Consider the following 121896-nt stretch of genomic DNA (forward strand, 5'->3'; position numbering starts at 1 on the left):
CATGTCTTCAGGTCAATATTAGGTCAAAAATGGCAACAACAAAAAAACAGCTTTCTCTAGAAACTCATCAGTCAATAATTGTTTTGAGGAATGAACGTAATGCAATGCTTGAAACTGCCAAATAAAAATGAAGATTTCACAAAAGTGTACACTACAGTCTTCAAAGACAAAGGACAACTGGGTATAACAAGGACAGAAAGAGATGTGAATGGCCAGATGTACAACTAAACGAGAGGATAAGTGCATCAGAGTCTTTAGTTTGAGAAATAGACACCTCACATGTCCTCAGCTGACAGCTTCATTGAATTCTAGCCACTCAACACCAGTTTCATGTACAACAGTAAAGAGAAGACTCAGGGGTACAGGCCTTATGGGAAGAATTGCAAAGAAAATGACACTTTTTAAACAGAGAAACAAAAAGAAAGTTTAGAGTGGGCAAAGAAACAGACATTGGACAACAGATAATTGGAAAAGAGTGTTATGGATCTTAACCCCATTGAGATTTTGAGGAATCAGCTTGACTGTAAGGAAAAGACAGCCACATCTATGGCAAGTGTTACAGGAAGCGTTGGGTGAAATATCACCAGAGTATCTGGACAAACTGACAGCTGGAATGCCAAAGATCTGCAAAGCTGTCATTGCTGCACATGGAAGATTTTTTGATGAGAACTCTTTGAAGTAGTTTAAAAAGTTCTGAACAAATTGTAATAGTAATTTTTCATTATATTAATGTCCTGACTATACATTGTGATCAGTTGAATACCAATTTGGTGAATAAAAGTAACAATTTCTTTCCATAAGAGCAAAATCTGTACATTATTCCAAACTTTTGGCCGCAAGTGTACTTCTATTGAAACTGTTGAAAGAACGATGTTGTGTGGTCATTTACAAAACAAAATGGCCAAAAATAAGGTGTTTTTAAGTTTGTTTTGGTGGTTAAAAACAGCTTGCAGTGCAAACTCTCAGGTAAATTTCGTATCGGCTGTTGAATGCCTTCTTACCGCAGGGTTTCCCGCAGAAAATTTGTTAGTTAAGGTGGTGGTGGTGGGGGGTGTATTTGGAATTGCATAACTCCTGACACAAATTAAGACAAATACTGAAACTTGAGTCATATCTTTTTAATGATGTATTAGTTTGTCAAGGTAATAACGCCAGTAGGTGGTAAGTCATCGAGTCATTCATTGAATCTCACAATTCGTTCAAAGCCACAGATTTAATTGCAAAATAGAGCAATAAGCCTGTTTTAAATGTAGTAAGTCACTTAATGTTACCCTTTTGTTTTTTAACTGTTGTATAAAATCAATGTCACATTTGAAATCGTGTGGATATTCAGGAAACATTGCATCAACATTAAAAACACTGCTGGGATATCTGCCTGCATTTTGTTCGCACAAACAGCGCAAGCGGCTCGTGACAGAACACAGGCCGACTGAATGACACTTCAATTTAAGTTGACAATCTCAAATGAAGATTGCTGAACTCCAGCTCGTCTGTGTTTTCAGATCATCCGCGCTTCTTGCGTTAGAGAGCACGCGCGCATGATTGCCAGATACTATTGAAAAGGCCGGGTAGAAAACGTGTTCTTTTAACAGAAAAGCTCTGATTTGGGGTTTAAATTATTGAATTCTGGCATTAAACTGAAACGTTCCCACTTCAGACGACAAACTACGCTTGGCTACTATCTTGTTCTGCAATTCACTTGCCTAGTAACCATAGTAACGGTGCGCACGCTTTCGCGCTTTCTGCTATGATGTGGAGTGCGGGATGCACATTGCATGAATTTTTAATTAGCCTGCATTAGTAACAGTTAATTTTGTTATGGTATGAACTTAATCCTAGTAAAGGCAAAAAATATATAATACCTTTGTAACGAAATCCAAGACTTTGTATACCAAATCCAAAGCTTTTAAGGCCTTAATTTGAGATTATTTTTCAATGCTTTTAAGATCCTGCGGGTACCCTGGTTAATGTGTCTTGTCCCCTCACAATGACAGTAAATTAATTATTAGGCTACATTACATCAATCACGTCACATAGTGGTCTATTTTCAGTTCAAAATGGCGAAAATAGACAAAAGTTTATTAATTTGCCTGATTATTTTTGTGATTCGTTTAACATTTATGACCTAAAAAAAACTGTCAAATAGCAAATGTTTAGTTTAGCAACTTACATCTTATCTCGCACTTGACCGACCGTAAACTGAAGCAGGTCGAGTTGCTCCTTTACTGTCCAGTCGTTCTGCTAAAATTCGCGCTGTGAACATAAAGCCCGCCTACTTTGATTTGATTGGTCATCTCAAATATTCTGACATTGACGAGCAGTGACAGACCAATGAGGCTCAGATGAACACACACGCACATGCTCGGCGCCGCTGCGGAAGAACGCGCTGATAACAAGACTGAAGCGAACACGAAGGCTTATCACATATTTAAAGATGGAAAGGGAGAAAACAGGACAGAGTAACACGGCGAATATCGCTCATATATATTTTTTTGACGACGTAGTTAAGGCGGCAGGCGTGTGCTGCTTAGGCGGCCGCCTTAGTTTCAAAGTGCTGCGGGAAACCCTGTACCGCTATTGGTCCACATCATAAGTGGGTGTGACACGCTGCTCCACCAATGTCTTTTTCCTGGTTGATTTTGTCACTCAGTCGAGATCAGTCTGCATGAACACACTGGAGTTCACTGTTGTCGAGCTGTTGCAAACTTAACTACATCTGTAGGATCTGTCACATAGGGACTATTTTCAGACTATTTGCAAAATAATGTCATGTGAATTATTATTTCTTTTTTTAGATTAACTCTACAAACGCAGATAAAACACAATAGCAGATATGGCATGGGCATTCCTTTGTTTTAAAAAGGGGTGGGAATCGTTGTTTTGTTTTGTTTTTTGCAGGGGTGTTTTCTAGAAGTGCAGAAACACATAAATATGAATTAGGTTATGTGCAGAACGTGTCCCGCCCAACCCATCCGTAAATGACGCCTACGGTAACCGGTGTAAATTGTGGCCACATATATGGCCACGTGTTAGCATAATGCAGTGAATCCAGAATGTAAGTATGAAAATTACACATTATCTAGTGCATATATATTACTTTAAATCATTAACGAGTGGTTAATACAGCTTCTTATATTGATCTCATGTGAATTCTATTAATATAGTGAGGCATGTAGTAATTAATAACACATTTAAATGTCACATTGTGTTATGAGTTACATGAAGTCTCTTGACAGGACAGCATGAGTTTCAGAATGAAATGCTCCTCTAAATGAGGAGGCATGGGCAATGTCCAATTGTTGCAAACAGTACAGTACACTTGTGCTCAGCTGTTAGAACCTTCTTTCTAGCTCTTGAGCAAAGAATGAAGAAGAGCTTTGGCATGAGAATATCGGAGACTTTAGAGTTCAGTATCTTAGGCAGCATAATTAACTTGCCTAATTTTTGGAACATCCTTTGTGTCTGTGAATTATATTATAAGTTTTAAAACATTTGCAATCTACCTTCATTAAAGATGAAAATGCCACTACATAGCAGAAACATAAGACTGCCCAGCGAAAACTAACAATGTTTAACATGTTATGATGATATCATTGAACGGTTTAGCTTTGGCAGCCATAAACTATTAAACTGAAACTAGGAAAGACTGAAACAACTAGAACTAACAGTCAGTGAGTGAAAACGTAAGAAAACTAAACTTAATTGTAATGAGTTAAAAATAAAATTAAAATTCTAAATTCAAAACTATAATAACCCTAATTGATCCTCATCAAAACTCAGATCCCAAATCGCATTTATGAAATAACACATTTTTATCACATTTCTAGAGGAAAGATTAGCTGTCATCATTCCCCATCACCAAAATTCACACCAGTGCCTAACCTAAAGGTTCAATTCTTTCTATGTCAAGCTGTTTATGTAATAAAGCACTGTGACAGCACAGAAGTCCTTACCAAGCAATCACACAGCAACAGATGCTGGGACCAAGCTTTTGAGACCAAATACATCAACGCTAAAATGTGTGAAACATGGGATGGGACCTGTGCCAGATTGCCTGGGCATTGTTTACACACCCCCAAGTGCACCCCTTTGTACATTCACATGAGCAGCAAAAAGCACCATGTGTTTTATGTGTTTTTAAGGGCTCTCATGTGGGGGTAATGGAGAAGTTATGATACTGCACTGCAATTTAGTGTTGGTTGGTCTGGGTGGGGGGTAATAGTGATCTGTTCTCTGTGGGCCTTCAGTTAATACCATTCTTCCTGCTGCTGTTTGAAGAATATGTGATTCACTAGCACTCCACTGTGAGACTAAAGAACCAAATAGACAGTGGTAATGTGGTAGGCAGCAGGCGATAAGGGTAAGAAACACGGAAGATCACAGCCAGCGCTCTGCACAATAAAGGAGAGAAAAGTAGATCTCATGTGATGGCTCAAAATAATCAGCACGCAGATGTTCTTGTGCATGACCTCCTGTGTTTGTAACAGGACCGAAACTGAATGGTCAAAGTGTAAGGATGTGAGGCTTCTCAAAAACATAACATGCTGAGACATCAGGAAGCAGCACTTGGAGATGAGGGTGGGGGGGATAGGAGGTGGAATGAAGGAGCAGTTGGGAACTGTGAGGCTGTGAAGGAAACTGACTCAAAGTAGAAGGGAAACACAGTAAGGGGGCTTTTAATATTCAGGCATTATCAGCGAAACCCTGTCCCAGTTCCATGCAATTAGGCAGCTTCAAATCTAACGGGAACACTATTAGCTACCCGGAGTGCCCCACATGGCTCCAGACAGCCCTAAAAATGTCATAGTGATACCAGGCACAGGTGTTGATAGAGGCTGCCCCCAGACAAAGGCCAGCTTTGCTGTCAAACTGTTGGCATGTATTTGTGTGTCCATGTGTTGGAGTATTTGATTACCTTTCCATGAAATTACTCGTGCCTTGTGCAATATTTTCAGGCATTCTGACATGTCTTCCGAAAATAAACATGACAGCAGCCCTTTAAAAAATTATGATTAAAAGCCATGGCCTGTAAGCATTTGTATGGCTCTAGGGGCTGTAATGATGTGGTGAATGATTCAAATCATAACCATTTACTATCAAAAAAAATGTCATAACTTTTAAATTGGATAAATTGTGAGCCAAAGAAAATAAAACACAATGTGTTATACAATAACTATATGTTGCACACTTTGCCAATTCATCAAACCAAAACAAAGTAAGTTAGTGCACCATAGCTCATACACTGTGGGAGAATCTCTAATACACACAGGCTGATTTCAGAATGGCATTATACCATACTACTCTTACAATTTCTGCCATATTCATTGTGTACAGTATGTGTCCAAATAGTAGTTAGTGTGATGAATTATAATTGTGGTTGCTCTGCTAGGATACCTGTGTGAACCAGGAAAAAAACACTAAAATCCACAATAAATCGCTTTGACACCAGATTCTAAAAATATGTTGATACAAATGGCATCATGCGCCCATGTTCTGGAAGGGTATGTTATGGTGCCATGACCAAGGGAAGGCAAACGCACCCCTCCATAACCAGACCTACAATGACAATTGATCTACAGTTTGCACAATATACATTTATAGCCTTTTATCTCCTTAAATTTCAGTTTTATTGTTTATTTATTTATATGTTATTATTTTTATCATTATTATTATTATTATTATTATTATTTAACACTAGACACAATACGTATGGCCATAGTCACATATATAGTGTAACATTTCAAATCAGGCACAAATCCTTACAGTCATATCTGTAGGCTGGATAAAATTTATACTGTGTGTCTTTTATTTGTATTCTCTCTTTTTTTTTTATTTTCCTTCTGACTTTGACTTGCAGTCCATTTGCTTGAGTGGTTCTGGCATTGTTTGTGCATCGGTCGAAGGCATAAGTCTGCCTTATCACCTCTAGTAGTGAATGGTGTGTATACAGTACACCCACAAGGGAACATGGACCTGGGCTTTACTGCTGTTTTGTTTTGTCTTTGTTTTGGAGGTTTCATCTGGACTCCATCTGGAGTTATGCTGTGGTATTGATGTTTACAAATTACTGCCATTACGTATGTTCATTATCTACTTTTAATATTTATTCCTTTTTAGGAAGAGCTGCGGGTCTGCCCTGGGAGGCTAGTTACCAGGTACGTTTAGTTCAAGATTTTTGCAGTGTGGGCACTAGTGTGGGCTTGACAAGTGGTGTTTTTGTGCCTCCAGTCTGGGTTGCCTCCCCTGGTGGTCAGCTCCTGCCCTCCAAGGTTTTTGTCTAAAGGTGTAAATTGTCGGTATATAGATGTTTAGATCATGTGTTGGTATTTTAATTACCCATTGATGTTACTCCAGTTTGAACTATTTGTGACCTTGAATAAAATGCACTTTTACTGTGAAAGACACAATCTCTTATCTTCAGAGTATGACGAACCTGTGAGTCCTTATGACTTCAAATAGTTTCCAGCTTAATTTAAGCTTTGAACTCCTTGGGTGGAAGTCCCAAGGTGGCGTTGTTGGCTATATCTATTAGATTTTCACACCACTCCATCTCACACACAGCTAATCTAGATACAAGGACAACATTATTAGAGATGTTTATATTTCTCAGTTGTTTACAAGTCTACACTGAATTATTGTTAGACATGCATTAATACAGATTTGATGCTGCTGGGTTTTCACTGAAGCAGATCTGTAAGTAAAATACTTAACTATTAATTAACTGTGTGCTTGTTATTTGTATGCTGATAAATCCACCTCACTGAAAAAATTTAATTGCTTATTTTTGCTTATTTTGGGCTTGTTATTAACCATTGAACATCTGAACCAGAGCAAAAAATAGTGGTGGGGCTTTTTTTTTTTTTTGCTCAGAATGAACCGAAATGAAGAACATTTTGTTTTTAAAGGGCACCTATTATGGAATTTTGAAAATTACCTTTCATGTAGTGTGTAACATAGATTTAAGTGAACAAAAACATCCTGCAAAATTTTATATATGAAAGTTCACCATAAAAAAAGTTATTGTCTCTCAAATGTAGGAGTCGACTCTGAGTCAATGTAATGAATCGATTTTCCAATGAGTCATTTTCCTTTTCGTTGTGACGTCAAGACGAAAAGTTATCAAATTGGCCGCGCCCACTCACAACTTTAAAACATCATGTCGACAACAAGGCGCTGTGTTCTGAAGTGCATATCAAAAGCGACCTTTTTTTCACTGCCCAGGGATGAGCATGTGAAGAATCAGTGGCTAGAGTTTATATTTACAACTATACCACACAAGTATAGCCCGAACCATGTGCTGTGTTCACGTCATTTTAATGACGATTGCTTTACAAACATGAATGCGTTCAAGTGTGGATCCGCGAGCCGGTTGATACTGAAGGAAGGTTCAGTACCAAGTTTATTTGGATCAGCTTCCTCCTCCGAATCACAACCTTTAAGTATTATTAATAATTGTTGCTTTTATGTTTTTTAGCATGCTTAATAAGTATTTGTGTGTGTTGTGTACGTTACGCTCAGCGCAAACTCTAGATCTCCAATGTCAATTTTTTTGAAATATGTGAAATGTTTGTCGATGTTATTGGAGTTGTCATAAAGAATAGAACAATAACTTGTAGTAATGCAGTGCTTTACCATGCGTTGGGCTAACGCAAACAATAACTGATCGGATATTTACCACCGAACTTTGGGCTATGATCGCTAACATAAATCAACTCTAATTCCTTCTCTGATTTTTTTACTACAAAGCGGTGATTGGCGTTCCGTTTCTGACAATCTCTGCACAGAGTATACCAATCACAACTGACTGGGTCATCTGACCAATCACTGCAGATTAGCGTCACGCAAAGGAGGGGTTTGGAAAAATTAGTTGTTGAACGAATCATTTGGGAGTCGGTGAGCAAATCAGGTAAACATAAATGCATATTATAAGACAACAAAAGTGTTTTTTGTCATTGCATGCATGTAAAACTGTTGTTGGGGACTCCCAAAACAATATTAGGAACATTTTAAATGCCATAATAGGTGCCCTTTAAGTCCTTGCAGAATCGTGTTATGTTGCAAAAAAATAATTAAAAAAATATTTGTTCAGAGAAACGCTAGCTTAATTTGGTAGAAGCCACTTGCTGTGATATTTTGTTATCTAATGCAATGACATTCTAACATTTTAAGTGAGACTTAAGTGTCTGAAAGCTTTTTGGGGCCACTGTCTGTGTTGAAATCAGGAAGAGCATCAGACAGTGACCCCTATGAGTGGTTACCTTGAATACAGCCATGGACAATAATGTGATGTCAAAGATGATCCCTGAGCCAGGAAGGCCTCAGTAAACAGGATGTTTCTCATCAGCAAGCTGCATCCCATTTCTGAAAGAAATCACAAGTTAGAAAACATTCTAAAAGAGAAGCTTTCAAATTTAAATATTGAAATAGTATGTTGGCCACAGACTATGGTACAAGTAATCGTCATCAATTAATTTATTGTTTTGATTTTGCAACAATTTCAGTCAAGTTTAGATTATGCGCATGCTGTATAATTGCTCAAACCGCACCATCACTCATTGCCCAACCTCCCAGGCTCACTGTAAACAGTCAAGTCAGCTGTCTCCAAACATTCAGAACGATCTGGTAATTTTTCAAGAAATCTGGTTATTTTGTTAGTCCTCCAAAAGATCACTTGATCTCCCTCTCTTGTCCCTCCTTAGTTCAATAGATTTGTTTTGCTGTACATTTAAGTCTATGTTGACACACTGGCATGTTGTCAAACTTGTATGACTTTTGTCTTCCATGAAACCCAAAATAGATATTACAAAGAATGTTAAAGACTAACAGCTTCAGTCACCATACACTGCATTTTTTTTATTTTATTTTTTTATAAAAAGGTGAATTCAGATGGATGATGTGCTACACACATATATATATACATATACACACATATATATATACATATATGTATATATATATATATATACAGGATACAAGTGGATAGTGACAAACTGGCAGTAAAAACATCCAAAAGTCTTGACAGATAATCAAAGTACTTGCAAGTGACATTTAAATGGAATTGAAGAGGATTGCCCATGTCATGTAAACATCTTAATCTGTTTTTTGTTTTTTTCTCGCTGATCATTGGCTAATCAGTCTTTTGGTGTCAGTGACCAAAGCCAGTGAGTCTGTAAGTTTACATGCACTTTAAAAGTTCAATTTCAGTCAGGCTAAAACAATTAAATGAATTCATCTTTATAAAATGTCATGGGTATGGGTGAATCGAACATCCATCATTCATTATTTTACCATGATGATTTAGATTGCAAACTATTGCTTTAATCTGTGATGTTTTTCAAGTTTACTGCATCTATAGTCAACATTTTGGTTGGGATTATTTTTACAAACTTTGCAACTTGAGTTGAAATATGATGATAAAAGAAAAAAAAATCCTCATCTGACATAACCACTGCTCAGCATGTGTTTGATTCTTAAAATAATAAATAAGACTGAGTTTGTAAACTGGATCAACCCATTCATTAAAAAAAATCAGACTCTAAAGAATGATTTGTTCAGGCACTGGACATCACCACTTCTCATGAAATCTCATGAACACATCAAAAAGATCCAATTTGGATGTCAAGATTTTCAGTGAATTACAACTAAAATATTAGTTTTTTCTCCTCACATAAAGCTGTCATATGGCTTCAAAAGACATATGGCTTCAAAAGATATCCATTCCATCATGACAATGCCCCTGTGCACAAAAGCGAGGTCAATAAAGAAAGTTTAGATTGTGTGCATGCAGAAAGTCATACGTGTTTGGAATGATATGAGTTGTTGTTAAAAAAACACAGAATTTTTTCCTTGAATATGGCATCTGACGAAATCACTCGCTTTTAAGTCAGTGTATACATACGTTTGTCGCACAGTCAGTGCAGTCAAACACAATGACACACACAGCTGTATGGAGGCTGCAGATAAGAGAAGCAAGCTGTGAGGAGATGGGAATGTGAAGGGAATTGAGGGGGGAGGGTCCGTAGGATAAGAATGATCAGTTGTGAAAGGCCCAGACTGGTCCTCACCAACTCACATCATTGTGAACTTCTGTTAAGGGATGACTCTCACACGAAACTGTTGTGGGTAATTAAATCAGTGGGGGGCAGTGGTGGCTCAGTGGTTGAGGCTCAGGGTTACTGACCAGAAGGTCGGGGTTTCAAGCCCCAGCACCACCAAGATGCCACTGTTGGGCCCTTGAGCAAGGCACTTAACTCCAGGTTGCTCCGGGGGAATTGTCCCTGTAATAACTGCACTGTAAGTCGCTTTGGATAAATGCATAAATGTAAAATGTAAATCTCATAAAGCTCATAAAGCAGTAATGACTTAGATAGAATGACTCTTTCCTATTGTTTCCACTCTAGCGAGTATTATATCATGCTGCAACCCAGCGATCCTACTGTAATGTGTGTAATAGATTATTGCGATATACCATTTCTGCAACAATAGTGCTGATAAACGAAATAATTCCCAGGCAATCCTTGAACTCAGGGACTGGCAAAAACATTGGAGGTTTCAGTATAGACGGAACACCCCTTTCATTTCCCTAACAAGGCCACAATAGGGAAAGAGGCAAGGCCTTCTCAGCATTGTGTTCCATGTGCGGTTCTCTTGGACATTGAAACCCTAATATGTACACACAGGATGTGGGACAGTGACAAAAAGGTAGAGCAGAGAGAGCAGGTCAGGAGATCCAGAGTGTAGTAGTCAAGTTGGCAGAGACAGGTGCATTTTTGAAATTGGATTAGAATCAATCAATGTTGCCATGGTATAAGTGGGTGACACTTTTGAGTCACCATTTCCCCTTACTTCCTCTCATCCTCAAATATCTCCTTCCCCCTCCCTTTGAGTCATATTTATTCAAATCTTGAAGCTGGGTTTTGAAAACATCTCTTTACAATAGTCTTTATAAAAGTTTTAATATGACAAATACTAAAGTTTTTAAAGATAGAACAGGATCTTTCCTACTACTTGCAACAATGTTAAACCTTATGCACAGCATCATTTGGACAATCTTGGGACTTAATTCAAGATTACTTCACTGGTCTGTAGAAAAAGGTCCCAAAATAAACTAAAAAAATGTTCATTTTTAATGATCTTAAATAATCCATCAGTTAATAAAATGGCTTTTACTACATAGTCCCGTAGATTGACATGAAAAGTCTCAAGCGCATGTCTGCTCTTGCTAGCTTATAGAACACCACAATTTAATTATGGTATTGTAAAGGTAACACATGTTCATATGATTCGTTGTTACCACTGATTACATGCCCAAAACGTATGGTCAGACCAAACAAACAACAATAGTGTGGAATTTGGAAGAACTTTCTCAGTACAACTACTAGATAAAAGTATGACAGCAAGCTGTAAAAATAGAAAAAGACTGCCCTAAATTGTGTGATCAATTTAGAAATCAGGAAATGAATATTCTATTTTTATTGGTTTTTAAATAATTTTGAAAGGCATAGAAGATTAGACTTATAAAACATTTGTTGTACTAATTTAATGTCCAAGAGAAGATTTTAATTTATGGAGAGAAGATCAGGGAGTGTTGTAACACAGGGATTAGAAATTAGAAAATTAGGTTAAAAAAAATATAAAAGATTTATAGAAAAAACTTTTGAGTAAAATTTTGCATCTGGTTTATAATTTGATTTGAGATCATGTTTCATGGATGCTAATTGGCAGAACTGGTATTTTCAGAATCCGCAAGTCTGTTGCTTCATTTGATATATAACTTCCACTCAGGCTTTTCACCTGCAAATTTAAGAAAACTACAACTGTATACTGTATATGACCTTTCCTATATTTCTCTATTGGACCCACAGAGAGTGCAAAATAATGGGGCAGTGTGCATTTAGTAAAACTAAATGCATCAAAACTATACAGTGCTGTGAAAAAGTATTTGCCCCATCCTGATTTCTTCTGTTTTTGTGTATATCTCATAGTAGATTGTTTCAAAAAATCCAAACAAAATCTCACATTAAACAAAGGCAATCTGAGTAAACCCAAAATACCGTTTTTTTAAATGATAATGTTATTTATTGAAGCAAGAAATGTATCCAATACCAACTGAGTCTGTGGGAAAACTGATTTTCCCCTAAAACCATTACTAAATCCCCAAATCTATGAAACTGCATTCATAATGTGGTTCAGCTGGACTAGACACTCCCAGGCCTGACTAATGCCAGCCCTGTTCAATTAAATCAACACCTAAATTGCCATTTTTCAGCAGCATGAAGTTGGCTAAAAGGTCTCATCCAGTAGCACACTATGCCAAGGTCAAAAGAAATTCCAGAAATGATGAGGAAAAAGGTGATTGTTATACATCAGTTTGGGAAGGGTTACAAAGCTTTTTCAAAGGCTCTGGGACACCAAAGAACCACAGTAAGAGCCATTATCTCCGAATAGAGAAAGCTTGGCACAGTAGTGGACCTTCCCAGAAGTGGCCGACCATACAAAATTCCTCCAAGAGCACAGCGACTCATCCAGGATGTCACAAAAAAGCCAAGGACAACATCCAAGCAACTGCAGGCCTCTCTCGTATCAAGAAAAATACTGCCCAAAAATGGAATCCACAGAAGAGTGGCAAGGCAAAAACCCCTGCCAACCCAGAAGAACATTAAATCTTGTCTGAATTTTGCTAATACACACCTTGATGATCCTCAAACCTTTTGGGAGAATGTTCTGTGGACTGATGAGTTGAAAGTGGAACTGTTTGGAAGATGGGTCCCATTACATCTGGTTTAAATCAAACACAGAATTCCACAAAATTCCACTACGGTCAAACATGGTGGTGGTAATGTGATGGTGTGGGGATGCTTTGCTGCTTCTGGACCAGGGTGACTTGCAATAATTGAGGGAACATGAATTCTGCTCTCTACCAGAGAATCCTTAAGGACAACGTCCAGTCATCAGTCCATGAGTTGAATGTCAAGGACAACTGGATTATGCAGCAGACAATGATCCAAAGCATAGTCCACCTCTGAATGGCTCAAAAAGCTAAATTAAAGTTTTGGAGTGGCCTAGTCAAAGTCCTGACTTCAACCCAATTGAGATGCTGTGGCAGAACCTTAAATGGGCACTTCATGCTTGAAAACCCTCCAATGTGGCTGAACTAAAGCAATTCTGCAAAGAAGAGGTGGCCTGAAGGGATGTTGCTGCTGAAGGTGGCACAACCAGCTATTAAGTTTAAGGGGTCAGTTAGTTTTTCACATAGGTGATATGGGTGTTGGATAACTTTTGTTTCAATAATAAATGTGTGTATATATATATATATATATATATATATGTTAAAACTGTATTTCAGGTTGCCTTTGATTATGTTATTATTTGTTTATGATATGAAACAATTTAATATGAAAAAGTCACATAAATAGAAGAAATCAGAAAGGGGCAAATAATTTTTCACATATGTGTATATGTGTTTTCTATTAAAGTCATAGCATATTCAGCTATAGACACACAACTCTACTATTGTAATAACACATTTGCCATAAAATCCACAACTAAGATTATTTTCCATTATTTAAAAAAATATATATTTTTTATTTTATTTCTCTAAATGTCTAGTTGAGATTGTAGTCACTGTAGATCTGCTCACATTAGGCCAAACTCTTCATGTGTCTCAGAGAGAATGTGATTCATAACATGAACAATTCGAGGGACTCAGATAATTTGAGCCTCGTCTGTGTCTTCTCTACTCTACTGTTCCATCCTGCTGTCCTCTTTCTCTGCTCACCATCATTACACCATCTTGATTTGGTCTTTGCTCAACTCTTTTTATGATCACCCCTGAAGGAGCTGAGAAAACCTTCCCCTTTCCTCATCTCTTCTTCCTCCTATTTCCTCTTTACCCTCAGTTTGCACCTCCTTCCTTTTTGTTTGTTTCCTCTGAATTTTCATATTTTACCCTATTTATAGATTAAAAAGTCCTGAGAGTTGTGTGGGAAATTTAGTCTATTGCATTTTCTTTGCTGTGTGGATTACTAACACAGCAGATCCATATAAAGGGTTTTGACAACCTGATATGTGCATTTGAGAATACGACTTTAATTTAGATGTCTGTGTTAACTGTTTTGAAAGCATCAGTCTTGGATCAAAGGAATTTTAGCGTAGTGTTTCGAGAAAATTATGAAAGTCAAGAAAAATTAACAATCTGTTTAGGACAATTAAAAAGTGTTAATTGTTTTGATTGCAGTGGCCTGAGTTAGGAGAAATATTAAAAACATAGATCGAGAAAAACTGTAAGGTAATGAATTTTTGTGTTAGCCAGTGTTTGGTAGTAATGGTCTACATTTAATCTGGATTATGTAATCAAATGACACAAATAGAGTAATTGTAATTAATTACATTACATTTTAAATGTGTTCAACCAGATTACAGCACTTTGTTATACATTAAATGGTTACATTTTCCTAACTGCACCTCTTTTTTATCAAAAGAAAATTGCTGTTGCCCGCCTGTCACTCACTTCGACGTTGTGTTGAATGAAGTGACATTAGGGGACTTTGTTGAAGGCCTCGGTTACCTCTGAACTTGAAAAAAGGCCAATGAGATGTTTAAACACTGGCCCTTAACACTTACTCAGATTAATAATTTTAAACCATGACTTTAACTATACATAAGTAATATTTACATTATATTCATGATGTTAGCCAGAGGGGAACTGGCCCCCATAGTGAGTTTGGTTTCTCCCAATGTTATTTTTCTTCATAAATCAACATCTTATGGAGTATTGTGTTCCTTGCCACAGTCGCTTTCAGCTTGCTCACTGGGGTTATTAATACAATTATTATTTAATTACTTATTTTTAAACATGATAAACAATCGTATTTTATCTAATTACACAATGATGATTCATCGACATTATAGACATTGCAGTTTTATCGTCTATTAATGCCTGATCTTCTGTAAAGCTGCTTTGAAACGATGTGTGTTGTGAAAGGCGCTATACAAATAAAATTTACTTGACTTGACTTGAGAATTTGGCAGACAGAATTTGCATGTCCCTCCCCCGGACATACGGGTATAAAGAGAGGGAATCATGCATCTGTTTATTCAGATTTCTTCTTCGGAGCCGAACGGTTGTGCAATCAGTGAGCTGAGATCACTTCTGTTCCACTCACCACTGTAGAGCGTTTGCTGTTGGATCTACGGCACATATCAGCGGCTTTCTCCTTCTCTGCACGGCAGTGCAGCTTTGCGTAAAAGAGTATAAGAGTAAAAGAGTATATTTTCTCTAAAAGTGTATACACATTGCCATTGAACATCTTTTTAAAGATGTCCTTCCTTCTTTGTGTAGTTCCTGGATGCGGCAGATATCTCTCCGCTTCTGAGGGTCATAAGAGCTGCCTCGCATGCCTGGGCTGCGATCACACACAGGCAGCGTTTTATGAATGGTTCATGTTCTCAGTGCGAGATCATAACCATGGCAACGTTGCGGTCGCAGCTTTCTTTCCTCCGATAGAAAGCCACTTCAGCTGCTCCTTGTGCCGCGCCTCCTTCCTACTGGACTGGGGCCAGCACAGCTGGCGATTAAGCCAATTTGGGGAGTGCAGCGGGCTCTGTTTCGCCGGGTAAATCCCCACGAACCACCCACCCCCAGCATGCTCATTTGCTTCCGTTCAGGCTTGAGGTGAGAGGGGCTCACCTCACGGCAAGTCTGTTTACTCCCTCGGACCCCGCAAGCTCGATGATTATTTCACCGCTGCATCGGAGAGCGTCACAGCGGCATCTGATTCTGATGACTCAACTGGGCTTCCACCTTCGGGTCTGCTCGTCCAGTCTGATCCTGACACGCAGATGTCCGGTATGCTTGCCCAGGCCGCTGTGAGCACAGGGTTGGACTGGAACCCTCCTCTTTTACGCTTCCAAACCATTTCGTTGGTGGGTCGGGACCATCTGACTAGGCGGCACGATTTAGTTCACCAGGCACTCACCCCACAGGGGTGCAATAGAGCTGAGCTGAGATCTCCAGCTGAGATGAAGCCAGGGTTCTACGGCCCTCACTTCATTGTACCCAAGACAGGTGGTGCTGGGTGGCCAATCTTGGACCTGCAAGTTCTGAACTGGGTCTCCTGTTCAAAGGTGCTCACACGGGAACTAATTATAACGTGTGTCCAGCATCTAGATTGGTTCGCAGTGGCAGACCTGAAGGAAACGTACTTTCACGTCTCATTTTGGCTCTGTACAGGCACTTCTTATGGCTCACATCCAATGGCCCAACGTAATAGTACCAGGTCCTCCCCTTCGGCTTGTCCATGTCCCCTTGCATCTTCATGAAGGTCGTAGAGGCCGCCCTTGCCCTGCTAAGGGAAGTGGGTATCCGCGTACTCAACTTCCTCGACGACTGGATGATTCTAGCTCATTCTCGAGAGTCTCTGTGCACCCACAGGGACCAGGTGCTCAGGCACCTCAGCCGTCTAGGGCTTCAGGTCGACGAGGAAAAGAGCAAGCTCTCCCCGGTTCAGAGCATCTTTTTTCTCAGCATGGAGTTAGACTCGGTGCTGGACTCGGTGCTGAACTGCCTAAGTTTAGACCTGTTTGCTCCCCAAGAGACCTCCCACTGCCTGCTCTGGTATTCCCTAGCGGAGGCTCCCCTCGGGATAGACGCGCTGGCACACAATTATTGACCCACACAGACTTGTTTCTCGGATCTCACGCTCCTCGCGACACCCTCTACCGAGGTGATCACATGCACTCTTTTTCCCCAGGAGAGTCCACTAAACTCGTGCTCCCTGGATGTTGTTGCTCCCTAGCCCTCTGATCTGCGAATTCAGTGGAGGAATTACCTGCCCAGACCCACTACAGGTACATAAATTACTCTGTACTAGAATAGGTGCTCCACAGGATGGGCCTTTGTGGACTAATCCCCCTGTGGGTATTTTCCACGGTACGGTCCCCCTACTGGTGGGCTCACATCTCTCTTGGGCAGTCCCCGCTGCCCCCCAGTCGCCATATTTTTAGCAACTCCTTCACAGCAGGTAGGATCTACCACCACGCCATTTCCACATGTGGCCTGAAAACCCATGTGACGTATTTCCCCACACTTTACCTCCCCCAGCCTGGACAGGTGGTGGTCTCTTTTGGTCTTTTCCCCCTAAAAGAATAGGATTTGGAAAAGAATGGCTTCCCCGATGCATGTGATAGCATTAAAATGGCCCCAGCCACTTTAACTCTATGCGAGAAACTCCCATGCTTGCCATGCCGCTTTGTTACCCCCCTCCGGGATGCCGGGAACCTAAACATTTTATGACGATTTTTATGGGGCTTTGGGGAAGGGTACGTGCAGTCTGACGCAGCCTGTTGCTTTGGCACGCAACTGCCTTCCCACACCTGTGTCAGCAGCTCATGTACATGGTTCAGCACATGCCGTTATTGAATAGGGACCCCTAGTGTCACTTCATTCGACACAACATCGAAGTGAGCGACAGACGGGGGACATCTAGGTTACTGTTGTAACCTCCGTTCCCTGATGGAGGGAACGAGACGTTGTGTCCCCCAGGCCATGACACTGAACCGAGCCACTGCAATGGCCGAACCTTATTCTTGGCTCCTCAGTACAAAACACGAATGAACAGATGCATGATTCCCTCCCTTTATACCAGTATGTCCGGGGGAGGGACATGCAAATTCTGTCTGCCAAATTCTCATTGGCCTTTTCTCAAGTTCAGAGGTAACTGAGGCCTTCAAGAAAGTCCCCTAGTGTTGCTTCATTCGACACAACATCTCGTTCCCTCCATCAGCGAACAGAGGTTACAACAGTAACCTAGACGTTTGTTGTTTGTTTACTAATGTTTAATAAAAGGAGTGTTCCAATAGTAATCCAAAGTAAACTAGCTTTGATTACCTAAAAAGTGCCATCTAAAAGATTATGTCACTAATTACAATTTTAAGTATGTAATTGGTAATCATTACCAGATTACTTTTCAGAAGTAATCTACCCTACACTGGTGGTAACAGCACTTTTTGTGCTTCATGATGGTTTACAAGTTAAGTAGTAGATTTCTAGACTACTTTAATTTGTAGCAGATAAATATGTGAATATTATGTCAAAGTGTGAGATACAGTGCAAAACAAAAATAATGAGTTACAGACAAAATCCCTGGTCTCTCCTGCCATTAAATACATTATGAGTTTTGCTGAAAGTTCTGCCCCTTTAACATCCAATCTATGCCTCCTCCCACCCCCACTGCTGCCATCAGTCTTTAAACTCAAAGACCCATGTGCTGGGTCTGTTTGGGTTGTTTGTACCTCTGCATGAAATGCACCCCACATAAATATTTACATTGTAAACATTAATCAATGTGCCCCTATCTCTGCTTGTGCTTCCAGACAAACAGCTGACTACCGTGGTTATCTCTCTCAACACAGAACCATGTCTGGAAATGCAACATTTTCCTCCAACTGACAATGGACTGTATCTTGTAGACCTCTGAGTAAAGAATGGAGTGCACCATTTCTGCTGTCAGGTGCAGATGCACAACAGTTAGATAGGATGGAGTGAGATAGTCAGTGGTAGTCCTTGCTTATGTTTACCACCTTGTTCCTCAAGCAGATATTGAGATTTTACAAGAAAAACAAATAGATTGCATGTCTGTTCAAAAATGTCCTCTGGGCATGCTTTCCTCTTTCATTTAAGTATGGGTCATGGCAAATAAAAACTTCAGGATTCCAAGGGACCAAAAATAACTAAGTAATACAAAGTAAGATTAATGATATTTTACAGTGAGACAAATACCATTTCCACCTCACTTAACATGCCTGATTTTCAATTTCTTTCTGGCTGAATTCCTTTTTTGTTCTGTATTTTAGCTAATGCTGGGTTGATCTGTTTGCTGGAAGAATGCAAATTCTGGATGGAGTGTGACTGACAGAGGTTGTTGTTTCAGTGTAAACAGAGGGCTTGTTGCTTGAACTGTTGGTAAAGCAGTACTGCTATGTTTTTATATCAACAACAAGCTTTAGGTGATGATGCTGTCTCTAAACAATGACACTGCTGGCATATGGTGCACTATATTGAAGTGTGTGATTAAGTCTCTCCTTTTCTGCAACTGTTGGTGTTATTAATTGACGCTAAATTGAAATATTGATCCATTTGGTTCTCTGTCAAGCATGCTCATGTAAGGAGAACCTGGACTGAAATTTTGTTGATTTTAGAAGCCAGAAAAAGTTCTGAAATGTATATAACCACTTCAGTTTTAGTGCAAACTTTAGCATTATGTCCCATGTTTACTTGATTCAAGTGGTGTAGCAAACATTTGTTGTTTTATATTGCTAGAGATTTAGAACTCATTAAATAAAGCACAAAATCGGATCCATAAGAATCCATAAGTGGATTCTGTGCTGCAAAGCAGCAATTATTTTGGAGGCCAAAGGTCACTGTTTAAGTTAGAACCAGAACACAATTTTCAGAACATATAAAGCATACTTTAGTTATGCACTACATGCCTCAGGCTACATGCTCATACTACTTTGAGCTCTTTTTCCATGGTAAATTATGTTTTTAATGAGAGAGTTGGTATGTCAGGTTCTTGTCATTTAGCAAAGACTCCATGAGCAGTCATCCGTTAGCAACCTTGCATACATCTCCTGCCTAAGGGCAAATTATGACAAGACAGGAGTGAGATCCAAAGAATTCTCATGATTTAAGTTGTCAGCTCAGATCCTCAGCTTTACAAAAAGTTACATGTTCAAAATGCTTCCATTTCTTGCAGGTCTTATTTTCATTTAAGAAAAGAAAAGAAAAGAAAATGCTGTCCCTTAAGTGATATGTTTTCAAAAATCATCAGAGAGCATCTCTATTAATGAATGGTAAAACATGATCTCTGCCAATAGTCCTGTCACATTTATCTGTTTCATATTACTGTACACATTTGATTTCATCACAAAATCGCATGCACATTTTACTTTAATTACAACTCTTTGTATTTTACAGAAAGCATTTTTTCCTTGCTTCACTACATCCTTTTTTCAACACATGCACACTTCAGCTTTGTTACATTTTTCAGCTGACTTATTATTACATTTTGTAATTATATATTACAATCCCAATTGCAAAAAAGTATTGATTTGTATATTATATTCACCCTTTGCTAAATTGAAAAAACTGCAACTACACATTAAATGTTGTTTTATCTTGTGAATTTCATTGTTTTAATGTACAATAATTTTAAATCAAATGATTGCAACACACTCCAAAAAAGCAATTTAAGAGTAATAACATTCTGATGATTTAAAATAACAAGTCGATGTGAAACGGGATGTTAAACAAGTGAGGCAATCATGTCATAGTATATAAGGAGCCTTCAAAAATTACATAGTCCTTCAAGAGCAAGGATCATTCGAGACTTGTCAATTTGCCCACAGCAATTAAATAATCCAGCACTTTAAGAACAATGTTCCCCTAAGACAAATTGGAAAGATTTTGGGCATTTCACGCTCTACAGTGCACAATATAGTTAAAAGATTCAAAGAATATGGTAAAATCTCAGTGCGTAAAGGGCAAAATGTAAACCACTTCTGAATGCGTATGATCTCTGATCCCTCAGACATCACTGTCTTAAAAAACATAATTCATCTGTAATGATATCATGAACATGGACTTTGGATTACTTTAGTAAACCTTTGTTAGTCAACAACACTCACCACTGCATCCACAGATGCAAGTTTACTATGCAAAGCAGAAGCCCTACATCAACACTGTCCAAAAGCGCTGCCGACTTCTCTGGGCTCGGTCTCATCTTAGATAGAAAGAAGAACAGTGGAACTGTGTTTTTTGGTCCGATGATTCCACATTTTAAATAGTTTTTGTTCTCTGGGCCAAAGAGGAAAAGAACAATCCAAGCTGTTTTCAGTGTCATGTCCAAAAGCTTATGTTTGTATGGGCCAGGGCCGTGTCAGTGACCTTGGTATGGGTAACTCGCACATCTGTGAGGGCACCATTAATGCAGAAAGATATGTACAAATTTTGGAGCAGCATAAACTGCCATCCAGCACTGTCTTTTCCAGGGATGTCCCGGAATTTTCAGCAGGACAACTTCAAACCACATACTTGCTGAATAAGTCAAGCGTGCAGGTGCTAGATTGGCCTGCCTACAATCCTGACCATCTCCAGTTGAGATTGCGTGGTGCATTATGAAGCGCACAATACGGTAACAAAGACTCAGTACAATTGTCCAGCTAAAGACCTACATAATGGAAGAATGGGGAAAATTCCACTTATCAAACTTGTGTCTTCAGTGCCTAAATGCTTATATAAATATGTGTTATTAAAAGAAATGGTGATTTTTCACAGTGGTAAACACTCGACGGTCCCAACTTTTTTGGATCATATTGCAATCATCTTATTTGAAATGACTGTACATTTTCAAAACAAAAACAATACAATTCATAAGGTAAAACATCATATAATGTTTTGTTGTAGTGCTTTCAATAAAGCAAATGATGAATATAATTTACAAATCACTCTTTTTTTTGTTTTTGTTAGAATTTTTCATACTGTCCCAAATTCTTCTGAATTGGGGTTGTAAATATAATTACAAAAATTATACCAATAATTTGTTAACTGCTGCAATTTAACTGGTACAAAATTTCTGTCTTTAATTTATATTTATTTTTTATTTTGTTTTTATTTTTATTTATTTATTAATTTCTATCTGCTTTTTAAAATATGTTTTTTATAAAGGTCAAAGAGTAATTTAAATGTATATATAAGAGGTATGAGAAGTTATATTTAGGGATCACACTTCAAATTAAATCAAAATTGAAAAGTGCCAAAAACAAAAAACATCCAGTGAGGGGCACGTCTGCGGACAGAAATGCCTTGTTGATGAGAGAGGTCAACAGAGAATGGCCAGACTGGTTCGAACTGACAAAGTCTACGTTAACTCCGATAACCGCTCTATACAATTGTGGCGAGAAGAATAGCATCTAAGAATGCTATTCTGAGATGAAGGTTGGTGCTGTTTTGGCAGCACAAGGGGGGCCTACACAATATTAGGCAGGTGGTTTTAATGTTGTGGCTGATTTGGTGTATATATGTATATACACAACGGTTATCAAATGTGTTATTTAATAGTTGCTGAAATAATTTACTCGATCGCTTCTCCCTCCGTGCTCTGTCGCAGAACAGATGCCAATAGGAAAGCTTGACGGCATTAGCAACAGTAACTAAGGGGAGCAAGGCATCTTCAATCTCTCTCTCTCAACCTTGCTTGCATGAGATAGAGAGCAAAGGTTATGAGAAATGCAAAAATACAGCAGAAGTATAAAGACAATACAAGATATAAGACTAATACGATGATTGTAATATAATATTTTTTTGGAATGCACCTTCCCTGCCATGTGGTGGAATTTTGCATAACAGCTACAGAAATAGTTCAGTTTATGTTCACATCAACCATCAGAATGGGGAAAAGATTGAAATCCGTGATTTGGACTGTGGCATGATTATTGATACCAGACGAGCTAGTTTGTGTGTTTCTGTAACTGCTGATCTCCTGGAATTTTCATGCAATTTTAAGAATGGTGCTAAAAAAAAAAAATATCCAGTGAGCTGCAGTTCTGTGAACGGAAGCGCCTTGTTGATGAGAGAGGTCAACAGAGAATGGCCAGACTGGTTTGAGCTGACAGGAAGGCTACAGTAACTCATATAACCCCTCCGTACAATAATGAACATAATTGCATCTCAGAATGCACAACATGTCGAACCTTGAGGCAGATAGGCTACAACAGCAGAAGAGCACGTCGAGTTGCACATCTGTCAGACAAGAACAGAAAACTTAGGCTGCAATGTGCACTGGCTCACCAAAACTGGACAGTTGATGACTTGAAAAACGTAGCCTGGTCTGATGAATCTTGATTTCTCCTGAGGTACACAGATGGTAGGGTCAGAATTTGGCACCAACAGCATGAATCCATGTACCCAATATGCTTGGTGTCAACAGTCCACTCTCTACTGAGCTTCATCATTGTGAGGCATTACACTTGCAGAGGTCATGACCCATCCCAAGGCCACAATAACTAGTGATTTTTCAGTTGTCGACTGGTTTTCTTCAATCTGCATCCTATAAACCTGTGCATGTCACAGCCACGTTGGAAACAGGTGAGAGTCTTGATTCCTTTTGAACATCTTACTATCTGTTTTTGCAGGTTTTGGAGTAATTTTCTGTCTTTCAAGACTTAACTCGAGGAGGGACTGTCTCAATCGGATAAAAAAAGACTCTGCTAAATGACTAAGAAATACATTGCAGGGAAAATTGCTTAATGTGATTACAGTGTAATTACATGTGAAATATTAGGGAGTTTTAAAAACAATAATCATTCAAGTCCATTTATCATTCATTATCTAGTGTTTTTTAATTGCAACAATTAAAAAAAAAAAAGTCCTCACATAGCCATGTCCTTAGAAATATGCATAAAAATACCTGCATGACATTGCACCCAAAATCAATGCATGTTTTCTTTCTCTGTGTCTTTCTTTACAATCCAACATACCACTCTTCCTGTTTGCAACTAACTATACATTTAGCTGTACTTTTTATCATTTTATATAAGAGACTAGTATTTCTTTAATAAGTGGTACATATTAAAAGTTTGAGACCAATTTTGAAAATGTTTCAATATTACATTTTTCTAATTTATAAAAAAAATTCCATTACAAATTATAACAGCTTTACAGTATGAATGAAAATTTGAATTTAAATGTTGACATGGATTTCAGAATTTCCGTGTATATGGTATGCTCCCCATTTTGCATTAGTCACAGGATGCACATGAGTATGTATAGACTCTACAGGATTTTAGAACACCTGATGATCCATGTTATCCAGCATGATGTCATAATTTTCCATAGAGCCTCTTATATGCTTCAGTGGAAGCAAGTAAATCAGACATTTAGTAAAAAGTTAACACTGTCAATTAACATTGTAACAAATATCATTAAATTAAAGACCTTGAAATGTGCAGTATCTTTAATAGTTCTCAATCATTTTACATCATAATATTTCTCTTTTTTCATTATTCTAAAAGTTATAATTCCCAGGTGTGAATTCGATTTTGAATTCCATATTTTCAATGTGGTCTCAGACTTTGTGTATTTGAAATGGCATTTCTTGTAGACATTGTTTAAAAAATGCAGAGAAAGCATTTTGAGAGGAATAAGACACACCGGCTGCTACTTTACATCAGATGATCAACCATTTGTTGAGACTTCCTCAGGATATTTAATGTTGATAAATACATGCAGTCAAGAAAACTAATATGGAACAAGTCATATCACCTGGAAGTAGAAAGTATTTTTAGTCTGATTATTTAGTCTGTTTTCCTGTATAAGCCCATTTTGACAACATTGTAATTTAAGCATGGTAGAGTCTGATTCCTGGAGTTTAAATCCATTTAAAGTCTGTTGGAGCTTAAATCCATCAAAGAACCATCAGCAGCTGTTTCTGAGAAAGCAGCACTCGTGGAACCGCTGACACTCTCCCCTCATTTCTTTAATGGCCATATCCCCCACACCCTACATACCCCCCCACACACACACACACACACACACACACACTCCTCCTCACTATTAAATATCTCTCTCTCCCTCTGACTATCTGCCACACACGTGCACACACACACACACATACACTTCCTAGCAATCAGAGGCTGAGAATAGGAAGAAGGGAGAGGAAGCGTCCGTGCATTCACAGTCTGGGAACAAGGGGTGAAGGTGGGAGACAGAAAAAAGTGGAAACTGGAATTTGCAGAGGAAAAAACAACAGGCTTCCAAAAATACCTCTGACCCATCCCAAAGCAGATAAACAGAAATATTATTCCTTTGTTTCTCCGGCCATCATCATTTTCTTTTGCCCCTTCCTTGTTGGCCAGGAAGCTCAATGGTAACTGCTCATTAGGAGCCTCGTCAACCTCCTGTTTAATGACGGTTACATTCTGAAACTTCACAACAGTTACGGTTCCTGCACCCATGGCCATTTTTATTGCAGACCTTAAGTTTAAACCTTTTCTCTTCTTATCTGCTATGTGTATATATATATAATAGCTTTCTACTTTATATACGGTGACCACAAAACGTTTTGGAAACTTAAGCTACATTTTAAATGGATTAATGTCTTGGCATTGCAAAACAAAATATAAAAATAAATTGGCATTTATTTGACACACTTTCTAAGCAAAACATTTAGCAAAAAGACGTTTTTTTGGTTTTAAATTTTAAAACAATAGATATTTAATAAAAAAATTAAGACAAAACATTTGATATCTTCTGGTTCTAAGACATTGTAAAAGCACGTTAGTTAATGTGATGAGTGAAATCTGTGGTTACTCTGCTAGAACACCTGTGAGAACACCTGTGAGGGGAACTGACTTCATACATCCACTAAAAAGCACCTTGAGGTGGTTAAATGTAATTGTAAAAATGGCAAAGACAAATAATGTTAGTTCTGAGCAAATGTTTAGAATGAAATGTGTTTGCAGATGCCACTACTTGGTTTTATTTATTTATCCAGTCATTCATTTTACAATTAAATTTGTATTTTTAAATGTGACTTAAGTGTCCAAATACTTTTTTTGGGCCACTGTATCACTGCAAGACAGTTGAGTTTCATGCTATTCATTTTTGACAACATTAAGATGATAGATCCCTGCCTGATGTATTTTAAACTCATACATACTTCTCAAATGAATTGCATTGTCCTTTGGTATTTGTCAGACTTCCTTACCTGATATTGATGAAGTCATAATGTAGTTTTTGTTGGAAGTATACTCTCTCCGAGAAGCCAGCCCAGTTGCATCAGCAAATTGGCAAGCCATGTCAGATGAACTACACCCTTTACCCAACACTTTACAACTGTGACAGAACCCTTGCTTTGAGTAACTGTGTGTCAACACTTTAAGGTCACTTCCTCTGACCCGAGCTTCCTAAGTGATTCAATTTTCTCCTCAATAGTCTGGTTCTTAGCATTCTCTAAGAGACACCGTCATTGGACTGGACCCATAATTGTGATAACTCGATTTTTCTAAGGGTTAAAATTCAATTTACATGTATATGAAAAATGTTAACATATGACACTGGGTCACACATGATGAGGTTTGCAGAACTATTTTGGAAATATGTCAAACAGGATGTGCTAAATGGTATCATTGGACTGCATCAACTCTATCAAATATTCATAAATGTCAAACAAAATAAACATCTTTAGAGATCCTCCAAATAGTTGCCCCATATTTTAGAAAATATGCACTACTCAAATAATCTGGAAACACAGGATTTGTATCTACTAGGACACACCAAGGTAGTTCTGAAATAAGGATGCATGTGTTGACAAAAATAACTTAATTTACAGAGTCCTTGAATAACAGATGACCCCATGACCCAAAGCATTACAGATGTGGACCCTGGTGGTAATTAGGTAAGTGACTAACAATATCTCTGGAGATAACCCTTGGGGACTCTGAAAGTATCTTATTGCGGCTTTCTTATATGTTTTCCATTATTTCATTTGGCCAGACCCTAGAGTTGTGTCCATGAGGTAGAGAGGTGGCAGCTGGACGTATATCTTTAGGCACCATGCAGGATGGAACCAAAGGTAATTGAAAAATTGATTAAAGAAAGGTTGGCTTTATTAAACAGTAAAGCCTGTTCACTCACTGAATCACACTAATGCCGTTTCAAACCCATTTCATTTTCTTTCTTTCGTGGAACACGAGGATACATTTTCAAGAATATGGAATAGGGACTGAGGATGTTAGTCCCAAACATTCTGCCTATAATCTCCTTCTAAGTACTTTTTGACAGAATTTAAATCTATTCCTTTAACTAACAGGCTGGGGCAGCGCCAGAGAGTTTTGGTTGCTGGTGCCATGGGGTGCCAGATCATTGACTGTGGAGTTGAGCTACAATCACTAAATATGCTAAATTAAACTAGGCATGAACACACAATTTTAATATCTGTTCATGTGCAGTGACTAGAAATCACTATGCCACTACCTGTCTGTCAGTATAACAGCCAAATGCATTTCCAGAGGAAGAGTTCATAGTGTACCATTATTTTCTAGTGGTGTCCAGGTACAGGCCCCCCACAAAAGTTTTTGGTATTTTTAGTGACTTCATGCACTGTTAATGCTCAATATTCAGGGACTAAAAATGGTGTAAGAGACAAAAACGAAAACATTAAACTAAAATAATTTTTTGCAGAACGTAACTGAAAATGGGAACAATGAGATTTTTAATTGTTCCGGAGCAAAAACATTATTTTTAAATGCTGGTAACCAACTATTTTGTTCTGATAAACTTTTCATGAAACCAAAGGCCAAAGGGTTGATTAATTACTACATATTCATGCACGGCTAATCGAGATACACTAACAACATTATTAAAGGTAAAAAGTACAAATTTCTCAGTTGTTTCCAAGTCTTCACTGAATTATTGTTAGATATGGTTCATTAATGCTCTGATTTGATGCTGCCAGGTTTTTACTGAGAAGCAGATCTGCAATTAAAATTATACTTAACTGTTAATTAACATTACAATTGTTATGATTACTATAATGATAAATCCACCACACATGAAAAAATGTATTACTTATTTTCACTTATTTTGCGAGATCTGGCAACACTGTAATTGGTAATTCACCCACCCATTAGCGCAAAGTATTATAAAGATAAAACGATATTACCCGTTCTTTTATTTGTTCTAAACGCTAATCATTTGCAAAGGAGGCTGCGGAACTTCTGAACCGAAATGAAAAACAGTTTTAGTTTTTTGTGCAGCTATATCCTGGACTTCCTGGACTGGCATACGCCAGGTGGTTAAAGTGGGCAGCAACATCTCCTCATCGCTGACCTTCAACACTGGAGCCCCGCAGGGCTGTGTTTTCAGCCCACTCCTGTATTCCCTGTACACACATTACTGTGTGGCAACACACAGCTCCAATGCCATCATTAAGTTTGTTGATGATACAACGGTAGTAGGTCTGATCACTGACCATGATGAAACACCCTACAGAGAGGAGGTGCACACTCTGACACACAGGTGTCAGGAGCACAACCTCTCCCTCAGCATCAGTAAGACCAAGGAGCTTGTGGTGGACTTCAGGAGATAAGACAGAGAACACAGCCCCATCACCATCAATGGAGCACCGGTGGAGAGTCAGCAGCTTCAAGATCCTCAGTGTCCACATCATGAGGAACTCACATGGTCTGTCCACACTGAGGCCATTGTGAAGAAGGCTCACCAGTGCCTCTTCTACCTGAAACAGCTGAGGAAGTTTGGAATGAACCACCTCATCCTCACACGGTTCTACACCAGCACTATAGAGAGCATACTGACTGGCTGCATTACCGCATGGTACTCAACTGCAAAGCTGTGCAAAGGGTGGGGCGAACTGTCAGACACATCATCGGAGGTGAGCTTCCCTCCCTCCAGGATATCTATACCAGGCAGTGTTTGAAAAAAGCTTAGAGGATCACCTGAGCCATGTGCTGCTCTCACTGCACCATCAGGCAGGTGGCATCGCACCATCAGGACCCGCACCAACTAACTTCATGACAGCTTCTTCCCCCAAGCAATCTCTTGATCGATCATAATCAATATACATCAGCACTGCACTTTATTAGCCACAGACTGTACTCAGATTTTATACTTCGTAATAACACTGGCAACTGACTATCAACCGACAGCCTGAATGTCAACACAACACTTCATGGGGGGTGCAGTGTATTTTTATTGTATACAGTCTTCTTATTTTGTGTATACTGTATATTGTATATATTTGTATTTTGTTTATTTTTGTATACTGTCTTCTATTTTGTGTATACCTTGTATTTTATTTTATTAGGTGTATATTGTGTTGTGTAACAGATGTGTAAACTGTGTTATGTGTAAATCAGATGTTTATTGTAATTGTCATACTGCTATGTTGCTTGGAACCGCACCCAAGACTTTCAGCCACTGTTGCACTTGTGTATATGGTTGAGTGACAGTAAAGAGATTTGATTTGATTGATTGAAATGACAACACTTTGCACACAACCTGCATTTTTGGACCCAAACTCAGACATCATTCATGAAAGTTATAATTATAGTTATCGCCAAGTGATTATGTATTAGTAAAAACTGTATGTCTTATAAGTATGCATTCATAAACTTGCTCCACCTATAAACCAAACACACCATAAATTTTCAGTAGCAAATGACAGCTTAGATTCTAACATTTCGCTGATTGCCCTGTTTCGATTACTCTCTGTAAACTCCATTAGTTAATAGCTACAGTAGTCTATTAACTTTAAATGTCTCTCATGTTTTCATTCAAAGGCTTACTTTTAACATTTGTTTTCCTAAAATTGCTTTATTTTAAAGCAGCAGTTTTGCAAAGCAAAAGTGTATTTATTAGTTCTTTTCTCTTGTCTGCTAAAGTGGGAATTTTATGTAGGACTCTATAGCATACTGTGTGTTATTCAACATAAACAAAACCCTTTGTGCTTCAGGTGGATAATACTGATGTAGGATGTGTAGGGGAGTCGGGGTCTATGAGTTCAAGATCAAAAAGAGTATAGATTATGAGACCAATATTGCACCGACAGTTTATTCTCTCTCTGTCTATTTTCTTCTCTCTCGTTTTCCTTTTTTGCAAGGTGGGTCAGCATGGTGCAATGGAGACAAGTGGGATTATCTTGGGCTACAGACGTTAATCCCATTGTGGCAAAGGCTTTGCAGAAACTATGCCCCCATGTGTTGCCTTTGGCCATGTACCCAAGTTGCCATGTATCTAACCAGTCAGATTTGTTTTACATTGCCACCACTTACATATGTGCCAGTGACAAGAAAGCAAAGGTGAGTCGTAACATCCCTGGTTGAATGCGGCTTTCCTAGTGAGTGAGGTGTTACAAACGTGTGGTTGTCAAAAAAATTTCCTAAGCAAAGATGTGGATGATAAAATATAATTAACCCTTTACATGGCTGCAGTTGGTTCCTCTAATCTATTTTTCTGTATCTCAACTACATATCTTCTGGTAATTGAGTGAGGAAGTGGAACTAGTCTTTTGCTCCCAATAGCACCACACTATATGGATGCATCACGTACAGCTGCAGCTCTGGAGGTGAGAGAAAGGGTACATGAAATTAATTTTAATTGAACCCTATCGTTAGCCTATAAATATTTGTCCATGGTTACTCATGTCAGGAGTGTACCTTTTGAAACCTACATTTCAGTTATGAAGATATCAGATGGGGTTTAAAAATATATATTAAATGGAAGTGGTTTTTGTTTTTCATTAAAACATTTTTTTAACACTAACACCCTCATGCTAGTGCTAAATAAAATGGCTGTTTTTACATCTGTGACATTTTGTAAGTCTCTATTGTTTGATATTTTTAACAAAAGGACATTTGAAACACATATAATTGATTTTTGCCACATGCTGATTAGCACATAAATTAGTTTACTCTTCCCTCCTCTCCTTAGAAAACGAAGAAACACTTCCAATGGAAGTAAATGGGGCCAATTTTTAAAAAGGTTTTAAAAGGCAGAAATGTGAAGCTGATCTATTACTGTTCAAGGTGGATGAACTTAGTATGCGATTTTATAATGCTAAAATCATGTTTACATGCATATTGTTTACGTCTTGTGGATTTATTTTTTTTAAACAGTGAGTAGAAGCCTTTATGGATTGGCCCTATTCACTTCCATTGTAAGTGCCACACTGTGACCCAGATTTTTCCGTGTTTTAAAGAGGGGCAAGTCTAAGTGAATAGTGTCGTAATTAACATTATGCCACAAATGCTGTCAATTGATTTTAACTTGTAATGAACATTCCTTTAACAGCACTTGGAGGGTTTATATGGGAAGGTCATTTTATGATGGATTGTGACATCACGAAACACACACATGAATCGTGGTTTCAACAGAACAACTGACAGTTCATGTTAATAGGATTCTTGTGAGGGACAAGAGGAGTGCTGGAACAATACTGTTGTATAAACACAATGTGGGTGAGAATGGTTAAAATTTTCCAAAACAGGTTCAAAGTAATAGACAACTCATCTTGATGGGGTGAAACTTTAATGGCTTGCCAACATCAAGATGTATGCGGCCTGTCTGATAGATATCAGATCGTTATGCTTGAGTGAGGTTGTTTATAATAACATAGCTCTTTGTCTTATCTTAGTTTTCCCCTATTTGTTTAGCAATGTTCATGATATTCACACAATACAAAGAAATAATATTGTATATTCATAACAACATGTGAGCTACTGCACAGACCAATGGATGAAAAAGGCATTAATTTGGGTTACATGAGTTATGTATATTTTAGGTTGAGTTTGGTTTAAAACACCATTTACAACCATAAGCACGATTTTACAGTGCAGTCCTACTTTAGTCAATTTTAATTGACTGTCTTTGCTAAAACAAATAGACTTCAGAGCTATAATCAGTGAAACAGGTGGCTTATATTGCTGCTATACAGCACCTCAGCACAGCAGTACAGATGAACAGGATATTGATTGGCCGAGACAGATTGTGGCTCAGAGATCAAATGTAGCATTGCAGAGTGTGAAACTGCCATGTTTTAATAGGGGTATAATGCAAGTGGACCAGGGCCATCTGCCTCCACTTCTGTAGTGCTGGCAATAAAAATAAAGTGTTCATAAGTGTCCGGCTGAAGAAGCAGCTTTATTTTTTAAGTTTTAGATTTACAGTAATGATGCTGATCACTTCTACATGTGTCAATAAGAAGCAGTGGTTTAAGTGGTTTGTTGACAGGAAAATAACTGTTATTTGTTTATTCTTTGACATCTGACATGGCATGGGAGATTGCTCTTAAAGTATAAAAAAAGTGCATTGTAATATGTATATATACAGTGTGTGTGTGAATATATATATATATATATATATATATATATATATATATATATAGTGTGTGTATATATATATATATATATATATATATGTATATATATATATATATATATATATATATATATTGTATGTAGAGTGTATCAAACTTCACCTTCTCAGGTTTATGTTAAGTATTTTACCAAAAGATGAACACCACACACACACATGCCTTTGGGATGCTGCATAATTTAAATTGAATTCACCAAGAGTATTTGTGTATTGGGTCCAAATCAAGCTGTTCATACAGACAGATCTAGACAGATTCCACAGAACATAAGATCTCTACACACAGACAAAACAAGGAGACATATATTGCACCCGACAACTATGGAGTGGAGGGATGTGGTGTAGACACAGAAGGAAAAACATTTTCAGATCCACTCTTCACCTCAATTCAAGGGGAATCGTAGAACTGCAGAAAATCTTCTTGGTACTTTACTTTGTTCAAATACAGAGTTGCTGTTTCTGTAATGGATCTGTGAGGAATAAATAAGTTGAGTTTTGTGGTTTTATCAAATGGCCAACTATAAAGCAATGCAAACAATTTTACTTGGGAGGTTTCATTATTTTTACCAACAAAATAGTTTTCATTATTTTTACGTAATAAAGTGTTATTTGTGAAGTATTGGTCCCTTTTAAGGATTTTAATTTTATGTTTATGAAAATAATTTGTCTAAGGACAATCTTGCAAAACATGCACATTTTTAGTAGCCTAGTCATGTGTTTGTCTTTTATCTCTCATCTGCAGTGAAAAGGGAGAAGGAAAGGTGATGTTCCATGTTTAGCCCTATACAGCTGCATCAATGCATTAAAGAAACCTCTATAAAGGCTTACGTTATTTGCTTGCCTCATGACATTATCTATTTGCTTTATTTGAGACATATGGCAATAGAGGAGATAAGACAGACAATATTCTCGACGGAGGCAGTAATCAAGCTAGACACCAGCTTTCTTCACAATCTCCAGGGTGCAAATAATACGATAACATCAGACTGTAAACCTTGTTTAACAATTTATTGGCAATGCTATTCAACCTGTTGCAAAACAAATAAGAGTTTATATACCATGTGTTGTTGAGGACTAATGCACCGATCTGTCCTCTGAAACTGGTTATTTGTTTTGGTGTGCAATGTAGGCATCGCATATCGTATTCTTTTTCACTGTTTGGAGTGAAGAAAGTGTTTGTTTGGAGCGTTTGCTGCTGCTGTCTTGCTGGACTCAAGACACAGGGCAGCTGTAAATTTCTGGTGACCTAAAAGTCCCATTAAAAAATATCTCAGTAAATTACGCATTTATTAACACTTATTACATTAAAACTAGTAATGATGCCCAGTGTAACGAAGTACATTTTTTTCATCAGAAATTTACTTATTTCTGGCTTTACTTAAAAGTTTATTTTTTCCCAAAAAGTAATACATTTAACAGAGTTTATGTAGTGTGTTACTACCTACTTGTGGTTATTGTGTTATAAATGGTGCTTTTAATAATTCATTCAGTAAATACAAAAAAGCAATAAAAAACATTCGCTCACTTTCTCTCCCTCTCCACACAAAAAAAAACCACATTTTCTTTCATTTTGTTGTTTCATTTGTTCTAGCCATCATCAGCATGGCAGGTGTGTAAATATAACTCACAAAATGTATTCAGTGCACACTGAAAGGTCTCAGCAGACCAGATAAATGTTCAATAAAACAAAACGTAGCAATTAAACATGAAAAGTGGAGTGAAATTATGAGAAAAAAAAATTGTTTTGTAAAAATACAAAAGGAAATATGTAGGCTGATTTTAGTTTTGTTCATTATTGTTATATAAGCTTTACTCATAACTGTTTACTTTTGCTACATTTATGCCTCTATCATTTCCAGAACACACAATTGGAAGAACACTGAAATCAGTTTGGCAGCACATCTGGCTGCATTATTGATCAAAGAAATAAAAAGCACTTAAGATTAGAAATAGTGGTGCACTGATCAGGAAATCTGAGGCCGATACGATCACCGATTTTTTTTAACCTAAGATTGGCCGATAGGCTACTGTTTTGTTTTTTTTTTACAGTGCCATTAGCCTCACTTTTGCAAGTTATATTCTGCAGTTATGTTTATGCCTCACACAGTAAAATTACTTTCATTATGAATTGCTAACATTTATTTGTATTGAAAACAGTTATGAATAGTTCTGTTATCAATATCAAAAGGTAATTATGACTTAGCCTACTGGCAACCAGTAAAAACCATGAGGGCATCACACACAGCAGAGATACATTTAAAAATAAGAAAGCTGACTGTTACAAGCTCAAAAACTGCTCCTGTGCCAAATCATTAGTATTTATGATTTGTTTACAGCCTTTGCCGTATTGTTGCAATATAAATCACTAATTATTAAGCATATGCGTGAAGACGTGGTGCCGATATTTAAGGTTAAACAGTTATATCTGTCATTAGTGGCATTGTGACCAATATCAGTCTGATTTAAACTGGGATCCTCGATTAAATTGGGAATAGTGCTGAGCTGAGTGACTGATGAGATATTGAGAGCTGGCTTGTTTGATTGACACCTAGAGTGCTGATGTTGAATGGGGTGAAGCTAGTAGTGCTCATGATCGCTCAAACAGTCTCTATAACTCCACACACCATCTGATTGTCACGCCTCGCGTTACATCAGGTATACTACTCCGATTTGTATTCACATGTTTATTTGTTGATTAATTAGTTTTTATACCGGTTTGCAGCCTCTTTATCGTCTCTGTGCAGAGAATCAGAATAACTACCGTAATGACTCTAAAAAATTGGCAATATTCATACTCATGTTATTCTTACATATGTTTTAAAACGAACCAGAATATGCAAATTGCAGCATGTCTGACGGTTTAAATTCGTGAATGCTTAGAGTTGCCACCAACTCACCCTTCAATGGCCTCACTGAATGCTTCAAGGCTGAGAAAGCGCTCATTCACTAGAGTAGAAAAAAGATCGGCCCTGAATGTAGACATCGTCGCGCGCGTGCGTGTGTTAATTTACCAACATAAGGATTTAGATAAAAGTTATTGTATAACAGCTTTTAATAAAAATGGGATCTGGAAATAATTTATGAAAATGTATGTCTGGCTAGGAGAGCAAACATTACCGTAAAATAACAAAAAGTGCAATTTCACTTCTGAAGCAACTACGCATCCAGAAACTATTCAGCTGCTGAGCTGATTTACCCTCACTCAGCTTTACACAGATTTAGACCTCAAGGGCATAAACTATACTTCTGGTTGTATGGCCCATGTTTGAATCAAAGATAGGCTCTATTTATAGTTGTGCAGTTTTATATATTGCATTAACATTTTGAACTGCTGTATATATGCAACTTGCTTTAAGACACCATATAGAATAGAGTTTTTGAGCTTATGTTATTCAAAAGGTCCGCTTGGTTCATCCCTAAATTTATCCAGATAGAGAAACTATAGGCTAATGCCTTGTCGAAAAGAGCTCAAATGTCACCGCTAACCACAAAGCAATTAAACCCTCTTTCATGCACTTTCGCCACCTGTGCATGTATCAGGCATCGGCTTCCAGTAGCTCATGTGGCTCGTTCTGCACTGGCAAATGAAAACACGAGTTGTATAATAATTATTGAAAATTCCACATTAATTCCATATTGCACGAGCACAGTGTAACAGCAGATGATATTAAACATCATGCGATGTAACAGTCCAATGGCAGAACCGATCAAAAATCAAAACGCCAGTAAACACTGGCAAAATATCCAAACCAAATTACCACTGGTAAGAGGAAGAGCCTTCGTTTTTTTTTTTTTTCATATGCTTTGCACAATCCTTTATAAATTATCACACAATTACGACCGAAATTATTTAATTATAATGTACAGTAAACATCGTGGCACTTGCATAAGGTAAATAGTAAAACTGACTGAATCCAGTGATATTTTATACTAACATTCGCATAGCTATTTCTTGTTAAGAGACGAGTTTTAGTGCGGTTGTCGGTTTAAATAAAACCCTCATTATCATACAGCTGAATTGGTGTCTTAACCCATCGCAGTCAGAGGCCCATATAAAAGCTAAGCTCCCAAAACGTGCTTCTAACGAGGGGCACACGACACAACAATAATGGCACGCTGTAGAATGAAAGGACAGCGCGTGTGACATATTTAACAAATTAAACGAGGAAATAGTATTAATTATCATATTGTTTAATTACAGCTAATTTAGACGAGTATTGGGGACTTCGAGAAAAAATAAAACGTTAAAAATATTGTGCATAAAAAGTGAGAACGAATTTATATTATTTCAATTATTTTTTATTAGCTAGGCTATTTCATATTGTAATTAAATTAAAGTGCTTTCAGGAAACACGTTATGCTTACATTTTGGGTCAGTTTAATGAAGCGCTTTCATCCTAGTTAGAAACACGAAGAGGTATTAAGTAAGAACTTTAGGTCATATGACCCCACGCTGACCGCACACGCGTTCAATGATGTAATATAATTACCCGCGCAATTGACTGGAACGGGGACAAACGAGAAGCAAAAGGCTGCACGTTGTATGAAGTTTCCTCTGTTTTAGATATAGTAAAATTGCATGGTGTGAAAAAATCTTTCATTGTGCCTGCTTTAAATATGTCAACAGATGCTGGGCTTGTTAATAATCACCAGCGCTAAATTGGTCATCATCAGCGTAGTGGTGGGTATTAAATGTGGATATCATTGTAGTCGAGTGAGGGGGCTGAGTATATACAGTGGGCGGCGTTTAATGATAGACAGTTAATATAATGAGCAGCAAGGACACAAAGCCAGTATAAATACTGTGGGACGCAAGAAACAAGTCTTCATTCACGAATTACAAGAGAGGCGCGAGGAAACCCAACAGCACAATGCTGTTGCACAAAGTTTAGAACCAAAATAAGACATTGCCATAGACACTAAACACACCGATGTGCTCACTGTGGAATACTAAACATGCTCCGTGGATATCATGAGACGAAGAGGAATAAGACTGGATACTGATTTTTCAGCTTAACCACCACCTTTTGGATAACCTGGAAATTTGAGGTGCTTCTGCACTTTGTGTTGACGGGCAGTGCGGACGCGCGTCGGGATATACCTTTTTAACTCTTCAGCATTTGTTTTTATTGCAACCTTTGCATTGGAATAGGCTCTTTTTCGGAATATAATCGGGGGTGACTCGGCTGCCCAGGAGAATCGAAAAGCATGGCAGCTTGGCTCACCTTTCTCATCGCATTTTTCACGACCGTTTTGACGCAGGTAAACATCCATAGTCGGTCCTGTAGAAAGTCATCAGGGCACGTTCTTCTCAATTGTTACTGAAGTAATTAGGATCATGTCGAGAGCACTTTCATAGTTTAGCCAGTATTTGCAATGTAATGTTGTAATGCGTGTCACTTTTCCCTTCAGATATTTGGATCTGGTGTTTTCGAACTCGACCTCAAAGAATTCAAAAATTTCAAAGGGTTGCTTGCGAATGGCAATTCATGCAAGCCTGACTGCAGGACTTTCTTCCGAGTTTGCCTTAAAAACTACCAGGTGGTCGTATCTCCAGATGACTGTATCTTTGGAAGTGAAATCACGCCAGTGCTGGGGACAAACTCGTTCAGTATATTTGGAAGTGGCTCATTCAGCACACCAATTCGACTGCCGTTCAACTTTGGATGGCCGGTAAGATCAAATAAAACACATTTTAGTAGTATGTTTGGAAACCGAACGCATTACGCAATGTTGATTAGTTTTCTAATATTTTATTTGGGATAGCAACAGTTTATGCAGGCAGTGTCAACATGTGTAGAGTAACACATTTGACCCACTTCACATTGTTAACCAAGTGAGCAAGCACTATTATGAACCTGTTTGGACTGTTATTGCTTTTTTTCTGCTACCTAGGTTGTACACTTTTAGCATGCAATTATTTGTAATTCTATACATTCGTTTATAGTTTATTTAACAGTTGGCCTTAGATTGTATAATTGCTATTATATATGCACATCTAAATTTCTCTTTCCCATTAGGGATCATTTTCATTGATTATTGAGGCCTGGTACTCACCTTACGCGGATTCACCTGCAGGTAAGCGGTTCGATTTTAGCCACTAGAGGGTGACACTACGATATTGTATACATCATACTACATTTCCATCTTCTCTTCTTTTTTTATTTTTTTTTATTTTTTTGTAGAACTGTTTTATATGCATTTCTGCCTTTACAGCTTTTTAAATAAATCATGCCACGCAACTACCAACCCAAATAAAACCTATTCATTTGAAAAATGACAAACCATAATGCATTTTCCTTTTGCTTCAAACACCTTTTGCATTCTCATGCTCCAACACAATTGAACTTCCTTTGGTTTATTTTTGGTGTGGGAAAGCGCTGTGGGCTTTGGTGAGAACTCAATGCTTGCCAAAACCATCCGACTGCATTTTCCTGTATTTTACACCTTTGTCTGTCCCACCCTTTAGAATGGGATAATACCATGGGAATATTTGGCTTAACTAAAAGGAAGGGGGCATTTCAACCAAGATTTTACTCTGTGTCAGTTTCCCAGAAGTTAAAGTTGGTTTATATATTGCTTTTGAAGATATGATAGACTGAAAATCCAGTTTCATCACTAGCTATACCTATTTTATTAACGCTTAAGAACTGAGAAGCATCTACAACAAGAATACAAAATAACTAATATTTCTATAATGACCTAATCACAATCTCCTGTTTCTTCAGACACAAACAACCCCGACTTGCAGATAAGCTTTTTTGCCACCCAAAGAAAGTTGGAAGTAGGGGCTGAATGGTCTCAGGATGTTCAAAGCGGGAAGCAGACGGAGCTAAGGTATTCTTACCGGTTCATCTGCAATGAAAATTACTACGGCGACAGTTGTTCCAAAAAATGCTCACCCAGGGATGACCGTTTTGGCCACTACACCTGCAACCCAGATGGGCAGTTATCCTGTCTCCCTGGCTGGAAGGGGGAGTACTGCGAAGAACGTAAGCAATCAGACATCACAATCCATTGGACTCTTGAAGACTGAGGGTTTTGCATTGCCGCAAGCCTGTCTCTTGTTCATCCCACTAGTATACTTTGGGAAATAATCAATTTTGTTTCTACTTAATCGAACGTAGCTGTTTAAAGCATCTCTGAGAGATGTAGAAATTTTGTGATGCAGTCAGTGAACCTTAAGTTGTGCTATTGATGGTAATGACAAAAAGTAAATAAAAACTGTGAGCTGAGATGTTGTGCAGTGGTTACAGGTCATGGGTTATAGATAAATGAAAAATGATGCTTGTCGACTGTATGACCGTAACATATTAATTTAAATCATGTTTGTAGTATTTTCTGCTTGTTTTGTTTTACTGTTTCAGTTCTTTGAGAATTCACGCTGTTGATCAGGGCGCTGGCACAGTTTGTGTGTGTATACTCTTAAGCACGCGTGTTTGGTAATTTAATCCCACACGAGTGTCACGGCAAGCACGCGTCAGTTAATCGTGCCATTATCCACCACGCGCCATGAAATTGTAGTCCCTATTGTTGCGCTCCAGTGTAGCAGCTGCAAATATGGTTCGCACAGACTACAAACAACAATGGGGGCAGCTGTCCGTTATTGGGATAGAGCATCTGCTGTGGTCTAACCAGCAGTTCAATGCTGGTTATGTACCCGCTCAAAATCAAAGACATACACTCATCTCAACACAAGCACCAGTAAATTAACCCGTTTGAATTGCAGTGTCCTCACTGGACATGTTATGTTCAATTGCTTGTGATGAAAGAGCATTATTTGGTTAAGGACAATACACTGTTGAAAACTGGATATAAGCAGTTCACAAGAGTTTAAGCAGCAAACCAAACCCTTAAATGGATGCTTGTTTAGTCAAGCTTGCAAAATTACCTCAAATCTCTTAAATAGATACCTATTTCTATTATTCCAGTTCCTACCATTTCTGTTATTCACTTGGCTAAAACAAAGCTTTATGCACATAAGTGGATCACACTTCATTTATCTTTTATGCTCACTACTCACATTTTTCAATGATCAATGTGACCAGTAAAGAAACACAACTTTGATCTACACTAAGCCAATCCATTTACCTTCACCAACACAAGTTTTCTATTTCTCATGCAGCGATCTGCCTGGAAGGGTGCAGTGAGGCAAATGGCAATTGCTCCAAGCCTGGCGAGTGTGTGTAAGTATACAAGCTGGGAAAATCAATGTATGAAGTGTGGAACAGTACAATATCCCCATTACACTCAGACAACAGCCATTCCTCTTTGACTACCAATCTACATGAGCTCAGATCAGCTCATATTCCTCATGATCTGTGCTTCTGCACACACACACACACTATATAGTTATATGAATTTGCCCTGGTGTAATTTGACCCATTTAGAGGATTAACACTGAAACGCAACAAGCCAGTTTGTTATACAGCTTTTCTAATTGAACCAGTTTTTAGAAACCACAGTTGACCATAAATGTCTAGTTTATTGTGTGGGGGTTAAAAAATATGTTTGTCCTCCATAATGGATTATTATATTTAAAGTGTTACTGATATAGGGTTGGCATATTTGTGTATTGCAGGTGCAGGGAAGGCTGGCAGGGTAAACTTTGCACAGAATGTAAAAAATACCCCGCCTGTAAACATGGCACATGTCAACAGCCATGGCAGTGCCACTGTAAAGAGGGCTGGGGTGGACTGTTCTGTGACCAAGGTAATAATTGGCGATCTTAAACCGATGACTGAATGTCTTACTCTTTATTGAATTTAGTGCAATAGAACTCAAAGTATTAATAGGGTATTGCAACCGATTGTTTGTCATTGCTAGTCTAACATTAACATGGAAAAACATACATGAAATAGAGTGATGATGAAGTTAAAATCTGACATGACTTGTTCACCCAGTAATCTTTTGGTTTCCTTTCTAACAGATTTGAATTTTTGCACTCACCACAAACCATGCGTGAACGGAGCCACATGTATGAACACCGGTCAGGGTAGTTACACATGTACCTGTCGGCCAGGTTACACTGGGGTCAACTGCGAGTTTGAGGTGCGAGAGTGTGACAGCAGTCCATGCAAGAATGGAGGTCTTTGCACAGTGAGTCATGCTTATGTTTTACATGTATTAAAAATATAATAATATAGCAATACATCAGGAAAAGTACCTGCTAAAAAATCTTCATCCCACTGTCCACTAAAGAATGCTGACTGAAATATCCATTTGGAAGTATGAACACCCTAAAATAAAAATTGTCATCCAGTGCATTTACATGCATGTTCTTACATCGATTATGCTTAATAAACCGGCAATGTGTGTGGTCATATAAATGCATTAAACGGCTTTACTTTATCGGTACAATGTCATAAACGGCATAAGAATAAACTTATCGACACAGGACATTTTTTTGCATGTAAACACCTTAACCGGCGCTCTTACCAGCTTATCCAATGTATGCAAGTTTTGTGCACATGCCTCTTCATGTTTTTACATCAAAAGTAGAGAATAACATGATTATTTCAAATCTCATGTTAACAGTTTTCTTGCTTTGTTAGATCTTTTTTAATAGGCTAATTTTGGTGAGTAATCAGCGTATTGGTGTGGTTGTAAACAGGCTCATTTACTGACTTTCTTCCATGGAAAACAAAACAATTCAAAACAGTCTCCATCCCAATTTACTTTTTTGAATGGAAGAAAAAAAAAACAGCAGCGTTAACATTCTTAAAAATGTATCCTCGTGTTAAGTGTTAGTCACAAAGTTTAGTGTGGCAGGGCAGAGGGTGGGGCCGGGTTGTGATCCTACACACCCGGTCCCGTTAGGCTAATTAAGCCTCCGTGAGGGATAAAGGTCAACTGCAGAGGATCGTGCGGGAGAGAGAGATAGTTTACGGACATGACAATTGTTATTTTTAGGCGAACTAACCCATATAATTTAACTTCACTTGGATAAAGTTGGTTAAATGCTGTTGTACTGTAATAATGCACATGAATTTGAAGCACAAAGTTACCCCTTCACAATAGACATGATTATGTCTGTTTATAGTATTTTATATGAGTTGAAATCTCTAATACAGGGCTCCAGTCAGCAACTGAAATGGTCGCAAAAACAACCAAAAATAATTGAATGCGACAATTTAAAATCTAGTTGCCATTAGCGATGGGTTGTGTGCATTCATATGCGGTTTCGTCAGATATCATCTTGGGAGTTCTTCAGTACACCTTTAGAGCGTGCACCAGTAACTACGTTTCCATCCAAGAGTTTTTGCAAAAGGTTTTAGTGCATCAATTTAAAACTAATAGAAATGCAAATTATCGCTTAAATTGTAAAAAAAGTGTTGACATAATATTTTTCTGTTTAACTCAAGCACGTAAACTCTACGTCGATACTTCAAATGTCGCGAAAAACTGGTTTGGACACACTTTGTCAAGAAAATTGGCATTAACGCAAATATGTCACATGACAGAATTTACTCCAATCGTTAGCCTGTGTTAATCATGACAACAAGTTATACATCCTTGAAAGCCAATTTATTGTACGTGATTATGGATTGATCTTAATGGCATGGCACATCCGATGCTGCAAACATGACACTTCCAGGGGTGCCAACACATATCTCTTATCATGCACATCGACAAGTGCACAGAGAACAAATGAATGGCCACTATTTGTGATTAATTTGATCGTGGTAGCCATCCGTTTATTTAAGTTTCTTTTCCACACCATTTAAAATTATAGACGGCAGTCATGGAAAAAAATACTTTGTGCACAAAGATGTATTATTTTAAAAATAATACACAATACTAGGAGAAAATACCAGTGTGCTTTATTGGAACACTAACATATAGTCCAATTCTAATAAATTATTGTCTAGCTTTTTTAAAAATGCCAGCAAAATTACCTGGATAAATTATCCTGCCAAATGAATAAAGCATTAAATACAATAATTACCAAACTAAAATATTTTTAGACCTATATATGCCTTTTCTCTACATAAATTTAAATTAGCCTTACCCTGTTCCGTAGATGAAATATGTCGGCTGAATGACATTCTCAGAATGTTCTACACATTTTTTCTTTTTTTTTCAAGACTATAAATTATCAGAACTATTTGTCCAGTGCTGAGTTTACTTTCAGAAAACAAGCTTTAGAACATTTAAAATGTTTTAAATCTAACCCTCTTTACCTCAGATTGCATTTGCTGAGCTTCTTCATAAAATGTAAACGTAAAAATTAGTTGGCTGTTAAAAGTTGCTGGACATATGTGGAACAATATGTAAAACCTGATATTACACCTCATACATTTTTATTTAATAGCTGTGCACACAGCATATACACATCAATGGATGGTCCTTGTACTAAGATTGAAAGTTTCCCCCACTACTTGGTTTCCTCCACTTTTGATTGCATATATTTGTGAAATTAAAATGACTGTAAGCTGTCTAATCTCAATTAATTGTCTCAATACTCTTCCCATTTTACGAAAACTTTGGAGGAAAAAACATTACGGACATCTGGGTACACAATAAGCGATAAAAACACATTTCTCTATGGAAACGACTTACGGGCAGATTTCTATTGCGATAAACCAAAACATATGCGATTGTAATTTTAGGCGTGGCGTCATCACGCACACGATTTGTATCGATAAAAGGCCATTTGAATGGAAACAGAATACAGCAAATAAAAAAAAATTAAGTAAAAATGTACACATTTTCACTGTCAATGAAAGATGGCATAAAAAGTGGATGGAAACTAGGCAAGTTGTGTCTTGCGTGCTTCTCACCCATTCGGCTTCTGAAGTGCACTGCATCGCATGCAAAAACATACCCAGCGCGAGAGAGTCGTGAACAAATGACTCTTTTGAACCAGACTTTTTCATTAATCACCCGAGCTCAGGTTAGTTTGAATCAGATTCACTTTCTCGGCGAATCATCCATAAGTTTGCTCACAACTGGGAGCATATACATTTCAAAATAAGAGTCCATGTGTATTTTGGGCTTCTTTATAATAAGTCCTGTATTGTGTACCACTTTTTTTTTTTTATTGTCATTGGAGTAGCACAATAAACTGCATCTGGGATTTCATTCAATTTGCACTTTTGTAGTCTCTGTGTCTGGGCCATCTGGTAACAGTAAAGAAAGACGAAGGCAATATTGTAAAACAATTTAAATTTTATATATACATATTTATATATGAGATCAAGCTTTTGATGCTTAGGACAATTGTGGGACTTGTACACCACTATTACACAAGGTGCAAACATATTAATTGATGCTCAAGAAGACAACACACTACTATATGCATACTATATTTTATGTAAATATCTGTAATGTAGATTCTGAAGAGCAGTATTTAATAAAAAAATGTTATCTCTTATATTTGTATAAATTATGAAAGGGGTGTAATAATTTATGAGAAATTAAGAGGGAATGTAATATTATTTTCTTAACTATATATACACAGTTTATTAAACCTTCAATTAATTATCAGCTGTCTTCGGATTTCTATCTTGTTTCTGAACCGCAATCTAAATTGAGCAATTCTGTGAATTGGTGACTAAAAACAGTCATTTGGCTCCTTTAATCTTTCAGTTTAGGAGGCAATGGCTCCTAAGTAATCTATTATTATTTTTTGTATGGAGCCCTGTATATGATAACTCAACAGTCCTCTGTTAAATGTGATTATGGTAGAAGGCCTCTGTTATCGGTTCAACTTAGAATAAGCACTAAGCAACACAATTAAATTAGTAGTGGGTGTAAAACCCCCAGACTTAATCATTAAAAAAACAATGGACCTTTACATCCTTTGCAAAGCCTAATTTTTAACATCCAGCATCCTTTGATTTGTAAGGTTTGCAAACAACATTGAACAATGCATAATGCACAATAGGTCCAGAAACATATTTTTAAATGTGTCTGCTTACTTTTTCACCCAATAGGATCTTGATAAAGGTTACATGTGCACCTGTCTGCGTGGTTTCGAGGGAACTCACTGTGAACACAGTCTACTCACCTGCACAGACTCCCCATGCTTTCACGATGGAACATGCCACGAGAAGGACAACGGGCGCAGCTATGCATGTGACTGCCCTAGAGGCTACACTGGTCTTAACTGTGAGAGAAGAGTGGACAAATGTACGACTCTTCCATGCGCCAATGGTATGCAATATATACAATATTCTCATAATTTCATCTGATGGTCTGGGATTTTGAAGTTCATTTACAGTATGTTATGTTCATGGGTGTGAATATGGATTTTGAGCTCCAAATCTAGATACAGTATGTATAATAAGACACCCGTGTCACCGATCTGTAGGTGGCTTGTGTGTGGTCCTGGGGGGCATTCGCATGTGCAGCTGTCGAGCGGGCTACACAGGCCAGCGCTGCGAGATCAACATCAACGACTGCGCAACCAACCCCTGCGCTAATGGCGGCACATGCTACGACCGCATCAACGACTACATCTGCTCCTGTGCTCCAGGCTACGAAGGCCGCAATTGCGACCGGCCTTCTAATGCTTGCTCATCCAGACCCTGCCTCAACGGGGGCTCTTGCGTTGGCATCCCCGGAAAACCGCCTGCCTGCTTCTGTCCCATTGGCTTTACTGGACCCCACTGTGAATTCCATGTCACCCCACCTGTGATTACAGGAGGAACTGAAGACCGCTTCCAGTGGGCTGCAATTTCTCTGGCTGTGGGTTTGGTGGCTCTCGTGGTCCTCCTCTGCATGGTGGTCATTGCCCTGCGGCACATTTACTGGCAGCAATCTGGAGAAAGGACTCGAGGCGAGGCAATGAACAATATGTCAGAATCACAAAGAGACAACTTGATCCCCACCTCCCAGCTTAAGAAAACTAATAAACAGGTCAGCTTAGAGGTGGACTGTGCACCTGAGAAATCAAATTACATACACAAAAACTGCCACTTGGACTACAATTCATCAAAAGAGTTCAAGGAAATCGTATCTCAAGAGGAAAAAAGTCTTAAATATGAAAAGTGTTTAGAAGACAAAATACAGTTGAGTAGAATGTACAGGTAAGAAATGGATTTCACTTCTATTTACGTCAGTTTGATTGATAGTGGTGTCTGGATAGTTTGAATTTATTATGTTATGCTGAGGTCATGGTCCATTAGCTTGGGTCCATTAAGATCCCAGTATTTTAACCTTTGCACCTAGCACTCTCTTGATGACAGTAATATGAATGTCAATACTAGCCAAGAGAAATAAAGCCTAAATATCTGCAACCACACATTTCCACACCATAACTGATTTAACACACGGACCCAAAGGCATTGACAGCAAGAATGATTTTTTACGATGTTAAAATATTTTTATTGATTTGGGCTGCACAACAACTTGCATCAGCCTTCGTAAACCGAGCAAAAGAATAAAACGCTATAAAAATTAGCCCCTTATACGCTTTCACCCCATCTCTGCACAATAAATAGCTGCCCCATGTGCTTTTACTTTGTGTTAACATGAAGCGTGATTTGTGTGTACAGGGAAAAGCCAGAGTGTAGGATATCAACGATATGTTCCCCAAGGGACTCCATGTACCAGTCTGTGTTTGTAATAGCAGAGGAGAGGAGTGAATGTGTCATAGCAACTGAGGTAAGGAGGATCATTTTATTTCTTCACATGTCTGCATGTTTCAAGCAAATTCTGCTGGCCATGTTCATTGTTTATCATTCTTTCATAGTCTGCTAACGAAGCCTACTGAACAGAGGCTGGCTTAATGAGAAAAAGTGATAAATGTGGCGTTTAGGCCATAAAGGCTATCGTTAAACTTGTGCTTAAGTGACATTTAAAATGTCATTTACATTGGAATAATAAACATTCTTACAATGCTACAATAGTTTGTGGCTATTGCATGCTGTAAAATTCACAAAAATGAAGGGTTCATTAGATTTGATTAAATTGTAATTTTGGTGAGGACAATAAATGACATGTTGGTGGATTCCTGCTGTTCTTCTTTGTACTTCATTCTTAATCTAAGCCTACTTTTCTTTTTTCTTTTTTTTTTTTTTTTGCTCTTTCCACAGGTATAAACTACATGCAGATGTATATTAAGGGAGGAGGCAAAAAAACACAATCAAAGCAAAAATCATTATCTGGATTGTTTACAAATAGACTTGGAGACTGGAGATTTATATCAATGTCCACTGCTGCACTGAGAAACTTGAGAAACTGGAGAGAGCAGAGTCCTGCTCACTGAATGCAATAGTTTAGTTTTATGTTTGAGTGTTTGTGTACAAACGTGTACAGTACAGATGATTTCTGAACTCTTCTGCTACGGTATGTTTTCCCCCGTGGGCTGAAATGAATAGGGACTTCTGCATTGCAAGAAAAAGTCAAAAATGTCAAAAGATCCTCCTTTCACAGTAATCATGGACCCATTGTCCACCAAGTTATCAATAGAAGGTGCCAGGGACTTCCAAACCTTCAACCAGCATTGCCAGCTATGCAAGAATAAGGAGGGGAGCACAAATCAGAGCTTACCCACTCAAATCATGTTACGAATGTCTAAGAAAAAACTGCTAACATCAATCACATTCAAAGGACTTTTGCTCTCGTCTCTACAATAAGATTGTAAAGCAGCTGAAAATTCACGAAAAAGCCTTAAAATAATTAAATAGTGCTCGTGCCCGTGGTCTTGGATTGTTTTTGAGACAAATGAAATGGAACATTTTATCAAAATGGACGAATGAGAAGAAAAATAACCAACAGAACTGTGCCAGCTTGATCCAAGAGGAAGTTCAATTGACTTATTTTATGCAACATTGCCCATGAGGACAAGAAAAGGACAAAAACTGATAAAACAAAGAGACTGCTCACCAGTGACTGCCTATAATTAGTTTTGAGAAAACAGAACCAATAATGTAATTTTTTAAAAAGTGATTATTTCCAGAGTTAATTTAATAATGACACATTGCTCTTTATATGTTTTATACTATTATTTTGTATATAATGCATATTTATAAGAAACCAAACATCTGAAGAATAAAAATTTAATTTTGTTGTTACTCAGAAGATATTCCATTAACATTTACACTTGTAAAAGTGGCTGGAGATGTTCTCATTTATTCAAACTGTTTACTTCTATTCCCTCTCATGTTTGGTAAAAATGTGGCATAACAAACATCTTCAACCAAGCAATTGCTTTTTTATATCTCCATGAACTATTTTCTCTCTATCCTGGAAAAAAAAAAAACTCACCACCCCCTCCTCCTACAGTAGTAAATTGGCTTGAAATTTAAATCCGTTGCCTTGGATACAGGCCCCTTGAGCTGGAAATTCTGAAACAAAGACAGACGAAGAGTGCAAACGGCCCCTCCTCAGAAAACTGAAACAGATGCCCCAGGGTGCAACCTTGCGCTGCCATAAAAACAGCAGCATATGCCACCCCTCTCACCAGGCTCATCATGGCACTGCTCGGCAGAGCACCCATACAGCAAACACACTCACACTTATCTACAGACACAAACGGGTTCTAGCTCCAAGGGTCTCATCCTCGTCTTTAGGGCTAAAGGAAACATCTCAACCACAACAAAAGAATTAGCACAAACTGAGCACATGGCCTTAGTGCACACAGATGGTTTCAGTGGTAGATCGCACTGGTATTATGCTCTCCAAACTTAGAGAGCAAATGTGAAAAAAGCAAAGCTCTTAATCAAAACTGATTCAATTAATCAAGGATTTTATTGGACTGCTAGAGAAATCTGGTGTATGTTCCCTAATGGGTTGTTCAGGATTGCCTACTGTAGGTCTTAGTGAGCAAGGGGCCATCTGTAAGCCTTGTTGGAGGGTGATTGGGAATTTGAGCAGGTGATATTGAGGAACACTGAGTGGTAAATTTGGGTTAGATGTTTAGACTCTACGTCAAACAAATGACAAGCTCTGAGATTCAGCCATTCTTCCCTTTCACTATTCTGGCCAAAGTCAACATTAAGAGACCCCATGCAAGGCACCAGAGATCCATGCAGGAGATGCATTCTTTAGTGACTGAAGTACTACAGCAGAAATAGTTTCCCAGGAGGTTCAAATCAAAAAGTAGCACGGGTTGTTTTCTCTCCATTCTTAACAGTTACAGTAATCAACAACAAACCTGTGCCATGCAAACACACTCTTATCATACACTCATTCTGTTAATCTGTATCATTGAAGTATCCTTGTTTCTGCATCTGTGCTTGGGTCAAAAGGATGTTTAGGAAGAAAAAACACATTTCGCAAAGTTACAAGAGAATTTCCGTCAGTGGCCCGGAGTGTTAAACACATGTTATCATAGCAATTAGTCTTCTGCTAGCAGCAACCTGTTACCCAAATCCAACCCGCTGCAACTGTGAGCGTGTGTGTGCGTGCTCTGATCTTTGGCCTCTGGGTCTAAATCGCATGGCCAGGCATTCTCATTGTGTTATAATCACTGCATCCTGTTTGTGACCCAGTGACATCATTTCCTGTTTCCTGTCTGATTAAAAAATGCAGAACATGCCGGCACTGGCCAAACGCTTTTCTCACGCATTTTGTTTTTTCTCTGTATTTTTGCGGATCCCCAAACTTTCAGGAAACAAGCTCATAACAAACTATAAGGGAGGAGGGCATCAAATCAAGATTATTGATTTCATTGCAATTGTGTGTTTTGCAGTCTGTGCCGTGGAATGTGAAAACATCCTTGATTGGAGGATGATAAACAACACCATGCAGTCAAAAGAGTGAAATAGGTAATCACAAATTAATTTTCTCTGAACTTGAAATTGCACATACACTCTTGGAAGGGTCTTTACATGCAATACTGAAATGTATAACATAAAACCCATCATATTCAAAGCACAGCCACTATGAGTCAACAAACCCAAAGGCCCCATCTCCATTTTCCATTTACCAACACTAGATGTCAGTAAATTGCTCATGCGGTTTGTGTCTCAGGATTATGGAGGGCCAAATTACTAAAAATTAAATAAATATTTAAGTCATTAAAAATAGAATTAAATAAATAAAAACCTATAAAATATTAAAATTAATCAATAACTCAATAAATGTCCCTGTTATTTTAGCATTAGTTATTTCATTTTAGCATTATCTTTGGGTTGATTTTTCATTTAAGCATAAGCTTCGTGAATTTTCAGGTTTATGGTTATCGGCACATTACTCAATGCCAGTGGGAGTTTATTTTTTTTCTGATCAGTGAATTTCGGTGTTTTGTTTCATACTGCGACAATGACTGAGCTTGTTAACTTGTAGATGAAGTTGCCTATTCAAATGTTATCAGTTACTTAATTTGAATCTAGATACATTTAAGGGACATATTGGCCGAAATAAATGCTGTACATGACAGTAACATTGTCATTCTTTACAGCATTGAGCAGTATGTTTTTACCGTAAAATGCAAGAAATGATGTTGGTTTTGTGAGAGAAGTTCATGATGGAGGAGGATGTCCTCCTTGGAAGGGTAATACCCACTGTCTTTGAGTGACATGCTGATAGCCGTAACCCTAAAATGAACATTTAAAAAAGGCACAAAGCTCCTGCTTAAATGAAAAATCAAGGCACATTTATTGATTTTAGTAATTTAATGATTTTACAGTTTATTTTCATTATGTATGTAATAGAGCTGTCAAAATTAGCGTTAATGCAAGTAATGGAGAAATCATGCATATTACATATTCATAAATCATATATTTTTGGTAAAAAACAAACACAGATGGAACCTGCCTTCACATGACTCGTTGGAGTGACGCATCAGCGTTTCTCTGCTGCCGTGTTGCGCTTCTGTCTTACTGGACAATTTGGATGAAGTATCATTTACGTGAGAAGTGCCAGCGCTAAAAGCAAAGCAAGACATTCTCTGCTAGCGGTATTCATGCGGAGTTCAAAATGCTGCAAATCATGTGAATGCAACATCACGATTGCTGTAGCAAAGTGGATAGCCACGGTTTTCTTTATATTGTGATGTGAGAAGCTAAATTTAAATACTTATTTCATTATTTAATTTTGAGTAATTTGGCCCTGCATTCAAAACATGCTGAAACTTATTAAAAAAATCTGTCGATGATCACAATTCCCATACTGTAGTTGTAATGTTTTAAATTATGAATTTAATTAAATATCAAAAATCTTTTTGCCATTGAGCACATAGTATAGTCCAGTATTTGCAATTCTCTTTAAACATACTCCTATCTTGTGGAAGTTAATAATTTCTCAATTTTTACACAAACACACACATGCATGCTTTCAGTAAATGGCAAACATCTATATGATTAAAAAATACATCAAAATGCCTGAAAAATCTCTGCATTTCATCACGTATGGCAGGAAAAAATGTTCAAGTGCACTATATGTGGAGACCATGTGGAGGGGGCATGGGAATGTGTTTTTCTGGGTCTATTTACTTTGGGTGCAGATCCCTTGGTCACCACCCTATGGCAGGCACATATCCCATAGGACATAGATTTGTTTTTGTTTTGTTTTTTACCTCTGACAGCTGTTTGTTTTTGACTGGTGGAAACTAGTTCAACTGCTCACAACCAGAGAGTGCCGAACCTGAATGCCAGCCAATGAAATCAGTACATTCAATTGTATCATTCATTTTTAAAATAAATTGGTATTGTTGAATGTGTCATTGACAGTGAAATCACTGTGATTAAGATAAAAATTCAATCAATCATGCTGAGAAATTATTTCAGCAACAGCTAAAAATGAGCAGCAACAGCTACAAACATAAGAAAAAAAAGAAAAACACTTCACATGACCCTCTTTCCATTCTACATTTGTCATTCATAAGGTCAGTGTGGGGGCCTAGCATGTTTGCGCCTAAAGGTTACTGTGCTGGAGAAAGTAAACAGGCTGTCCCGTGAAAGGTCTGGTCACTGGATCTCACCCGTCTGCCTGGGCTATAGGCAGAGAAAGGCTTGTGCAACATGCAGACTTTTAAGGAGCTTACATGTGCTTGTATATTATGATGCCAGATAATACCTCTATTTATAGATAATCCTATTTTAACTAAAGAAGATCCTCTGCTATAATACAAGGAAATTGAGAGGGGGGCAGACTAGTGTTTTGTTTATCAACCAAAGTTGGATGGTTGGGGATTCAATTGAAACAAGAAAAAGGACAGCAAAACAGACATGACAAAGACTTCAACTTGAAGTTCAAACATAACATATATTTTTCTTATCATCACTTTCACATGCAATATTTAAATCATTTATTTATATCATGATTCTGTTCTATTATCAATTTTCCTTAATAGTTTGGCGATGTTGTCATGTTGCAATCCTTAGGCTCATCAAATACCAAATAATTACTCTACTTTATTACACAAAACTTTAACGCAATCAGCACTTGAATCATTCAGACAGAAAACAGGTAAATATTAAAAAAAATGTTTTTAGAAGATGACGACACTCAAAGGACAAATATATGCACTCAAAGTACTTTCCAGGCACAACCTTTTGCCTGTCAATATATTAAAATTATTAACAACTGTGACAATGATGACCATCATTTTAGCATAATTTGTAAATAAAGTGAGCATGAGACTCACTGGGACCATGTGTTTACATCAAGTAATCAATTGGACTTCACAGGGTTTGTAGAAAATGTATAAAGTTATGAAAATATTGTGAACAATTAATTTCTGCTCTCGAATAATAATAAAAAACTGTGAATGCTTTTAAATATGTCATACTACCATAGATGGAGATTATAGACAAAGGAGATCTAAAATTGAAGCCGATGATATGGCTTAAAAGACTCTTATCTTTATAGGAAGAAACTAATCTGCCTCAGCAGTCATTATAGGATAAAAATGAATGCAGGTGTCTGAAGGATGTTAATGTTTCTAGTTACAAGGGAACACTCATTAATATTTAACTAGAAACACAAGGTGATTGGTAAGAAAACATAGTTATCCTTTGCAATGGCATCTTGTTTTCAGGGGGCCTTAATTTGAGTTGCTTACCTAAGTCTAAATCTACCTCTATATATGTATCTCTATATCAATTTTCTTTATATTCAGCGGTGTTTCGGACTCAAGTAGCAGAATGCCTGTAATGATGCAACAATTTCAGTACGTACTGTACTGTACTTGTGTTTGAAACATTCGTTTCGAGTTGCATCAGCCAAGACCTTTAATGATCAGTTGACGAATGAGCTTCTGAGTATTGTATGACTGACAGCTGTTAAACCTATAAGATGAAACAACTACGCACGCCTTTTCCTAGGTTGTGAGCCAAGCAGATAGTTATGCACTTATATGGGCGCAGCAAGGTAAATTGATTGGCTAAAAGACAAGACGCCCCGCCGAATCTACACTCTGATTGGTCAATATTTTGCGCAACGTCAGATACGCCCATTGATACACGCGCTTATAGCATGCCTCAAACCAACCGTCATTTCATCATCCGCCGAAGTTGAAGTTACAGCGCTGCTGTTAAGGAAGCTCGAATTCACCATAAATACACTTCATCTGGCGTTAAAGCATCGTGTATTTGGCTGGGTGAAAGTTTGTTGGTAAACAAGGTGCTTTCCGCTGCTATTTGTGTTTTATTCAGACCGAGAGAGCCGAAGAGGCCAACATGGAGTTTTAATGCAATGCGGCGGTAACTGCACGGCATCGGCATGCAAAAGGCACAGAAAAACGCTTTGCGGGACTTTACCATCACAACTGTCAAGCAGTTGGGCTCTGATACCGTCCGTGGTATAGCCGTGAGCCAACCGATACCTCTCCTACTTGACAGGAGGAAGCTAACGCTAGCCAGTTAGCCTGTCGTTTCATTCATTTAGCGGTTACAACATTAAAGCCATCCGTGTACACTACTACCCTCTCTGTCCTCGTACCATCCTGTAAAGATGAAGCCTCACGATATCGTCGCTGTGAAATCTAGCCTGTGGATCTTCGGGTACGGCTCGTTGGTTTGGAAGCCAGACTTTAAGTACAAGAGGAGCAAGGTCGGTTATATTAAGGGGTACAAGAGACGCTTTTGGCATGGGGATAATTTCCATCGTGGAGATGATAAAACGGTGAGTATTTGAATGTAAACAGTTTTATTTTATCTACACATACTTTTACTTTTAGCAATAAGTTCCGCATGGTAGTCATTAATCTTTTTCGGGTTTTTCCATGACAGCCCGGAAGAGTGGTGACGCTCATCGAGGAGGATGACGTAAGTGTAACATACCACTTTGGGGGTTGCTATAGAGTTTTAATGATAATCAAATATCTTGTGTACACTTCATAACGTCACTATATGTGACTAACCTCAGATCTCTTGTCCACAGGCGTGCACATGGGGTGTTTCCTTTGAGGTGACTGGCTCTCAGATCGAGGAGTGTCTGAAGTACCTGAACGTGAGGGAGGCTGTGAGAGGTGGTTATGCCACCCAGGCTGTCGAGTTTTTCCCACAGGGCACAAACCAGTCACCTGTCCAGGCTTTGGTTTACATCGCCACTTCTGACAACCCTATTTACCTGGGGCCAGCCAGCACAGAGGAAATCGCCACTCAGATTGCTGTGTGCAAGGGAAAGTCGGGCTACAACATCGAGTACTTGCTTCGCCTGGCCGAGTTCATGAGAGTGAGCTGCCCTGATGTGGATGACCCTCACCTGTTCTCCATCGAGGCAGCTGCCCTAGCCATCATTAGACCTATATTAGCAGCCCAGTAACCTGTATCTTCTGTAATGCTTTAACTATGTCACTGAGGCTATCAACACCTAGTCCAGACACCATAAAAGTCCTATCAAAAGTAAATTTTGGTGTGATTTAGTGGCTGTGTTCAGATATTCTATTTACACTAAACCATGCTATTAAATTTGACTGTTAAGTCACTGTAGTTAACATGGTCTTTTAAGTGGTTTTATTTCAATCATGTTGTTTGGCATCTTGCATACTGTCAACTTTCATGGTTTTGTGGTCTTAACTCCAAGTATGTGATGCTGTAGTACAAATGCATGCTTGTGGTAATGTATTGCCAAAGTTTGTCCAATTAAAGCGTGCTTTTTTTTTTTTGGACCCAACCTCATTCGTGGGGTCCATACACTTGTCCATTTAATTTGCACTCAAGAAATATGCTGTAAAGCCATTACAAATGTTTTTTTGCACATTAAAACCTTCAAGGATCTGTCCTATGTTAAATTTGTGTTTTGTGCCAAACTCTTGCTGTCTTTGTCTGATTCAGTGTTGTGTTCTAAGAAACAAGGTTGAACATGAGACCAAACCGCATACGTGTGTCAGTTCTAACTCGAAGAGATCAAAATAAAAACATTTGAGTTAAGAGAAGTAACCTGTGTAAATCTAGTCTGCCATTAGTAGGCTGTTCTAGTGTTTCATTTGTTAACTGTCAATGTCAAATTTACACATTTTTAAATCGCAGTATCCTACAAAGAAACTTTGAAAAGTTTTTAGTCCAAATCAGTAAAAGGACCATTAGGGTTTCTTCTCAGGAATTGATACAGACTTTTAAAAATAGACCAGTGTTTTGGGAAAATGGAGAACTTTGATAGGGATGACACCCTTTTGGTATTTACATACATGGAACATCTATCACACTTCAAGACAAAATAAATCCAGAAATGGCCTTTTCTGAAAAAACAGCCATATATCACAGATGCAACAAAATTATGAATGTTTCATGTTATTTAAAAACAAAACGACTTCAATAGAATATACAACTAGCACAAATCATAAATTACCAAGTTTTAACTTGAGATATGATACAAGTATTTTAAGTCACATCAGACTCAATCGGGAGTAGTGGCATGTTTTTGGAGCAGCACTCACCACTTATGTTTCATTGCATTTACTACAAAACACATTGATTTGTTTTACTCTTCCCAAGAGAAAATATATTAATATTTAAGCCAAAATCTTTGAATTTGCAGCAAATAAACATAGAAAGAGAAGGCCATTCGGTATTCATATTGTTCAAACTGATATTACAATAATGTCAAGTCCATTCTACAAAAATATGAGCAGTCTTACAAAAGCTGTCTTATCTGTTCATATACAGTATGTTCAAGGTGTTTGATTATCATCCCCCCAATCTTTCCATTTAAACTCAATCTCTGCTCATAATGATGCCAAACATGATGAATGCAAGAAAAATATATCCAACCATTAATGAAGAACAGAATCTCATGGATCCCTCATTTAGCCCTGCCACCCTTTGGTTACTTGGTCATCAGAAGAGAAAGAAAAAGTGTCATTGTAATAACACACTTCAGTCACCTTTATAATGGCTTAAATTATTTTTGAAAACAATCAAATACGTGGGGAAAAGTGACTTGTTTTGGATTCAAAGGATAGAAATCCCAGACTTGATTTAAGGACATGTCACCAGAATGGATACAATCTGCATTTTGAGATTAGGTTGAGTTTCACAGTGACAAAAGGACTTATGGTTCGATAGCGGATTGACATAGTTTATCTGAAAACTGTCACCCTGGGATTGAAAATGTACTGGCCACGCTACAATAAAAAAAAAAAAAAAAGAAATCTACACAGTCTGCTGCCGCCCACTGTGGTTGCTTGGTCCTTTGCCTCTCTTAGTGGGGTTATGATGGCTTTCTGAACTGCCATGGGCTAATGTCTGTGAGTTGGTGGTCATAGCGCTTCTTTTAGCCTGGGGGGAAGGGTTGCCAGCTGGAACAAAGGCAGGTGTGGTTGAAGAATGAATAGGTAGAGTAGATTGTAAGGAGCCAGTTGCTGGAATACCTGGAAGAGTATTGGTTACACAAAGAACAAAAACAAAACATGGGTGAATAATTTCAAAGCAGTTCGGATAAACTGTAATCATTTTTTCACCAAGTCAAATGTACATTTGTGGTTGATGGTATGTTGTTACCTTTGGAAACACTGTAGCCATACGCAGCATATGCAGCTGCAGATGCGGCTGCTGCCCCTGCAATCGCCCCTGCCATGGCTGCAGCACTCCCAGCTATCGTCTTCCGTCCTCTGCCCTTCCTGACAGAAGACTTCCCGGCTCCTGTAGAGCCTTTGGGTCGCCCTCGACTCCGACCAGACCTTCCCCTGCCTGGACTGGACATATCTTGGGAAGAGACACCTGAAAGAGCACCATGTATTAAACTCATTTGGAAAATCTAGCCATAGAAGTTAACTGTAACTGCCTGCCCACAAAATAGACCAACACTCCATATAAAGAACGGTGCACACTTTATGATTTTGGCCACGATTCTGCCATCTGAGACAAATTTCTGTCGTCGTAGGGCAAATACGGCAATCTTGCAACATTCAAATGTAACATGTCCACCGACGTTTGAATCCAAATCAGCAAATACAGTTGACTATATATAATTATAGAAATCTATGTCATCTTTGTGCATTATCCATAGGGAATTTGCAAGCACTATATATTATTAGCCTACTTTTCTTGGTCTATAGATTACTAATTTTAAGCCTATTTGACAAAATCCATCTTTCTTTTTATATGTTAGACTACGCTCCTGATGGTATTTGAGCAACGGAAATGCTGATGTCCTGCTTTCAGAAGAAAAAAAGCTCCTTCGTGGCGGGCAAATCTCAAAGTTTTGCTTCTATTCCGCAATGCTCCTGTAACGCAAGTAATGTTCACTGATCGGGACGATTGGGACCACAGTCGGCGACGATGTGTATCGTACAGTCTGACATAATGTCGCACAGTGTGCCATGGCAATATCAATGCGTTCATATCATACAGTCTTACAAGCAACAATCTTAAAGGACTGTAAAAATCCTACAGTGTATAGCGGGCTTAAGATCCATTTCAGAGATCCACCAACAAATTAATGTAATATGTGCCAAACAACATCAACATGTTTCTGCTGACGGTTTTCTAAACTATTAGAGTGTGTCATCTTCCACTTGTCTTCACTTTACTATGAGGTTGCATGCCAAGGCGGTTTGGGACTCAGTGGCTCTGGCCCGACTCATGCAAACGCTATCTCCTTTACGGCCACAGTTCTGCTCATATTTCACCAGCAAACTCAAGTCCTACAAACCTCTGCACTCTCAGCTTTCAAACCTAGACAGCAACACTGCTTACTAACATCACTCATCACTAGGCAGGCAGGTAGGTTGTCAGATCTCTGTTAATGTGACCCTGTTACCCTGTATTTGGGACTTTAACTGCAGTAAAGCAACAACACCCAAAATAGACTGAATAGGAATATGAAAGAAAAATAATAAGTTTAACAAATACTGTTTAGGTGGAGAAACCATTTTCATTTTTATTTACAAATAATAGAGCATTTTGCCAATAAGCCCATAAAAGTTCACTTTTCAACTTGTTCCACAAAGCTTCATTCTATTAATAACAGCAAATGTTTATCTTCAACTACACATTTTCATATGAACAACCTAACAGTAATGATACTGATTTAATTTGTATAAATTTGAGTCAAAATGAAAGAATTAAGCTTCAGTGACAATAATTTAGAAAATGCTCTGACATATTCAGAGTTCATTCAGTAGTAAAGGATATGTCAAACTGATTCAAAGCGATGACAAATGAGTTTGTTAGTATTTTTGTGCGTTTCATTAAATTAGAAGTGGCACATAACAGTCATTCTTCATGAATCAGGCTTCATAAGTCGGGCAGTATGTTTTTTTCAAGTGCAGCCAGCACAATGACAAAGACAATAAGACAATGCAATAGAAAGATTTGTTGTCTTGGCATTATGATGTCTTTTTTACTGCATGAAATCCATGGTACTAGTGGTGCACAAAACACTGGTATGAAAATCGGAAAAGTATGTAGGGGAGACGGGGAAAGGACTACATGCAATATTCAGATTAAACCTACACCACTGGTTTAATGGCAGGTTCCATTGCTACAGTTTATCCCATAGAATGTGAAAACATGACCCACAATTGGGGAAAGTTGTCACAAAAGGACATGTGTTCAATGAACTGTATCTTTTTTCGTGGGTAATAACAGTGAATTTTTTTTTGTGGCCAATACAAAAGTATGAGGCTTTTTACAGGAGTACAGGGTGGGGATTTGTTTTTTAAAAATTGTTTTGCGTGCCCTTGCAATAAGTTTTGTGTTCCCCGTGCTAGTTTGCGTTTCCTTGCAATACATTTGCATGCACTTACAATAAATTAACCATGGTTTTACAACAGTAACCATATATTAACATTGATATTCATTAGAAATTGAAGATGAATTAATTAAAATTTAATACAATTATTAATAAATTTAAGAGAATGTTTATAATTGACATGTTTAAAAAGTATGAAAGAATGGGTTGATAGGAACATTGCATTATATATACTACCATATATGTTTGTATAAATGTATATGTGTCATGTATATAGAAATTAAGCAGTTACTGCAAACAGTACATTTTCTTAAGTTTAATTCAAATAATTTATTTGTTAGGGTGAAGTTATATTTATAAATGTTATATAGACATCTTGCTCTTATTTGTTTCTTCATACATTCATTGTTTATTTCTTATGAGTTGTGAACAGTACTGTAAAGGACGATATTGAAATATAAAATAAGAGAGGTAAAAAGGGTAGCATAATAAGCTTTGGTTTCAGCCTATTCCTTTTCGGACATTTGGATGGATCGAACTGTCCTGAAATGTATAAATGCCAAAATAATTAAAGGGGTCATGACATGAGAAACCAAATTTGCCTTGATCTTTTGGTATATAAGAGGTCTTTGTATCATTAAAACGTCCTGCAAGTTTAATATTTTAAGACGTCCTCCCCATTCTAAACGAATCATTTATTTAATCAAGCTCAAAATACAGCTCGTTCTGGATTCATGGTTAGAAGTGACGTGTCGGTTAGAAGTGACGTAACAGCGTTTGCATATGACCGCCTCCAGCACAAGATAACTACGCTTTAAGCGCAAGACTACGCTCATTTCAGTATCGCCGTCGCCTCACAAGTGTTCAGTCGATGGACAGCGAGCTCTGACAGAGACTACTTGTGCACAGGAAAATTACGATGCCACACAGATGTGCTGTTCCTGGCTGTGGTCAAACAAAACCTCTGAATAAGCTGCCGAAAGATCCAGACGTCAGGGAAAAATGGATGCAGTTTATTTTTTGCGGATCGACCCAGTCACGGCAGTGTTAACTTAAGCGTTTTGTTCTGTACATTTTAAGGATGACTGTTTTGAGAACAAATCTCAATATGATGCTGGCTTTGCCAGAAAACTGTTGCTCAAAGATAAGTCCGTGCCGACTATTCTGGGAACAACGACGACGCAAACTGTAAGTAATCTATTTTAAACTTTAAACTACTTTTTAAAGCGCAATTTCATTCATTATGAATAATCACAGTGTTTTTACTTAGTTTACTTGCATATTGTTCTGGCTGGGAGCGTCAATAATTGATACATAGGCACTGACGTTAGCCAATCATAACAGTGGGCGTTAACACTGAAGTCTTAAATGGAAAACGCCCCCAAAACAGACTGTTTGAATCAGAGGATGAGAAACAGGGTGGGAAAAGGTCATAAATCACTAGATTTTAAAAGTTTTTCTTAAAAAAAAATATATATTAATACTATAATTGCACCTAAGGGAACATAATAATACAATAAAAAAAAACATGTCATGACCCCTTTAAATAAATGGAGAAAAAAATTTTGAAAATGAAATAATACTGTATACTGTGTTATAACCATTGTTTCCACCAAAAAGAAGCATTGCTTAACTTACTTTTCATATTTACTACAATATTACTATAGTAAAACCATGGTTTCCATAAAAAAATAAAATAAAAAAAAACTGGTTAGCCTACAACATTCATTACAATATCCTACAATATTACTACAGAAAAATAATTTACGCCAAAAACTATGGTTACAATTTACAGTATTACTATAGTAAAAGAATAATAACCACAACATTATGGTTTTTATTTACACAATTGTCTTTATCCTGCATTATCACTAGGGTTTCACTAGAAATATCATGGTTAAAATATGGTTACTGTAGTAAAGCCATGGTAAATTTATTGCAAGGGAACGCAAAATTTACTGTGAGGGCATGCAAAACTATTTCAGAAAAAAAATCCCCCTATCCTCTAAGGGGCTCTGTAGCTTTTAAAGTATGAAATTGACTCTCACATATAAACCCACCCTGGTAAATATTTACTGGTGTGGAAGTGTGACAACTAGCCCCGGTCTCCCCTAACATATATATATATATATATATAAAAAAAAAAAAGAAACAAGATTTCTACACACAAACTGGTGGAACTCACCATTCATCGTGTCGGATACAGATCCGGCGATGGAGGCGGGAGAGTTGGTGGCACGGGACTGTGGAGCAGAAGACATGGGCTCGTCCACAATTACCAGCATGTCACTGCTACTCTCGTCTGCAGGAATGGAGCTGGGCTGGAGCTCACTGCTCAAAGAGATCTGCAGAGACACATAGTTCTGGGGGTGAGACAGGGACAGAGGGACAGCACCACGGAGGAGAGACAGTAGGACCAAAATATGGACGAGGAAGAGGGATGTGAGATCAATGTAGCAAGTAAATGTTAGACTGTGTTCAAAACGACATTCTTTGTGAACATTCTTGCATGCTTTTGTTGTGACGCTGCATCCTATTACCTAATGCAGGGCTTCCCTACTGTGGGTTCACGCATCCCCACCATTCATGATAGAAATGCTTGGGGGTTCATTTGCCAATGGCAAATTGAAATAAATGAAAATTGCACCATTTTTAACAAAAAATGCCTTGCTCTCATCTTATACAATTATGTTAGTTAAAAATTATTAACTGAATTAAAATAATTGTTTAATATGGTTTTCAAAAATATCATGGGGTACCACAAGTATATAATTTCAAGTCATTGGGGTTCAGCTGCCAAAAGGTTAGAAACCCCTGGCTTAAAGTATATAATTATAGGACCAGTAGTGTATAATAATTCCTCCCGACATAATGACCTCTGCAATTCAATAAACATCAAAATTATGGAACAGTTATTTAAAACTCTGGGGATTGGGAGATTATTCAATCTCACACGTTTACCTCACTGAAGGGGCTGGGCACGGCAGAGTCCATGTCAACACTGATGAATGAGTCTTCCCCATCCGCTGACAGGTTAGAGTTGTCTGCTGATGGGGCATAAGGGATGACCACATTCAAACCCTCCTTCTTCTTTTTCGTGTCTGGGTTATCATCATCCTTTCTCCTCTGAAAAATAAAAGGCAGGGAGTATAGGGAGATAAAGTTGGTACAGGGTGCTAATACATTTTTGGTAGATTTTGTATCAATTATTTGTGATGAATAATCTTATATTTTGGAAAGCATCCATAAAGTTTCATATAAAAAGAGAATAAAATAAGAAGAACTATCTTTTATTAGTTAAGTATTTAATTAATTGAATTATTCAGAAATAGGAAGTAGCACATTGTAATTGAAATGTAAAGCATTTTCGTTGAACTATATATTATTTAGGGCTGTCAATCTATAAAAATTTAATCAAAGTAATTTCAATTAATCACATATATAAATATTTGTTGAGAATGGTCTTAAAATAATCATTTAATACAGTATATGATTATACAGTATATAGTATAGAAATAGTTATATTTAAATAATTATAAATGTATATTAAATATTATCATTCAGATAATTAAAATGCATTGCATTATTGTGGCAGACAAGTGACGCATTAAGACAACACAAAATGTGGGTTTAGAAGTCAATAAATTGTTTATTTCCATATTTTATTACCACAAGCCTATAATTAGACTCGAGTCCACAGCAATCCATTTTACAATTTAATTCATCAGTCTGTCCAAGATAGACTTATTATAAGAGAGCATCTCACTTTGGTTGCATCGTGTCATAAACAAAAATGTTTTTAGGTTGATTTGTCAAGTTTAATGTAGTTTGAAACATATAAAAACAGGTCTCGAGATCCCTGCATTCGAAACTGAGCTGTGTCCAGCTGTGTTCAAACGCAAGAACATATTCTCATCTTCTGCTGTCGCTAGTGAATGTGGTTTATTGTCTGTACAGCAGCGAGCTGCATATATGGCAGAGTTTCACTTACTGCCCCCTGCTGAAACAGGTGACGCTTCAATTTTGAATTGCTACCATATTAAGAATATTCCTTAGTACAGTCCCAGGACATGATTGTGTAAATTAATTTTAAACCTGAATTTTTTATATAATTAATCGCAGTGAATCAACAGAATTAACAGTGATCTTCATGGTCAAATTACTCAGACCATTATATAAGATTCTGATCATACCACCCACTTCTAATATGAATGTACAAATGTGACACCACTGCACTGCCAGTAGATTCTTCATCACTTCTTCATGCCTGTATGGGGGAACTTACTCTTTCTGCATACTTCTCCCTCTTCCTCTTCCGCTCCTTCACCTTACTGCTCTCCTCCAGCTGCCACTTCTCTTCCTGCCGTAAACGCACTGAAACACAACCAAATCATCTAATTAGAGCACAGCAAACATTGCTAACTCACTCTGTCAATACCTCTTTTACAAAACATATGTTTTTATTATCCGTATGAGATCGTAATCGGAGTGGCATCTCACATTTTTTCTCCAGCTCCTCGTCATCCAGCAGCAGGCTGACCACCTCTTTGGGCTTCAGGGTGTCAGGTTTAAAGTTTCCTCCTGATATTACCATCCTCTGAATCTAAAGCACAGAACCCACAGCAGATAAAAAAAGAGCAATTGTTGAGATAGAGAATCTATAAATACCATCAGAAATGAAGAGAAAGAGGAGAAGGATCTTAAGGCCTCTGAAACATGTACTGACTATAATAATGTGTTGTTGATACAGGCGTGCTGAGATACATGTGACAGTTTAGAGCACTCATTACTGTGTACTTACAGTGTAATTAGCCATAACTACAACCTGACAATTACAAACATAGGCTACATTTTCCTTTAAACACACATCTGGACTCTGCAAAGACTCTTTTGAGATTTGACATTTTCATAAACATAGTTGTTCTAACTTAAATGTATAGCCTTTTGAGCCAAGGAAGCCACTCTAATGTGAAATCAACATCAATGAACTTACCAAATAGTGCTTTTGTCAAGCTGTGATTCTGAATAGTATCATGTACTATAACATGTACGATACCATGCACTTACTTCACTCTTTTCTTTGGCCCTCTGTAGGATGCGTTCCTCAATAGTGCCCTTGCAAATGAGCCGATAGACTGTGACCTGTTTGGTTTGCCCCAGTCTGTGGGCTCTATCCATAGCCTGCTGGTCAACTGTGGGGTTCCAATCACTGTCATAGAAGATCACCTGAGCAGAAAGACAGTGGCATCCTTATTTACGTGATATGAAAAACTCATACACACCCTTTTTGTTAGGTTTGGGGGGGGGGTTTCTCCCATTTTTCTCCCAATTTGGAATTCCCAATTCCAATGTGCTCTATCCTTGTGGTGGTGTAGTGACTCGCCTCAATCCGGGTGGCAGAGGACGAATCTCAGCTGCCTCTGCGCCTGAGACCGTTACCCACATATCTTATCACTTGACTTGTTGAGCTCGTTACCGTGGCGATATAGCACGTGTGGAGGCTTCACGCTACTCTCCACGGCATCCACGCACATCTCACCATGCGCCCTACCGAGAGCGAACCGCATTATAGCGATCATGAGGACGTTACCATGTATGACTCAACAAAAAAAAAGACCCACTAACCAAAAATTTCTGAATAGCTCTTTCCATATAACAGAGCAAGGACAGAGGGAATACTGTCAGTAAACAATGACTTACTGTCAGTTACTCACACATACTCTAGCTATCATAGTGGTTCAGAAGGCTTTGAATATAGCGTACCAGTCAAATGGACTGTTTTACTTTCTGCGTTCGTTGCATGGAAAAGAGCTGTTTGGATATTCTGCCTTAAATCTTATTTTGTGTTTCATAGAAGAAAATAATTCTGGGTTGGAATGAAATGTGGGTTAGTAAATGATAAGTGAAATATTCTTTTAAAGTCAAAGAGTTCAGCGGCTATTATAACATGAGTGCTAAATGTCTTAGTGTTCGTAAAATTTCAGAGGCAGGTCTCATGGACTCTGGAAGAGGGGGAATTTGATCTGGTAAACATGGTGTGCTGATAGGCTGTGGCCTCACCGTGTCTGCAGCTGTCAGGTTTATCCCTAGACCTCCGGCTCTGGTACTGAGAAGGAAGACAAAAATATCCGTCCTGCAAGGGGTAGGGGGAAGAGACCGGAACAGTAAGAGAAAGCAAATAAAGCAGAAGCAGAGCATGCTCTTTAAGGGGCCTGCCCAAACACCCATGATTTACACAGAGAGACATTCCAAAATAGAGCACACTCCTCTACAAAATAAAAACCAGAGACCATTGTATCCACATAGTGCTGGGCTAATGTAAACCAGAAACCTAGAGTAAGGAGGGAAGAAAGAAGACAGACAGAGAAAGAGAGAGAGAGAGAGTAAAACCCTCCTCGCCTGACAGCACCACCAGGGATGAGGAATTTATGGTTGGTGACATTTTGTAAAAACAAGCCCCAATTAGGCTTAAGAAGAGACAGACGCCTACAGACACTTACGCCTCCTGCCCAATCCTGGCTGTCAGACCCAGTGTTATATCATTAATGAAAACTAGAACAGACACTGCCTAAAAAAAACTAAAATGAAATATCTAAAACTAAACAAATACATTTTCATGAATCCAAAGCAAAATAAAATAAATGATAAATTACCATGAATTAATTTTAGATAAATTATATACTATACATTTTTAAACCTAAACAACTCACCTTCATTAAACATGAAAATGCTGCTAGATAGCAATTACACTAAATGGCCCAGAGAAATGTAACGACTAAACGTATTTAAACAACTTCACAGTTAACACATTCATTTTGTGCATCGCAAAAATACTTAAATTAAAATAAAATCTAAATCTACTGAAAAACCAAAACTGAAACTAGAAAAATTTTATATATATATATCACGCTCTTTTAGGGGCCTGCCCAACCACCCAGTTTTACACAGAGAGACGTTCCAATATAGAGCACACTCCTCTACAAAATAAAAACCAGAGACCATTGCATACACATAGTGCTGGGCTAATGCAAAACGTGTATATATATATGTGGAGCGGAGGGGGGGGCGCGGCCGATCAGAATATCGCGCGCCCGGTCCCCAATCGGCCTGATGAGGCGCGCGAGGGATAAAGGCGGCCGGTGACGATGGTTCGAGAGAGGGAGAATTATGGGCATGTCCGTCGTGTGTGTTTGTTTATGTGTTTTGGTTTAAGTTTTCATTAAATTATCATTTATATTGACAAGCGGTTCTCGCCTCCTCCTTGCCCATCCTTGAGTTATTTTACAATATATATATATATATATATATATATATAATAAAATAAAAATAAAACTAACAATCGTTGATTGAAAACTAATGATCACAAATTAAATGCACAAACTGAAAGAAAAAGAAAACAAAACAACTAAATTAATACTTCAACACATAACCCTGGTCAGCCGAATGCCACCATCTTCGTACTCACAGGTTAAAAACTCACCGGCTCTGAAAGTCAGCCACCATGTCCCGCCTTTCCGAAATTTTGGATGAACCGTCCAGTCGCATGTAGGTATGCTTACGGTACACCATGTACTCCTGTGGAACAGAAACATTTAAATATTTAAAATAAGTAGAAGAAAATGTAAACTCAAGCAGGTAAACAAGTCAATCATATGAATTGGTTGTGTATATTTCACCGTTATCCTCCTAAATCTGCAGGGCTAGTTTTCATACATTTCCTCCTTCAACCTTAACACAAATCCTTGAACCCTCATTACCAGTGTAGATTCATTTCATGGCTGGCAGAGACTAAGAAATAATCCCTAACCCCTTTTCTCAGCTGACCTCGCACTCTCTTACACCACCCAGAGTGAAGCCTCATCCCACATACAGGCTTATGACTCTATTGGACTGCCTCCCAAAAGCACATCTGGACTCTATGAAATGAGCATTAGCACTCTCTTTGACATTAAACTGCTTTGATTAGGACTTTGTTCCAGCCTAAAGTAACATTAGATCACAAATCCAAACTCACTATCCAGCTGTAAGTAACAAATGGGACCATCTTAAAACTGTATTACACTATTGAGAATTGAACTCCTGGCTAACAGAGTGGTGCTGAACGTAACATGATTTAGGCCTCAATTTCCTTGAGACTTAGGAACTGTGCCTGGAATAAATTTAAACCCACCTCAACTTGGAGTCGATCTGTTGAACTCACAATAAATAACTACATTTGACCATAAACCTCAAGAGAGTCTGCTTAGACTGACACAATATCAAAGGAGAAAGAAGATGGCCATCTAAGTTTATTGCACAGAATACTATGCTGTAGCATCTAAAAAGCTAAAATGCCAAACAGTATTTGCTGTAATACAACATAATGATGATGACATCAATGCCCACTTCCAAGCTGCACTGCCCTGATGGCATGCAAGAATGAACAGTGTCAAACACACTGAAGAAAAGAAAGAAAAAAGGAAAAAAACTGATGTTAATGACTACATTACATTACAATCAGTATATATCCCCCCCCCCAGCTAAATCTAAGAAAGAGATTTGAAATTGACTGCAGCTGGCTCTTTTAATGACTTGGTAAGCCAAATGAGATAATAGAAAATTTGTCATTGCATGACTTCATTCAATGATCATATTACGGTATCCTCCCATATTACAGTCACAGGGGATACATAGCAAATATTAAAGAGTATTGTTTTGTATTACCAAACAGTCAGTGTGTTTACATACGCTGTTATTATCAAGATACAGTGGGTTTTTGCATAATGGAGTTTTAGCCTTCATCTGTCTGTTCAAGTATACATGACACAATGGAAAATCGAATGTTTAAAGGAAATCTGTCAGCTGAGAAAGAACATCAGTAATACTTCTTTTGAGGGGTATACCTCTGAGACAGATTCGAGACAGATATACTGTAAATCCAAACACTCAAACCACCTCTGTTTGAGAGACACATTGAAGTAGCATGTGTAAATGGAATGTGCTTATTCAAATGGATAGCAATATGAATTAGCAGGAATTGTTTGAATTGTTGTCTCTATATTACAGGTGGGTGAAAGGAAAAGGGTTGGAATGGTTATGCCAGCATAAAAGTCATTTCAGAGGTAGATCAAGTTTTGAAATTGTGATGAAAGATTGCGAAGACAAATTTTTTTTCCTTTGGAATGACGTGCACAGACGAATCTTTCACAATATGTCCAGGAATGTGTATCAAGTAGGTAAAGAGGGTCCATTTTGATTTCAATGTTGACTTTAATATAAAGTGGAGATAAAATATAATGTGGACATATACATGACTATGCCAAAATTAATGGTCACTTAAAGCTAAAGGTTGCTGCCATGTTTTTCCATGATTAACATTTCCTATAGACCAACTACTACTTCACAAAAAAAGGAAGTCAAGTCTACGAAATAAGCCAAACAGGGTCTCTCAGCCTTTAGAAAGCTTGCCATGGAAAAAGGAAAAATTAATCAGAAGGAATTTCTATTGACTGTGTTTCTAGACTACGAGTGGCGTAACCAAGAGGGCATGGAACAGCACTTGTTATGTAGGACTATAAGCTGCCTGTGTTGACAATGTTATCGGAAGCTTCTAGATTTAGTTCCATGTTTTGCTTGCTGCAGAACATGCAGCAAACAACAGTGTGCCTTTGGAAAATGTTTCTCGCAGTTATCTTCTCTCAGCCTTTGTCCAACTACAACAATATGGAGCTATTTAATGCCAAACATTCCCTTCACAATGGTTGATAAAATTCCCCAACTCTTTGAGTGTTAATCACACAAATAAAAAACAAAGTAGAAACAAGATGTCAATAAACACATGTACAGCATGAACCCAAAAATTATAAAGTATTCGGTACAGGAAAACATGAAGGAAAGGTTGAAGTTTGTAAAAGTAAAACATGTGACGATGACAATGTAGGGTAACAATCCAGTTGTGTCATGTTCATAGACCCCACAGCAGTCAGTCACTGACAGTGAGAAGTTCCTGGAAGTGCTCACCTCTAAAAGGTCAATCATGCGGGTCATCTGAGAGTAGATGAGAACTCTATGGCCTTGAGACTTCAGTCGAGTCAGCAGCAGGTCTAGAGTATGAAGCTTCCCACTCTCTGTGATCAGAGACTCTTTGTCTGAAGAACAAAGATGAGAAAAACATTTCAAAACACTGAGAAATGAAAAAGAATGTGTAAATTTGCGAGATCAAACTTAATCCCATAATGTCAGAATTAAACTGATTATTTAAGTAAAAGTAAAGAATAGGTTTCCAATGACTTTTTTTCCGCATCTACTTATAAAGGGTTTTGATATAATTTTAAACAGATTGCAATTTTCAGAAAGAGCAATTTAAAGTTGCTAAAATATATTCGAACAAATCATAACAACAATAAAAATCTGTACTCAGTATACTTTAAAAGATTTTAATAACTTTCATACATATTGAGAGCTGGAAATCACAATTTTAAACTTCTCTGATAAGTTTACATTGAATGTGGGAACCTTGAAACACATTTTTAGTTGTTAGTATGAGTTGAAAATAATTTTCTGGGGTAATCCACATCATCACTGATTCTAATAAAGTTTTCAATATTATTTTAAAATAGGTCATCAATTATGTATGAACTCAACTCATTTGATTGACATTCACAGATAGGAATATTTAGTGCCAATGGACAATCAATGCTGTCAGCCAAACAGTGCTTACAAAAGAGGAAGCACGGGCTTCCCATTGTTGACTGGCGCAACCCCTGACCCCAAGGTCAACTCATGGGGGGAGGTTAAATGACCCCGGCAGTCATGGGCACTCAGAAAGTGATTATACACACAAAGTGAGGAGGCTGTTAGAGCAATCTAGAGATCCCTAGAGAGAGTTTGAGGCCTGCTGGTCAAGTTTTAGACCATACAGAAAGTGTGTCAAACCCATGGCCAACATGACCATGTTGTTGTTACCACATCATGTCCATGCTAATGTGAACCATCGCTGAACCCTGACTCAATGCCCCATATCCCTGAGAAGGTCACATGTGTTACCTTTAATTGAGTGGTGGAGAATGGCTTAAATTAGACCATACAGCCAAGAATTCCAAATCCAACGTGTTGATGATTGACAAGATAATGACCACATAGATCTAATTTATTCCATACTGAATCTTTGCTCTTAAGGCAGTGGCTCCTAACCCTGTTCCTGGAGGCCCCCCAACACTACAAACTTTGGATATCTTCCCAATCAAACACACCTGATTGAACTCATCAGCTTGTTAGTGGAGACTCCAAAACCTGAATTGGGTGTGTCAGAAAAGGGAGATTTACAAAATGTGCAGTGTTGAGGGGCCTCCAGGAACAGGGTTGGGAACCACTGCTCTAAGGTATATATATTTATATATTTAGAGGAAGGACATTTCTGTTTGAGGGCAAAGCATGTGACTATATATATTTGATCACCCATTGCCATCCAATTCTGAAAAGTTGAGATTTGTTGGTATATTTGGCAATATAATGGGCAAAACAATTTGCAAACAGAGTTGATTCAGTGTTCTTTCACTAATCATGAAGAAATTCCACATCCCTCTGCTTAATCTGCAGCAATTAGTTATTTTCAGATATAAAAAATGTCCTTTGAAAGTTCCAAACATGAGATTACAATAGGTCATCTTTAGTTTGAGATTCCAATAGGTCTTTAGTTTGATCCAACTCTCAATTACAGTAAATACCTTTCTCAACTATTTGAAAAATAAATACTTTAGCAAACATATTTTCTTCTGTTAAACTATCGTTTCTAGGCTCAACTTAATGCCTTGAATTTAAATATTTTCTAGCGATTCACTGTTGTTTGCAGCCGAGTTTGCAAACCAATGGAAATCTACTAAATTGAACTGGTTACAGATCCACACTGATCATGCATAATGATTATACATTATATACTACACTACACAACTTTCAGACCACTAAAGATGACTTCAAGTCTCACATTTTGCATCAAGACATTTCCAGCTGATTTACATGTACATGTCTAAAACAACAGTATACCACAGTGTTAATTGCAATGGTTTCTTTTGCAAAAAGTTGAGGTTTTAGGCTCTTGACTGACTGAAGGCTGGCTTCACAAAGAGAACAGGGTATGCCATACACTGTTCCCCAAAGAGCTCTAATCTAATGAGTCTGGCGTCAGAGGGATGACGGCGAGGCTTAGAGCTGCCAGATCCCGCTTTATGAAGCCCTTTAAAGACTGCTGGATGGAGATGTGGTCTAGGGGAATGGTGTGACCCATTGGTTCTGCGCTTTGTGTCATACCCACAACTCAAAGGCAACGGCACCACTGAGTCTCCTCTGTCATTTCTTTTCCAATCTTATCAAATCCCCCCACACGTCCTATTTCACAAGTCTGAGGAGCTGTGCAATTACTTCATTTTCTCTTTCCGATTTAGCGCATTACTTCATCAAGTCCTTTTGCCAGTTCGTAGACATGCTTATCAATCACAACTAATCTCCAAAGAAATACAATTTCAGAGGAAAATAAAAGGACGGTTTTAGCTGCTCAATTGAAGTCAGAGTAATGAAAGTTAGAATGAAAATTCATAGAGGACAGCTTGATATATTTTCAGGATATGTTCCAACTCAATTGCCAAACAAGGGGATCTCAAAGGTACCAAGTGCTGTTCCATTATGATTTCTGATATCAACCCAACCCACCTGCTGGTGGCAAACCTTCAAGAGGTCCTTTCCAGGCTCCTCATCTCTAATCCAATCCCTCCTATCCAGAACTCAGGTTTGACCCAAGAGTGACCCAATTTAAAAAGCTGCCAAAGAGTCCTGGACAAGCTAATTAACACAGGCACTTAATTGCTCTTCCGCTGTTTGCTAATTTCATTAAAGCGATCACAGCTTTATGGCCGGTTCTTCCGGCAAAGGGACTGTGGATGGCAGCACATGTACTGGCCAATGCTCTGTTGTCCTCCATGCTATAAGATCATCTTTGTTTACTGATGCCCCGGACTAGTAGCCAACACCTAAACATGGGCACAGTGCCAGGGGGTGAGGCCAGTTTCTGTTTTGCCACAAACAATATCTGTTTTCCCACTCTATGACACTTCTCAAACCCTCGCAGAAGTGAAAGTGTGAAAATGTAGATGACTGCACCTTAAAAACAGGGCAGAATTGTTCAGAGAAATTACATAATCATGTGACATAAAATTAAGTCCGAAACTTAACTGCAGAAGGTGCTTCTCATTTGAATATGACACTCAAGACAAAACTCAAGGACCAGCCGCTGATAAGATGGTTTTATGTATCACATTCATGTTTTACAGGTAAGAATTGGAAAGCGACACATCTGCCACAAATTATATGTTTACAGAACCTGACAACAGTTAAGCTGTCGTATATAGCTTATACTTACCAGATTCCACCTGAACTCTGAGATCAAACCCACATGAGTATAGTGGGTGAAATATGAGACCACATTTTCTCCCTTACACAAAAAGGCAGAGAACAAGCAGGCTAAAATGCTCCCTCTGCAGTCCAGAAGGAGAAGTGCATCATGGAGGGGAGGTTGACATCATCTCAAAAGGTGTCAACATGATAGTCTTAGCTTTAAATCTGCTAAACCATAATGGTATGACAGACGTTTGAAAGCACAGATGTATGGGTACCGGTGCTGGATTGAAGGAGAAACACCTAAGTGAAGTCTGGGGGGTTTTTTCACATCCAAAAAAGCAGGGCCAGGGAGCAGATCACAAACAATTATGCAGTGACTGTTGCTTGGACCCAAAATCAAAAAGGCCAGAAATATTTCCGGCCATTTTGCTGGAGTGCAGAGATTCTTTGAAAGAACAGGAAGGGAAAGCAAAGTTTCCCACAGGCTGTCTGTGAGCAGAGCTTTGCAGCCTCTCTCTATTTCAAAACAACAGCTCAAAGCTACACTCCAATCAATGAACAATGAATCAATGCACAGAGCTATTGTAAGTGAAAGTTCTGTCCTTCTGTGCTCTGATCTCTAATTAGTGTCATATGAGAAGTAATGCAGCAATATGCTAACATATCCATGTGGATGGGTGGTCTTGCAGATACTGACTGTGTCAAAAAATATGTGCTATTTGAGTACAAGTACATGGGATTAAGTGATGATGGGAAAATACTGAAAGTGTTTACACACTGTGAAGAGGGCAGAGGTGAATATGCTTCCATCATAGGTGCACCAACACAACATTTGCTTTTGTGGTTCTTTCAAATATCTGGAGAAAATTAAATACACAATCTAATGGAATTTGGATTTAATCTTTGGTCTCTCCAATTCATCTTAATTTTACTCCTCGTTTATATATATATATATTAAAATCAAATACATGAATTATTTAAAATATTTCTATACTTTATTGCTGTAATTTATATTGCATGTAACATACACAGCATCTAAACCCTCCACCAGTCTCTAAATAGAGGTTTGGGCTTAAAGTTCTGTTAGCCAGTGGTGAGACCGCCAGCATACTTCAATGATTTTGCCCAGTCCTGTCTCATTTCCTTCCCTGGGTACAGTATGACTCTGAGAAAATAGGAAAAGTGCATACTGAAACCCCTTAAGCCTGTGAATGAACATTAAGAGTGATACACACACACACACACACACACACACACACATTCAAAGCGCTTGCCTAACACTGTGCAGAAACAATGTCCAATAGTTCAGTTTCCTTTCTTTGTCCCCCCTCCCAACTTCACAAGTACTCCCAGACCTCTTTCTCTTACCCAGTCTGCGTCCAGCAATTACTGGAAAGCACACAAACATATACCTGCACAAAATTCATGCAGCGGGCTGCAATAATTGCACGATCGATGTAACGATTCTTCTGATCTGCAAAGTAGTCTCAAAGGGATAGTTCACTCAAAAATTCTAAATCTATCATCATTTACTCACCATCATGTTGTTTCATGTTGCTGAATTACTTTTTTTCTTCCATTTAACATAGAAAGAAGTGTTAGTCAGAATGAAAGGATCAGTCACCATTCACATTCATAGTATGGATAAAATGCTACAATGAAAGTGAATGGTGACTGAGGCAATTCCGGACATTCTGCCTAACATCTCCTTTTGCGTTTCAAGAAAGAAAGTCATACTATACTTTTAAATGTCCCCTGGCTCTATTCCTATCTCTCTGTCCTTGGGACAGCACTGCCATGCTATCCATGTGACAAATAGCTATACATTGGTGCTAAAACACTGACAGTGACTGAGTGGTGCACCGGACCTCAGACATGATTGCAGGAATGGCCTTTTCCGTGACCTCCACCACTGTCCCATGGGTCTCCATCTCTTTTTAGCCACTCAGGGCTAAAGGTGGCAGCCTCTACTGCTGATATAACAAATGCAATTTTCTTTGATTGAAATGCTCTCTGGCCCCTGGAATGCAGTGTTACCATGCGGCCCCAAGGGCCTAAAGTCTAGCTGTAAGGAACTGGGAGTTCTGTGTGTGCAAGTTGGTTTGTGTTGTATCTGATAGAGGGAGTTGTCTTTGTGAGGGCATTACACATTTTAATATGATTAAGACTTCCTCTTGAGACACTCAAAACCTTTATAAACAAATCAATGAACGGTGAGAACATGCTTTGTCTTAAATAAAAATGCCTATGCAAGGACAATAGCCGGATACAAACTTCTTGGAAAAATGAAGTACCACGCAAGCGATTACATTTTACACACAAGCAAACATATCAAATACACACACACACACACATTTGCTTAGCGATCTAAATGTGGGAATGCCAATATAAATATGAATATATATAAATGTATATAAAGCTAGTTATAATTACTAGCCCTAGAAGAAATCTTTCTGCATTTTTAGAATTGAAAGTGAAGTATGTAATTTATTCTGTTAAAATACTTTCTCCTATCCCAACTTAAAATGCTGAGACAATAATTAGACTATAAGTAAGCAGTTCGTAGGCTGATTCCAAGCCTACGTAGGCTATGTCAAGTCCCAGGGTCCCTGTGTATACAGGTCTGAAGTCAACACAAATATTGCCAAAATTGACTTTCACTGACATTTCAATATATTTTTATAAACGATTCTTTATAATTTTTTATTACAAAATGTCTGTGATGATCCTGTCTGTATGAAGGTATGAGCTGCGGAATACACAGAAGAGCTGAAGAATATACAGATAGCAACTGAGGCAAATTAGTAATATGTTTACATTGCAGTCTAGAGGCATGTTATGAAATAGAGGCAACAATTATGACATATTTTTATACAGTCTGAGTGTTATTAATTTAACATCCTATGTGCATTTCCAGGTTAATTGTATACCACTCCATTATGTTATAAATATAACTGACGTCTGAATAAATTAGCAAAATGATTGTGAGCGAAATTAAGCTGTCAATTGAAAGAAATTACTTAATGAAAGAAAAATTATATTTTGGCTCTGGTAGTTAAACAGAAGTATTACCTTTTAAGATTTATAAATGGAAACCAAAATGTTGACGGTTTTGCCGTATACACAGCGCAGCACACTGAAAGTTTAAAGCATTTTAGTCACAAAAATGGCGGTGCTCTCATACATTGACGTCAAATGAAACAGGTCAATGTTTGTTTTATTTAGACCATTTATTTATTTATTATTTTAATTGAGCATGTCACCAAATGATTTATCAGATTTAGTTGAGTCAGATCAGATTTTTCTATACTTTTTGGGATATTTGTTCCCCTAAACTACAGCAAGGTACATACATGCAAACAAAGAACTTCCCCTACCTGGAATCCTTATAAAGGACCAGCCGTGTCTTGGCTGCAGAGCCATGACGCCCCCTGGGCTCTGAGGGAGGAAGGACTGAGAGCGCTGAGCCCATGCACAAGCCAGCTCAGGGGAGCCATACAGGAAGCACTGCTTAGCAATGAGACTCCAACCATCACGTATTAATCTCCATTCATACTCGGCACTCCGATCCACACAGTAGCGTTCCATGGGAACTGAAGTTACCTAGGGGAAGAAGAAAATCCCTTAGTCAATACCTCTGAGGCTGTTTCCACAATCAAACATGGCAACTGCAAATAACCTTCCATTCAGTTAATTGGTTTGTATTTCTCTATATATTCTTTTTGTTGATACAAATCATTCAACAAATTAGACCTCAAGGGGAGAGTGGAGTAATTTTTACATTGCAAAAAAGCACGTTCTTGCCTAGTGCATTTGTCTTGTGTGCCAGTAAAAGAATCTGAACATCTTTAAAAACATGCTTTTACTTTAGAAGCAAAATAACACAATAAGATAGTAAGTCTTGCTGTCAGAAAACAAGACTTTAACAAGACACCCAACAATTTAAAGTCTGTCATCATTTACTTACCATCAAGTTGTACCAAACCTGGACGACTTTCTTTCTTCAGTGGAACACAAAAGGAGATGATAAGCAGAATGTTTAGTCTCAATTACCGTTCACTTTCATTGTTTGAATGGTGACTGATGATGACATTCTGCCTAACATCTCCTGCTGTGTTCCATGGTAGAAAGAAAGTCATAAGGATTTCAAACAACATCAGTGAGTAAATGATGACAGACTTTTCATTTTTGGATGAACTATCTTAATATAAAAATTTTTTTGCAAAAGGGGCAAGATTTAATAAAAATGCATAATTCTGTCATCATTTACTTACCCTTATGTCATCGAAAACTCATTTGACTTTCTTTTTTCACGGAACACAAATGAAGATATTTCAATAGAGATATTATATCTGTTTGTCCACACAATGCAAGTTAATGGTGACCAAATTTTTAAGCTCCAAAAATGACAAAGACAGCAAAAAAATATACATAAGACTCCAGAGGTTTAATCCATGTGTACTGAAGAGATACAATCAGTTTTGATTGAGAACTTACCAAAATGTAACTTCTTTTTACTATAAACTAGCCTCCTTGGCGATCATGATTTCAAGCTTGATCACGCTTCTAGAGCTCTGCACATGCGTCAAGTGCAAGGAAGTTTAATCAACCTTGAAATCATGATCCTCGATGTACAGTGAAAAAAAAAAAAAAAGAAAACAGTTATATTTTGGTCTGTTCTCACCAAAAATCAAATAAATCGCTTAAGAATACATATATTAAACCACTTGGGTCTTATGGATTACCTTTATGCTGACTTTATTTACTTTTTTGAAACTTGAAATTTTGGTTACCATTCACTTCCATTAAATGGACAAAAAGATCTCATATCTCCATTAAAATATCTTTCTTTTGTGTTCCTCGAAAGAAAGTTTGAGTTACGAGTTTGAGATGACAAGTTTAAATGATGAGAGAATGTACATTTTTTTATTTAAAAAGTAAAATTGTGATAGTTTGATCGTTTTGATAAAGATTAGTAAAAAATATATATTGTTTTAAGCGTAGACCTCACTAAATTGTGGTAGATTTCTCTGAAAACCCAACGGAATATCATTTTTCAGAATACGGAATAAAATAAATCTACACCAACACCAAAAACATCTTGTTTTAAGGATGTTTAGACATTTTTCTAGGAAAACAAAAGTAATAAACTGATTAAGAAAATCATTTTTTGTAATGCAGTTATCAGAAGCACACACATGCATGCACAACCCTGTCTTTCTGACATTTTGTTCGAACCCCGCTGCTCTGGCAGGAAAGTGTGGCAGAGGTCACTGGTGCTAACAGCGCTAACAGGCCTTTGAGTAACAGATGACCATTTCCTGTATGATTCACACCACTCAAAATCCCTTCCATTCTCTGATTCTGTTTTCCCTGCAATCTCTCCCTCTCACTCTCTTTATCCCTCTTTTAGTTTCACTGAGAATTTTATGGCCTGCTGACAAGCGGATGATATTATCTTCCTTTTAATTCTTATCTCTAATGAAAAACAGCTCAGCTTGGCTGGGCTTCTAGTTTTGTAGTGAACAGCTGACCAACAGGAGGACAAACACGCAGATGTGGCCTTACAAAGCCAATGAGGTCAAGAGTCCCTCATGAATAAAAAGAAAAAAGGCTACTAATCTCTCTTATCACTTTCCCACAGTGCCCATATGCCCCTAGTGCCTAGGGGCTGGTGCCAACTCAGTGCCAATTCTCACAGCACAGTCATGAGGCCAGACACAACCAGACTCTCAGAACAGGGAAAATGCAAATATATCATGCTCATACTCATATTAGCCAAGTTAACAGCAGATGTTTGAAGAAAAAGAAAACAGTTCATCATACATGACTGAACCATTGCCATTGTAGATAAGTTTAAATACAACCACATTGGTCACAGATAAAAGATTGATGTCTTGACAAGCCTAATGTGATTTACGCCAGTACCCACATGTTCTGGTATCAAAATAATTTTCTGAACCTTGAATATCCTTCCTATCAACCAATCAGATTTTAAATTTAGGGTTACGGTTAGGCTTTGGGGCTTGAAAAATATCCTTATCAAGCTTTTTTCCCTTTGATGTAAGGGGCAGGTCAAAAAAATGGTTGCATTTTTTTAACCTACTTGTACTTGGTCACTTCAAGCGTCTTATTCATTGGATTGCTATCCAATTGGCTATGCACGTTCCATTTACACTTTGCCACATATATGTCTCTCTGCAAATCAATATAAGTTATTTCTACTACTCCTATGTTATTCACAAATATAACACTTCAATGATGATGCAAATGCCAGGAAGCTAATTTTTTCAGTACTTATAAAACTACAAACAGAAAGCGGTATAAATGATTAGAAAATAGTAGTACAAAACCAAATGTTATGGTGCCACATTTTCTTAAAATGCTCCTAAACTTCCATATGCTGACGCAGTTCGATTTAAGTGGACTGAAGTTTACATATATGTGGCCTGAACAACCAGTTGCACTTACAATTGGATGAGTTGGGTATTGTATGCATTGAGTGATCGGATTGCCATCTATCTCGAATGTATCATGAACGGCATTAAAACTTGGTCTTTTCACAATCAGATATAGAACAGTAAAAACGCATGAAGTGACCAAGTGTAAATACTCGTGTGACAAAGAGGAGGGCGGGCGGGGCCGGGCCGTGACTAAACACGCCCCCAATAGGGCTAATCAGCCGAGGAGAGAGAGAGCCACTTGCAGCTGCAATGTGTGCGTTTGTGTTGTGTGTCTTTTTGTTTTATTAAATATTACTTTGACTGTTCAGCCGGTTCCACCTCCTCCTTACCCATTTTAACCTTGTTACAACTCGCTTTGATAGGAATGTTATTTTAGGACCAGCAAAGGATGTCGTAAGTCTCGACTACCATGTTACCATGATACGCAGATTTAAAATATCTTGAGAATATCCCAAAATTTGAAAGTGATGTGGTTTTGGTGGGCCGCAAATTCACAGCCAGAGAAGCAGCCCTTAACCAAGGCCTCTGATTTCTCACTGGTGGGCTTGTGTTGTTTGGATACTCTCCACCAGGGTCATGATCAACTGAGCAGAAGATCTGTCGGGGGTCAAAGAGGATAAATAAACCAGGCCCATAGTGCGGGCCACACAAGAAAGCAGGTCTTTTAATTTTGATAGCAAGTTTGTTTTTTATTCAGCAGGAGATCCCTGTCAGCAGCTGACCAACCACCAGTGAAAACCCACTTTGATTCTTTCAGTCACTTGCCAATTGAATCAAGTTACTGGATACAGAAAACACAGTTACTGGATATAGAAATCAGGGCTCCAATGGATTTAGTTCAAAACTCTGAACTGAGCAAATGTTCTGCCAGTTAATATTTTCCACTAAGATGTTTTTTTTTTAGAGAAAAGGTGTGTGTGTGGTTTACCCTGGGTGTGACGGTGAATAAAAACTTGGGTGGCTGAGAAGGTTGGCAGGGTCTGAACATGTGAGTGGAGGAGCGTCTGCTGCTGTGGATAAGCATGTTGGTGTGACAGACCATCCCTGGTCCTAAAGACGTGAATACCAAATCCTGCAGGACAGAAAGAAAAAGTCAATGTAGAGCATTACATATTATTCTACCGAACCGTGATTTGTCAAATTGTCAACACATATGACTGTGTGTGTGTGGGAGGGAGGGAGTTTTTAAGGACAGCATTTGAATTAGTTAAATAGACATACATGGACCTGCAGCACCTCCTAGTGATCTCCTTTCAGTCTACCATGAGTTCCTCCTAATCAAATGTAACCCCAATTCCCATCTCAATGGCTCCATTTGTCATAAGCCAAGAGCTCATAGCTGAAGTCATACCCTAAATGAGACCACAGTGGTAAGAGACCTCCAGACAGGGTCACAGCCAGAACTACGCCTTTAATGACCCACACGAATCATAAAGAGCAGCCTATATATCTGCCTGTTTCCTGCCAGCACTGACACAGATGACATGCATAAACAGACCTGTCCTCTTCATTTAGTGGAGACTGAGGACTAATGATGAATGAGGTGTGAAGGGCATGTGGGGAGGGAGAGAGAGAAAGTGTGAGAGAGATAGAAAGCAAGAAAGAGCTAAAGAAAAAAAAGGAAATAATGCAAGAAAGAGTGATAGAACAGAAAATAAAAAATTAAAGAAATAAAAAAATGAGTGAGTGAAGGAACAAAAGAGAGAAAAAGAAAGAAATTAAGCAAGAAAGAACGAGAATAAAAGAAAGAATAAGTGAATGAACAATACAAATAAAAGGGAACAAGCAAGAAAAAGCAAGAAAGAATGAAAGCAAGAAAGAAATCAAGCAACAAAATAGAAATATAAAAAAGAGTGAAAGAATAAGAAGGAATAAAAGAAAAGCAAGGAGGAAAGCAAGAAAATAAATAAAGGAAAATGAAATCAAGAAAGATATCAAGCAAGAACGAAAAATAAATAGCAAAAGAAAGCGACAGCAAGAACAAAAGGAGACCCAGAAAGAGTGAAAGAAAAATGACAGAAAGAGAATGAAACAAATGAAAAAGAAAGTAAAAATAGCAAGAGAGAAAGAATGCAAGAAACAGGGAAAGGAAAATCAAGAAAGAATTAAATAAAGTAAGAATAAAAGAGCAATAAAGAATGAAAGAAAGGAATAATGATTTCAAAAGCAAGGAAGGAAGAAAGAAAAAAGTAAAAAGCAACAAAATAAAGAAGAAAGAGAAGGAAAGAAAGAAAGAAGGAAAAGAAAGAATTAAGCAAAGAAAGCAAGCCAGAAAAAGAAGAAGTGTAGCTGTGGGGCAGACTCAGCAGGGGTGTTCGTGTCGCGAGAGTCTCAGTCTCAGCTGCACTCCCAGTCGTTTTAGAAACCATAGGCTGCTGGCGACACGGCTGAAAACTCTCGTCAAGATATCAATGACAGTGACCATGCAAACCAAATTTAGGCACCAAAATGACGCAAGCATCCGGACCATTCAATTTCTCATAGCTGAGGCCATAAATTGATTGATACAAAATTTATTAAATGCTAATTTCCATAAAACAAGCAAACACAGGCAAACTTAATTGGCACAGAGCACCTCTTTGATGAGAATGCTTTAGTTCAGATTCAGCTTTGGTCTCAAGAAATACATCCAAAAAACACTTTTCAAAAAACACAAGTTTAAATTTAGAGACTGAGAATGAGTTGTGCTGAGACTCCCCTTCTAAGCAATAACCTTCCCAAAGCAAACATAAAAGCTTGGTTTACAACATGAAATCTTAAAACCTCAAACAATCCAGTCCATCTGAGCCTTGCCGCTCAGTCTTCCATTAGCATGGGACAATATGCTGTTGAAAAATAATGGCACATTGCATATTCTTATTATTTGGAGAAAACTGAACTGCTCTTGATTGGAACACATGAGGGAGTCTGGGGAAGATTTCGAAATCTAAGAAAGAAGCGGGTGCTTTTGCAAGGAACACATCCAGCAACTATGGGTAAAGGTTCTTTGGGGTCTTAGCATGATGAGAATGTGGGCCTCTGAGTGCTTGATACTGGCCAGTCCACATTTCCAGAAGGGGGAGCGGTTTGTTGTCGAGTTCCCATTCTATGCCCCAGTGGCGCTAGGAGACGCTGTGTGGTGTAAGACCCGGAGTGGGAAGTGGATAATATTACACCTCAATCAGCACCTTTGAAAAACAAATTCCCCTGATAGTAGCTGTCGCATGCCAGCGCACCAATGTGTTTTACAGCAGGTTAACCCCTGCCGCTGTTCGGCCTTGTGTCCTATAGAAAGACTAAATACCCTGGGGAAGACACTGTAGCTTCTGAAGCTGACTGGGACATCCAGCACCACTTCTTCTATCCTTTTTCTTCGCCTCAATTATCAGTTTGGACCTTTGATATTCCCATCAGCATTTCATATACTGCACCGTTTGAGTGCCTTGTGGGAGAATAGAAGCAGGCTTCCACATAAATGAGGCGCTGAGTGCGCTGAAATATGAGCCCTTCCAGCTAACGACAGATGAGCGTATACACATCATTTAATCTGGTTCTGCGGGGTAACCCAAGGAAGGAGCCAACCTGCTCACTCATCCACAAAGGTCCTCACTTTTGTTTGCCCCTCACAAAACACACACACAAAACTCTGTAAATTCCAAACTTTTTGGTCTAGATTTGCTTGCTCGCTGACTGGTGCATATTACACACAAAACTGGAAAGTACTGAGGAAAATTGCCAGGTTCAATAACATTTTCATAATGCTTTGGGGTCAGGGTGGGTGCACAGGTTTATAGCAGCCTGGACAGAAATACAATCATGTTTTAAGACATGCGATTGATATGATGCAAAGGAATTTTGTAATGCATGTGGAATAACGTCTTTGCAGGATATTTCTACTTTTTTTTGAGGATTTTAATAAGTAAACTTCATGTCCACAACCAAAACACTTGGTTTTGTGAGTTACGTCTGTAAAATAATCAGCAATTTTTTTATTTTCTGTACGTACCGCCTTTTGGGAAGACTGATTTGCCAAAATATCTATAATATAATAAAATATATTAAATATACACCTTCAAATATATGGTGTGTAAAAACAAAACGTTAACACTTTACAATAAGGTTCCATTCGTTAACATTTGTAAATGAATTAAGTATCAGAAACTAACAATGAACAATGTATATATTTTAAAGCATTTAATTTTTGTTCATGTTAGTTAATAAAAATATAATTGTTAATTGTTAGTTCATATTAGTTCAAAGTGCATTAACTAATGTTAACATATACACCTTTTGATTTTAAAAATGAGTATATGATGAAATTAACATTAACCAAGATATAAAAAATGCTGTAAAAGTATTGTTTATTGCTAGTTTATGTTAAGTAATGGAGCTTATTCAGGGTTTTTTTTTGCATTGAAAAAGCTATTTTTAAAATTAAGATGAAAAGAAAATGTTATCTAAACTTTTCTGAAGACAATCAGTTCCCTTCAGAGATACATTTATATAAAATTGTCAAAAATGTATTGCATTTACATTTATGCATTTGGCAAACGCTTTTATCCAAAGCGACTTACAGTGCATTTACTCCAGAGCAACCTGGAGTTAAGTGTCTTGCTCAAGGACACAATGGTGGTGGCTGTGGGGATCGAACCAGCAACATTCTGATTAACAGTTATGTGCTTTAGCCCACTATGCCACCATCACTCCATATATTGCATTCAAGGGCTTTAGTTAAAAGTCTTAAATAAAGTGATGTGACTACAAATCTGCCTGTTATGTTTTTATTAGGGCTGTCGAGTTAACGCATTAATTCAGAGCGATTAATTTTACAAAAAATATTTATAGTAAGTGAAATTTCAGCTGTATGGGCAACGTGCAGTTTATACAGTGAAGATAACAACACTTCTTTAGGCCGAACAACACAAACATGCGTTAAGTTCTTGCGTTCAAAACACTTGAAGGAGCGCAAATGTGAACTAAGGGATCTCACGATGTGTTTAAAGATTGAGTATTAAACTATATTTAACTTGACACAGTGACCTAAACATTTTATGTTTATGACGCAACACACCCGAGACACTACACTATATGAGGGGCTTAAATGGGGCTTCAAACTTGTCACGGTACAAAACATGAGATTAATTGTGAATCATTTTAATTTACTGACAACCCTAAAACATTTGAACAGTAATTTTACATATTAATCTTTCTGGATAATGAAATGATAACGAAATTATTTACTTACCTTTCATTTACTTTTTGGAAATGTCTGATGAAATTTGAGGTTGTGGTGGTTGTATTGGATATTGTATTGTATTGTATTGGCGTTGCATATTTTCATATTTTTTATATTCACGTGGTCCAATTCAAAATCTTTAAATCCAAAGGAGATTATTTGGGGAATTTGACAATCATCTGTCATTTTGGCACATTGTGAGCGCACTGTTAACAGTGCTGGCTGGCTTACATTTTTGCATATTAATTAATTGATGTCGCAATATTTTTTAACCACATTTCATTACTGGTTATAATAAGCTATTGAATATAATAATAATACAAAATATTCAAGTCATTGTTGTGTCATGCAGTTCAAGTCAATTCAAGTCTCGAGTCACTGGTTCTCAAGTCAAAGTCAAGTCAAGTCATTTTGTCAAGCAAGTCACAAGTCCTTAAATTTGCGACTCGAATCAGACTCGAGGCAAGCCATGTAACTCGAGTCTCCCACCTCTGCTCTCGGATCACCTGCGTGATTAAACTGGGGTTCCCTCGATATCATGAGGCATAACAAACCTCATGTGACCCATTTGAATTCTACATGAGAATTTTCTATTTTAAAGCGCTATGGAGCAATTCAACCAATTCAACAGCTACAGCACTGACATTCTGAGGTGCGTTTTCCCGCACAATGACGTAACTCACTGCTTAACCACCATAGTACGATGCATTGTTGGAGAAATTAATTAGCTAGTCACGACTGTTTCCCAAAACCGCAGTAACTATGTCACACATTCATAGTTTGAACCACATTGGTTCAACAACATAGAATGTTAATGACATTACACAGGGGGTGAAGTAAAGACTTTTTAGTAAAATAGCCATTTACATGAACACCAGAAAGAAGTTTAATGTGAGAAAGCTGCTGAAGACATGAAATAGGCGTCCACAGTGTAATGAGAGTAATGAATTGCACGGCAATATAAGTGTTTCTCTCGACATCAGATTTTGGGCTCCCCCAACTCCCTTGAGCACATGTGCGCTCTTCATGGGCGCATTCTTTTTAGAAGAGATCATCCCTATGCTCTATACACAATATTCTCAGTGAGCCACTGTATTTCGCAAGGTGTACAGAATTTCCGGTTGGCTAGCTGAAGAGCAATTGGTTAGCATTTTGTGTGTAGCCGGTCACTGCTTGCTTGAGTGCCATGCGGTTAGATTCTTGCTTTTTAAATGTTGTAAGATGTCTTAAAAATTTCCTGGACAATGTGTGCAGTTACTGGTTACCCTAATAATCAAGCAAAGCTAAAGTTTTGTCTAAAACAGCAATGTTATTATCAGAAACCACTCGCAAAGCACAGCGCTCCTGTCCCAGATGCTGCTACTTCCATAATTTTTTTGTGTGCTCTTTTCACTTTATTGGCAAGAACTCAACTTATATTATCTACCATTGCGGTTTGGCTATGACAGACATCCTGAAACGGAGCACAATTAATTACACATAAACGATAGCATTACATGTGCTGAAAGTTCATTAGTAATTTTTAGAATTTGTTCATTACTATTTAGCATTTTTTTGGTGAATGCTTCACGTTTTAAAATAGCATTATTACTGAGTATGGTGTTTTTCCGGAGTATTTATGATGTTTTATAACTGTTTTAATGCTATGATGCTACATGGATACATTCTACAGTGGAAGACCATAATTGTTAGATGAGACATGTACAGTAGTGAGATGTTTTATCATGTTTGTCTTCCCATAAGGGGAAAAGCTGATTTGGAAATAGTGTGGAAATTAATTCAGTATCAATTAAATGTATTTGTACAGCTAGTACTTTTAATAATACATACTGTTTTATAGTTGGTTTACAGAGAACATTGAACTTTTGTGTTCAATGTTTATAATGTACAGTACTGTGCAAAAGTTTTAGGCACTTGTGAAAAACTTTCAGAGTGAGGATTTCTTAAAACAATTATGACATAAATAGTTTTCATTAATCAATTAATGTCATACAATGTCCAGTAAACAGAAAAACACTTGCCATTATATCAAACTCAGTTGAAAGCTATTTGGTTTGTTAAACAAAGCTTAACATTGTCTTTGTGTTTGTTTTTAGTTGCCACAGTATGTAATAGACTGGCATGTCTTAAGTGGCATCCATGTTCCTCCAGAAACCCCATTTATTAAACACTTCGTCAAACCAAACTTACAGAAATACATCCCCTTAGAAATGTCTGATTGATTAAAACATGAAAAACAATAAGCAGTGCTCCACTCCGAACATGTCAAGATTTCTAATGTATTTTGTCTTGTTTTCTGGTGTTAACTTGTCATTATGACTCTGCCGGATCCACTGTTGTGATGATATGATAATCAATGTAGTCTTGAATCTGCTTGGATGTTTCCAAAATATATTAAAGCATGTATCCAGCATAATATGGTCGACTACAGCCACAGTGCTCTTATTTAGGCTTCTATTTCTGTCAGTTGGTGGGCAATAAAAAATCAGTTTTGAGTTTTTTTGGCATTGTTTGAAGTGTAAAAAACTACTAAACAGCTTTTCGTCTTATTTTTCTTTGTTAAAATAGCCAAATTTGTCTGATATTCCTCACCTCATAGGAATGTATGAGTATCTATGGTAACAAGGCTTTGCTTTTCCCCACGCCCCCAGGTACGGCGTCTTGCTGACTGTATCTATTCCCTTCAAAGTCTTTACCATCCACAGTGACAGCAGTGGAGAGCTTTTTGATTTAGTTTGAAGCTATCTATTATTATTGTTCTCCCTCCCTTCAGAGGCTAATTTATCCCATTTGGAATGCAGCCAAAAATGCCACTTGTGTGTTAACATGGACACTGAAGCCATGAACAGCACTGATGAGGAAAAGAGTTTTGAATAAAAAACATTATAATTACAACTGTGGTAGTTATATTAAAGTTTCGTTTTTAAATGTGTTTAGGCTATTATTTTTAATAACAAGTGAACAGTTTATTTTTTAAGAAAGACAACTTAACTAACCACGGAGGAGCAATACATGGTATTAACTATGGTAAATACAGGGGCAAGTATGTAGAATGTTATGTAGAATGTCATGTCTAATATTGTAATATAATTCATGTTCTAATGATGTTTGATATTAGAAACAAACTGGCCTGGTTTGGATTCCTAAATTATTAAGAGTCTGATATAAGAAAAACAATATCTGTTATGAAGTTGGAAACATATTTACTATAGAAGCACAGTCACAAATCAACCTTGCTGAGTTACTCATGAACATTAAAACTAGCTCTTTTGAAATAAGGAATTAAGTTTGATTTTCCACAGCACCTAGAAGTGCAAATCAAATCTGCTGAGTTATAAATAATATTCATTACAAACATGAAATGCAACAACTTTTCTTAAATATAAACTTCAAATATGTAAAAAAAAAAAAAGAAAAAGAAGAAATAAAATGCATTGTGATGAATGTGTACATCGGCCACCACCGAAGACCATTAAGGGTAAACCCTGCTTATTGTAAAGTGTTACCAACAAAACTGGACCAGGCAAAGGGGACCAGGCTTTATGTTGATAGTCATAAGTCTGGCTATGTGAGACTATAAACACTGTGAATCAGGGCTGAAAAGATGTTGTATCTTGTGTCATGATTTCTGATATAATTTAGGACAATATACCTTTTGTAATATGACATGGTTCTGACACAAGGAGGTTTACAAATTACAGTATATGGAAGGACTCTGTAATAATCTAAAAAGTCAGTATCATGACAGTCTAATAAGGCAGGACAAAGTGACTGTGAAAAGAACAGAGGAATAACTCACCTGAAGGACACCACTGTTGTGGACATTTGGGAAAGATGTTGGTCGATTGAGCCACAAGATGAGATCTCTGTGTGAAAGACACAGCTTGTCTAACCGGGATCTCCCTTCAGCCTGGTTCTCCTGCTCCACCTCATCCCACAGGCGCTGGTGGTGGAGCCGGTAGGCTGACTTGAAGGACAGATAAAGAGCTAACCACCTGAGCAGAGAGGAAAAGAGGCCATTTTACCTTTGAAACATAGCTATAAAACTAGTCTGACTTGCTACTTTGTCTGTATTCTAACTCATCTGACAACACGTATGATCAAACACTAACGATCAGTCAAAACATGCCAGCAAGAGTTTAGAAAGGTCAACATCAGATGCAAACAGATGTACACTACAAGTCAAAAGTTTGTACACACTTGACTGAAATGTTTCTCATGATCTTAAAAGTTTTTTGATTTCAAGGGGATCTCAAATAAATTCTACATCTACAGTATATAATGTTTTGGAATGAATTAATTGGACAAGATGGACCAGGGTGCAGTTCCAATTCAAACCAACATTACCACATGGGAAGTCAACATATTGCTTTTGAATTTTCTAGTACAGTTAAAGTATCCTTTAAGACTTGACAGTAAACGCCCACTGTTATGATTGGTTCTCTGCTCTTGACTGATCTGCTCTCTATTTGCCACCGCTACTGGGCGGGGCTACGGAAGTAATAAGGTAAAATACTGTAGGTGTTGATGTGTTGTCAAGGCGGTCAGATGCAAATGTCTACCACAGTGTGACATCACATGTGGAGGAAGTAGAGAACGAGTTGTTTTGGCAGCTTGGTGTTGGGACTTCATTCAGGAGCAGGTTTGGTTATTAGCAATAATGAATAAATATCAAGGATAATAATTAATTATTAAAATAAATAGAACATTAATTAGAATCAACAATCATTAAAGATTACTATCAACTATCAAAATCAGTAGAATGTTAACAAGAATTAATATTGCCGGAGCACCATCCTGGAATCAGGGACTAATAACCAGACTGGTTAGCAGTCTCAATATAGAATTGTTCTCTTGGGAAAGTCGACGTCCGGAGGACATCGACATTCAAAAGGGAAAAAATTAAGGCTTGAATCTGAGCATTGACATTCCCTGCCAGCCCATCGCACAGATGTATGTAGAACAATACCAAAACACTTCTTAAGTTACAGTAATACCTTGAGTATTATTAGCAGTAATGAGCAGACTCGGCAGTCCGTGAACTGTAAAAGCAATTACCTTGATACACAAGAATAACACACTACAATAATCTATCACTGCCCAGACGTAAACCTCTTACTTGAGTCACGTGAGAACATGTGTAGAATGTGTGTTTGTTCGTTGTTTGACTCCTACTCGGTTCCTCGAAACTTGTGTGATGACGGGAGGTCGTTTCCTCGCTCTGTCGGCGGGCGGTACAGCAGCTGATTCCCGGCGGGTTGGCGGAGAAATCAGCAAAGTCGACTCGGTTGAAGAAGAGAAATCATCTTTCTTCACTTCTGCAGGCAAAAGGGTTAGATGCGGATTGTTCGGTGATCTGCTTCGGATCCGTTAGGTTGCTCGGTGGAACACAGAGTATCTCGGCTCATCAGGCGAGATGGAGACTGTATAGCCAAAGTTCAGGTATGTACGTTACTCCATTGGGCAGTGAGGCTACACCTGGGAGCAGCAGGGCTGCAATTAGATGCAACGACTACTGTCACTGGAAGCAAGGCTTCATGGTTGAGGGATGCGTTCTGTTGTGCATTTCATCCAATAGGAGTTGAGAGTTCGATCCTTCAGAATTTCACACATAATGTATTTACACCCCCAGTGCAAATAGTGTCAGATATTATTTGTACCCCAACCCTGGTACAAATAATGGTAGATTCTAATTGCACCCTGGTGCAAATATTGTCAGAAACTATTTGCACCCATATTTAAACACTAACACACAATATGGGCATCACTGCAGAGTGTTTATTGGGTTTAATTAGATTCCCACAGACACTATATTAACCCCAACCACTCACCTTCACCTTATCTTTGAAAATTTTACCTTGGTTTTACTACAGTAACCATGGTGAATGTTTTGTAAACTTACAGTAACTACAAAATATGAATCAGAATGAGCTTTATTGCCAAATATGCTTACACATACAAAGTCTTGGAGATAGAAGCTTCCAGTGCACAAACAATACAGCAACAAGACAGAGATAAATAAAAATGTGAATAGAAAATATAAGTATATATTGAAATACACAATAGAATATTATATATATATATACACACACACACACACACACACACACACACACACACACACACACATACATGTAGCAGTTTTACCAATAACCTGCTCAGCAGTCCAAACTGTCTTTTGTAGTCTTCTGATGTACGATTTCGTAGCAGATCCAAACCAGACAGTTCTTGAAGTGCAGAGGACTGACTAAATGACTGCGGAGTAAAACTGGATTAGCAGCGCCTGTGGCAGGATGAACTTCCTCAACTGGCAAAGGAAGTACAACCTCTGCTGTGTCTTTTTCACAATGGAGTCAATGTGGGTCTCTCACTTCAATTCCTGTGAGATGGTAGAGCCCAGGATCATGAATGACTCCACTGCTGCCAAAGTGCTGTTCAAAATGGTGAGCGGGGTCAGTGTTGGAGTGTTCCTCCTGATGTCCACAATCATCTTCACTGTTTAGAGCGTGTTCAGCTCCAGGTTGTTTTGACTGTACCAGATAGCCAGCTGTTCAACCTCTCTTCTGTATGCAGACTCATCGTCATCTTGGATGAGGCTGATGACAGTAGTGTCATCTGTAAACTTCAGGAGCTTGACAGAGGGGTCCTTGACAGTACAGTCATTTGTGTACAGAGAGAAGAGTAGAGGGGAAGCACACATCCCTGGGGGGTGCGAGTGCTGATCGTGCAGGTGCTGGAAGTGAATTTCCCCAGTCTCATTAGCTGCTACCTGTCTGTCAGAAAACTGGTGATCCACTGACAGATAGAGGTGGGAACAGAGAGTTGGTTTAACTTAGTCTGGAGAATAGCTGGAATGATGGTGTTGAAAGCCAAACTGAAGTCTACAAAAAGGATCCTTGCATATGTCCCTGGTCTGTCCAGATGTTGCAGGATATGATACAATCCCATGTTGACTGCATCATTTACAGATCTGTGTGCTCGATAAGCAAATTGAAGGGGATCAAGAAAGGGTCCAGTTATGTCCTTCAGGTGGTCAAACACCATTCTCTCAAATAACTTCATGACCACAGATGTCAGAGTGAGGGGTCTGTAGTCATTAAGTCCTGGGATCTTGGGTTTCTTTGGGACAGGAACGATGGTGGAGCATTTGAAGCAGCTGGAAACTTCACAGAGCTCCAGTGATGTGTTGAAAATCTTTGTGAAGATGGGGGTCAGCTGGTTGGCACAGGCTTTTAGATAAGTGGGTGAAACACCATCTGGGCCCTGTGTTTTCCTTGTCTTTTGTTTCTGTAAGACCCGGAACACATCCTCTTCACAGATTTTAAGTGCAGGTTGAGTTGCAGAAGGGGTGAGGAGGGTGGTTGTAGGAGAAGTTGTTTGTGTGAAATGAAGTTCAGACAGGTTTTGGGTGTGAGACTCGGCTTTTCAAATCTATAGTAAAACACATTCAGGTCTTCAGCCAGTTGGTAATTCCCTACAGTGTTGGGAACTGTGTCTTGTAGTTAGTAATGTCTTTCAGGCCTCTCCATAATGATGCAGGGTCGTTAGCTGAAAACTTGTTTTTCAGCTTCTCAGAGTAGTTTCTTTTAGCCATTCTAATCTCCTTTGTCAGTGTGTTTTTGGCTTGATTATACAAGATTTTATCCCCACTTATGTAAGTATCTTCTTTGGCCTGACGAAGCTGCCCGAGTTTATCTGTAAACCATGGTTTGTCATAAGAATGCACAAATCTTCACAGAAACTGACATATGTTGTTACAGTATCTTTGAGCTTGTCCAGATTGGTGTCTGCAGCTTCAAAAACACTCCAATAAGTGTAGTCAAAGCAGGCTTGTTGTTCCTGCTATGCTTCATTAGTCACCTTATTACAGTCTTCACTACAGGTTTAGCTGATTTAAGTTTCTGCCTGTAGTTTGGAAGAAGATGAATCACACATTGATCAGCGAGTCCCAAAGCTGCTCTAGGGACAGAGCAATATGCATCCTTTAATGTTGTGTAGCAGAGATCCAGTATATTTCTGTCTCTGGCGGGGCATGTAATGTGCTGTCTGTATTTTGGCAGTTCACGGGTGAGGTTGGCTCTGTTAAAATCACTGAGAACAATAATAAGTGAGACTGGGTATTGCTTTTCCGTGTCTGTGATCTGATCAGCCAGCGGTTGCAGCACTGTGTTCACACATGCTTGTTGAGGAATGTAAACACTCACCAGAATAAACTAGGAAAACTCCCGTGGAGAGAAGAAAGGTTTACAGTTGATAAAGAGTGCTTCCAAATTAGGACAGCACATCTTCTTCAAAACTATCTTTGATGTAACCACATGTTCCACCGCCTCTCGTTTTCCCCGTTAACTCTGCAATGCGATGTGCTCTGAACAGCTGGAAGCCCGGCAGATGTAAAGCACTGTCCGGAATGGCTTCATTCAGCCAGGTTTCTGTGAAGCAAAAGGCAGCAGAGTTTGAAAAGTCCTTGTTTTTACAGGAGAGGAGATGTAGTTTTTCCATTTTGTTAGGAAGAGAGTGGAGATTCGCTAGATGAATGCTCTTTAGTGCTGTTTGAAAGCCGCTCTGTCAGAGCTTGACCAGTGCGCCGGCTTGCTTCCCTCATTTGCGTTTCATAGCTTCCTTAAACAACACAGCTGCGCCTCTGAGTAAAATGTCCGGCACAGCATCTGAATAGTTAAAAACCGGTAAAAGATTGTCTGGTATGTGCTGCCAAATGTTCAGCTGTTCGTCCTTGGTAAAACTGATTTGAAAAAAATTACTAAGCACAGTGTAGGGATTAATGGAAAGGAGGAGGCAAGAACTGGCTTGAGAATATAAATTATAGTTTAATGAAGAACTTAAACAAAAATACAAACACACAAAGGTGTCGGACAGCTGCCCGTAAAACTCTCTCTCTGTCTCACTGCAGTCTCCAGTCGGCCTTTATCCCTCTCTGAGGCTTGATTAGCCTGATTATGGGCCGGGTGTGTAGCATCACGACCCGGCCCTCAGCCCTGTCACACACAGGACAAACAAACAAAAACTACAAAAGAATTGGAGTGCTACACACCGCGGCAGCCATCCGTGGCATCATCTTGTCTTGCTATTTTATACCGTGGTTAAACCATTGCTAAATTAACCATGGTTACCCTATAAACAACATATTACTGTACTTGACATTCACCATGCCCAAATCACCACAACAACATTTATATAAATTTGTATCTATTATTTTAAGAAGTATTAAATTAAATATTAAGAGTGGAATCAGGAAATCGGATGGGAAAAGCATGAATATGGTCTATTGGGGTGCAAATATCTGCACTGTGTGGCAGATGTTACTTACACCGGGGTGCAAATAGACACTCAATCAACATTATGCCACAAACGCAGCTTAACTTGTATTGAACTCTGAACTCTTCCTTTAAGGTTAGTAATGCAAATCACAAATAATGATGCATTTGGGAGAAGTTTCAATGCCATTATTGCAGGACAGTGGCGTATGCAAATGTACAGCTGTAAGCACTGTGTACCAGAGTAAACTTTTCCCTGTTATTACTGTGGGCGTGAGTGACGAGTGAGAAAGAGAAACTCGAGCAGACTGACGCAACACATGTTATATAAAGTAGGCTATATTCAGATTTGTATATATATTTACATTTATGCATTTGGCAGACGCTTTTATCCAAAGCGACTTACAGTGCAATTATTACAGGGACAATCCCCCCGGAGCAACCTGGAGTTAAGTACCTTGCTCAAGGACACAATGGTGGTGGCTGTGGGGTTAGAACCTGTGACCTTCTGACCAACAGCCCTGTGCTTTAGCCACTACGCCACCACCATTATATATATATATATATATATATATATATATATATATATATATATATATATATATCTCTTTGTTATTCAACTCATTCTTTACTTCCGTTTCCCATTACATTGAATCAATACTGAGAATTACCATAAATGCCAGAGTAAACTGACCCCTCAAACTTCATAAACATTTAATAATATTATATGATGGAAACATTCCGCGGGCCATAAAAATATGTTTTGAAGGCCGGATGCGGAAGTGCAGTGTGCAGAGCTCTAGGCAAAGGATGGCTCTTTTGAGGAAGCTAAAATATTTTTATGTTTTGATTTGTTAAACATTTTTGGTCACTTTAAATCTTTCATGCTACCATTTGTCATTTCATAGTTTTGATGACTTCCCTATTCTTCTAAAATCTAAAAAATATTAATAGAAGGTTTTCAAACTTTTGACTGGTAGTGTAACAATAAGTTGTAGACATAATAAAGTATAAGTTATTTAGTATGCTACAATTAAATCAATTCTTGTTGTGAGCCTAATGTAACTGACCTCACAAGAGTCCCTTGAAGCATGATGTTGGACATCTCAGCAGGAGACACATCGATGAACCGCAAGAAAGAAAAGCTACTGCTTTCATCATCAGCTGAATCGTCACAGATCAAAAAGGTGAACATCAGAGATGACGAAGTGAATCTTTGTAATAACAAAATGAGAGTTGAAAAATAATAACAGACAGACACATACCTTTTCTGTGAAACAAGGATTGTTGAATGTGGTGTGCAGAGAAAGGAGTTAACAGAGTCTGCTTCAATCTGAGGAGGAGAGAGAGAACATGAATAAACCAGGTACAAGTATTGTATGTATAACAAAGACTGTCAAAACTATTAAATGTGATGCATTAAAACAATTGTGAATGGAGAAGGAATAACGCTTTCCAAATGGAAAGGAACCATCCTAAGGGAGGTAAAACTGGGAGTTCATTGGAGCTACATGGAGATCAACTCACTTGGTCATTTCGTCTGAAGTGTAGAGAAGGCCGTGTCGAAACAGAAACTTGGACATGATGAAGGGCTTCAGGGACATGTGGAAAGGCGAGCGTATCTCCTGACGCTCAAACAGGTCTGGATGGTTACAAACCTTCAAGAATAAAACGAGAGCAACACACACAGTGCTTAACCAGTATGAAAGAAAGCACAGCCTATAATGCTACAAAACTTGCTTTTAGTGCATCCACCGACCTTTCTGAACTGCATGACAAGGTTCATGAGGCTGCTGGTGGTGCTGTGGACCTGCTGGGCCGAACCCATTGACGATTGCAGCAGGTCCTCGATGGAAATCTTGTTCTTCAGAGCCTGGTACAGCAGCCTTTGCCTGCTGGTCAGCTGGCAGTATGTCAGGATTTCAATCTAGGTTGAAGGTTTGAAACATAAACAACTATATCATACAAATGCACACTAAAATACTTATTTAGGTGTACAGGTTCCAAAGAATTTCCATAACTTTTCCAGTCATTTTATAGAGACTGCACACACAAAGAGCAATTTTAGCTAAATACAAATATTTTAGCTAGGACAATTTATATTAACTACAGAAAATGTCATTTCTTTTCCATTATTTTTTAAAGTTTTATTAATTTCCATGCATTTTCCAGACATGGAATTCAAAACTTTATAAAATTATTTGATATTTCCAGGTTTTTCATGACAATGGTCCAATGAAATTTACAATTCTGTTTGAGAGATTGTAGGTCAGTACCTTGTCAGAGAGCTCGTTCTCTACGTCCTTCTTTATCCTGCGCAGCATAAAAGGTTTCAAGATCATGTGCAATCTGGAAAGCTGGTCTGAAAGAACAAACCAAAGTAAAATCTGTGAGCTACTGCCATTTTATTGAACACTTTAGTGTTAATTAAAATGGTAGAAATACATCTTGTAACCTCCCAAAGTAAAGGAAATATATATGGACACTGAAGGATGACTTAAAGGCATAGTTCATCCAAACATTTTAATTCTCTTTTCATTCACACGCTCTGATTCCATCCCAGATGTGTATGGCTTTTTTCCTTCAGCAGAACAAAAACAAAGATTTTTAGACACATTTCTGTAGGTCAATACAATGCAAGTGAATGGTGATCAGACCTTTGTCTGAGTAAAAAAAAAAAAAAAGACTTACATTTTGATCTATTTCTCACCCACACCTATTATATTGCTTCATAAAATTTGGATTTAACCACTGGAGTCTTATGGATTACTTCTACTGTATCTTTCCTTCATGATCATTTTTGGAGCTACAAAGGTCTGATCACCATTCACTTGCATAGTATGGACCTACAGAGCTGAGATATTATTCAAAAAATCTTTATTTGTGTTCTGCTAAAGAAAGAAATTCATAAATACCTGGGATGGCATGAGGGTGAATAATGATGAGAGATTTTTTGTTGTTGTTGTGAACTATCCCTTTAAATAAGAGGTAAATGAAAGAGAAGACTGACTTTCATCAATAGCAGATTTGTTCTCAGCATGGCTCTCGATATCCTTGGAGAACCACTCGTTAAACTCCTCATGAGAGTCAAAAAGAGTCGGCATGATGAAGTGAAGCAGGGCCCACAACTGAGAGGAAAAACAATGGTGATAAGGGGCTTTTCCACTGCATGGTACAACTCAATTAGACTCCGCTCGCTTTTTTGGAGTTTTCCACTGTGGATAGTACCTGGTACCTGATTTTTTTAGTACCACCTCGGTCGAGGTTCCAAGTGAACCGAGCTGACACTAAATGTGACGTCAAAATCCTGTAGATCGCTAATTGGTCAGGGACAATTGTCACTACCAGCGTCACAGTATTTCCGATACGTGAAATCAACCCGCTAGTTTCAAAGTTAGTAACAGCGATAGCAGTATCATTTGTTCACACGCCTTTCAAATTGTGAAAAAAAGAAATGGCTGTGCGCAAAACCACGCCATGGTCAATAAACAAGATGCAGATGTCCACTCGTTAGTGATGAGCGAAACGATAAAGACTCTCAGGAATTGTCTCAGCTGTTGACTGCACATGGCTACCACCAGACAAACCAACAGTGTAGGGAAAAGTAAAAAATAAATGTAAAAGTGACAACAGAACCATCAAGGAAAAGTGGATGTTGTTCGACCAAATGGACACTATATAAACCGGCGAGCACTGGGAGGGAGAGTGCCCTGGACGCAGCCACGATGGAGGATGGTACGTTTTGTTACGTTAACTTTATACTCTGCTTGAAAGCTTCACTTTATTTAGTTGACTAGCTACTGGAAAGCTTGCTTCTAAAACAACTAGGCCAATTTAACTGCAACTGCTTTATGCAGCACAATGAGCTAGTAGCTAACAGCTAGCGGTTGTGTTATTGTTTTGGTCAGTTTGTGTCGTGTTTAAGATGATATCACGGCAATAGAGTTGGAGCAACTATGACGATCAGCCTATAATCCCACCCACGTTGATGTGGCACTAAACTGCAGTGGAAATGAATGCAAGCTCAGAAAAGTAAAGCGAGCAGAGTTGAGGCGAGTCGAGTCGAACCGCAACGTGCAGTGGAAAAGTGCCATTAGATATTTATGTGGAACTGCACTCAAATGTACACACATACAGATGTATTCTCAGAAAATCTCTCGCATAAATACACTCACTTCAGCCATTGTGTTCTGGATTGGTGTCCCTGTTAGCAAGAGGCGGTTTCTGCACTGGAACTGTAGAAGAATCTTCCACCGGACACTGCCAAGAAGAACCAGACACAGTTACTAAGACCTCCCAAGCAAGCCGAGCTTAATGGAAGATATAACTCTCCACATGACAACAGTGTTTCATCCTAGTCATAATCCCACAGGGATTCTCTTCAGAGAATGTTCTCAGACTTTGTAAAGTCTTTTATTGATTATGTAGAATTGAAAGCATGTGGAAGCTGCTCTGATGTTCAGTCGAGACTGTGATTGGGCAATAAATCATGTTGCACCACAACAGAAGCTGCTGGCACATGTGCTGTCACCTCCAGAGAGGCACAAACTCACACTCAGAGCTCGAGAGGCCCTCAGTCTCTGATGGGTTCCACCCCAGACATAGAGTCACTGTACTGTCTTTGGGTTCACTAAGCCTGGAAAATCTCAGATGCAGACGTACTGCAGATTCTCCAAAGCTTTTAAGTGCTATTTCACTTGTTGAAAATAGAGGGTAAACAAATGCTGAGTTAAACAACCAGATTTTTAATTTCAGAGAGGTATCTGCAAAACAAGTGTATGTGCATGACACTTCCTGAGGTATATGTAATATGATCTCTGGTTTCTAGGAAATCAGATCAGTGTTAGATCAATATATCATCGATCATTGGCCACCCTGCTCTTTAGATATCATTATTTGCCACTGCTAATCTGATATCGGTCAATTGTTTTTGTCACATAAAAGGCAAAGTAGTAAACTAGACATCATGTTTTCAAATGCCAGCTCAATATACCTCTGTTCTACCAAATTATTGAAACAACAGGAATACTGTACATTACTTAAAGCAGTGAATAAGTCCTAAGTACCTGGTGCTGCTTTTCAGCGCCTGGGCCTCATCCAGAACCATATACTGCCATTTCACCCTCTGGAAATACTTCACATCCTGCACCACCAGCTGATAACTCGTGATCACCACATGAAATGGTGCATTCTGGGTATACAGAGTTTTCTACAAGGGCAAAACAATTCTCAAATATGGTTGACTCAAATGAGAAGTTTTCATCTAATTAATCTGATATTTTAGAGCAATATGGTTGTGACATGTTTACCTGGCTCCAAAACTTTCTAATAACTTTACGATCATGAGGGTTTCCCCAGTATGGTAGTACCTGTGAGACAGAATGAGACAATAGATTAAATAAATCATGGCTCAGGGAAAAATTATACCAAAAGTCACAAAAATGTAGCAATTATTTCCAAAGTGGGGTTAAAAAAGTTCCTGCAATTAATTTGTCTGGTTTTCTTTTTTTCATGATTGAAAAAAACTGCAATATATTGTTCCTTAATAAAATAATAATTTCTGACAATGACAATTCTTCTTCACCTGATAAAGTTGAAAAAGATCTTTCAAATAGCCAAATAGTGAAAAATCTATTTCATACTCATAATCACATTGTAAACAGCACAGCATTATTGATTGCTATAATGCTATCATTGTGACAGGGATTTCAGATTTACAGATCATTTGCACAACTTGGATGAAGTCTGGCTAGCAGGAAATGTACATTTAGACTGCTGATTCTATTGGAGAGCACTAAAAATGATACAACACTGCCCCCTTAGGATTAACGCATCATAACTCAAATCAGACCAGAATTGCAACAATCTGTCATGCCTTTCCTTACAGCAAAAAGGGCAAGAAAAAACGAATTTTCCATTGTTCTGAAAATAGACCCAGTTCAATGGGTTTATGAATATTTTGAGACAGAGACAGAAAGAGAGCAAGAGGGAGATGTAAAGGATTCCATGGCTGCAGGTGTTTCCCTGCACAGCTGCCACACTCACCTTGAATTTGGGGACAAAGCGAGAGAACTCCTGATGCCAGTTGTTGAGTGTCGAGGCTGGGGAGATGATCAGAAATGGCCCCCAGATGTTTTCCCTCTACCCGCCAGAGCACACATACACACAATAAGCCACATGTGCAGTGCAGAAGGCAGAAGGGGATAAAGATGGAGAGGGAAAAATATAGAGAGAGGGATCAAAACAGGAAACAACTGAAGAACAAGGTAACATGCTAACATGGCTTCCTATGGGCCCACAGCGTTATGTTTTCATATAAAATACCCAAACTCCCCCAAATCCATATCCTCCTCCTTTTTTGAGCCCTGGAAATTGTGGAGGGCAGCAGAGACAGCATATTGATGCCAAACAACTGATTTGAGATTTTTGGGGGCTTGTTTTGAAGAAATAAATAAAACAGCACAGGAAAATAGAACAGCAAACTGTTTATATAATGCTAGTGTCATATTCCCAAAAGAATAAACCTGTTCCAGATTTTGGATCTGAAAGTGATTGGGAAATACAGTATTTTTCAAGTGCAGCCTGTTTGCTGTGAGATGATACAATTAGGGATGAAGAATGCAAGTTTTGTAAACCCTGTGACATTGGCATGTTATGTTGATGGTAGGGCTGAGCGTTTTAGCTAAAATTATATTTGAATGTTTTCCAGCCTTTTGACGATATTCGAAATACCTTGATAAAGATCTATTTGCTCTGAAATTGCTTAAATGGGTAATTTTTTTCATTAGAAGGCCAGCGTTTCAACCAATCAATTTTTTTTATTTTAAAAAGCATACTTTTCACACTGTTTTCAACATAATGAAAAACAGACCCCTTTGTGGCATATTTTGTATTCACGTATTAAAATGTTTTAGTAAAATATATTTATCTAACATTGTCGTTTATTACTATCCAATTGTTTATTGGTGCATAGAAATGATTAGCTAAATATATTTTACTAAAACATTAAACATGACGCTGACTACCACCACTGGAGTCGTGAGTTCGAATCCAGGGTGTGCAGAATGACTCCAGCCAGGTCTCTGAAGCTACCAAATTGGCACGGTTGCTAGGGAGGGTAGTCACATGGGGTAACCTTCTCCTGGTCATGATTAATGGTTCTTGCTCTCAATGGGGCATGTGGTAAGATGTGCATGGATCAGCCTCCACTTGCTGTGAGTCTCCGAGGACTCATGCACAGCGAGCCACGTGATAAAATGCACAGATTGACTGTCTAAGAAGCGGAGGCAATTGAGACTTGTCCTCCGCCACCCAGATTGAGGTGAGTAACTGCGCCACCATGAGGACCTAGTAAATAGTGGGAATTGGGCATAACAAAATTGGGGAGAAAAGGAGATAAAATGATAATAATAATAATAATTTCTTCTCCCTTCCCAGTAGGGGGTGATATGCATGAAGAATGTAAGTCAGCAAAAACATGAGAGGAAGAATGTGAAAGGGAAAGTTAAAGTGGAGATTAACTAAGCAGGGAGGAGAATTTCTAGTAAAAAAAGGAATGAATATGATCTATTTCTCACCCACACCCATCAGATCGCTTCTGAAAATATGGATTTAATCACTGGAGTCGTATTGATTATTTTTATGCTGACTTTTTGGAGCTTTGGAATTTTGACACCCATTCACATACATTCTATGGACCAAAATAACAGAGAAATTCTTCTAAAAATCTTAACTTGAGTTCAGCAGTTGAAAGAAAGTACAACACATTTGGGATGGTATTAGGGTGAGTAAATCATGGGAGAATTTTCATTTTTGGGTGAACTATTCCTAATGCTCTCAGAGGCAAGTCCCCTTTATAATTTAGAGGGGGGTAGTCCTCATTATCCACAGTTTTCCTTAGCAACCACTGGGTGGCGCCATCACTATTCTAACTAACTTTCTGATCTCGAAACGCAATGTAAAAACTACCGAAATCAGATGGAGAACAAAATAAACACTTAATAAAAATGAATTTCAGGCTCAACATGTGCAGTGTTTGGCTGTCATAATAACTTAAAATAGTTAATGATATCAACACAACTAAACTTGGACCATCACTTTATGACATCTACACACTGTCAATAAATATCTATGTCTTGTTGCTGTATTGTTTGTGCACTGGAAGCTTCTGTCACCAAGACAAATTCCTAGTATGCTTTACTAGGCAATAAAGCTCATTCTGATTCTGATAAATAAACAGTAACCTCGACTCTGTGAAGTATCGGCACTATAGAGCCACATGTTTATCGAAAATGTTTACAAATGTAATACTTTTAAAATCACATTACCTGCTAAGAATATATGCCAATGTGAGTTAAAACACTGGAGACCGAAAACAGTCGAATCGTGAAACACTTTCGCATTCAGAAAAAAGGTGGACAAATATTTGTATACACTCCTGATTGCAAAATCAAGAGTCAATCATTTGTGTCTATTTTTTTCAAAGCTAATACACATAAACCAAAAGTCACAAATCTTCTATTTTGATTTCATGGGTTATTTTATGGCCAAATAAAAAGTGGATTACCATCACTGTAATAATATTCACTATCAGAAACAAATTCATCAATATATCATAAAAATTGCACAGTCCTAGATCTTATAAGTATTCTGATTGTATTGCTTACCTCTGCCAGATGAGCCAGCAAAGCAATGCTCTGAACCGTCTTTCCGAGTCCCATCTCATCTGCCAGAATGCCATTAATGCCCTGTTAGAGACAATTTGACAGAGAGACATATGGTATCCTAATGTTGATACTGTGAAAGATCACAGTCATTATGGAGGAAAGGGATATAATATATGTAGACACATGCATGAGAGTCAGCGACAGTATTTGACAACACATACCTGTTCATACAGATTGGCCAGCCAGTTCATGCCTTTGAGCTGGTAGCCCTTAAGTTTCCCATTAAACATGGTGGGCTGGGGGATGTCTTCACCTGCTTGAATAGATGGGTTTGATAAGCTGTAGCTCTCGCCAAAGCCTGAGCCGGACACGCTTGCTACATGCAGAGAGGCACAGCGACTGTCCTTTGCTTCCTCATCAAACAGTCTTGTCTACAGAACAGAGAGAGAGGCATTCAAATAGTTAATTTCCAGTTAGGGTCACAATTCTGAAAATTAACTTGTAATAAAGGATAGAAAACATATGCTGTAAATGATTTCAATATTCAGACTGCCACTTACCTTGGCTTGGTGGATGTGATATGCCTCCTTTGCATTCATTAGGGCCTGAGACTTATAATATTCACTATCTGCAAGAGAAAAGCATGGAAGTTTACCACCAATTCCAAAGCGCATGATTCTAAAGCCCATGTATGTAAATGCAAAATGCATTTTCATAAGATACACACAAGAAACTGACACATTTATTCGATAGAGGATAAGGGCTTACCATAGTCCTCCTGACCAACATTGACCACAACCCCTCCACCAATATCTATCTGTCGCTGGGAGGTGTTGTCTTCGAGCTTGCGTAGGATATCATCTTGCGTGTTGTTGCCCCCTGCTGCATTCTGCTTGCCCCCCATGAAGTGGGCGTACAGCTCCGTTTGGGTGATCAGGAAGTTCAGCTTTCTCTGTTGCCGCTTAGCCTGATGGGACACACAGGAGGAACGGTAAGGACCATCTTTCAATAAGTCCTTATCAGTGAGTTTTGATGTTCAGTGTTTGCATTGATACCTCTCGCATCTCCTCGTCCAGTTTCCGTTGCTCGAGAGCCTCTTTCTCAGCGCGCTTACGATGCTCCTTCTCCACCTTCTCATACTTCTTCCAGTACAGCAGCATCTCTTTAGTGAGGCGGCGTGCCCGTGGCAATGTCTCTTTACAGTTCTTTTGTGCCTGGATCGCAGCCCTCCGAACCTCACGCATACACTGATGTGCCAACTAGTTACGAATACACATGCAAACACTCAACAAACATCCTCAAAGTTTTCCACAAAGACTAAAACTTAAACTGGGCTCCAAACGTCTGGGATCTAGGGTTCAAAATCATAATTAACCTGGAAATAAACTGTTTTAGGGTTTTTAAACATTAAGAACTACTTAAGATTTTGCACTATTTCTATGTCATTAATCAAATTATGACATTTGTGACAATGTTAAAGGGATAGTTCATCCAAAAATTGTAATTCTCTCATAATTTACTCACCCTGATGCCATCCCATATGTGTTCAACTAAGATTTTCAGAAGAATATTTCAGCACTGTAGGTTCACACAATGAAGCTCCAAAAAGGACATAAAGGCAGCATATAAGTAATCCATTTGACTCCAGTGGTTTAATCCATGTCTTCTGAAACAATCCACTCAGTTTTGGGTGAGAACAGAGCTAAATGTAATTTCTATTTCACTTTAAATCTTAACATTAGCAGTCTCCTTGGCGATCATGATTTCACGCTTGATTACACTCACTGGCGCCATCTAGTGCTCTGCACATGATTTAAGCACTAGGAAGTGTAATCAAGCTTAACATCATGTTCCTGCCAAGAGACTGCAGTGGCAAGATATACAGTGTAAATTAGTTATATTTTGGATTATTCTCACCCAAGATCGATTAGATCACATTAGAAGACATGGATTCAATAGTTGGAGTCGTATTTATTACTTATATGCTGCCTTTATGTGCTTTTTGGAGCTTTAAAGATTTGGTCCCTATTCACTTAGATTGAACGAACCTACAGAGCTGAGATATTCTTCTAAAAATATTCACTTGTGTTCTGCAGAGAAAGTCATACACATATGGGATGAAATTAAGAGTAAATAATAAGAGAATTTTCATTTTTGGGTGAACTATTCCATTAAAATACAAAGGTTAACTTTTGTTGCCATATTCATTTGCTTCTACTGAAGCACACAAGTTGCTCTTTGGAACATTCATATCATGCTGGGATAACATGGGTCATCAAGTTTTGCAGAAACCTGTGGAGTCCATGCCAGCATTCAGAGTTCGTACAGTCATTAAAGCAAAAGGAGAGCACACTAAATACTTAGAAAAATCTTTTTCATTAAACTTTTCACTCAAATTGTTATGCTGATATTTGTATTCAATTAGAAAATGTACAATAGAACTCTTTTCACTAGTGGCCTTTTGGACTGTATACAGTACATAAAAAATACATATTTAAATGCACATTTCTTACCTTCCTCGCATTGGTTAAAACAAAGTTCCTTGCTGACACTTTCTGTTTAAATGCCTGAAAGCAGACAATGAAAATGTAGATTGAAGCAGGGACAGCAGAAATCATTAACCTCTTTGACATAAATGTCAAGGAAACGCAAAATGTTGACCCCAAAAAAAAGAAAAAGAAAGGTTATACCTTTGGGATTTCTTTTTTTGCAATAGCGAGCCAGACTTTTCGTCTACGAGCATTTAGCTGCTCAATGGTTAAGTGCTTCTTTTTAGTCATGGGAAGAGGTGCGTCATGGGAAAACTTAGCAAAGATTTTAGTGACATGTGGCCGACCCTCCATGGAGAATTCCTCTCCCCGTTTCTTCTTCTTTTTCATCTTTTTTAACTTGCCTATAAAAGCAGAGGAAAAATATAGGAGTTTTCATATAATCAGAAAACATTTACTGTTATCAGCACTGCCAACAGAATCCTCATGTCTCCTGCAAGCTTACCCTTACACTTCTTCTCTTCCTTGATTTTCTTTTTCTTGAGGCCCAATAGATGGCGCTGCTGTTCGTAGAAAGGGTCGTGTGTGGACAGGAGGCCTGCACTGTAGTGTTGATAGTGCTGCAGCTGCGAACACACACATATATATATTACAAACCATTTCCATTAATCTATTCAAGGTTCTTCCCAAGCTCTGGAAAGTCCTACCTCTCGGTCAGAGTGGAACTTGCTCTGGTGGAGTTTTGTGAACTTGTGTAGGCGCAGCATGTCCTGCAGCTCTTCCCGTGTCAGTGTGAAGCCAGAGTCATCCGAGTCTGTGTCTGAATCTGTGGTATCATCGCTCAGCAAGATGCCCTGTAATTTACAAACAATCTCCTTAACATCAGACTGTTTAGAAATAAGCATGAAAGAGAAAATGAATCCTTCCCCTTGATCCTGTATACAGTATTGGTATTAAGATCTCAGGTGATCAGATCACAAGTGGACAGCACTATCTACAGGTGCAAATGTGAAAGTCCAAAAACACATCTGACCACATCACATTTGTAGTCTACCGTAAATGCTATGCTTCCTTATGCGTTCCAGACAACAATAAAGTACTACCTAGTCACCTGTCAATCAACCGTTGTAAAAATTACGTTTAAAACGTTGCCGGTTATGTGCAGTTTTAAAAGAAAAGAAAGAAGTTCATACATATACAGTACTGTGCAAAGGTCTTAGGCACATTAAATGTTTTCCAAAAACTTGTTTTTTAAGATGGTTATTTTATATATTCTGCTTTAAGTGTGTCAATGGGAAATATTAATTTTAGATTTCAAAACATTCCTTTTGCAAATAGAATAGAAGTAGAACAAGGAGTCCAGCAACAGATGTTATGACCCCCACAGAGTTCAGTACTCAACATCAAGTCTGGGATAACTTGAAGAGAAAAAAACTGTTGAGACTTCCTAAATACATAGATCTGTTGCAAGTTCTCCACGATGCTTGGAACAAACTTCGTATCTACAGAATTGGTGCTATTATAAAGGCAAAGGGTGGCCACACCACATAATGATTTAGTTTATGTTTACTGCACTTTGTATGAAATAATTGATTTATAAAAACTATTCCTGACATTATTTTTTAAAACATCATCATCAACACCACTACAAAATTAGAACATGGTTGAAATTTGTTTTAATTCTGATTAATAATTCAAGTATATCTGGGAGAAACAATGTGCCTTTTAATTTTTTTTTATTACTTTTTGTGCTTTATCAACATGCAGCAACAAGTGACGTAGTGAGTATTGTATGGAGTCACAAAATCAGAAACCCTCTCCTTGAAATCAGCATTTGAAATCCATGTCACTGCCAGATGTAAACAGGGTTCTGTAGTTTTTTTTTCCTTTTTTGCTTGATAGTTTAGAGGATTGACTGGATTTGGATATAGCTTGTCCCAGAATCAATGCAGCACTTCATATATACCTTCAGCCATTTCCTGCTTTTCTTCAGCTTGGAGAAGTTATACAGACTGGCCTTGTCAGCTTTGGGGTCTGTGGATGACAGTTTGAGGTTAAGAAGGTGTAATGCTTTCTCACGCTACATAAAAAATGTATACATAAATGAGGGGGGGTTAGCTCAACAGGTACTGCACACCTTGCAGCAGAGCTCCGTTGAGAGGTCCACACTCCATTTCTCCATCTCTGCAGGAATCCTTGGTCTCTTCCTCTGGGTTGATGTGATCTTCTTTCACTGCCAGTAGTGGGTTAGAAGGGGCCAAAGAAGACCCCTCGCCCAAACCATCATCACTGTCATCACTGAAAATAGCAAGCACACACACAAACATGATTTGAAATAAATCACCACAGGCCTTTTGCCCAAGTTGCTGTGACCCAATATTTCCAAATAACCATTTACCATGCTTTGGGAATTTTTGGGAATGGAGAAAAACATTATAAAACAAACAATAAAATAGCCAAAGATCACAAAAAGGGTTGAGACATTGAGACTAATTGTCTAAGGATTTTGTACAGGCCTGAATATCTTAAAGAACTACATGACATATACACATAAAATACTGTATAAAATATATATATATATATATATATATATATATATATATATATATATATTCCTATAATTTAATGTTTTACAGTTAAAAAGCAGACAAAAAACACAAAAAAACAGGGGTTAAGTAGTATATTTTCCTGAATCGTAATAAAGGCCTATAGATTTATGTGTACCTGGAAATGTTATGGTTAAAAATAGCAGCAGTCTGTCTTAGAAAGGTGTCTAGGCGGAGGGATCGCTCAAGGTACTGAAGGTGAAGTGGTTTGGCCAACTTTGAGCATGTGGCGTTTCTCACGCCATCCTGCTCTGAGGCCATAGGTAGAGGTTCAGAGCCCAAAAGGGCAATCACTGCAAAGATGATACAAATGTGTTTAAGTCACTTAACTAAACGTCAGGTTACAAAGATCATCAGAATGCTATGCATAAGTCTACCAAGGAAGTTGAAAATATTATCTGTTTTTAGCCAATGATTGTAGTACTGCGGTTAAAACATAACACCAACAAACAACATTACCTTTGGAGAGTGTGACTTCATAACTCACAGTTTCAACATTCAGTGTCCTTCAAGTGATAAATCTGAAATGTAAAAGGATGTGATAATGACTTCACATTTACAGTGATGCAATCCAGCTATCCTCAGTTTTTAGCTCTTTTGCTCTTCTAAGGAAAAATAAATTGCAATGCGGAATTTTTTTTTATCTTACAATAATTAAAAAGATTGAGTCTATATATTCCGTTAACCATAGTGACAACGAGAAAAGTAATTTTGAATACTTTAGTTATCCAAAGGTTTACTATGTGATAATGGAAATAATTAATATGTGCATTTTGCAACATGACAAAAAGTTAATGTACACATGGGATACTGGCAGTGACAGAAAGATAATGAGGTGGATTGAGCCATACACCTTCGATAGGCATTCTGAATAAAATACTGAATTTATTTCATTTTCACAACAAGATGTGGCCTCTTTTTGACAACAGAAGTGCTTATCAATATGATACAGCAGATCTGTCACTTCAAGCTTGTGGGTGGCATTGCTTGCTCTGGGCTTTTCATTTTCATTGCTGTGTTTAGACAGGGCTCATCAATATGGATGTGCAAAAGGTCCAGGACCAGTGTGAGAGTTTCCGGCCAGTTGACGGAACTGTCACCTGCCTTGCCCTATTGGGCCAAACATTATTGCATAATTTTTTTTAATCTTTTTCGTTAAGAAAATGTTGTTGTTGTTCAGAAATGTGTTCAATTATATCAGTAGTAGGGCCAGTAAAAATATTTGCAAGGCATAGAAATTTGAACTATTTGGTGGGAGAAGAAGAAGAAACTGAGCCCTCATTCTTGACCCTTTTTACAAATCGTGGGGCACTCTTTTTTCAAAAATATGATTTACTTATAAATGCATGATTTTATGGAAAATGCACCACTGGATTTACACACAATTTATTTTTAGTCTAAGTGAAAAATCACCCAAAAGGAGAAATGAATCGCACTTCAAGTCTAATGCAATGCATTGTATTCTAGTAGTTCATCCAATACAGTTGTATTTACACAGAGCTGCTGTACTCCCTAAACACTGACACCACTCGTGTTTTGTAGTACCTGCATTTAACTATTTCCTGATTAAAATGTAACGCCTATTTCTAAGGTAATGAGTTACTACTAATGAAACTACACTCAACTGAATAGTTTGGCTATTTATTTGGCTTTTAAAGCAGGAGTACTACAATTGCACCACCAATACACGCATGTGTTCAACTTCACGGCCGATAACTCTTCAGTCTTGGTTACTGTGCGGCTTGTATTTTCATCTGAGACAACCGACAGTTTAAAATCCTAACGCATACTGATGATATCTCAATGCCAACGCATCCTATAATACAACGCGGTACTGTATAGCGTTGAAAGGTACCTAGTAGACTTACTACACGATTTGGGCAAAATTACATTCCTCGTTGCTGTTAGTTTACACAGTATGAGCGACAGACTTGTGCTTTATTTCTGTCTGTAGCTGATAGCTAGCAACCTAATCTGGCTAAATTCCGCTGACGCTAAGCGCCTCAGTCAGTATATAGCCAGTGCTGTTTGCTAATCTAAATGCAGGGTTACTAGTAAGCAACACAGCCTTGATACACATGGGTAACAATTATAATACGGGAAACTTGAGCAACGACCCCGAAACAATGACTTGAACGTGCTTTATTTTTTTAAATAGAAGTACTGCTGTCTGCTATTGGACTGCTATCCTTGCATTTGTGATTTTTAGCAAACATTTAGCATTATGCAATTTACATAGAATTTTCAGTAATTCAAATGGGCTCTGTCTCTTTAAGGCCACCTCCTCTGTCAAATGAGACGTAGGTAGATATTGTTGTCGAAATTAATGTTGATATTTTGTGGCCGTGTTCCACGTGAGGTCAAGCACCCAATGTCTCCGCTCGTGACTATGCACTGCGGGTGTCGATTAGTCCAGATCTCCGATTCCCAGATTATTCTTTCTCCCTCCCGGCCATCTTCCCCATTGCTCCCCCACCATGTTCCTCATAAACGCCAGCTCACCTTGTCCCCCGTGTCCGCCGTTTTTGCTCTGTCTCTGCTGCAGCCGACTCTCAGCTCTCTGTCTCCAAAATGGCGGTTCTGAGCGAGGAGAGAGACCGTGAGCATAGAGTCGGTAGCAGCAGAGAGGCGGCCACTTTCAGTAACTGAGAGAGCAGGGACACGGCGCCATGGCGAGGACAGAGTGGTGAACAGGCATACGAATCTATTATAGAGTGAAGGCGACAGCCTTATAAGCATTTAGGTACTGTATCCCAGTAAATTACTTGTAGAAAAATAAAAGAACAGTTTGATTTTCAGAAGCCAATAGTGAGAACTTGACTCATTACAAATTAAAACGGGTCATTAGAGTGCGGTATCTTGGCTCTCTGAATTCTACTGATTGAGTCTTGTAAAACCGAAAGTTGCCGAAGTTCTCATGAAGTAATACTTTCCGAATGTATCTTTAAAATATCGCGTGAATACATCTTACAGTCTAATTTGACAGTCGTTATGCCACTAGTACATAGTTCAGTAGTGCTATTACTTACGATTATATGCAAATGATAACACGTTAGCTAATGTAAAAATTGGCTGATATAAAACATACGATTCAGAAATCAAGTCAAAAATATTACTCACCAATTTCGAAAGAGACTATGGAAATTTTATTCAAATGTTATTCTACAGGAGGAAATCATTTATTAAAGGCTTTACAACAGTGAAGAAATCCCAATTAGTACACACTGACAAGTCAATAGAAGCAATCATTTATTATCATTCTGCTGCATACAATAAAAATGTTATTGGCATGGATTATAATGCAACAAATGCAATTAAGTGCATTTTAAATTTTGTAGTGGCCTCTGGTCTAAGGCAGCAAACATATATAAAACAAAAAGAAAACAGACATTTGTTCAAATAACTGTTAACAATTCTGTTAATACTCATAAATTCAGCATTACACAAGTAAAACTACAATTCATACACAAAGCACAAATGGTTAAATTTGCAGCATATATACACCATATTGACATTTAATTTGCAGCCCTCAAATTCTTTATGCAGAAGTGTTTATTTTAAAGCCAGCTGGACATCTCTTCATCAAATTTTTGTGGATCTATGAAAGGCTTGTCAATAGATTTGATCATCAGCTCACCGCAGTAGACACACTCACTAGCTACGATATCATCAATATCTGACTTGATCTGCTCTCTGCTACCCTGGCCCTTGCCTAGACTGACTGTATCCTCCTCTCTAGGTTTGTGCCTGGATTTGGTGGTTTGCGAGGTAGCTTCCAACTTCTTCTGAAGCTCCTCCAGTTTATTCTGCTTATAGCCAGAGAGGTGAGGGATGACTTCCTGAAAGAGACAATCATAATGGAACATGTGTCCACACAGGAAGAGATAGAAAGGTCGATTGAGCAAGGGGAAATCACAAGTGGCACATTTTTCCTGGGACTCCACCACCCCGTATTTGTTTCTCATCTCTTGGATGTCTTCACGAATACGTTTGGCACTTTCTGTGGCCTCCTCCATTTCTTGTTTCAACTCCTCAATGTGTTTGTTGTACTCCTCCAAGGAGCTGCAAATTGCCTCCTTAAAGTGGTCTATTGTAACAAAGTCTGGAAAGAAAGGTAAAATGTCCTCAATCTTGAGCAGGTTGCAACTGGACAGACAATTCATGGCCTTCTTTACATCTTTCTCCTCCTGAACCACATGACAAGCAATCTTCAGCCACAGCTTCTTCCTCAGCTCCTCATCATCCTCAGGAAGGTCGGCACAAGACTTGGCTAAATCTACATCCACCTAATGGGTATACACAGGCATTATTAAAAAATGTCTAACTTTTAACTAGATAGGTAAACAACTTTACTGTTGGCTTGACAAAACCTTGCCTGAAAGTTTAAACTAGTTTTAAAAGTTTGAAGTTTAATAGTTATACAGACATTATAGGAAGACAAAGCGCCAGCTATCTAGGTAGACAGTCAGACTGACACAGTAGAGAGAGCAGATTAAAGGCAGAGACTATTTAGCAGAGATGGCCAATTCTCTTAAAATGAATGGGAGAAATTGGAACGCCAACAGCAGCCAACTGTCAATGGATGTAGAAAAGAAGTCCTGCCTTTCAGGTGTAAAAGCCAATCACCTTTTAGATACAGACATCTCCTGTCAATCAATTTGAGAACGTGCATGCGCATTAGTTATACAAGCTGTGAATTTTTTTTTTTTAGGGTAATCAGAGGTAAAGGAGCACAATTTATTATACCAGTGTTGTCAGATTTCACTGCTTATTTGAAATATGTTCTTTGATCGTAATCTTGACCAACGGAGATTTCAATCTTTTCTCATTCAAATAGATAGGAGCTGCACTGTCATGACTGGAAATAGCTTCCCGAGAGCATTCCCAAGATGGCCGACAGTGGACTGACTTGCTAGAAAGACACTGGGTGCATCTCAATCAGTTCCCTTGTTCAGTAGTCAGGGCACTGATCAGTAAGTCTTCCATTTTTAGGGCTCTCGTTTGCAAAATTGTTCCAGTGCACTGAAATGTTTGCTCCCTAAAAAACCCCACAAAGCACCGTAAAAACTAGGGAGCATCGTTTCTCACTATATTCCCTTACTGGAAACGTCGTCAGGTCTTCTGAAGTCTCTCAAGTCCTTAGAAGACCAGCTCAATTGCAAAACTATGAAGTCCAAGCCTTATTTTCTCTTTAAAAGAGATGTTGTTTGTAATGTCTTTCATTCATAATTACCATAAAAGTGAAAATATTCATTAAATTTTTTTTTATATTTGAGTTGTTAAAAGGTTTAAAATGCACTCCAAAATATTTATATATGCCATTTATCTGTTATAATAACACTATACCTTTGAATATCTTCAACGAATATGAAGGATAGTGTCTTTATTTGTATGTATTTATTTTCAGCGATGGTGTTGATTAATAACATCTGCGTTTCATAGAGAGTTTGTTATCGTGTCACAGGTGATTGAATCAGAAGTGTCCCAATGATCAGTGGATCAGTACCCTTACCAGAGCCTGAATTATTGTTCATAGGGAGCTACAGAACTGATTGAGAAACAGGGTTCGTTTACTTTTGAATTTGTGTCATTCCATTGGCCTGACTGAACAGTCTGTCAATAAATCTATTGGATTACTCTGATTTTTGATTGTCCGCTGTGAAAACAACCAAAAATCTGATCAGTTAGATTAGATATAGCACCCTATCCCAGAATATTCTGAAGGTCTGTACCAAGTTTGGTGGATGCTGCTTGAAAGCTCTAGGAGGAGTTGGTGTTTAAAATGTTGGTCTCGGTTGAGGGATTTTGAGAAAACCCCAAAACCAATTTGTAGAATAACATTACTTTGGCTTTGTCAATTCAACATAATTATCATAATATACATTGCCGTTCAAAAGTTTGGGGTCACATTTTTCCCCATTTTAGAATAATTGTAAAGTCATCAAAACTATGGAATATCAGAAATGGAACTATGGAAATTATGTTGCGAGTAAATAAATAAAAACCATGTTATATTCTATCATCTTCAAAGTAGCCACCCTATGCCTAGAATTTGCAGAAATGTACTCTTGGCATTTTCTCAACCAACTTCTTGAGGTGTCACCCTTGGATGCTTTTTAAACAGTATTGAAGGCTATTCCCATCTATGCTGGGCAATTATTGGCTACTTTTCTTTATTATTCGTTCCAAGTCATCCATTTCAAAAAGGTTTTTTTTATATTATTTTTTTTATAAAATTTGAGTTTTGTAATGAAATAAATTAATATGTAACACAATTATATTTTTGTCTACAAAACAAATTTCAAACATGTAAGTATACACCTTCAGTTCAAAAGGTTAATTAAGATCATGAGAAACATTTCAGTCAATTGACCCCAAACTTCTGAACGGCAGTGTAGATTTTAAATAGAAATAAAAATGTATGGCACACATACTTGTAGTGCTAGATCCACGGCTTCCTCATACAGCTCCATAATCTTGTAAACTAAGACACAGGCTTGCAGATACCCATGTTCAGCACAAAGGCGCAAGGCATATTTCAAGTCGTAGTGAATGTCTGAGGCATGCGTTCCTGCTTGTTCAAGGTACCACAACAGGGCGTCTGGCTTGTGCTTAGCATAAAGTGAGAGCAAGTAATTGTGAATAGCCTCATCTTTGACATCCAGCTCATACACACAGAACTCCATGTAGCGTATAGTCTCATTAATTTGTTGCATACTGCCCATCTGGCTGTAGTTCACCAATGCTGGGATCAGATTCTTTGGATCCAACCGGTTTCCCATCTGAATCCAAGCATCTACCACCTTTTTGGGAATGTGCTGCATAAGAACTGGGGAGAACTTGTAGAAAAGCCTCTCATCACAGTGCTTGGAGAGGACATCCAAAGCTGCACTGTAGTCATCATGCTGGCAGTAATGAGATATAACACGCTCATAGTCCTGCATGATGACCGAGAAATAGACCATGTTGTCCACGTCCCCGTGACTAGCGAGCAGGTCATAGATGGTACTGCGATTGTTGTAGAAGCAATCTTTGTGTTTAGGGCTTTTCATAAAGGTGCGAAACTCTTCACGGGTTTCCTGAAAGATGTGTTGTTTACTGTCATCTGCCTCCAGCTGACCAAGCCGGTTCAGATATAGTTCAGTCAACCAGGTCACCAGCAGGGTGATCTGAGTCTTCTCACTGGGTTTCAGATTAGTTAGTTTCTTATTCAGAAATTCCTTCAAGGCTTCCTCCTGCTTTGCCTCAATGAACTTCAATGCAATTTCCTCAAAGTAATTCTGAGTGAGAGCATAACACTTAGCACTCTCCAGGAAGCGTTTGTTCTGGAAGCAGTGCTCTGCCTCCTTGGCTAGTACCATATCTAAACATTCTGGTCTATCCTTGCAGTACTCCTTAGCTAGATCAAACTTGTTCATGCTCATGTACATTTGCCAAACATCCCTTGCTTCTCTCTGAATGTGGTAGCGAAAGACAGCTTTTTCAGTGTAAATCCACACAAGCCCAGTGATAGGATCTTTGATCATCTTTTTTAGGGGGCCGAATTTTTCTGGAAACACATCTTCATGCACCACTTGCCCATTCAAAGTGCAGATACCCCTCACACGGTCAGAGAGCAGAAGTAGGAAATGAAACTGGGTAAGTACAATAGAGATGGGCTTGACAAAGTTCAAATCAATATCTGATGTGTATTCCCACACCTGCACATCACTAAGTAGAGAGTCAGGCCGCACATAGTCCAACTGTCCATACAAAACCCCATTGCCCATCATCCAGGCAAAGGTTTTGGGGCAACTCCGAAGCTTCGATGTGTAGAAAGTAATCTCACTGTAGCCCATATTGACAGGAAACTCCTGGAAGCTGGGTAACAGATCCTGATTCTGGGCAAAGATGGAGCTGAACCCCTGCTGCTCCGAGCCCTCTGCCAACTTTCCTACAAACTGAAACAGGCGTTTCCGTGTGGTAGCAACTATGAAATACTTTGATTCCATGCCACGTTCTACCTCAAGGCAACAAACTGGTCCTGGCTTACCATCCTCTTCCAGGGAGTGGACCTGTCTGAAGTACTGATCTGGGTTGGTGTTGAAGAGACTGCCCTCTGACGCAGATATCTCGGCTTCAAATATAATGCCCTGGCTGGTGCCAACCAGAATCGGCCCAGTGTTGGTCTCAGAGCCTACTAATTTGTTCCAACCAATACTTTCTATTAGGTGGCCTCTCCATCGCGATAAACTTCGAACCTTCTGAGTGTTTCTATTTAAGTATACGCATTCATTTGTAGTTAGGCTGATGACTAAATGTGATCCTACAACACAATTAAAAAAAAAAAAAAAAGTGTTTTTAAGACTGTATTAAATAACAAGCAAGCTGAAGCAATTTAAAGAGGAAAAAAATATCTTGATATGGATAAGTATGTGAAAAAATTATTCTTGTGCACATGGTTCCTATTAAAATTAGAAATTGAAAATATGTATACTAGTTGTCCTTGTTGCATTGCCCAGTTCACACTTGGTCAAATGCCTTGGGATGTTGCTAATGTCCTACTAATTTGACAGGAAAACTAATCAAACCACTGCTTGTGTCTAATGGGGTTTATTGAAGGCTCAAAGGACCCAAAGGCATTTAAATCCTCTCGCAACAAGATATTAACCTTGACAAGTAAATTACCTGTTGGATCCAGGAAAAGTTTGTGCACTTTGCTGTCATCCTTTCTTCCCAATTCAATCTGATTTGGCTGATCAGGTTTTCCGAGATCAATTCTATAACATAATATGTCACTTGTCAATTTTAAATCAGATCTGTAAATATGGGGTGAATGCAGGTAAAGTGGGACATTTTTTCTTTCAAATGATGAAAAATGTGTCTCAGTTTACATGAATTCTTCTTAATAGTTATATTTATTTCAAGGATACAAATAATGCAAATGAAAACACTGAATTCGTAATTGACTAAATACACTTGGAAATAAAAGGCAGATCAAGTGAATTTACCAAGCAAATTACATATGCATTTCAACAAGAATTTTCTTTGATAGTCCACGTAAACGCTCCTTGGTCTTCACCAAGTAATCAAAAATAAATAAAATACAAATCACTCGTGGTATGTAAATAAACTAATCAATGCAAAACATATCAACCAATTAAGCCAGTGGAAAGACCTGTTGATAACATTATTCCGGCGAGAAAAGCCAGCTTTACCTTAGTAGGGTGTCCTTCCCCAGACTCATGCATAATTGGTTGTTGCACACTGAGAAGTCGTTGATTTTTTCGGGAGGGGAGAAATCGATGCGTTGCTTGTTGAATATGGGTTTCTCTTCCTCAAGTCTTACATTCACAAACCCTGTGAACATAAACAAACCTAATGTCAGATTTCAACTGACATCATAACTACCTAAAATAAAATGGGCCTGACAGGTAGTTAATAACGTTTAAAATATACAAAATTATTTGTGTAGTACACTTTTTTTTACCTGAATGAGTAATTCCAATGTTAGCCGCTGAGACACGGCTGTGTTGACGGATGTTCTGAGAATCTTCATATTGATCAAGAATTGATGCCATTGCAAATGTTATATTCACACGGAGTATTCACAAAAATCACGGTTTGTTACAGATACTGAACCTGCGTTTGCATTGCACATACAGATCTCTAACAGCTACCACCGCACATATAACACGCTAGCATTTGAGCTAACTAGCTGTACTGTTCAAATTATTTCACTGTCCCAACTGTGTGCGGAGTATAATCTAATCTAAATCCAATAGATATAAAACAAAATTAAATCGCATAATTTATCTTAAAATAATACTTAAAGAATGGAAATGGACAGAGCTAGAGATATGTTGTGTGCAGTAAGCGCTATCTTGGTCAGCTGATGAATATCATGTGATTACATGACAGTTTACTTCAGTTCCCTGTCATATCCACGAAGTGGCGCTCTTTAGTCAAGAAGTGATTCTAAGGCGTTAAAGGGATAGTTCACCCAAAAATGAAAATTCTCTCATCATAATGCCATCTCATATGTGTATGACTTTCTTCTACTGAACACAAATTAAGATTTTAAGAAAAAATTCAGATCTGTAGGTCCTCATAATGCAAGTGAATGAGTACAAATATTTTGTAGTTCCAAAAGCACATAAAGTCAGCATAAAAGTAATCTTACGACTCCAGTGGTTAAATCCATATATTCAGAAGCGATATGATAGGTGTGGGTGAGAAACAGATACAAATTACTTTTTGCTATCAATCTTTACTTTAACAATCTGATTCTTTTGGTTTTGGCGATCCGAATTCTGCTAGCATCACCACCTGGTCTGGGCTGGTCAAAGGTTAAGATTTATAGTAAAAACAAAAAAAATAAAAAAATAAAAAAAAAATTGTGATTAGTGATTTAAATAGTGATCTGTTTCACACCCACAACTATCATATCACTTCTGAAGATATAGATTTAACCAACAAAGTAATTTTAATTACTTTTACGCGTCCTTTATGGGCATTTTGGAGCTTCAAATTTTGTTACCCTCTCACTTGCATTGTACCTACAGAGCTGAAATAATCTTCTTTTGTGTTCAGCAGATGAACGAGAGTCATACATGAGAGAATTTCTATTTTTGGGTGAACTTTCCCTTTAACGATTTTAACACCGAACGCATCTTGTGCTAAAAAATAAAATAAAACCTGCGCGGAGGTACATCTTGTGTTTTTATTCTGCTTTATTATTTAAAGCATCAGTCATTACATCTTCGCTTGTTTTTTTGTTTTTACTTTTTATCCAGAGACCAAAACAAAAAGAATAAAAAATCAACTAATCATAAAACAGCTTCTCTCTGTTCAAAACCATGGATTTGTGTTCTTTCCATTCAGGCCCAAGTGGTGGTTGTGGGAGTGGCTATGCGAAGTCAAGCCTCTCCATTTAGCCAGCTGATTCAAAAGGCAGAGGTCCCATCAAGGATCACAGCATAGTCAATTCAGCCTTTGAGTTGGGAAAGTAATGAGTCACTCATCACTCTCATTAAAGACGCGACCAAATACTGTGGGGTTTAAAAAGTTTTCCTGAATAGGTTTCTTCCTGTATTTAACGTTTGGACATGCCACCTCAAATGGATTACTTTTACCAAGAATCGAGAGTTCCGTCTGTGTGCTTAGAGCAAGACGACGCACTGGAACCTGCGATTAGTTGTATGATGGTTGGGGATGGAGCCGTTGGGAAAACTAGTATGATTGTGAGCTACACCACTAATGGGTATCCAACGGATTATAAGCAGACAGCTTTTGACGTTTTCTCTGGTAAGCATCTGTTATTCGACCTCTTCTATGATTACGTTGAAGTAAAAGTAATAAGATCATGAATTGGATCATCCACAATTAACATTTTATTACTTCTGGTTTTTCAGGGCAAGTTCAGGTGGATGGGACCCCTGTACGAATTCAGCTGATGGATACTGCTGGACAGGTAATGTAATGATTTAATCTAAACTATTTGTTCAATCTGTAAATTAATGTATCTGAATTAAGTGTGGGGGAATACTAGAATGCTAGAAACCCTTATCAAATCACATACTGTAAACTGAGAATGTTTCTTATAATTTCTGACTTTGTCTGTATTGCAGGAAGAATTTGATGAATTCAGATCTCTGTCTTACGCACACACGGATGTCTTCCTCCTCTGCTTTAGTGTGGTTAACCCCACATCGTTCCAGAACATAACCAAGAAGTGGATCCCTGAGATTCGTGCATGCAACCCGTCCTCCCCCATCATTTTAGTTGGAACGCAATCAGACCTTCTGTTGGACGTTAATGTTCTCATAGACTTGGACAGGTACAAGGTCAAACCCGTGTTCAGCCCAAGTGCACGGAGCCTTGCCGAGAAGATCAGGGCTAATGAGTACGTGGAGTGCTCGGCCCTGACCCAGAAAAACCTAAAGGAGGCCTTCGATGCTGCTATATTTGCAGCTATTAAACACAAAGCCAGGAAGGCCAAAAAAATTAGACTGTCAGACAGACGGGCCAAAACTTTTTCCAAGTGTAGCTGGAAGAAGTTCTTCTGCTTCATTTGACCCTGTGGGTCAAAATGTGAACTGTTTACATGATTAATTAATTTATTTCGGACAGTGCTTTTTCCACAGCACTGGTCGTTTAGCTTTTTCTATGGGTGGAGTTGTTTGATCTGCGGTGAACTTCCCAGGAACAGAGTCACTGTCATTTGAGAGCTGCTGGGTTGCTCCAAACTCTTTGGATTAAAGGAATAGTTTATTCAGATTTGAAAATTCTGTCATTCTTGTGTCGTTACAATCCTGTATGACTTCCCTTCTTATGTGGAACACAAAATGTTTAGTCTTTATCACCATTTGCTCATTTTCTTTCCATAGAACTAAAGTGAATAATGACAGAGGCTAAGATTATACTGAACATATCCTGTGTTCCATGAATAAAAGAAAGTAAGATACTGTAGGTTTGGAACAACACAAATGTGAATTTTCATTTTGGAGTGAACTAGCCCTTTAAGGATTATTTTATCGCACAATCTGTATATGTAACACAAATTGTAAGATTTATAGACACATTATGAACTCAAAGTTTAGGAATTAATCCAGAGAACTACTCCTAAAATCAAGGATTGTTCAGTAAGAGCACCCACCATATTTAAATTATGTGAATTTGCATAAGCTGGATAGCTGCCCATTCAAAGCTGCATTGAGCTCACGTGGCGATGCCTCTGATGGTAGTGGGGACAAGATGGGGTATCAGTCTTATTTCTTTTGTGTTGAGTGCTACTTAGTCAGACAGGCTCTTTCATATGCAACATTCAACACAAAAGCTGGTGTGAGTTGTCTCCTTAAGTGTTTGCGACTATATAAATCCAACATCACACTTGCAATGTTTCAGCTTGTCCATCTGTTAAATCTTATTTGGGGTTTATCTTCCAAATTGACAAAGATAAGAATATTAGGTTTGGGTGAAAATTGTTTCCTGCGTCAAGGGAAAATTTTGACCAGCCCAGTCTTTTCCTGATTTCCAAAGACGGTTTATGTGTCTGGTTTAAATGTATTTGTAAAGCAGTGAGAGGGCATACACGGATAAAATTCTAGACACCCAGCTCATTTTGTGGAGCCTGTGTTAAACTTTTTTTTACTTTAGTAGAATTCATTGATCTATTACTGACAGTGTGCACTTATCACAGAGTAAATGGTGCTGTCTTTGTTATAAATGTGCTTCTTGTGGAAGAATCTTTAAAAAAAAAAAAAAAAAAAGCTGTTTATTTTTGACAGGTTTAACTGTTCTGTTTGATGCCTTAGGCAAGAAGGATGTATCGCTCAATCATTTTATCTGTTTGTCTTTACTACTTTAGTTTTGCCTCCAGTGATCAAATTGATTCTCCTACAGTGTTTCTCTGCAAAAAACCAAAACAAATTCAAAAAATGTAATTAAAATGTCAAAATACTTAAAATACATTTCCAGTGACAAAAATTTAGAGTTTTGGCAAACTTGCTGCAAATGTTCAAAATGTGTTATTTTCACACGCAAATGTGCTTGCACGTTGCTGAAATCTTTGCCAAAGGTTTGCAGCTCTTCTGCACAGGTGGTAACAGTGAACCTGCAGAAAACCTTTGGCAACAATGTACAATTTGCTGCAAAGTGCATGCAATGAGTGGCAAATTTGCCACAGGGGTATGCCAGAACACTAGATTATTGTAAGTGTTTTCACAAGGCAATTGTCCTCTATATTAAGTGTTATATGTGAAAATTGTTTATTACATTATCTTATAATGTTCCTCTTTACATATTAAATAAACTTGTTGACAAATATCAACTTTTAATTACTTGTTTTTATTCGACACTTTAATATTACACTACATAAATGAATACTGTTATAAAGGCTAACGTTTGTCTTTAAATATGATCATATAATTTATAATAATATACCAATTCTTTCCAGAGCATCTAATTTAATTTAGGTAATTATATATGTAGAAGTTGGTATAACTTTTTCATTTTGATGGTTGATTAAAAGTCAAACACAAGTATCTGGATATAGAAAAAATATTACTTCGCATATGTACACAGTACAAATTATTTACACCGTGAGCGGTGTTAGCGATCTGAATACACTTCTTCAAACAGCAAGAGTACTTTCTGTAAACGGCTTTGCAAATATCTTCAGAGGGTGTAAATGAGACACACAAGGAAGTGCTAGGTACTAAAGGAATATGAATACATTGTGAACTAACACTTCTCTGCTCTGAGCTCTCATGCTGTGAAAATCCCTTCAAGACATTTTAATTTGGGAGATGATGTTTCAAACATACTGTATTACACTTAAAGTGAAAAAAAACACAGAGAGCTTACTTTTAAACTCAGATATCATGAAACACTAAACCATCATGTTAAATGTTTGCCATCAGCATGGTGAAGTGGGTTAAGAAACCCATTCTTAATAAGACAACTTTTTTTAACACAGCAATGTGTAAAATGTGTTATGAAATTCAGTGACAGTGGGACAAATGACAGTAGGCTATTGTTCAAATATAAGCCAAGGATTTTGATCTGCCCAAGAAAGATGAATCACCTCCTTCACTGTTACGGTCATCCTCCATGAAAATCACTGTTTATCCTGTCCAAAGTACATCAAGCAAACAAAGGAAATCATTCTTAAATGGATAGTTTATCCAAACATGAAAATTCTCTCATTATTTATTCACACTCATGATATCCTAGGTATATATGACTTTCTGTCTTCACCAGAACACATTTGAAGAAAAATAGAAAAATATCTCAGCTCAGTCGGTCTTTAAAATGCATGTGGATGGTGATCAAACTTTTGAAGCTCCAAAAAGAACAGAC

General features: G+C 38.1%; 5 protein-coding genes across 5 annotated transcripts; 3 read left to right on the forward strand and 2 right to left on the reverse strand.

The window, feature by feature from the left end:
- Nucleotides 1-36763: 36763 nt before the first annotated feature.
- On the forward strand, nucleotides 36764-47941 carry LOC127624071 (delta-like protein 4). The gene is made up of 11 exons (XM_052098705.1): nucleotides 36764-37207; nucleotides 37358-37618; nucleotides 37966-38023; nucleotides 38674-38937; nucleotides 40071-40131; nucleotides 40527-40657; nucleotides 40875-41044; nucleotides 44884-45103; nucleotides 45261-45978; nucleotides 46447-46555; nucleotides 46987-47941. Exons 1-11 carry the CDS (start codon nucleotides 37154-37156, stop codon nucleotides 46990-46992), a joined length of 2052 nt encoding a protein of 683 aa, XP_051954665.1. The 5' UTR covers nucleotides 36764-37153; the 3' UTR covers nucleotides 46993-47941.
- A 5390-nt stretch (nucleotides 47942-53331) lies between these two features.
- LOC127624127 (glutathione-specific gamma-glutamylcyclotransferase 1-like) lies at nucleotides 53332-55177 on the forward strand. Its single transcript, XM_052098798.1, has 3 exons — nucleotides 53332-53962; nucleotides 54070-54105; nucleotides 54221-55177. The coding sequence occupies exons 1-3, from the start codon at nucleotides 53792-53794 to the stop codon at nucleotides 54602-54604; spliced, it is 591 nt and encodes a 196-aa protein (XP_051954758.1). The 5' UTR covers nucleotides 53332-53791; the 3' UTR covers nucleotides 54605-55177.
- A 255-nt stretch (nucleotides 55178-55432) lies between these two features.
- On the reverse strand, nucleotides 55433-109628 carry LOC127624052 (chromatin-remodeling ATPase INO80-like). Its single transcript, XM_052098669.1, has 37 exons — nucleotides 109558-109628; nucleotides 107515-107576; nucleotides 107174-107348; nucleotides 106587-106747; nucleotides 106416-106483; nucleotides 105157-105303; nucleotides 104955-105075; nucleotides 104651-104853; nucleotides 104474-104527; nucleotides 103016-103219; nucleotides 102729-102927; nucleotides 102521-102588; nucleotides 102182-102391; nucleotides 101961-102041; nucleotides 99340-99435; nucleotides 98604-98663; nucleotides 98361-98503; nucleotides 97470-97554; nucleotides 96305-96422; nucleotides 95571-95656; nucleotides 95054-95221; nucleotides 94822-94952; nucleotides 94560-94627; nucleotides 94365-94458; nucleotides 87822-88017; nucleotides 79736-79879; nucleotides 75721-75946; nucleotides 68975-69102; nucleotides 66456-66550; nucleotides 65036-65108; nucleotides 64043-64201; nucleotides 63476-63578; nucleotides 63261-63349; nucleotides 61937-62101; nucleotides 61161-61320; nucleotides 56782-57000; nucleotides 55433-56651 (listed from the first exon to the last, which is right to left on the reverse strand). Exons 3-37 carry the CDS (start codon nucleotides 107314-107316, stop codon nucleotides 56434-56436), a joined length of 4683 nt encoding a protein of 1560 aa, XP_051954629.1. The 5' UTR covers nucleotides 107317-107348; nucleotides 107515-107576; nucleotides 109558-109628; the 3' UTR covers nucleotides 55433-56433.
- Nucleotides 109629-110205: 577 nt separating this feature from the next.
- LOC127624412 (vacuolar protein sorting-associated protein 18 homolog) lies at nucleotides 110206-116918 on the reverse strand. Its single transcript, XM_052099227.1, has 5 exons — nucleotides 116525-116918; nucleotides 116253-116394; nucleotides 115723-115814; nucleotides 113490-115360; nucleotides 110206-111341 (listed from the first exon to the last, which is right to left on the reverse strand). The coding sequence occupies exons 1-5, from the start codon at nucleotides 116613-116615 to the stop codon at nucleotides 110613-110615; spliced, it is 2925 nt and encodes a 974-aa protein (XP_051955187.1). The 5' UTR covers nucleotides 116616-116918; the 3' UTR covers nucleotides 110206-110612.
- Nucleotides 116919-118006: 1088 nt separating this feature from the next.
- Nucleotides 118007-120855, forward strand: LOC127624182 (rho-related GTP-binding protein RhoV-like). Its single transcript, XM_052098889.1, has 3 exons — nucleotides 118007-118341; nucleotides 118449-118507; nucleotides 118665-120855. Exons 1-3 carry the CDS (start codon nucleotides 118143-118145, stop codon nucleotides 119109-119111), a joined length of 705 nt encoding a protein of 234 aa, XP_051954849.1. The 5' UTR covers nucleotides 118007-118142; the 3' UTR covers nucleotides 119112-120855.
- The last annotated feature ends 1041 nt before the right edge of the window (nucleotides 120856-121896 follow it).

Source organism: Xyrauchen texanus, chromosome 30 (assembly GCF_025860055.1).
Source record: "Xyrauchen texanus isolate HMW12.3.18 chromosome 30, RBS_HiC_50CHRs, whole genome shotgun sequence".
Taxonomy (NCBI): domain Eukaryota; kingdom Metazoa; phylum Chordata; class Actinopteri; order Cypriniformes; family Catostomidae; genus Xyrauchen; species Xyrauchen texanus.

Bases quoted from the DNA above. Each gene is read 5' to 3' on its own strand.
- LOC127624071 (XM_052098705.1), top strand. From the start codon at position 37,154: ATGGCAGCTTGGCTCACCTTTCTCATCGCATTTTTCACGACCGTTTTG. The intron at 40,658-40,874 runs GTAATAATTGGC...CCTTTCTAACAG, and splicing joins TGGACTGTTCTGTGACCAAG to ATTTGAATTTTTGCACTCAC. The intron at 45,979-46,446 runs GTAAGAAATGGA...TTGTGTGTACAG, and splicing joins CAGTTGAGTAGAATGTACAG to GGAAAAGCCAGAGTGTAGGA.
- LOC127624182 (XM_052098889.1), top strand. From the start codon at position 118,143: ATGCCACCTCAAATGGATTACTTTTACCAAGAATCGAGAGTTCCGTCT. The intron at 118,342-118,448 runs GTAAGCATCTGT...CTGGTTTTTCAG, and splicing joins AGCTTTTGACGTTTTCTCTG to GGCAAGTTCAGGTGGATGGG. The intron at 118,508-118,664 runs GTAATGTAATGA...TCTGTATTGCAG, and splicing joins TGATGGATACTGCTGGACAG to GAAGAATTTGATGAATTCAG.
- LOC127624412 (XM_052099227.1), bottom strand. From the start codon at position 116,615: ATGGCATCAATTCTTGATCAATATGAAGATTCTCAGAACATCCGTCAA. The intron at 115,361-115,722 runs GTAATTTACTTG...ATTGTGTTGTAG, and splicing joins ACTTTTCCTGGATCCAACAG to GATCACATTTAGTCATCAGC. The intron at 111,342-113,489 runs GTATGTGTGCCA...TATACCCATTAG, and splicing joins CCGTGGATCTAGCACTACAA to GTGGATGTAGATTTAGCCAA.
- LOC127624127 (XM_052098798.1), top strand. From the start codon at position 53,792: ATGAAGCCTCACGATATCGTCGCTGTGAAATCTAGCCTGTGGATCTTC. The intron at 53,963-54,069 runs GTGAGTATTTGA...TTTCCATGACAG, and splicing joins ATCGTGGAGATGATAAAACG to CCCGGAAGAGTGGTGACGCT. The intron at 54,106-54,220 runs GTAAGTGTAACA...TCTTGTCCACAG, and splicing joins CGCTCATCGAGGAGGATGAC to GCGTGCACATGGGGTGTTTC.
- LOC127624052 (XM_052098669.1), bottom strand. From the start codon at position 107,316: ATGGCCTCAGAGCAGGATGGCGTGAGAAACGCCACATGCTCAAAGTTG. The intron at 65,109-66,455 runs GTGAGTTTTTAA...TACCCCTTGCAG, and splicing joins GTGGCTGACTTTCAGAGCCG to GACGGATATTTTTGTCTTCC. The intron at 62,102-63,260 runs GTAAGTTCCCCC...TTTATTTTTCAG, and splicing joins GGGAGAAGTATGCAGAAAGA to AGGAGAAAGGATGATGATAA.